The sequence below is a fragment of the Salvelinus sp. IW2-2015 genome, linkage group LG15 (genome assembly GCF_002910315.2).
Source record: "Salvelinus sp. IW2-2015 linkage group LG15, ASM291031v2, whole genome shotgun sequence".
Classification (NCBI taxonomy): domain Eukaryota; kingdom Metazoa; phylum Chordata; class Actinopteri; order Salmoniformes; family Salmonidae; genus Salvelinus; species Salvelinus sp. IW2-2015.
The window spans coordinates 54361132-54482337 of NC_036855.1; the positions used below are offsets into that span (position 1 = coordinate 54361132).

At 41.8% G+C, this 121206-nt stretch overlaps 7 protein-coding genes and 1 long non-coding RNA gene across 10 annotated transcripts in view; 3 read left to right on the forward strand and 5 right to left on the reverse strand.

The window, feature by feature from the left end:
• The first annotated feature begins 4269 nt into the window (after positions 1–4269).
• LOC139028833 (uncharacterized) lies at positions 4270–6179 on the forward strand. Its single transcript, XR_011481067.1, has 2 exons — positions 4270–4564; positions 4715–6179. It is a non-coding gene; the product is annotated as an uncharacterized lncRNA (long non-coding RNA).
• On the reverse strand, positions 5307–27168 carry LOC111974415 (myosin light chain kinase 3-like). The gene is given in 15 exon segments (XM_070447275.1): positions 5307–6629; positions 6770–6905; positions 9186–9338; positions 10446–10539; positions 10542–10573; positions 10827–10897; positions 11020–11161; positions 11375–11484; positions 14711–14742; positions 14745–14818; positions 16605–16710; positions 16893–17401; positions 18143–18440; positions 19127–19220; positions 26388–27168. Coding segments are annotated over 15 exon segments (2487 nt in total). The 5' UTR covers positions 26949–27168; the 3' UTR covers positions 5307–6554.
• A 15956-nt stretch (positions 27169–43124) lies between these two features.
• On the reverse strand, positions 43125–48852 carry LOC111975155 (UPF0547 protein C16orf87 homolog). Of its 2 annotated transcripts, none has more exons than XM_024003358.2 (4): positions 48607–48725; positions 47541–47637; positions 44032–44211; positions 43125–43559 (listed from the first exon to the last, which is right to left on the reverse strand). In XM_024003358.2, exons 1-4 carry the CDS (start codon positions 48670–48672, stop codon positions 43441–43443), a joined length of 462 nt encoding a protein of 153 aa, XP_023859126.2. In that variant the 5' UTR covers positions 48673–48725; the 3' UTR covers positions 43125–43440. The 2 variants fall into 2 exon arrangements, with proteins under 2 accessions (XP_023859126.2, XP_070303377.1); XM_070447276.1 differs by having other exon boundaries at positions 43362–43554; positions 48607–48852.
• A 5481-nt stretch (positions 48853–54333) lies between these two features.
• On the forward strand, positions 54334–71168 carry LOC111974290 (alanine aminotransferase 2). Its single transcript, XM_024001976.3, has 11 exons — positions 54334–54936; positions 57747–57836; positions 62947–63055; positions 63475–63608; positions 63823–64066; positions 65174–65253; positions 65383–65519; positions 66039–66213; positions 66323–66478; positions 66691–66800; positions 68946–71168. The coding sequence occupies exons 1-11, from the start codon at positions 54616–54618 to the stop codon at positions 69103–69105; spliced, it is 1716 nt and encodes a 571-aa protein (XP_023857744.1). The 5' UTR covers positions 54334–54615; the 3' UTR covers positions 69106–71168.
• Positions 71169–71948: 780 nt separating this feature from the next.
• On the forward strand, positions 71949–74625 carry LOC111975031 (borealin-2-like). Its single transcript, XM_024003178.2, has 10 exons — positions 71949–72114; positions 72201–72332; positions 72419–72459; positions 72552–72600; positions 72679–72737; positions 73579–73631; positions 73777–73863; positions 74074–74164; positions 74239–74325; positions 74408–74625. Exons 1-10 carry the CDS (start codon positions 71994–71996, stop codon positions 74471–74473), a joined length of 786 nt encoding a protein of 261 aa, XP_023858946.1. The 5' UTR covers positions 71949–71993; the 3' UTR covers positions 74474–74625.
• Positions 74626–81906: 7281 nt separating this feature from the next.
• On the reverse strand, positions 81907–86732 carry LOC111974280 (dnaJ homolog subfamily A member 2). The gene is made up of 9 exons (XM_024001957.2): positions 86597–86732; positions 85364–85423; positions 85003–85229; positions 84787–84867; positions 84476–84609; positions 84175–84371; positions 83286–83430; positions 83041–83168; positions 81907–82730 (listed from the first exon to the last, which is right to left on the reverse strand). The coding sequence occupies exons 1-9, from the start codon at positions 86672–86674 to the stop codon at positions 82545–82547; spliced, it is 1236 nt and encodes a 411-aa protein (XP_023857725.1). The 5' UTR covers positions 86675–86732; the 3' UTR covers positions 81907–82544.
• Positions 86733–88350: 1618 nt separating this feature from the next.
• On the reverse strand, positions 88351–101593 carry LOC111974177 (neuropilin and tolloid-like protein 2). Of its 2 annotated transcripts, none has more exons than XM_070447278.1 (10): positions 101165–101593; positions 98638–98694; positions 98349–98495; positions 96408–96656; positions 96046–96093; positions 95660–95737; positions 95535–95596; positions 94648–94876; positions 89756–89869; positions 88351–89632 (listed from the first exon to the last, which is right to left on the reverse strand). In XM_070447278.1, exons 1-10 carry the CDS (start codon positions 101172–101174, stop codon positions 88968–88970), a joined length of 1659 nt encoding a protein of 552 aa, XP_070303379.1. In that variant the 5' UTR covers positions 101175–101593; the 3' UTR covers positions 88351–88967. The 2 variants fall into 2 exon arrangements, with proteins under 2 accessions (XP_070303379.1, XP_070303378.1); XM_070447277.1 differs by having other exon boundaries at positions 95535–95559; positions 95635–95737.
• Positions 101594–106780: 5187 nt separating this feature from the next.
• The window catches only part of LOC111974179 (T-cell immunomodulatory protein-like), a 126410-nt gene continuing 111984 nt past the window's right edge, over positions 106781–121206 (reverse strand). The window contains exons 15-17 of the mRNA XM_024001815.2: positions 111497–111621; positions 108710–108792; positions 106781–106979 (exon numbers count right to left, since the gene is read on the reverse strand). Of these exons, the coding sequence (XP_023857583.2) occupies positions 106796–106979; positions 108710–108792; positions 111497–111621 (392 nt within the window). The 3' untranslated portion in view covers positions 106781–106795. The remainder of the gene's footprint in view (positions 106980–108709; positions 108793–111496; positions 111622–121206) is intronic.

Below are 121206 nucleotides of genomic sequence, written 5' to 3' on the forward strand. Positions count from 1 at the left end.
TTGGGTAGCCATTCTTTATTCATGGCTGTGTTCTTAGGCAAAATTGTGAGTGAGCCAACTCCTTGGCTGAGAAGCAACGCCACTCATGAATGGTCTCAGGATGCTTTACTGTTGGCATGACACAGGACTGATGGTAGCACTCACCTTGTCTTCTCCGGACAAGCTTTTTTCCGGATGACCCAAACAATTGGAAAAGGGATTCATCAGAGAAAATGACAGTACCCCGGTCCTCAGCAGTCCTCTCCCTGTACCTTTTGCAGAATATCAGTCTGTCCCTGATGTTTTTCCTGGAGAGAAGTGGCTTTCTTTGCTGCCCTTCTTGACACCAGGCATCCTCCAAAAGTCTTTGCCTCACTGTGCATGCAGATGCATTCACACCTGCCTGCTGCCATTCCTGAGCAAGCTCTGTACTGGTGGTGCCCCGATCCCGCAGCTGAATCAACTTTAGGAGACGGTTCTAGCGCTTGCTGGACTTTCTTGGGCGCCCTGAAGCCTTCTTCAACACAATTGAACCGCTCTCCTTGAAGTTCTTGATGATCCGATAAATTGTTGATTTAGGTGCAATCTTACTGGCAGCAATATCCTTGCCTGTGAAGCCCTTTTTTGTGCAAAGCAATGATGATGGCACGTGTTTCCTTGCAGGTAACCATGATAGACAGAGGAAGAACAATGATTCCAAGCACCACCCTCCTTTTGAAGCTTCCAGTCTGTTATTCGAACTCAATCAGAATGACAGAGTGATCTCCAGCCTTGTCCTCGTCAACACTCACACCTGTGTTAACGAGAGAATCACTGACATGATGTCAGCTGGTCCTTTTGTGGCAGGGCTGAAATGCAGTGGCTTTGTTTTTTGGAGATTCAGTTCATTTGCATGGCAAAGAGGGACTTTGCAATTAATTGCAATTCATCTGATCACTCTTCATAACATTCTGGAGTATATGCAAATTGACATCATACAAACTGAGGCAGCAGACTTTGTGAAAATGTATATTTGTGTCATTCTCAAAACTTTTGGCCACGACTGTACATTTATTCACTCTGTGATAGGGTTGGATCCTATATGCTACTTTTATTGTCCTGTAAATGGTTCAGTGCCTATAATTTAGGCTGTGTGTAGAATGGAGCATAAAGGAAATTACCTCTACTAATAAATAATTACTACTAGATTATAGTGATAAGGAAAACAGCATACAAATTTGGATTGTGTATTCATTTGCCTATACTAATCATAATTCCATTATTTTTACATAAAAAAGAGAATACTTCAAAATGAGAAGATCCTGCATGGAAAAGACGACTGGGTGGACATAAAGTGGAAAGGAGGGGAAATAACTCACACCATGCAGCAGGACACCTTCAGCTGTGGGGTCTTTATAATGCAGGTTAGATAGTTATATTCTCAATAATGAATGGTTATGTATTATGTGACAATTAGGTAAAAAACTCTATTTTATTGTTTGGTGTAGATCGCCAAGGAAGTTGCACAGAACTTCCCCAACATCCCCTCCCAAATTGATATGGAACCTTCAAAAACACATGGAGCAACTGCGAAAAGAAATGGCTGAGGATATACTAAAAATGTCTGGTAATGACATTTAATTCAAAGTAAATGTGAATTCTTGATTTTTATGTAGTTGTGTCGGACAGCCATAGGTTTAGTTCATGCCTATGATTTCAGAGTTCAACAAAGCCAACAACTGCTTCATGTGTGCCACTGATAAAGAACCTGGATGTGGCCAAAGACTGACTGGGTTGTAACTTTATTTAACATGTTTATAATCTTTTGACAACAGTGACGGCATGTAAGACAATTTATGATATAACACAATGGATGGCTAATTCGTCATTCTGCATTGATATTTGATATTATTATAACGTGTTACACTTTGTTTTGATTGAATGTTTGCATGCCAACTGAGGTTCCATGTGCTGTGCCTAGGAATGAAGACAAAAGAGTTCAACAGAGTAAAGAACACAAACTGGAAGTGCAGTCTTTGTTGTTGAAAATGTATGCTATACCCCATCCACACTGAAGAGGCTCTGACATGTACATCAACCAGGGATAAAGAGAAAGTTAACACGGTGAAATGTTTCATACTTATTGAAGTTAAGTGTCTGTTGACATGTTGGAAAAGATTAAAGGTCTATAATTCTCTCGTACTTTGCCCTTTTCTTTATGGTTGATAGTAACGACGAAAGGAGATATTATCTGTCTATCACTGTTAAATACTGTGGAAAAATAAAAAAAAACAGGGAAATAAGTACTTAGAACTCCAATTACTGTAGATAAATATTAAAGAAAAGGGTAAACACAACAAACACTGGACTGAACCCCCTAATTGTCAAACGAATAATAATGTAACACAATATAGAAATACATGACTAGAGGTTATGCAATATGGGTGTATATCCACTGCACGCTTCTTAGGTGTGTAATTGACATGACCAAGGAGCTATTGCAAATTTGAAACTATGAAAAATGTACGTTACACCGCGTGATTTTACAGTACACAAACAAGAGTGTGCAATATAGAAGGGTAGTCAGCGGACATTAGGTCGCATGACCAAGAAGCTATTGAAATTCTACATTTTYAAAAATTATTTTAAATCTTGTGAGATGAAAAWGGACAAACTAAAGGGTGTGTACTATAGAAGGGTAGTCAGTGGACATTCTGAACCTTGTTTGAAGTCACTAGGTCACATGACCAAGGAGCTATTGAAATTCTACATTTGGAAAAATTCACGGAAAATTCATGTGAGATGAAAATGGACAAACTAAAGGGTGTGCAATGTGTAGGCCCACTGAGTGGACATTCTGAAACTTGTTTGAAGTTACCAGATCACATGACTAAGGAGCTATTGGAATTCTACATTTGAAAATTATTTTAAAATCATGTGAGATGAAAATGGACAAACTATAGGGTGTGCAATGTGTAGGCCCACTGAGTGGACATTCTGAACCTTGTTTGAAGTCACTAGGTCACATGACCAAGGAGCTATTGAAATTCTACATTTTGAAACATTTATGGAAAACCATGTGAGATGAAAATGGACAAACTAAAGGGTGTGCAATGTGCGTCTATGCCATCGGGTTAGCTACAACCAATTTTGAAAGTGTTTGGAGTAATGGTTAAAGAGCTATTGAAATTTGAAAAATGTGATTTGTCACTATGTTGACGGTCCCTAACTGCTGTTGGTGGACTAAGGAAAACTACAGGCGAATATCCGTTGAATATTCAACCTGAAACTGTCTTTACCTCGGTGTGTTGCTCAGGTAACGTGCCCTATGAATACTGGTTTTGTGCTATTCCTTCAGGAATATGACGTCAAATTATCCGGGTTGAACAAGAAGCAGTGTCAAAGCAATCTGAAGGCCTGAGAATGAATGCATGCTTGGCCTCGAGTCTCACCTAGGACTCAGAGACCTTGCTGTTCAGTTTGGGTGCATGGATGCAATCAAAGTAGCAACCCAAATACTAGAACGGTGAGAACTTGAAGAGTAGCCTACTCTGGCCAACACACAACTATTCTTCAAATATTTTGTAAACTACTATTTTCAGCAAGTCTTCTCTCCTGAACAAGACACCGTCCKAAATATCATACATTTGTCAATGTAAATATTTTAATTTAATAAGATTAATCCATGTTTATGTTCCAGGTATGAAGCGAGCCTTCCTGCTGCTCAGCAAAAAGATGTGGACCTGTCAAAACCACTCTTCACTACAACTGCTTTGAACGCTGCATGCAAGTGAGTGTTACGGTATTTCTGTCACTGTTTCTCCATAAACCATTATAATCAGGTCGAATGGTTTATGGAGAAACAGTAACACTGATTATTAATGAAACCTAATCACTATCCCCATGGACATCTCTCCAGATGCTTGAAGATCAAAGTGGACAGGAGGCTGTTAGCGTCATCTGGTGCTAAAAGGAATCTTTGACAGGCTGTGCACCCAGCTCCAGAAACTGGGACAGGACATCTGCAGTAAGTCTGCTGTCATATGATAAAGGGGTTTGACTAACATATGGTGGGAAATGGGTGAATGCCCAGTAAGGGCCTTTGGATTTAAAAACGTACTTCCGAGCAATAACGTTCTGTTAATTAACAATACCTTTTTTTTGTGACATACGATTCAGAAAGCTGGGGTTTGAATTATTGTGGCCTTTTTCATAGTGGCCATTTGTACTTTTGCCCCTAGTGTGTGGATTTTTACTTTCCTGGGTGAAAAGAGAATCTAGGTCATTCCTCTCTCTCATTGTTGTCGTGGTTACAGCCTGGTGGGAGAGAGTGGATGTTCTATTTTAGGACTGAAAACTTCAGTGAGTTGGTCTCCCAATCAGGGATGTCCCGATCGCTACGTACAACATGCCTATTACAAGTAATCTCCGAATGTTGTGGCTGAAATCAGTTTCTGCTGGCAGTAGGTAGAGTGAGTTCAGGTATGGTCCTCTCTCCCAGGTATGATCTTTAAGTATCTCTTGATTTTTTCCCCCAATAGAAGAAGCCAGTTAAAACGGCACAGAAAAGACACACTCATAGAAAGTATAGGATAAAAAGAGGAAGGTAAGTGTGACCAAATAATAACCATAGCAAATTCCTGATTATGTCCTTAGAAAAGTGTAACTCTTAATCTTTGCTGTATTGCGGGGTTAAAACAGTGTTCGAGGGAATATTTTGTGCTGTCTATCAAGGCCCTTTCCTCCTCCCTTTCAGAGGAAGACCTGCCGACATCTCACAAGCAGCAGAAAGAGGACTCTGAGGAGTGCGCTACACAGGATTACGAAGAGTGGAAGCGAAGAACCTTGGAAAATGCCCTTAAAGCCAATGCATAAAAGTTKATTTGATAGTCAGCTCAGCCATAAAGTGGAAATGTTTTCACAACCTTGGGCTTGTGATCAGTGAAAATGCTGTCTAGTGCTGAGTAGTGAGGCTGGAGCTCTCGTTTTCTTTGCATGTGAACTCTAATGAGCAAGTGCATGTCTAGTAATGAAGCACATATGAGCTTACTTCAGATTRTGGAGAAAGTTACCTGAAAGGTGTTTTTATTCGTTTTTTAAATAATTTATTTTATCATGGTTTATTGTTTCAACCATGGTTGTTTTATGCTATAAGCCTTACCCTTGTAAGCAAGCATGATATGTTTGTATTCCGTACAGTACTTTGCCTTTTCTGCCCCTCAGTGGCAGTGTATGAGACTTACTTTAAGAGAATTCTGCTGTGCTGTTGCTGGTCAATGTGTTGGATTTGTACAGTTAAGATTAACATTCTGTGGCGTTTTGGCATTCACAATTTATGTTGGATGATAGACAGTCTTACCAGTTGGCATTAGCAACTGTTTTTATTTAGACAGACCACAGTATGAGTTGGAAATGGTTCTAATAGTTTTTTTCACCATTCATTTTTCCATCTGGGATTTTAGAACTACTTCCTACGTTTTGATAACCAGACATCTCTCTCGAACAAGGTGACTTTTATCAATAATTAGCATTGCGAATGAGTAAATTGTGGCAAATATATTGATGACTCACCTCCGAGAGAATTACACAGCTATCAAAACGTCACGCCAAGGTAAGCCTACATCTAACACACAATTTAATTAGAATTGTCATTCAAGTGGRGCAGCGGTCTAAAGCACTGCATCTCAGTGCTAGAGGCGTCACTACAGACCCTGGTTTGATTTCAGGCTGTATCACAACCGTCTGTGATTGGGAGTCCCATAGGGCATAATTGGCCCAGCATCATCATGGGTTAGGGTTTGGCCGTCAATGGAAATAAGAATTTGTTCTTAACTGACTTGCCTAGTTAAATAAAAAAATTCWCAATGTGAAAAATGAATGGCGGAAAAACCATTGYAAGCATTTGTGTTWATGGGTGTTATGGCGATTCCACTGCGCCAGACTACTGACAATAGTATAAGTCTGGCCATTTGTGGCTTCACTTATTTTAATAAATTAACATTTATAGTCATTGAGTTATTCTTGGTGAGTTCAAGTGGAGGTGGGGACACTGTCACAAAATAATGCTCTATGGGAACACCGTACTGTCAGTCAGGTTGTGTAGCATGCAAGCAAGTAGCCCATTCAAAGCCTTCATAGAAGGAAAGATTGACAAGACAAGGTCATCTGTGTGATTTGTAAAGATTCCCTTACCATATTAAATAAACCAAAAATGAAAGCCTTGTAAACGTGTCGTTGTGATTTCAACGTGATGTACATTCAGCAAAGCAGTTCAAACATGTCAGTAGGAGTTGTCATTAAATAAACAATTAKACCGAAGTAAGTAAGTAGTAAGCTACCTGCTTGAAGCGCACTGTGAGCCCAGGGTAATTTAGTAAGCACTAACAGGAAGACCGCACAAAGTTGTGCACTGTACAGTATAAAAAGTGATTAGAATACTACAGTACACTTCAATGTCCATCATTGCAATTTGCATACCAATGCCAGACACTGTTGCAGATCACGTCCTGTTCTGTTGCCTCAGTCCAACTAGCACAAATGGCAGTAATGCCTGCCATGGAGGTACAACTACTCAGTCTTTGACAGTCTTCTCACTGCTATACAGTGTTTATGGGATGATTCTGGCGAAACCTCTTCAGCCTGTTGGCTGCAGCAACCACATAGAAGTGTTTCTGCAAGGAAGTAGAATAATTGAATTTAGATCACTTTCCTACAAAAAAATATTATTCAGACAATTCACTGTAACACAGATGCAATGTGTAGACCTATGATGGGACGCATGGGAACATGTGTAACAGGCTTCAGTCCTCACCTTCCACTGTTTATGAGCGGCCAGGTAGCGCTGGAGCTTGACTTGGGACTTGAGCCGCACCTGGTGTAATTTGGCTTTATCCTCCAGATTGTTCAGCCAGGCATGCTTCATGCAGCCAGTTGCACTGAGTCGACTGCTACAATACAGACCCAGGATAGGAGTATCAAMACACATAGGTTGACGGACAAAATGGACATTCATCAAGAGAATTGGTTGACTATAATTTTACACGATGCGATACAACTTCCAAAACCGTATTAATCCTTTCTGTTTATAAACAGAGTTTTCAATGCCGCTGCCATTATGGGYTGAAAACATTCRCTGTAACCCATGCCTCATCTAATGCTGGTAGCCTATCATGAAATAGCTGCTGCTAACAGCAGAGATGTACCCATTCCCTGGAAAGAAAAGAAGCCTACAGAGGGAGGCTAATGATGAGCCCACTATGATCCTTTTCACCATGGCTGATAGTGGGTGTTGGGGTGAATAACACACGACTGAGTGCCCCGATTAGGAATGACCAGATCATTAACGGTGACACAGCACAGAAAGAACAACAAGGTGGCTGTTGCCATCTGCAATCCGGGCTGTCGTTGTTTCCTGCCAGCTGACCACTCAGTGAACAGTCCAGTGTGGGAGCACACACACAACTCACTCAGGCCCTGGCAGTGTAGTTTGCATTTAAATGTGACTCAAATGTGCTACTTTCTATTGACCTTRTATATCCTGTTTATTCAACTCATTTGGATTTGATGGCACATATTCAAATAACCCATTTAGACAAATGGCAAAATGAACCATCAACAGTCCGATTGTGATTCAGTGGCAATGAGGTGCATTCAGTTGGAATATTCCTGCCTTACATAAACAATAGGCCTTTTCGTTTTACTAAATGAGATGGTGCTACAGCCATGATTGAGTGGGGAGGACAAAGAGTGGAAAACAATATAAACTCAGCAAAAATAGAAACGTCCCTTTTTCAGGACCCAGTCTTTCAAAGAAAATTTGTAAAAATCAAAATAACTTCACAGATCTTAATTTTAAAGGGTTTAAACACTGTTTCCCATGCTTGTTCAATGAACCATAAACAATTAATGAACATGCGGAACAGTCATGAAGACACTAACGGCTTACAGACGGTAGGCAATTAAGGTCACAGTTATGAAAACTTAGGACACTAAGAGGCCTTTCTACTGACTCTGAAAAACACCAAAAGAAAGATGCCCAGGGTCCCTGCTCATCTGCGTGAATGTGCCTTAGGCATGCTGCAAGGAGGCATGAGGATTACAGATGTGGCCAGGGCAATAAATTGCAATGTCCGTACTGTGAGATGCCTAAGACAGCGCTACAGGGAGACAGGACGGACAGCTGATCATCTTCACAGCGGCAGACCACGTGTAACAACACCTGCACAGGATCGGTACATCAGGACAGGTACAGGACGGCAACAACAACTGCCCGAGGTACACCAGGAACACACAATCCCTCCATCAGCGCTCAGACTGTCCGCAATAAGCTGAGAGAGGCTGGACTGAGGGCTTGTAAGCCTGTTGTAAGTCCTCACCAGACATCACCGGKAACGTCGCCTATGGGCACAAACCCACCATCGGCTGGACCAGACAGGACTGGCAAAAAATGCTCTTCACTGACGAGTCAAGGTTTTGTCTCACCAGGGGTGATGGTCYGATTTGCGTTTATCGTCGAAGGAATGAGCGTTACACCGAGGCCTGTACTCTGGAGCAGGATTGGAGGAGGAGGATCTGTCATGGTCTGGGGCGGTGTGTCACAGCATCATCGGACTGAGCTTGTTGTCATTGCATGCAATCTCAACGCTGTGGATTACAGGGACGACATCCTCCTCCTTCATGTGGTACCCTTCCTGCAGGCTCATCCTGACATGACCCTCCAGCATGACAATGCCACCAGCCATACTGCTCATTCTGACAGGAATGTCAGTGTTCTGCCATGGCCAGCGAAGAGCCCAGATCTCAATCCCATTAAGCACATCTGGGACCTGTTGGATCAGAGTGTGAGGGCTAGGGCCATTCCCCCCAGAAATGTACCGGAACTTGCAGGTGCCTTGGTGGAAGAGTGYGGTAACATCTCACAGCAAGAACTGGCAAATCTGGTGCAGTCCATGAGGAGGAGATGCACTGCAGTACTTAATGCAGCTGGTGGCCACACCAGATACTGACTGTTACTTTTGACCCCCCCTTTGTTCAGGGACACATTATTCAATTTCTGTTAGTACACATGTCTGTGGAACTTGTTCAGTTTATGTCTCAGTTGTTGAATCTTGTTATGTTCATACAAATATTTACACGTTAAGTTTGCTGAAAATAAACGCAGTTTYCAGTTTTTTTGCTGAGTTTAGATGAATAGAACATGAATTGTAGGGAAGATGTAGTATACATACCATTTAGTTGGAATCAGCAGTCTGGTAACAAAGTCCTTAGCTTCCTCTGTGACATTCTCAAATGCCTCTGAATCAAAATCCCAGTTGGCGTGAAGGATGTTGTTCATAGTCTCTGCATCGTTGTCCCCCAGGAATGGAGACAGTCCACTCAGACTATTAAAACAGGGAGATATTCTTGGTTAGTCACATTTTCATACAGTCCTTCTATACATTCACTCATTAGAAAGACAAAGCAGTCATCAAAGTCATGATGCTACAGAGAGCTCRGCCTCAGTGCCCTGTTGCATGGAKTGAAAAGTATGGGCSAGGCATGTAAATACGAAGTTTGAGAATATGAATCTTAGACCCATACCACACTTCAACACAAAGACTGTGGGCAATGGTTACGAAGGAGCKGATGTACGTGCCACGTTCCAGAGAAATTGAAACAAAACACACTCACATGCTGATGCTTACTCTAAATAGAATAGAATAATTAAATTAGCACCATGGAGCCCTGGGTAGTGCTAGGTATTCAGGCAAGCTGGCGGCATAGTAGGACAGCCACACTTTCTTATTTTGAGCGAACCCTCCTAAATCTCCTTGGACAGCTGTCCGGTTATTAGCATTAATTGAATCTGCCGGGTCCTGAGAAAAGACAGGCGACCATTGGGATGCACACAGTTCATTCAGGGCCATGGTTGAGGCTGACAGGCAACATTGCGAGGGGGCAGCAGTGGGTATGAATTTAGTAATAGCTGAACAGTGTGCTAGTGTGAGTGACAAGAGACAAACATGCGTTTATAGATGGATGGCAAGCATGTTTCCAGTGGCTAGGATACCATTGGTTGACCCTTTACAACAGATCAGATCCTCATGTTACARCAGAGGAGGCTGGTGGGAGGAGCTATAMGAGGACAGGCTCATTGTAATGGCTGGAATGGAATTCATGGAATGGAGCATGTGGTTTCCACATGTTTGATGTGTTTGATATTGTTCCATTTATTGCATTCCAGCCATTACAATGAGCTCATCCTCCTATAGCTCCTCCACAGCTCCACGTGTTAAAGTATGGACTGATGCTGCTGCTAGCAGAGGTGTGTGGTGAGTGTATTTGTCAAGCGGAGGTGTTTTCTCTCTCTGTGTGTGTGTGTGTGTGTGTGTGTGTGGTGTGTGTGTGTGTGTGTGGTGTGTGTGTGTGTGTGTGTGTGTGTGTGTGTGTGGTGTGGTGGTGTGTGTGTGTGTGTGTGTGTGTGGTGTGTGTGTGTGTGTAATACTCACAGCATATAAGTAATGACTCCTACACTCCACATGTCCGTTGGGAATGAGACAAAGTCGTAGTTGACCACCTCAGGAGCCAGAAATTCTGGAGTGCAAAATTGACCTTTAGTTTCTCTCTGGGTCTGTACCTGCGGGGAGAAGGGCACATTTGAACAATGGGAACATAAAGGTCTCACCTATTACAACAGAGCGTCATGGGTGGAGACTCAGAGTTACAGAGATGGCCTACTTTTCACCAACCTGTCTACTGGGTGACTGTTACCATGACTACCTCATTGGCTACTCAATTGAGGATGATAGAAAAAGGGAGATGTCAATAGATGTGATTTGTAGATTAAAACAGCTCTTGTCACTTAATGGAGAAAATATTGAGAAACGTACTTTCTGGCCAGACCAAAGTCTATTATCTTGATCTGGTTCCCTGTGGAGTTGACACAAAGAATGTTCTCTGGCTGAGAGGAAATAAGGAGCGCATGTAAGAATCCTTACACCAGGGTGATACGTAATATAATTAAAATCCATGTCGAACTAACAAGTCTTGCAATATATTCTATGTATAGTATATGATTTTTACCTTGAGGTCTAAATGGAGAATGTATTGCTGATGGAGGTACTGTACCCCCTCACAGATCTGTCTCATAAACACGATGGCATCCAGCTCTGTCAGCTGGTAGTTCTCGTCAACGATCCGGTCAAACAACTCACCACCTTCCACACTGCAAAGACAGGGAGCTGGTCAGTGCCGTAAAAGTGATATTGTTCTACTGTGCAAGAAGCAAAGAGGAAATTGAGTGGCATAGAGGTTAATTCCACTAAAACAATGCTTTGTAGCCTGGAACAGTGTTTGCCTTACCCACATGAAATGCAGATAGGTGGTGCTATTAGAGTTGCAATTTCTAAATACTGACTTCATGAGAATAATGACTTACTACTCCATAATAAGCGTAAGGTTTGTCCGTGACTCAAAGGCATCATAAAGCTGAATCAGGTTCACATGGTTAAGTTGGTTCATCACCCCTATTTCATTCTTCACTTCATCCTTTGTTACCCGGTGGGAGGAAGTAAGAGAAGAGAGAGCAGGAAGTCACTCAACCTCAGCAAAATGAWAATCACAATCTATCACATTTCATGATTTTAGAAGAAAAAAAAATCGAACCACTTATACCCATGCTTATACCCATATCAATTATATGTATATGACACTATACCGTAAACACATTCATTGAACAATGTATTATGCAGACCTGGGTTCAAATCAATGATGAATATATACCCTGGATTGCTGATGCTATGTAGTGGACAGTGAGAGGCTTTGAAGCCACCGATCAACCATATTGGCACACTCCAGTAAGCACAGTCCTCCATAGGAATGAATGGAATTCTACAGTATTTCAATTAAATGTTCAAGATTAAAATTACATGTATTTAAGTATTTTTGTTGTTGTAGTGGGAACAGTGACATTAGTAAAAAAAAAAAAAAATGTTACTATCATTTTCAAGTATACATGAAGGTGTCTGTAATAGAATAAATGTGGCAAAACGAACGTAGACATTAGTAAATGCATTTCTATAGCTTACAAAATATGTTTTACAATGGTGGGGGAGTGCTAAAATGGAGGCATGGTGACTTCAACACACCGCCCCCTGTCAGTCATCTAATAATGTGGCCCCAATCAACTACTTATAAATAGCCTACTATTTAAAAGTATTTTCAAATAGATCATTTCAAATTCCTAACCGACCTGGGTTAAATGCATGGGAGTGTATTTGAGTCAGTGTATTTGACCATTTTCAAATACATGCCAATACTTTCCAAGCTTATTTCCAAATACATTCCAATATTCAAATACTTGTCTCTTACAGTAAAAAATATATTTGATAGTAATTGAAATACCCTAAAAAAGTACTTGAACCCTGGTATTATTCCAGTAAGAAACAAATGAAAAGTGGATATTTCTGATTAGTATGAGTACTTAAGAGCAATTTCCCATGGAAATCCCGTAATTACTTCTGAACAAAATGAGTACATGACATATTGGACATAAGAAACATCGTACTTTGCTCAGTGTATGGCTGAGTGTCTCGGAGTCTACYCCCAAAGCTAAGTTTTTGATTGATTAAGAAATACATTATTAATCACAAATTCAARACCAGCTTTCTGTTGTACTCYTTCAATGTGTCAATAAAGGCAAGGTCAGAAGAAAAGCCAAAGTTAGAAAATTAAAACAGTGCTTATAAAGAGAGTGTGGTGATTAGCAGGTGCAATACGAGTCACATGTTGAAGGCGAAGGATGTGAAATTAATCTCGACGGGAGCCGTGGTGGATTTTGGTTAAGAGAAGAGACARAGGTGCATGCTGTATGTAAATATGTGCTCTTTAAAAGTGCAAAATGCAGAAATCAATCCCCCATTTCCTGGATGCTAAAATTATAATTGTTCGCCGTCTTTCAGTTTATGTGACAYAACAAGCAATGCATAGTGTACAATCATTGTACCATCTAAACTGCGGTGAAATATCTTTTCAATAACCKAAAATATTGTATTTTCAGCTGTTTGAAGCTGTTTTAGAGCCAAAATTAAAAGACGCAAAAATGAAACMTATGAACGGGAAGCATAGAAATAGCGCACATAGAACAMATCTACCGCTTCTTATGCCGGGTGTACACTACTTTCAAAATCCAAACATCGCTGAACCTCTCACATTAAACAACCMTCTTTCCTGTATTTATTTGTCTTGCACACTAATCGATCTGGCACATATGGTGTGTCACACACTASAAGATTCTTCACTTGGTCATGAGGATTCTCCATACCACCATGCTGTCTCGTGAAAACAATGACATSATGATGTGATTCGATTGTTAACGTAGCTAGAATGAGCTGTGGCTCAAAGCAGCCTCATAAAAGTTTTCAGTCAGACATTCACGCTTGCTACGGCAGAGCTGAAATTTGTAGSCAACATTTTGAATTGAATAACATTGCTTCTGAACTTCATAGCTGTAARGATTTTACACTTTTGCTTTGGTCAAAGGCAAGTACAAATGCATACCACCCTGCATCCCACTGCTGGCTTGCCTCTGAAGCTAAGCAGGGTCGGTCCTGTTCGGTTCTTGGATGGGATACCAAATGGTGTTGAAGTGGTGTTGGAGGGCCAGTAGGAGGKAGTCTTTCCTCTGGTCTAAAAAAAAAATCCCCAGGGCAGTGATTGGGGACATTGCCCTTTGTAGGGTGCCATCTTTTGGATGGGATGTTAAACGGGTATCCTGACTCTCTGTGGTCACTAAAGATCCCATTGCACTTATCGTAAGAGTAGGGGTGTTAACCCTGGTGTCCTGGCTAAATTCCCAATCTGGCCCTCATACCATCATGTCCACCTAATCATCCCCAGCTTCCAATTGGCTCATTCATTCCCCTGTAACTATTCCTGAGGTTGTTGCTGTAAATSAGAATGTGTTCTCAGTCAACTTACCTGGTAAAATAAGGGATAATAAAACACTAGTAGTAGTCATGGCTCCTGCAGGAGAGTACACATTCTGGGTGATGTGATACTAKGTCATCTCACTGGCTTCTTCTCTGGCGAGCGCTCATTGGCTACTGTTGATCACCYTTCACAAAAATTGTTGTTGCACATCTCACACGACAAGAGCATTGKAGATTTTGCGCCGATAAAATCAAACACGTTTGAAAATATTGGGACGTCTGGGACTGCTCAGCGGCGAGATCGGTAGCCCTCAGATTGTTTCTCTGARCCACTCACATTAAATGAGAGTCCTGCTTGACGGCCGCACGCCCCGAGTAGGCAACGACATTGGATTTGTCTCTAATCTCCAAAAACTTGTCTGGGATAGCATCAGGTGAAAATTGTGTACTGTACCCCGGCTGTAACTTGATTTCATGAAAATAACAATCAATAATTCAGTTTCTATGTGAATTTGGTCAGTTCACCCCAAAAGTTAGATATTGCAACTTTAACTTCGTTGCAAAGTATTTATTATTTTGAGATAGAGAGAGCTAGTATGCATGTGGTGTGTGTGTGTGTGTGTTGTGTGTGTGTGGTGTGTGTGTGTTGTGTGTGTTGTGTGTACCCGGTCGTGTTTGTAAGTGTGATAGCTCTTTATCTGCCGGCTAGAGAATTGCTCCACATCAACCTCATAAATATAACTTGACAGGAACATAGGAGAGTCGGGTGGGTGTTGTAAGGTTGGAGTCAGAGAGAGGAGGGGTACAAAGACCACAGGTCTGTTGGTGTATATCCACTTCATTACTCTCTCCCTCATTCCCTTTACTTTGATCAATTCGCAGCGAGGATTAGGCCCGACGACAGTTTGCGCCACTTATGGACCTGCCCAAAATCCCCTGTGGAAACAAGGACACTTATGAGTGCGTAGATACTTTACATACGCTCCGTTCAAAAGTTTGGGGTCATTTAGAAATGTCCTTGTTTTTGAAAAAAATTCTAATAATTTTGTCCTTAAAATAACATGAAATTGATCAGAAATACAGTGTAGACATTGTATGTTGTAAATGGCTATTGAAGCTGGAAATGGCAGATTTTTTTTGGAATATCTACATAGGTGTACAGAGGCCCATTATCGTAACCGTCACTCCTGTGTTCCATGGCACATTGTGTTAGCTAATCCAAGTTTTCATTTTAAAGACTAATTGATCATTTGAAAACCCTTTTGCCTTATGTTAGCCAGCTGAAACTGTTATGCTGGATTAAAGAAGCAATAGTACACAGCATTGTACCAGATCATCAGTTTCTTGGCAATTTCTCGCATGGAATAGCKTTRATTTCTCAGAACAAGAATAGACTGACGAGTTTCAGAAGAAAGTTCTTTGTARCTGGACATTTTGAGCCTGTAATCGAACCCACAAATGCTGATGCTCCAGAAACTCAACTAGTCTAAAGAAGGCCKGTTGTATTGCTTCTTTAATCAGCTCAACAGTTTTCAGCTGTGCTAACATAATTGCAAAAGGGTTTCTAATGATCAATTAGCCTTATAAAACGATAAACTTGGATTAGCTAAAACAACGTGCCATTGGAACACAGGAGTGATGGTTGCTGATAACGGGCCCCTGTACTCGTACGTAGATATTCCATTAAAAAATCTGCCATTTCCAGCTACAATAGTCATTTACAACATTAACAATGTCTACACTTTATTTCTTATCAATTTCATGTTATTTTAATGGACAAAAAATAAGAAAATTTGCTTTTCTTTCAAAAACAAGGACATTTCTAAGTGACCCCAAACTTTTGAACGGTAGGGTACATGTGAAAGKAACAGGTGTGAACATGAATATTTGTTCATAGACATTTATGAACATACATATATACATCCTAGCCGCGCAAGCAGACTCTACGTGGTATTCTCGTGATCTGTGCTTCAGGTTATGAAGAACCTTTAAAATGCTAGAACTCAAGGCTTCATACACCCCGACAAAGGCACCAAAGAGCACAGCACAGACCCACAAGCAGTCAATCTTGAGGGGTATCCTTTGCGTTGACCTCGGTCAGGGCTTTGCAGACATACTCCAAGGACCTGTTTTACTCCTCTGGTTTCATTGGAGGTATATCATCATCCGCCACACATGGAGAGTTTACTAAGCCAACTTCTTTATGTAGCGAGAGCACCTCTACTCTACTCTACATGGACCATGGAGATTTTAAAAAGCCCCTATGCAAATGGCCACTCAACACCTGCCCAAAATAAACCCTGTCCATGACAAGCATAAAATAAGCCAGTGCTTATTTGCAGACTCTGTGGGGGATTAGCCATGTCTCTGTTGCCAGTTGTTCAGCTCTGCTGCTGATACGTACTCTCTCTCCTTGCTTTGCCCATCGCCTGCTATCATGCTATACTGCACAGTCTGTCAGTCTGCTAGCCCTGTTTATCTGCTAATGCTGCACCTGGTTACCACTGCTGCAGCAAGCTGCTCCTCTTGTGTTTTCTACATCGTTACTGTCAGTCAACATCATTGGGTAGATGCCAACCTGYCAGTGTATTTATAGCAGTAGAATATCAGTTGGTAACCCTCACTTACAGTAAGTATGTTGTGTTTGGGGGGGTAACAATAATGGGAATAATATATGCAACACCACAGTCTGTGTGTACGGTAAACACATTCTCGTTGCCCTTAAGAATTAGGACTCACCCTCCKAGAACCGCGTTAGGCTTTACAGCGTAATAAGAGCCCATCGGGACTTGCTTGGCACTCACAATGCGGTGCTCAAAGGGAGCGGGCAAGGGTGGGCAGTCATCTGGAAAAGAAGAGCACCGGAGCATGATTTATTATATGCTTGGTGGTATGGGTAATGATCTGTGGACTTATTGGAAGATTGACAGACCATGAGGAGCATATTTCATACTGCATTTCACCCAGTAACATAACGCTGTGAAATCCATATTGTGATGAAAATGACATTGATATTGCACTTCTTACCTATGACCAAAAGTTGTGCATCCAGGCCTGCCGCCTGTGCAGCTGCTGTAGGGTTTTTAACAACTAAAGAGGGAGTTGGCTGAGGGATAACTTGTTTTGCAGAGTCTTTCACTGTCTCAGACTCGGGTTGAGGTGGAACAGGTTTGTGCTGCTCTGTGGCCGCCACCGGCTCAGGCTGGACCTGGGGGACAATCGTTACGGACTCTGGTTTGGTGACCACAMGCAGTGGGCTTGTTAGCGCACTGCTGTATGGGGTTGGTGGTGTTACAATGATAACAGGCTCCTGAGGACTGACTGCAGCCTTTGTAAAGTCCTCTTGAGGGAGAGTGTCATTCTTGGAAGGAAGAGAAACACTTTCAGGGGCTTTCTCCAGCGGTTGCTCCTCAGTGGTGGAGATAGGTGGCTGTGATACAGTGCGCTCTGGACCTTGTGGAAKCTCTGTCTCCTTGACTTTGATGTACTGACTGTCTAACTCACTGCTCACCGAAATCATGGTCACATCAGGAGTCCTAGCAACACAGTAACATTACAAAACAGTCAATGTTTGAACAATGCATAGACCTASACTTTTTCTTCATTAATGAAACAGAATATACATGTAACTAATGAAACCAACGTGACTGCAATATATTAGATTACATTTTAGATTAGGGTGTGTTTATCAGTCACATGTACAGGGACGCAGATGTAATTGCAGGGTACAGTGAAAATATTATGCTCCTGGCTCCAAGAGCGCAGGTCAAAATATAGATAGSCTATAACTCATATTGTTACTATGAGTAGTGAGATACTGATTCTCATCCTAAGTACCCCCATTCTTGAAATGCCACTTAGAGTAGGCATGTAAAAAAATGGCAACAACAGAAGGACCCTTTGATGTTCTTTATCCCCATTAGCATGTACCTCATGTTGCTCACCCTACTCAGAGTGAGAGCCCACTGCCACTTGAAACCCTTTCATTAGAGACATGAAAAGGCAGCAGTGGGGTTTAGCTTGAGGATAATTTATTAAATCCCCCCTGTGCTTTCACATTTCTAGCTGAAAGTGTACATCAGTGATTGAAGGTGCTTTGTTAGACCTCTTTGATGACAATTGATGTCAACACAACAGATCCACCTGTCACGCTTTTCATAACCCTGTTGGGAGTAATGGTACGGCTATTTGTTGACAAAAGAAACACTTAATAACAAGAGAGATTGCACTTTGGATACCTGGCATTTTCTATTGGTTAAGAATCAGTGAAAGCCTACCTCCTCAGCTCAGAGAGCACTTCGATGGTGACCTCCACCTGAGCTACGACCACATCAGGGGCGAAGGTCTGGACTCTGGTGGGCCCTCTGCTCTTTAAGGTGACCTCTTTGGGCTTGCGAGAGCCTTTACTACCCCAATCACTATTGGTAGATGGGAATAAGGCCTCGTCGACTGCAGGGCCCTCGGTGAGAGCTTCGGATGAACTGCAGGGATCAGGCTCAGGAGGAGTTGGGACTTCCACTCCATGGTCTGCGGCCTTCGCTTCCTTTACAGGGAGCTCTACCGCCTTCTGGTCACCTGTGGGAGAACAGCAGCATATATACCAAAAGGAATTAGCACAAGTAATCACTCATTTGCTTACGGGATCCCCACCCACTCACATTAACTTTGCAGAAAACATCCAGGCAGTTGTCAGTAACTGGTCAACATTGACTGAAAGCACCTTAAAACACATTTGATGTAAGAAATGGGATATACATTACCAGCCAAAAGTTTGGACACACCTACTCATTCAAGGGTTTTTCTTTATTTGTACTATTTTCTACCATTGTAGAACAATAGTGAAGAAATCAACACTATGAATCAACACTATCAACACGACATGATTCTACATGTTGTGGAATCATGTAGTAACCAAAAAAAGTGTTAAACAAATCAAAATATATTTGAGATTCTTCAAAGTAGCCGCCTTGATGACAGCTTTGCACACACTGTACAAATAATGTTTGATTGATTAATTGATTGATTGATCCAGGCTGTATCACAACTGGCCATGATTGGGAGTTCCAGAGGGAGGCGCACAATTGGCCAGCGTCGTCCGGGTTTGGCCGGTGTAGGCCGTCATTGTAAATAAGAATTTGTTCTTAACTGACTTGCCTAGTTAAATAAAGGTTAATTTTTTWWAAATTACATTAAATTGAAAAACATTAACTGAAAAATATGTATCAWTGCCAACAGATAACACAGAGACAAGTCCAGCTTACCTGTGGCGATTTGTAAGCCCTCTTCCGGGACCTGAGTCCCCTGGTCGCAAAGAGTGACTTTAGGCTTTACTCTGCTATCTTCTGATTTAGTTTTCTGAGGGAAGAGAACATCTTTCATATATATTGTTGCTTACTACTTCATCACAATCAGGTTTAACAATCATTCTCCCACCAATGTGGTATAGTTTGAACAAGATAAACCACATATAGCAAACAGGATAAATAAAAAAGTTAAAAGCTGAAATATCTTATCTACATGTTGTTCACATCCACTCATCACCACATTGCCAATACGTCAGGCATGGACTTGAGGRATGGAGTATGATTGAGGCATGGTCTTTTTAGTATTAATGATGAACTGGTATGGCATATTTGAAATGACAACACATAACTGATAACAGATGCCTACTGGGCTGACTCAGCTGGACTCTGTTATTAGTTTACACTAAGCCATGAGTAACTGGGAGATGCCAGCAGTGGATATGGCCTGGAAGTACACCGCAGGGTCATAGCATGGGTGGGCAAGAAGCAATGTTGTTGTGATCTGCGTTCGCACGGSATACCTTACTGGCTCTCATTATAGAGGCCATCTGTCTGCCTAACACAAAATTAAACTGCACTYTCTCCACTAGAGGTCGACCGATTAATCGGAATGGTCGAGTAATTCGGGCCGATTTCAAGTTTTCATAACAATCGGAATTCGGCATTTTTGACACCGATTCTGGCCGATTACATTGRACTCCACGAGGAGCCTGCATGGCAGGCTGACTACCTGTTACGCGAGTGCGGCAAGAAGRCAAGGTAAGTTGCTAGCTAGCATTAAACTTATCTTATAAAAAACAATCAATCTTAACATAATCACTAGTTAACTACACATGGTTGATGATATTACMAGTTTATCTAGCTTGTCTTGCGTTGCATATAATCGATGCGGTGCCTGTTAATTTCTCATTGAATCACAGCCTACTTCGCCAAACGGGTGATGATTTAACAAGCGCATTCGCGAAAAAAGCACTGTRGTTGCACCAATGTGTACCTAACCATAAACATCCATGCCTTTCTTTAAAATCAATACACAAGTATATATTTTTAAACCTGCATATTTAGTTAATATTGCCTGCTAACATGAATTAACTAGGGAAATTGTGTCACTTCTCTTGCGTTCCGTGCAAGCAGTCAGGGTATATGCAGCAGTTTGGGCCGCCTGGCTCGTTGCGAACTGTGTGAAGACCATTTATTCCAAACAAAGACCCTAATTAAATTTGCCAGAATTGTACATAATTATGACATAACATTGAAGGTTGTGCAATGTAACAGCAATATTTAGACTTAGGGATGCCACCCGTTAGATAAAATACGGAATGGTATTTCACTGAAAGAATAAACGTTTTGTTTTCGAAATGATAGTTTCCGGATTTGACCATATTAATGACCTAAGGCTCGTATTTCTGTGTGTTATTATGTTATAATTAAGTCTATGATTTGATATTTGATAGAGCAGTCTGACTGAGRGGTGGTAGGCAGCAGCAGGCTTGTAAGCATTCATTCAAGGGGCCTCCCGGGTGGCGCAGGGGTCTAGTGCACTGCATCGCAGCGCTAGCTGCGCCACCAGAGTCTCTGGGTTCGCGCCCAGGCTCTGTCGCAGCCSGCCGCGACCGGGAGGTCCGTGGGGCGACGCACAATTGGCCTAGCGTCGTCCGGGTTTGGCCGGTAGGGATATCGCGCTCCATCGCGCTCATCGCGCTCCAGCGACTCCTGTGGCGGGCCGGGCGCAGTGCGTGCTAACCGAGGGGGCCAGGTGCACGGTGTTTCCTCCGACACATTGGTGCGGCTGGCTTCCGGGTTGGAGGCGCGCTGTGTTAAGAAGCAGTGCGGCTTGGTTGGGTTGTGCTTCGGAGGACGCATGGCTTTCGACCTTCGTCTCTCCCGAGCCCGTACGGGAGTTGTAGCGATGAAACAAGATAGTAATTACTAGCGATTGGATACCATGAAAATTTGGGAGAAAAGGTGGTAAAATTTAAATAATATATATATACATTTTTTTTTTTTTAAGATTCATTCAAACAGCACTTTCGTGCGTTTGCCAGCAGCTCTTCGCTGTGCTTCAAGCATTGAGCTGTTTAGGACTTCAAGCCTATCAACTCCCGAGATTAGGCTGGTGTAACCGATGTGAAATGGCTAGCTAGTTWGCGGGMTGCGCACTAATAGCGTTTCAATCGGTGACGTCACTCACTCTGAGACCTTGAAGTAGTTGTTCCCTTGCTCTGCAAGGGCCGCGGGTGGCTGTTGTCGATGTGTTCCTGGTTCGAGCCCAGGTAGGGGCGAGGAGAGGGACGGAAGCTATACTGTTWCACTYGCAATACTATGGTGCCTATAAGAACATCCAATAGTCAAAGGTATATGAAATACAAGTGGTATAGAGAGAAATAGTCCTATAATTCCTATAAACTTAAAACTTCTTACCTGGGAATATTGAAGACTCATGTTAAAAGGAACCACCAGCTTTCATATGTTCTCATGTTCTGAGCAAGGAACTTAAACGTTAGCTTTTTTACATGGCACATATTGCACTTTTACTTTCTTCTCCAACACTTTGTTTTTGCATTATCTAAACCAAATTGAACATGTTTCATTATTTATTTGAGGCTAAATTTATTTAATTTTTGTATTATATTAAGTTAAAATTAAAGTGTTCATTCAGTATTGTTGTAATTGTCATTATTACAAATAAATAAAATTAAAATAAAAAAATCGGCCGATTAATCAGTATCGGCTTTTTTTGGTACTCCAATAATCATAATCGGTGTTGTAAAATCATAATCGGTCGACCTCTAATCTCCACCCAAAAAAGATCGACATTTCAATCTATTKGTCAAATGTATTTTATAAATCCCTTTGTACATCAGCAGTCAAAAGTTTTATTTTTTACAGCTACCGAGCCTCAAACCCCTAAGAYCAAGCAATGCKGAGGCAGAAGCACATTGCTTAGTAGCCCTTGATCCTGACTCTCAGTTCCATTACATTACACTACACATAAGAGTCATTGGACGAAGGCGCCTTCTATAGGGGGGATTTTTGTTTCCAATCAGCAACCTTTCATATAATAATTTTCAWAAAACAGAAGTCAAATTTGTACACACCTTTATAGCGTTAGGGTTCCAACTTAGCCATATTATGTTACAGTGCTTGTTTTTACGGAAAACAGACGGTAGAGGGAGTGGACTACCTGTGCTAATTAGCTATCTGCATCTTCAAACAGCTGTGTGTAAACGGAAGACAGATGCCACAAATGTGTTGTCACTGAAAAATAACGTTGGCTGCAACGGTGTTAAAACAGTGTACAGTAAGTGTGTATTTTGAAGTGATGTGAAAGTAGAGGATTTATTTTTCTAGAACTTCACCAAAGTAGACACTCGATTCACGTTTAGACGGAGTACTGTATTTGTCTYTTTTGGCTTCCACAGCCAATTCACCCTTTAAACAGAACATGTAAGGTCCTTAGACTAAGGATTCCAATATTGGGCTAAGTGGCRCCTTTTCTGGCTGTWCCTGGTAGAGATTTTAGAGTACTTGTGTGGCCTTGTTTTACAAGACGTATATTGGTGCTATTGGTCATTTTGGGGGATTTGAATCTGGATTGGCTATCCCTGGCCTCAGATCAATTTAAGAGCATATGCATTGATTTTAAACTCACTCAATTGATCTCAAAACCCACATGGCTAAATGTGAAAAACCCTGTTAACTCCTCCTTGATTGATTTAATTCTTACTAACCCGCATAAATATTTGTCTAGCGGGGTATTTACATATGATATCAGTGATCATTGTCCCATAGTATGTATTAAAGATACGAAACAGCAAAATACTAATTCTCATTTAATTAAGAACAGAACTTTTTTTAAATGTTTCTCCTCAAGGGTCAATACATGACATGTTCTACTCTGATTGAGCCACTGTATCCTGTATTTCTAACCCTGAGTTGGCTCTAGAAAATGTATCCTCCAAATGTATTCCTCTGGCAGATAAACACGCCCCTATTAAACAATTCAAAGATAGATCTAACTCTTGTTTTTCTTCTGAGCTATCTAAGCTCATTCAGGTGAGAAATCAGGCCTGGGTCAAAGCAAGTTAAACTGACTCTGTAGTGGATTGGCAATCTTTCAGACAARTAAGAAACAGATACTATCTCGATTAAGAAAGCTAAGTCAACCTACTTCCTAAGCGTTGACCCTGCTGGTGATCCTTCTACATTTTGTAAAACAGTAAATGCACTGAAGCGTACAAATTCCTCTTCATCCCTGCCTAAACAAGTTCTGTCTGACTCTGGCATCATAACTGAGAAGAATGGGATAAGTGATGCTTTTTAGTTTTATTTGAGAGAATTGGTGGTTTAACTGACCCTGGTCAGTCAATCGACTGCGCRTCCCTTTGCCAGCTTCTAGCTGACTGGATGGCGAACCCATCAAATTCTAGTGCATCCTTGTTTTAATTTCAACAATTTACTATCTGTGATGTGCTAGATGCCTTGTTAAAGATTGATGTAAAACAAATCCACTGAGGCTGATTTGCTTGACCCATTTTTGCTGCAGCTCTCTGCCCTCCTGAATAATTAACCCYTATTTTTTACCTGACTATTATATCTGGTACTATCCCCAAGGTTTGAAAGGCGGCCCATGTACTCCCCCTTCACAAAGGTGGAGATGCTTGTGACCTAAATAATAAAAAAATCGCCCTATTTCTAAACCTTCTTGCCTAGCTAAACTATTAGAATCCTTAATTCTCAGCTAAGATCTTTCTTATCTTTGAAATGCTTTCTAAATGTACGTCAGTCAGTGCTWTAACCTGGTCTAAAAACTATCTCTGCTGCAACCCTAGTTATAAATGATGTGGTTAACTGTATGGATAAAAGACAACATTGTGKTGCCCTCTTCATTGACCTGTCAAAGGCTTTTGATACTGTTGATCACTCACTGCTAATTCAAAGGCTTTCCTCAATTGGCCTAGACCAGGCTGCATGTAACTGCTTAATAAATTACTAGGCAGATAGAACTCATTGTGTATCTACTGATGGTGTTAAATCAGGTTTCCTGGATATTACAAAAAGGTGTCCCACAGGGTTCTGGGCCCTGTATGGTTTACATTAACAATATTGACTTGTCTCTCTCCCCCCCCCCCCCCCCACGGTTGACCAGGCTCTATCTGAAATTCAGTCTGCATACATTGTATTACAGAAAAACTCTACTGACCTGAAATTAGTATTGCAGGTAAAACTAAGTATATGTTGTTTACCTTTACGTCATTTAGCAGACACCCAACTTACAGTAGTAATACATACCATTTTTTTTTACTTGTCCCCCATTGGAATCAAACCCACAACCCAGGCGTTGCAAATGCAATAATATACAACTTGAAAATAAATAATCTACAYGCTTCTTTCTCTCRACCAACTGAGKCACACAGGAGGATGGATGTTTTCTTGAGTGATGATTTACGCATATGCACTTTTGATGGTGTCCATATTGATRGTSTRCCTGCTTACAAATATCTGGGCATCTGGATAGAGGAAAAGCTGTCTTTTAAAAACTGTGATGAGTTAGTTAAGAAGCTGAGAATAAAAATGGACTTCTTCTGTAGAAATAGGTCCTGGCTCTCGCTAAATAGTAGAAAGCAGATTATTCAGTCGACGTTCCTATCGGTACTAGACTATGGCGACATCATCTATATGAACGCAGCTGCCACTTCATTAAAGCCGTTAGATGCAGTTTATCATTACAGGCAACAGTTTAAGTACTCATCACTGCATTCTCTAACCAGAAAATGGTTGGCTCTTTGATGTCACGAAGGTTGATACATTGCTATGTTTTCATATATAAAGCCCTTTTACAAAAACTCCCACTGTAGCTAACATCTTTACTAAACTTTAGACATATGAGTTACCACATCCGGTCTCAGGGACGGCTAACTCTGGAAATTCCTTTGMTCTCTACTGACTTAGGTAAATCAGCTRTTAGTGGAACAATCTTCTAAATGTACTTTACATTTAATATWAAAATGTACTTTAAATTTAATATTTTGGTGCCTCTAGGGCAATTCAGAAAGCTGATTGAGGGCTTTATTATTGATMAATGTGTTTGTTTTTTATGACCATGTTTWTCCGTTCTGCTTGCATTTTGAAGTGTCTTTTCTCTAGTGCTCATCTGTAAAAGAGACCTTGGTCTCAGTGGGACTCCCTGATAAAATAAAAAGTTTAAAATAAAAGATCGTATTGAATTACTATTCTAATTCCTAATTATATGTTCAAACGAATAGATAACCAGCATTTGGTTCCATCTGCCTTCTAATAGTTTGTTAGTAGGCTACTTTATGTGGTAGCAAACATTAGTATTTAATGTCAAGATTATCAAGATGCCTGTGATGAGAACCTAATTTTGATATGAATCAGAAAATAGATTCTTCATACATTATATGTAATCCAGATTCTTTACCCTAAATTGTCATGAGCTGGGGGGGAAAGCATACAGTCAATGGGAAAAATCCCTCTCACTTCAGTMTCACTTTGGATTTAATGCTAGCAAACAGCCTGATCTTGACAGTAACATTACTGAAACAGCTCACATTGTTTCCCAACAGCTGAACAAACATTCTAGAGACAGTCGGTGACAGAGGTCGCCTGGTTAAGTGACATTGCACAAGGCTCCTATAGTAGCAACACTTTGCACTGGGGATTTCAACTGACATTTTACTGGGCAAACGTCCACCTTCAATTTACACTTCCTCATTATGTTAGGTCCTGCCCTAAGAAAATAGCAATGACCACTTATTGAGAGTTAACATTTAACAAAAGATGCTGTTATAGTAGTCAAATCACGAACATTGAAATCCTTTCCCKCAAGCCCAAAGCATGGATTAGTCATTTTCAAAAGAGAAATCGTTCCCTTTATTTTACACCACATCATTTGGTGAATTAAACAGGATGAACATTGCATATCCTATACTGCAAATGAACTAATTTGAACTCATGTTCCCATTTGAATGAGAAAGTATTTAAAAAAAGTGTGAGAACATAACATAATGACAGTGCACTCAGTACAGAATGCACTGCGTACTTTCCAAAGGTTAAATTAAGTGGGTAATGGCTCACAAAAGAACGGATTATAAAATGTTAAAACCATAACTCCAAAATTTTCAAGCACCTAAGGACATCACATTTAGTTCTGAAATGGCAAAGATGTGCCAGCCTGCTTTAGCATGAGCTCACTGACCTCCTCCTCCTCTTGGATGTACAGTAGGCCCTGTTTCCTCCAGGGTACYATGCCTTTCAAGATGAACTCCACTATCTTAGAGCTTCGGAAAACTTCCCCCACATATCCCCAGAGCTTGTCCACGGCCGAAACCGAGCTCTCTATTCCTTCAATTTTCTCCCGTTGCCATTTACCCTCCTGCTGCAGGTTTTTCAGCAGTGCCACAGTCTCCCCACACAGTACCCTGACCTCCGAGAACAAGGCTGGGTCCCCTCCACCTCCACGAGAGCCCCTGTCCCCCGCCTGGGGGTCCCTGTCTTTTCTGAGCTGGGCCAGGTCCTTCTCCAGCATCCCCATGCCCTGGCACACCATATCCAGCCTCCTGAGGACCTCTGTCTGGCTACAGGCTATCTGCTCCACCTTCACCTCAAGCTGATTCAGCTTGACCTCCATGCCTCCCAGGCTGTTCAGCAGGCTGTTAGTTGGCTTTTTCATTGCTCCAGAAGGGGCCCCAGCATTGTCCAATTTACCCCCCTCGTACATCTTGGCAATGCAGGAGGCCAATGTCTCTGGTTTACTCATAGTTCCAAGAAATTCCACACAGAAGGGAACAAGTGTCAGGCGAGACAAAGGAAGCTGTGCTAATCCACCTTGCTCCAAGCTGAATTGGATCTATTTTTGTTCAAGCTCCCGAGGTGGTGTTGTTCCGCTCCCATACAGGCAGTCTGCCGGACCCTGTTGTCTGTATGTGCCAGAGACATGACACTACTTAAATAAACACCAACTCTTCGCTATCTTATCTTTCCACTTGTCCCCCCCCCCCCCCCCCCRCRCTACCTACCTCTCTGTCCCAACGTTTTTATATAGTAGCCCCCCCACTGCCAAAATTCCAATGGCCGCTTGACGTCACCAAAACATTTAAATTCAACCTCAGAAGATGTTGTTGACTGGTGGGCATGCAAGGAATGACCTTTTGAATATGGCCTTTCGCCAGTATTAAGAGAGAGATGATGAACTTTGGAAAGGTTGTTGTTTTAAAATGTTGACCCATTGTCATGTTGCTTCCCCATTGGGGAAGTACAGGTTGTACAGGTTGTTTGTTTGTTTGCTGGTTGGTATATGTTTTAGTTTGTTTACTGCTGTTGATAGAGTGAAGTGAACCATTGGTGGATCTAAAGGTTCTGGTCCGCCCAGCACAGCTGCTCTGATTGGGCGACTGTCCCCCATCATCGCTCAAAGGAAAGTGACTTGACATTGGCTGACACTTCCCTTTAAAAATAAACCTCTGTAGACAGAGGAATGATGAAGTGCAAGCAGGAATCTAAGCAGTCGCCCTCTCCCTCTGGTCCATGGTAAGGGAGACTGGGGTTGGTTGTCTCYTGGGTTGGTTGTCACTGTGCATATCACTCTGAATCTAGAGGGTGCTGTGTAATAATTAAAACATTCAAAATGTATGAATTATTTGAAAGAACTCATCCGCCTGGTCAATTCATGTCAGCATGACAAAACATTGAGGTGAAGGGAATGTAAACTCAGCAAAAAAGGAAACCTCCTCTCAGTTTATTTTCAGCAAACTTAACATGTGTAAACATAACAAGATTCAACAACAGACAAACTGTTGGGGGGGGGTCAAAATCAAAAGTAACAGTCAGTATCTGGTGTGGCCTCTAGCTGCATTAAGTACTGCAGTGCATCTCCTCCACATGGACTGTACCAGATTTGCCAGTTCTTGCTGTGAGATGTTACCCCACTCTTCCAACAAGGCACCTGCAAGTTCCCGGACATTTCTGGGGGGGAATGGCCCTAGCCCTCACCCTCCAATCCAACAGGTCCCAGACGTGCTCAATGGGATTGAGATCTGGGCTCTTCGCTGGACATGGCAGAACACTGACATTCCTGTCTTGCAGGAAATCACGCACAGAAGGAGCAGTATGGCTGGTGGCATTGTCATGCTGGAGGGTCATGGCAGGATGAACCTGCAGGAAGGGTACCACGAGGGAGGAGTATGTCTGCAATGACAACAAGCTCAGTCCGATGATGCTGTGACACACCGCCCGAGACAATGACGGACCTTCCACCTCCAAATCAATCCTGCTCCAGAGTACAGGTCTCGGTGTAATGCTCATTCCTTCGACGATAAACACGAATCCGACCATTACCCCTGGTGAGACAAAACCGCGACTCGTCAGTGAAGAGCARTTTTTGCCAGTTCTGTCTGGTCGAGCGACGGTGGGTTTGTGCCCATAGGTGACGTTGTTCCCGGTGATGTCTGGTGAGGAGCTGCCTTACAACAGGCCTACAAGTCCTCAGTCCAGTCTCTCTCAGCCTATTGCGGACAGTCTGAGCCCTGATGGAGGGATTGTGCGTTGCTGGTGTACCTCAGGCAGTTGTTGCCGTCCTGTACCTGTCCCGCAGGTGTGATGTTTGGATGTACCGATCCCGTGCAGGTGTTGTTACACGTGGTCTGCCACAGCGAGGATGATCAGCTGTCCATCCTTTCTCCCTGTAGCACTGTCTTAGGCGTCTCACAGTACYGACATTGCAATTTATTGTCCTGGCCACATCTGCAGTCCTCATGCCTCCTTGCAGCATGCCTAAGGCACGTTCACGCAGATGAACAGGGACCCTGATCATCTTTCTTTTGGTGTTTTTCAGAGTCAGTAGAAAGGCCTCCTTTAGTGCCCTAAGTTTTCATAACTATGACCTTAATTGCCTACCTACCGTCTGTAAGCTGTTAGTGTCTTAARGACCGTTCCACAGGTGCATGTTCATTAATTGTTTATGGTTCAGTGAACAAGCATGGGAAACAGTGTTTAAACCCTTTACAATGTTTAAACCCTTTACAATGCTTTGCAGAGTTTGTGTTTTTCATTGGTAAAATAAAAAACATGTAAAGTATGTATTGTTATTTTATAAATGTTTGAATTCTGGGATTATACATAAAAAATATGTTTCTAGAAAAGAAGAAAAGGAGAGCTATTCCAAACCTATTTCTGAGTTGCTAGGTCAAGCCATGTGGTTACTTGCATTGGTTGGGTTGGTAGTCACTATCAACTCATTGTAACCATACTGTTCGGGGACATTATACTGGCAGTGACACAATATATCCCAAGCTCTTTTGTGCTGTTGCTATAAAAACCTCCCTTCCCAGTAAATACAAACACCTTTGGCCAACATATCAAAATGTGTTGGGAATATTTAGTGTGGAGAGCGTTTGCAGATTCGGAAGATGTCACCGAAACATCAGAATAAAATGTTGATGCCTGGCCGACGTATAAACGATGTAGAACTGTAGAATGTAGAATGTGAGACGTCTTGCCAATTAGCAAACAATGTCTGAACTGCATCTTCCCAATGCATCATGTATACATCTGTTGGGCAGAGGAGTGGGAGTGTTGGCTCTTTTTTTTCCTTCCCCCTCCCCAATTTCATCGTACTCAATTGGTAGTTACAGTCTTGTCCCATCGCTGTATTCCCGTACGGACTCGGGAGAGGCGAAGATCGAGAGCCGTYSGTCCTCCGAAACACAATCCAACCAAGCCACACAGCTTCTTGACACAATGCCCACTTAACCCGGAAGCCAGCCGCACCAATGTGTCGGAGGAAACACCGTACACCTGGCAATCGTATCAGCGTGCATTGCACCCAGCCCCCCCACAGGAGTCGTTAGAGCACGATGGGACAATTGTGTGCCGCCCCATGGGCCTCCCGGTTGCCTGGACTCGAACCAGGATCTCTAGTGGCACAGCCTTAGACCACTGCGCCACTCGGGAGACACCACACACATATTTTTTATTACACACCCACACGTGTGCAAACAGACGCATACACACACACAAATATACTCAAAATGTCATACGTTGTTCTCAAGGTATAAAATGCTGAATTCTGTTAGGAATATCGTTCTATAAAAGAAAGCCATTTCTAAGACTGTGCTATATTGCGTCATTTCCTGTTACAAAAAGAATAAGCTACTAGCAAACGTGACAACCCACACCATACGACAACCAACCCTGCGATGGGGCTGGTTGTCACAAGTGGGCAAGGTGGGTTTGATTGCTTGTTGGAATAAGATTTGAGAATAAAAATTGTCCCTATTCCACCCAAGACCTTTCTGTTAATGTTGAAAGGAGTCTTGTAAGATATAAGAGAGAGTAAAAACTGTGGCATCCAACCCCGGTCTCCCCTACGGTGTCCCCTACTGTCCCATTGGATGGGAATGTTTTCTTGGAACATCCTGGCATTTTGTACTGCATGGGTCTTTCCCATCTTCCAGTTATTAGTAAAGTATTCAGGTATTGCAAAGAGTGTTTGTTATTTAACCTACTATTGAAAAGACAGTTCAATGACAAATGGACCTCAATGATGCAATCTCTGCTTTTCAATGATTCAACAAGCTAGACCTTCAATTTTTGTTAGGCTAACATGCCCAGCTGTTGACAAATGAGCTCTAGAAAACAATTCAAAAGCAAAATTATCTTGATAAATATGCATTAAGGCCATCTCTGAGAAGACAAAAGTGTTGTCTAATAATTCAACTATCATACATTCTGAGGATATGTCTTCATCCCAGTGCTGTGAATAGTGATGCAATGATTTGATGAAATGATGGGTCCCTATCTCCTGGTCCGGAGAGCAGAAGATAGCCCATAGAACCATCCATATGCAGCTGTAACACCGCCAAGTAGTGGACGGAGTCCCTTAGGCCCAGTATAATGGGCAGAATGTAAGCTGGGTGCTTTATTTATAAAGTCCTTCCCAATGAGACTACAGGCTAGCTCTCTGCCTTGGGCCTACGCCAGGAACCATCCCACTGAAATGTAACCACATTATGCAATGGAGTGGCAATGGAAATCTCTGGTAGGATGCTGGCCCATCAAAGGAATGTGGCTCCGCTGTGGTTTTCCACAAGGGGTTTGTCTGACTAGGGGGGGGGGGGGGGTGCGTCACAGCAGCTCTGAACAATCATAACAACTCTATTTACCACCCCATAACCCAGGGCAGGCTAGTTAGCTAGCGTCCTAGCATATCAGAAAGTAAGCGCTGGCAGTAGCATTGCTCATAAATAAATGTCTACTCCCCCAAAATGGGGCAGCCAGCTGCAATGAATAACAGGAAACAATAGATAATGAGAGGTGCGGTGACATGGGATCAGGCCAGCGTTGATGATGTGACCCAATACACATGGCCCGTAATACCAAGACCACAACAACATTTCAAATATAGACCGACTGTTGCCAGGAAGCAGGGTCGTGCAAAGACCTTTTGGTGGGTATGTGCTGAAAAAAAAGAAGAAGGTCAACCCTGAAAAATCCCTACAATCAAGGTCATGGACTCGTTGAGCAATTATTAGGCTACTTTGGTTATTTAGTTACTGTATATAAAAACAATAGATGGCCACATTTTAATGGCAAATTAAATGACAAATAAATAACCCTTAGTCTGAAAGTAATATAATATTTCGTCTATAATAACTCCGTAGTCATTTAGCACAGATCTATTACATTTATTGCTTTGCTTAACCCTTTACACTAGTGAAAACTAGCCTATATGGATAGGGGACACGTTTTAAGGTTTAAAAAAATAACTATAAAAAGCATATGCATGACCATGGTAGCAATTGAAAGAGTACACTTAGGATATTATGGGGAAGTTATCAGACCAAATGTGAGGACACAATAGTTCACCTGACACAAGACTGAATCCAAACAACAAATGCGCAAAAGTTGCCCAATTAACGTGAGGGATTTCGAACGACTGTCAAGTTTAGAACGACTGTCAGTCAAAACCCATATAGCGTTGTGAAGTGGAGACCCTGAGCTCTGACGTCATGTATAGAATGTTACTGTACAGCCACTGCGTTCCAATTTAGGGGCTTATCAATGACCAAATCTACCATTCCGACTACTTTAACAATGATTTGTGGGCAGTGGCTTCAAAACAACAACAACATCAAATCTACACATTTTTTAAAAACATTTTGGGGGAAATTATACTTCCACCCAAAAGGGCACTTTGGAGACTGGAAGGGCAAATGGGCATGTTCTCTGCAAAGGTAGAGCCCTATCTGTGCACATGCCTGCCGGGAGGGACCATTAGACATCAAACACACAGACAGTTTCCCTCATTTGCACAGCTGCTGTGGTACCACTAGAGCTACTTAACACGTTTACTTGTATTTAATGTCTGTAAAAGTATCTGTAACAATAAAAAATGGCTCCTGGCAGTCACCAATAAAATCACAGAGTGGGAGAACATCAGACAAACAAAAGAAATAAAGGAAACCCAACTAACTGGACACTGAAGCTGTCTACCGGAATGCCATGGCTATTAGTCTTGAACAGGGTTAACCTGGTGTATTTTCCCTCTGAAATGGAAARGTGACACCAAAGCTACCTCCCTGACACAACAACATTTCAGACTTGTGAGGTCACTGGAGAGGGTATTCTGGGTTTCTTCCAGTCCTCTCCATCTAACCCTGTACCATTACAGCCCATTGTCTACCAAAAGAGAAAACATATGAAAACTGTCTGACTGAACGCCTCCGCATAGTTTCCATTCTCCTAGCTAGCATTTACAGGGGCAGTTCCATGTTACYTGACTGAATTTTGTGAGGTGGGGTGAAGAAGAATTGCGGGTGGAGGTTAGTGGGAGGTTTGCCATGAACCCACAAAAACCAAATTGTATCTTTCCTGATTTTACACTGAATGAAACATTCTGGGGTGCATGTTCTGRTGACAGCATTGTGTGCATGGGCAATTCTCTGGATTTGTATCTGACTGGTATAGTGATTTATCAAAACAAGTCCATCATTTCCATGAAGTGTTTGATGCATCTAAGTGTGCGTGGCAAGGTTTGAGCCTAGCGGGTCTAGTTAGAGCTCTTGGCAGACCAGAGGAGTCAGTATTTTGATCTGTTTGGAGAGCTATTGATGGAAAGTTTTTTTGCTGTACCTAATGCTCCTCTTTCTCCACGACCCCTGACATTAATATGATACATGTATGTCAATCACAAGTTTTAAATACCATTGTGGTTCTGTGGGAGTAATACCACACAGCATATCAAATCAAAGTTTATTTGTCAAATACAACAAGGTGTAGGTAGACCTTACAGTGAAATGCTTACTTACAGGCTCTTAACCAATAGTGCAAAAAAGGTATTATGTGAACAATAGGTAAGTAAAGAAATAAAAAACAACAGTAAAAAGACAGTTAAAAATAACAGTAGCGAGGCAATATACAGTAGCGAGGCTATAACAGTAGCGAGGCTYCATACAGGCACCGATTAGTCAGGCTGATTGAGGTAGTATGTACATTTGAAGTCGGAAGTTTACATACACTTAGGTTGGAATCATTAAAACTCGTTTTTCCAACCACTCCACAAATTTCTTGTTAACAAACTATAGTTTTGGCGAGTCGGTTAGGACATCTATTTGTGCATGACACAAGTAATTTTTCCAACAATTGTTTACAGACAGATTATTTCACTTATAATTCACTGTATCACAATTCCAGTGGGTCAGAAGTTTACATACACTAAGTTGACTGTGCCTTTAAACAGCTTGGAAAATTCCAGAAAATGATGTCATGGCTTTAGAAGCTTCTGATAGGCTAATTGACATAATTTGAGTCAATTGGAGGTGTGCCTGTGGATGTATTTCAAGGCCTACCAACACCATGGAACCACGCAGCCGTCATACCTCTAAGGAAGGAGACGCATTCTATCTCCTAGAGATGAACGTACTTTGGTGCGAAGAGTGAAAATCAATCCCAGAACAACAGCAAAGGTCCTTGTTGAAGATGCTGGAGGAAACAGGTACAAAAGTATTTATATCCACAGTAAAACGAGTCCTATATCGACATAACCTGAAAGGCCGCTCCGCAAGGAAGAAGCCACTGCTCCAAAACCGCCATAAAAAAAGCCAGACTATGGTTTGCAACTGCACATGGGGACAAATATCGTACTTTTTGGAGAAATGTCCTCTGGTCTGATAAAACAAAAATAGAACTGTTTGGCCATAATGACCATCATTATGTTTCGAGGAAAAAAAGGGGGGCTTGCAAGCCGAAGAACACCATCCCAACTGAAGCACGGGGGTGGCAGCATCATGTTGTGGGGGTGCTTTGCTGCAGCAGGGACTGGTGCACTTCACAAAATAGATGGCATCATGAGGACAGAAAATTATGTGGATATATTGAAGCAACATTACAAGACATCAGTCAGGAAGCTAAAGCTTGGTCGCAAATGGGTCTTCCAAATGGACAATGACCCCAAGCATACTTCCWAAGTTGTGGCACAATGGCTTAAGGACAACAAAGTCAAGGTACTGGAGTGGCCATCACAAAGCTCTGACCTCAATCCTATAGAAAATTTGTGGGCAGAACTGAAAAACTGTGTGTGAGCAAGGAGGCCTACAAACCTGACTAAGTTACACCAGCTCTGTCAGGAGGAATGGGCCAAAATTCACCCAACTTTTTGTGGGAAGCTTGTGGAAGGCTACCCAAAACGTTTGACTCAAGTTAAACAATTTAAAGGCAATGCTACCAAATACTAATTGAGTGACCTACCATCAAAAACAATGAAAAAAATGCATACATTTTAACATGGAAATAGCTGTTCTGTCATACAGTCTACAGTAGCAGKAAATGTGCAGTGTTCAATGTAGGCCTACAGACTTTTGAGGGGGAAAAAAACAAGCAGGTCTTAATATGATACATGTATYTCAATCACAAGTTCAAAATACCATTGTGGTTCTGTGGAAGTAATACCACAGCATATCCTAGTGAAAGGTTGATGTAATATTTACTTTACTGGGCCGATGGTGCCTGCATCTATGGTCAGTCTCAGCGTAGAGAGAGAGCAGCACGATCCGCCTCTCAACATCCCCTCCGCCACTGACACTGACCAAAAAGGGACACACTTCCAGTTGATGGCAAAACTCGAGTCGCACCACATTATTTCTGTCTCGTGTTGTTACTTTTATTAACAGAAAAAGTGAAAAATTCCTATTAAAAGACCCAAGCAGCTAATAATAACGCATGCCTATCGATACCCTTTCCGACTCATTGATTACTGCTGCAATGCTTGTTGTAGCGCTAAATGTAAATAGGAAGAAAGACATGTCATGGTTTACAAAGTGTTGACAGTGCTGAGTAAGAATTTAAACATGAACTCACTTATAAAAACAGCAGCTCTTTGCTGTATTCGWTGAGTCTCTCTCTAGTCYTGGTTTTAAATYTTTTGAAATCTCACAGWATCAATTTCGCTGTAGTTTAAATTTATGCCTGCTATGTTACTGCAGACACAGTAATCTGAGCCATCTATCTACAGTGCATTTGATTTGATCTCCGGGCTCGCCTGGAAGCCATAGTTTGTACATTAAGACGCGTAAAATGTTTAAAAATGGCAACGGTTTGCATAACTGGGCGCAGGGCAGCTGAATCGGGTGCACCTACAATTAACAGCCCGAGATTAATAAATAAATAAAAAAWAGGAACACAAACCTTTATTTATTTTATTTTTTATTTAACCTTTGTTTAACTAGGCAAGTCAGTTAAGAACAAATTCTTATTTACAATGACGGCCAAACCCAGACGACGCTGGGCCAATTGTCCGCTGACCTATGGGACTCCCAATCACGGCCGGATGTAATGCAGCCTAGATTAGAACCAGGGACTGCAGTGCCCTTTATCGACTATAAATGATTTGGAGCTCGACAGGTTGGTGACCACTCCTCTAGAACATTGACTGAAATTCAATCTCGTGTGGTGCTTCTCTTCATTGGCTGATATGTATTCTGCGTGGAATCCCAGGGGAGCTGCGTGCCCGTCTCAGGGCTACTGCGCGCCTGCGCAGTTTAGAGGGAACGTTGCTAAAAAATCACTCAAGTACAGCTTCCCAGAGGATAATAGGGATTTGTGTATGTTCTTAAACCAGCTGCCAGAGTTAAAGCCATGGATGACAAACAGATAGCATGCTAATACACCATTTACATTTACATTTAAGTCATTTAGCAGACGCTCTTATCCAGGGCGACTTACAAATTACAAACACCAGTGGCGGTTGGTACCGTTTAAGATGATGGAGGACAATCTTTTTTTTATGAACATGGCCTTATTTTTATTACAGCATATTGAATGACTGTCATTCATATTCCATTCACCTAGCTTACTGTAACATCTATAGGTTTAGGATGGTGCATGCTACTCAAATTTTCCCTATACCCATCAAGAGGTTGCTACAACCTAGCCTATGACTTAAKGTTTACTTTGTAGGTGCACAGGTCGAGAGAAATTTGCGTAATCAAGGTGACAGACATTGACARATTCAATACCGCCTTGCACACTCTTTCCTGCATCTTCCTAATCTAGGGTGTAATCATTAGTCCAACAGTTGCAAACAAGAGTTTCTAATGGACAAATTCAGGTATGTTTGTCCCTGTTTCGATCCGMTTGCTTCCGTTTAAGAAACGTTTTCSAACAGAATTGGCGGAATGAATTCACCCCATGATCCCACACAGCCTACATTGTTGTCACCATATTAAATTCAGAGTCAACATACTGTAGCTACTAAAACTAACACATTATTAAACCCGCTACAATCATGCAGTGCAGTGTTCAGTTAGCAGCAAGAAGTTTAGCAGCTACACCGGTGGGCCCCATGACAATAAATGTATAAAACRAAAATCTTACCTGGACTTGAGAGTTCTAGTTTTGGATAGGCATAGCCAACTGRTCAACTATTGTCTTTCTCTCTCTTTGAGTCAACGACTCACCACATTGTATGCACTGAAGTGATAGCTAGCTGTAGCTTATGTGTTCACTACTAGATTCATTCTCTGATCTTTGATTGGGCGGACAARATGTCAGTTCATGCTGCAAGAGCTCTGATAGGTTGGAGGACGTCCTCCGGAAGTTGTCATAATTACTGTGTAAGTCTATGGAAGGGGGTGAGAACCACAAGCCTCCTAGGTTTTGTATTGAAGTCAATGTACCCAGAGGAGGACGGAAACTAGCTGTCCTCCGGCTACACCATGGTGCCACCCTACAGAGTGCTTTTGAGGCTACTGTAGACCTTCATTGCAAAAGAGTGTGTTTTAATTATTTGGTGACATGAATATATTTAGTTTAGTTTTATCCAAAAAGGGTAACTTTTTTTAATGTTTCACTATTTTTATTTTATGAAGTTCACTTAGGAGGATGGTCCTCCCCTTCCTCCTCAGAGGAACACACAAACACATACACACACAAACTGTCTTATCATTTTCCTGAAGAGAATTTTAATATGGATAGACAAAAACAGACCTTCAAAAATACAACTTTTTTTCTGCAAGAAGCCATGTTTTCGGCAAGCTTGTTGAACAAATGATCTAACCCTGAGGGCTATGCTTCATATATTATTCAATAACATAAAATAAGTTTTACTTCACAAGAAAATCTTAATTCAAGGACTTAAATGGTCATTGAGAAAAACAACACTCAACCGTAATAACTCACTCCTCTCCCAAAAATGTTTTACACCTGACCACCTCCAAATAACATTCCCCATGCTCCCATGCTGTGTTAAGGGCAATMATAAAAACCAATGGAGTTAGATATGGTACAGTAAATGTGACTTGGTCTCACTTCACTGACCAAGCACTAACGTGATTTTGAGCACACAAGGCTGTTTTTTATTTGTTTCTGTTCAGTGATGCTGATGCATCGTTTTCTTTGAGTGTATGATGATTTGTGATTCAATATTATGTAACCCTTATGAATATTAGAATGACACAAAAATATTCTAGATTCTAGAAAGGAATTCATTTAGTTTTGCCTAGCATCTTTTATTAGATGCCTATTATTAAATTAGGCAGCCTTGTGTGACCAATGGTCTGTCATGAATCTAACTTCATCCATGAACCTGATTTAAATAAAATTACAAATAATTAAACTAGCTTGTATAACCTCAACCCAAAAGCAATGAGTGCCAGGTCTCTTACCGTGAACTTTTGAATGTAGTCAGATACGCTGAAACCTCCAGTGCGTAGAAGGAGAGTTCTATAGACGGAGGTTCCCATCACTTTCTCCCTGCCCAAGGTTAGTACCTACGGTTCTCCATACCAGGGTCTCTGTGCCTTTTGGAGAGGTTGAATGGGGAAGCCGGGCCCTCTGGGTACTGAAACATAGTGGAAAAGAAAGATGGGTGCTGACAGAGACAACTCTATCTTATCGCCCGGTGCCTCGTCCTGTGCTGTAGCTGGGTCCCTATCCTGTCCCCTCTCGTAGTGATATCAGCACTGCTCCAGCACCACAGCCGGCCCAGAGCAAGGAGCACTTCCTGCAGGGAGATAACAGCTGCCTGAGATTAGGCAGGGTATGCACGAAATGTGAGTGTCCTGCTTTATTAATAGGGGTTCAGATTGGCCTTTTTGTTTTGGAAGGTCTCTGTGTGGGTCCTCCTCCCACCCAGTGATGATGGGAGGATGATTCCTAGTCTGAGGTGAAGAGAGCCTGTTCTCAGATCTCTCACGAATGCCCTCTCTCTGCACCCCACTGAGGTTAATACCAGTGTACCCCATCCTGTTTACCCCTCCATGTGTGTGTGTGTGTGTGTTTTTGGAGTGCGTGCGTGTGTGAACCTGTTAGGGATCTGATCCCACACAACTCTGCTTTGGGGCAACAGAAGGTGCGTCACCAACACTCAAATGCAGTGGCATCGTGTTGCTGGTKTTAACCTCAAAACCACCCATGTCTTACACTCAGGGATAAAGAGGCCCCCTCTCAGCCTGGCAGCAACAGGGTTTTAGGTGGAATGGAAAAGTCTTCACCTCCTGGCAAGCATCCCACTGCAGTTTTTTCCTCCTCAGAACACCTTGTTTAGAAGTGCAGGGTATTTTTGGAGTATTGTCTACAGGCTCTGGTGTCCGCAGGGGAAGTGTCAGCTCTATGATGCAGGAAGAAGTATGCACGCCAGAGGGATGATGTCACAATGGTCCTAAGGATGATGATGATGATGATGCACATTTTCATTAGGGCTGAGCTGTTAATGTGTCACTGTGTATGTACACGTGCTTGAGCCACACATATGACATATCTATTATGAACAGCATGTACTAGTGTGTAGGTGGTGTGCCGGTGGACTGTCACAATGTCATAATCCTCCTTCTGATGTGGATGATGCTTCAGTTAACTGTCTGCCTTTAGACATCACAGGACAGCTGGTGGGTACGGAGACAGCATGATTCGAACTGTTGTCATTACTGGTGTGTATAGAGTTTTACACGTTCTGTCTTAAGTTTTACACAATCTGTCTTTCTTAGATGCCTGACATGTGTGTCTGTCTATGCTGTCGCACTTGTCTCTGTCTGACTCACTTAACATGGAAATTGTACTCAATGTCCTGTTCTCTACGACCAAGGTTTTTTGTCAAAACAGGCCACTGAGTCCTCCAAGACGGATACACATGCACACTAACATGACTGTTAGATAAATGAAAAGCTGGATGATTCTTCCAAACAAGACTTACTAGGGGCGTTTAAATCTCCTGAAACAACCTGTTGTTCAGTGTTGATCTCTTACTGTAGCGGTCACCTGGATGCTAAGACCTCAGAATGACTGTCCAGTATTTCATTGAAAGAGATGTTTCTACCACAGGAGGTTGGTGGCACCTTAATTGGGGAGGACGGGCTCGTGATACTGGTTGGAGCGGAATGGTATCAAACACATGGTTTGATGCCATTCCATTCGCACTGTTCCAGCCATTATTATGAGCCATCCTCCCCTCAGCAGCCTCCACTGGTTTCCTTACCTTTTCCATCTAAATCCAGAGCCAGAGAAAAACACTGAGGAAACAAGCAACAAAGGCAAAAGATTCTCTTCATCCATCAATCCATTTCATAAAAAATAGCTGGACTGACTAATGTTCTTTGAAGTAGAGTGGCTTATAATATATTAACCACTTTTCTTTTGATGTTTGTTAATTTGAAGACATTTAATTAAATTCTTTCTGCCATATATGATGTCATAGCAGAGGAGACTGAGATCACCATTTCACAAAAATTAACATTTACTGTTAATTATGTGAACTAAGCACTGGATTCTTATGTCACTGGATTGCCCTCCAGTGGTTGAAAGAGAGACTACATAGCATATTAKCATTTCAATGCCAAAGAAAAGGACAAGGCACTAAATTATACATTTACATGCAAAATTGCACATGTTACTAAGGGAGTAGGGTCGAAAGGAGAGAAAGTGAAAACATTTAAATGTTGGTCTTTAGGACATGAGGGTGGTTCACAGTTTGACATTGGTTTGCCAGTAGGCAACATCCTCAAACACGCCTTACAAGCAAGGATTATATGCAAACTATCATATTGGGCAGATAATAAACCGAACAGATTAGATTTMAAGATAATAATGTTAGGAGTATTAGCTACTGTATGTTTTATCATTTTTATAATGATAAAATTGTCCTCAAATTCCTTAAGAATATAAAGCGAATACTATACAGTATCTCATGTTACATTGGAAAGTAGCCAGATTACATGCGCCAAGATCTGAACAAAGAACTCTCTCGCTGGTTAATGAGACCATATGTGAGTCATGTGACTTGGGGAACACTCCACACTGAACAAATAGCAATTTTGTTTGAGTAACAATAACTGACTTTTAGTGTGCATATGTCTTTCTCTCTCTCTCTCTACACTCCTCTTCTCTCTCTCAATCTTTCTGTCTATGGGRCTGGGTGCTCAGTATTGCTCACTTCACTATTTCCTGTTAGATATAAAGCCATGGATCTCAGTGTTCCTGGGGGCATGTGGTAATAGGGAATGGTATTCAGGCTGGGCAAGGCATTTCATCATTAAGAGTCCTGCCCAGCCTGGCCTCAGCGTGTTCATTTCAGCCCCACTACCAGCCATATGCAGTAATGATACTGTCATCATGGAACGTTCTCACATTACAGTACGTGATTTCTGAAATGTGCTCATCAGGTAGCGTCCTTTATCCTTATACCCTTAAAACATCCAAATAAGGTCTGGCTGCCTGAGTGAGTTCCATTAACAACCGATTCTCATTTCAATCATGTTCTACATTTCACGGAACATAGTAATTTTCTCTGAAAATGTCATTAAGAGTGAGTTTCAGTATTTGGAGCAGTGGTTGACTAATATCATCATGACTTTCGTTTTCAAATGGTGCTTGTAGATAGCGGATGGATGTGTAGTATTCAGTGTTTGAATGTATTGGACTCAGAGGCCCAATGTGAAAGTTAACAKCSATCTCCTGTGGTTTTGCATTGCAACAGGCAGGCTTTACTCAAGTATCTTAAGTAAATGTTGGCTTTGAGAAGAAAGAAAATCACAGGTTCACCCTGAATCCCTTCTTCATTGTGTCTAAGTCTCCACTGACTATTTGAGGGGAATTAATACAATGTCTTAGGGCAGCCAATTCACATAATCCCCATGACATAAAAAAAAAGCATCCTGGATAATTTCCAGCCATATACTGCCAATGCCCTACTCTTATGAAACTGCATCTGGGTTCTGTCAATTTCACAGTGAATTTAAGGGTCAAAGTTCTTTAATCCAACTCTCAAATAARCTTTTCATTACGTCACTTAGATTCTAATTAATTACTTTCCCCCCTATAGGCACAGCACTGTCTTTTGTTTTTACTCAAATGTATTTCCCATKGGGGCATGCTGAACACGGTCTCTTTCTGGGTCACAGAATGACCAGTTTCTCACAAGGACTGAGCTGTCAATAATACAGCACACAGAACCCTTTRCCTAACCAAGAAGAAAGTCTCATCATTATAGCTCATCATTAACAGCCCTGCTTTGCATATTCAAACACCAGCAGTGTTTACTCTCAGGTTTCACGCATTGTATGAATAACCAGGATATGATGTAAGCATGTCTCTGTACATTCATACATGTATACAATGCAGTTTGGTGAACAACGAAGAGGCCAGGCAGTTGAAAATGTCTCCAACAGGATTATCCTGTGAGGTTGAGATCTGTTGAGAGTTCCATGGAAACTGGGATGTGTTCCAGACGGATGACCCTTTAATGGCAGGGCCTTTCCCTGTGGAGGGAGGCAGAGCAGAGCTGGAGAAACGGCAGCAGCAGCTGTCTCCAGGAGAAATGGGCAGGTTACAAACAGGTGTCTCAGGGGCCAAGCCAATCCCTCTGCCTGCTACAGGGTAACGTATAGACATGAGGGTGGGTAATGCACATCATTCACTGGTACTATAGTGTATGTGCAGTAAATCAACAAAGTACAACACACTCTTAAATAAAAACTTACATTTGCTCATTAAGGCCCAACATCTGACAGCGGTGATTGTGATTCARCTCTTTTAATTACAAAAATAAGTCACATTAAAAAAGATTTGCCTTTGACATTTAAATTACAGGTGTCCAAAGCAAATATGACATATTTAATATAATGTCACCAATAATGAAACAAAAGACAAAACGATATGCATTTAAATTAAGATGGTACACAAGCATTATAAATATAAATGTACAAGGCCTTCTCCCAAAGTCCTAAGCATGATACAAAATATATTGAACATTATGTTCCAATGGCATCTAGACTTAAATAAACAATGTTTACTAGCACTACAAGCCAATAACATTATAGAAGCCAGTTACAATGCTAGGATGGCCCTCCATGCTTCAACACATTTATGCCCTTTTTAATAGAAATGTTTTGCATTTGCTACTGACAGCTTTCTTGGTTGACAAGGTGATGAATCCTATACCATATCATCTAATATATATATATATATATATAATATAAAATCTGATTAAAAGATAAATATTCAGATGTCCTACCCCCTCCAATTCCATAAGCTACTCTCTAAAGATAAAAGTTGGTTCCAACATTTCCTCTTGAGCAGACCAGGTGCCTGCTTCTCCATGTTCCCCAACATCTCCATTTTCCCAAGGCTTCGACCAATCCGGCAGGGAGTTCATGGGTCAGAGTTCATACCCTGTTAGACACACTGTGGTGGTCATCCATGGGTTTCTCCACAGTAACAATCTTAGGTTTCACATGTCAATCCCTCAAAGCAACCATCTGGTCTGTCTATAGGATCAGTCTTTGGCCCAGGATCTTTCGGTTGATCTCGGCCAATGCCACCGAAAACACAAATGCTTTCTCATCTGAGAGGTTGGCATAGATATCAACTTCTTTCTCAAACTTTTCTGGTCAAAAAACACAAAAGAAAATTAGTTAACAACATCCCCTGGTTAATAGAGAAAACCCATTGAGAAACATACATAATTTGCATGTGACAACAATAACCTTGGGCAATATATTAACATAATTTCTGTCTTCCACACAGGAGGAACCTGCATAGTGATATTTCTCCCTATAGATCAGCCGCTAAACCACAGACAGAGTCAGGGACACCATGATTTATTCATGGGTAAGAGGAGAGAGCAACCCTCTCTGTAAATCATTCATCCAAACACAAATCCCCCAGCTCTGTCCCAATACTGCACTAATCACCAGCCTTCTCATGTGACTGGAAAATACTGAAATATTACTAAAAGAGTCAGCACAAAACAATGAGGAATAACAAAGCTTAGGAAAGTATCTTGGAAACGCTTAGTATATCATAACTGCATCATGTCATTGAGTGTCACTGATAGAGACTTTTTATTATTGTATTACCTTTCTCCTCCTCCTGCTTCTTCAGCCCAACTGTCTTTGGCCTGCCCCGCCCTCTCCGGATCTGATCCGATTGGCTGTTGGAGCGGCATCGCCTTCTGTTCTCCATGTCATTGGTTGACGGAGAGTTGATCTTCTCTCTGCGAATTCTTTCAGTTCTCCTCCTCTTTGCATCCAACTTGTCTAAAGACAAGAAAAATATATTTGAAAATTGTATTAACACTAAAAATATGCAATATGGAAATGAAAGATTAATGTAAAGTAATGAATTGCCTTCAAATATGTCACAGTATCAAATGCATCATACATCCTAAGGACAAARCGTCTTATGCCAATGACTCCAGTTTAAATGTATGTTATGGAACATTTTTGGGAAGGCTATATGGTATTAAACATCTTAGCCTCCACTTTTTCTCTCCTACCAACCCCCCTCTTCCAACACACCAACAACACCGCCTTAAAACAACAACAGAATAGCTCCTCTCATATACAACACGATTCCACCAAAAGGAAGACGCTTGCATTCCCTTTTCGGTGATTCCAATGCATATCTAGCATCCGAGGTGTGCTGTTGCCTCAAAACCACTTTAAGTCATTGAATCAGTGGAGTGTTCTTATTACCAGAGCAGGAAGTAGGCCTCTATTTCATTAGGAGTTTCTGTCTAGTGGCCTTTTAAAAAGCCTTCCTCTTCAGAAATGTAAATGACCACATATGCTGCTTCCTCAGTGGTGTAGGCAGTGAGTGTGCACTCAGGAGTATTTAGGTTTCAAAACAAGGACTGATTGAAAGGGCCAGATAAAATAGTGATACAAATAGACAAATATTTGGTGCCCAAAAGAGTAATGCTTTATAACTGTGTAGCAACCCACTACTAATATMATATTAACATATTATTGCATAGTTTTTTAGTAACTCTGTAATATTTGCATAGCAATAGTATTGCTATTAAATTCAATTGCTTCTACACCTGCATTGCTTGCTGTTTGGGGTTTTAGGCTGGGTTTCTGTACAGCACTTCGAGATATTAGCTGATGTACGAAGGGCTATATAAAATAAARTTGATTTGATTTGAATTGATTGTTTCAAAGTCTGGACTAGGCCTGAAAATATATTTTCTACATCAACCACGTTTCTGCTATGTGAGAATACACACAACTTCGATATCTCCCAGGAATTCTAGCCTTATCAACAGCTTGCCCAAACAGGAACACACGTCCTCTTCAGACTGACAATAGTTTCATAAAATTGTGACATAATRAATAGTCTGAGAAAACTATTGCACTCCATACTATAACATAAACATCATATACATAACTTACTACTTCKCCTTTTCCAAGGCTAAATTCTCATCAAGTCAAGAACAGATGATATTTAAAAAAGGGCACCGGAAAATAACAGTCTTATATAAATATGTTCCACTAAGGAATCATGAGTGAGCAKAAAATAAATACAACTATTAGCACTTTTATCCAGAAAAAAAAGGTTCAGTGCAACCTTAGTCTTCCTATTCAACAATAATAATGTTGTATTAGTGTCTGTTCAAAGTTACAAAGGAAGTARTCAAATTTAAACCTGAAAACCTGACACAGTCTACAGAAATTACAGCGAGGAGAGGCAAATTATAAACTATTTAAGGAGAGGGGGAAGCCAAAACCCACCCATTAAAAATCACAGTGCTGAAATTCAAGACCCCTTCCTCTTCAAATGGAACCAGTCTTCTCTGCCTTCAAGATACTTATTAACTACAATACCTCAAAGTTCATTCTGTATCATATGAAACTAATGAAATTGTATCATAAAGCGAGAGAAGATGTGAGTAATTCTACTCCATAAACTGTCTAATACTAAGTGTTTAATACAACAAAGTTCTCACAAAGGTATGTTGTGTTAACATTCCATTCATAACTTCAGGCACTGTGATAGCCTATACACGATGATTTCACCCCTACCCAGATATTATTTTTTTAAGTACTAGCCTACAGTTAGCATTCAAATCACTCCATCTTTTAAAATCAAAACAGCAGCATTGTATTGGTTATCATTCTTTAAAGGTTGAAAAAAATATTTGCAGAAATGTGTTTATTATCAGGTAATAAAGTAGTACTAAGCTATTTAAGGTATTTCTATGACATATTCTTCAAAAAACTGATTGAAATAATTGCTTATATGTTACTGCATCTTTAAACAGTCTGTTTGGAGGGAGATGCAAGGCTATGGGCAGACAGTAGCACATTGATGACATGCACACGGGAAAAGCCCTCATTGGAATAAAACAGTGAACTAATATTCTGTAAACATGCTCAGATACACAGGCAGGCTTCTGTGTCCTATATCTATTTAATCCTTACACTTTCCACATTTGACAGGATCATAGCAGCATGAGCTGGCATTTAATGGGTTATATAACAATTCTGTATTCTAATTTATTTTCCTAATCACCTTTTGGAAATGGCTTAATCAAATCCTGTTAGATATCTGTATTCTGAAAATGTCAAATTTCATGAAAGACAACATGATCTAACTCTACAGCTAAATGTAAGATCTAACTTTTCACAGTGAGCGGTATAGGCTGCCTTATGCTAKTGCAGAAGCCTACAAGAGAGAACTGAGGGAACAAYCTTTTCAGGCAGGAATAAAATATCCCATCCCCCCACTTCAGTAGGCTACTCACTCAAGCAAATAACAATTTAAGCCAGCCACCACTGCACCACTCAAATTTTATACTGATCCAACTGACTTTTAAAAAAAAAACACCAATACATCTTAAGTGAATAACCAGGYGGGAGGGGGGACGGGGGACAAATCAACAATGACCAAGATGAATACAATTAATTTGCTGAGTTCAGTCATGTATTAATACAATTACATTCTGACTAATTTATCTTCAATCTCATGTGAATGTTTTACAGGCTCATAATAAAACAAAATACCTACGTTAATAAACATTGTAACTGTAACGGGTGTCCTCCTCCTCTTCAGACGAAGAGGAGGAGTAGGGATTGGACCAAAGTGCAGCGTGATATTTGGACATAATGAAGTTTATTAAAGTACTGACGAAAACCGAAAACACTTCAACAAACTACAAAATAAGAAAACGACGTAGACAGACCTGAACATGGAACTTACATAAATGCACGAAGAACTCACGAACAGGAACYGACTACATCAAACGAACAAACAAACCGAAACAGTCCCGTGTGGTGCAACATACACAGACACAGAAGACAATCACCCACAAACAAACAGTGTGAACAGCCAACCTATATATGGTTCTCAATCAGAGGAAACGTCAAACACCTGTCCATGATTGAGAACCATATAAGGCTAATTACAAGTGACCTAAACATAGAAACACAAAACATAGAATGCCCACCCCAACTCACGCCCTGACCAACTAAACACATACAAAAATAACATAAAACAGGTCAGGAACMTGACAGTAACATTGTGAGGAGTGAGGAGAACGTCAAAGAAACTATGATTTGTAGGCTCCTGAATTATGTGAATTTACCTATTGCTGGTGGTGATCTCTCATTCAGTTTGGCATTTAGAAGCTTTCGACTAATGAATACATAGCCACAGGGACAAGACTTGCAAGCAACTGGAATCTAAAAAAGAAACAGGATGAAACATGGTTAATATAAAATATTCCTCCAAACTGAGGCAACTTTGTTGATGAAGTCATCTATTAAGCATAYGSTACATTGCAGAAGCTATATAAACMTTTMTATTTTTTGTTTGCAATAGTTAAACAAGGGCGTAGCCAGTGTTAACCCCCATGATAACTATATTGCCCAACCATTTTGAGATATTAGAGGACTGTCCTTTGTAATTCATGAAAAAGTCCTTAGCGCAATCTAGCTGAAACTCGCACCACATATTTTGGACACGTGCCGACAACAGCGGTGACATTAAAACGTTCTAATGAATAAAGCGTTTTCAAATCGAATGTAGACTAGTAGCCTACATTTCGTCGACACATTATTTGTGAAAACAAATCAATGTATCGATGCAGTTTAGAGAAATGATATCAAGAAACGGTCTAAAAGCTAGATCCAAATGTCACCGTATAAACTACGATTTATTTGTGTAATATGTTAATTTTACAATATATCAAATGTCAGCAATGCAGCTACATTTAAGACATTTCAACGCACGATATTGTTCTAAGGCTATAATAGCCTATGATTTACAAAGTCAGATCGCGATGATTAACCAGTTTCAGTTAGGTTACAGTATTACAGTGTATCAAAAATAAGGAAACGTCGAGCTACATTTGGCGAGCAATAACATTCCGACTCTTTAATCGTATCAACGTGTCATTGAAAGCAATTACTAGCTATAGTTGAGGTACATTGTAACATAGTGTTTGAGATCGAATGCACATACTAATTTAGATGATTAGCCTGATTATTTGCATTAGATTAGACTATGTTGCTCCAGATCTTGAATTCATGGGCTACCATATCGGACTTCAGCAGCCTACAGTGGCTTTAAATCCCATGCCTGTGAGGCAAAACAACATTATCACTAAGTCAAAATATATCAAAATMAACAATATCTATACATTTTCTCACCTGTTGGTCGCACTCAGGGCATGATTTGGTAGCCATTTTTACTTTCTTAGCTTTGTTTACCGACATATTCTGTTTCCTTATCCGATGATTCCTTTGAAAAAAGCCTACTTCAACGCCGTAAAACTTATTTCTGCAATACATGAAGTGCAGCTGATCTTGCTCAGACGGACATAAATGATACAAAAGCAATGACCATGCGCACTGTGGTCAATGAGAGAGAGGATTCATTATGCTTTTCCTTTACTATGACATGGGGCATGCGCACCACTCAGCCTAAAAAACAGTAGGCTACATACAGTACACTAGAAAATGTTCTGCATAATGCTTGCATTTTTATCCTATCCACTGAGCATACGTTAACCTCTCACAGAGTCGGAAACAGTGCTCAGCTGGAACAAATTATTTACATATACACAAGTGACTAGATGACCGGAAAGGGGGCGCTGTGTTGAAGCCACTGTGTCTCCATTTTGGCACTCCCCCACCGTTGTACAAATATATTGGGAGCTATAGAAATGTATTTATTAATGCCTACATTCGTTTTTGCCACATTTATTCTATTACAGACACCTTAATGCATACTTTAAAATTATATTATGTGAGCTAAGCATAAAAAATGAACAAATATATAAAAGCATGTTCCTTAAAGTATAGTTAGATCATTTAGATGACTAATGTTACTTTCCCCACTACAACAACACAAATACTTAAATACATGTAATTTTGTCCTTGAAACATTTCCATTCATTTCCCGGTAGGAGGGCTGCTCCTACCGGGGAGTACCAATATGGCCGACCTGTGGCTTCAATGACCCTCAACGGCCAATACATAGCATGCGCAATCGAGGGTTTATATACATCATTGATTAGAACGTTCGTGTACTATTTGTTAAACCATATTTAATTACATAAATCAAATGACTATAGCAAACTGAAATTAAATTACTGTGAATGCTAGGCCTACTTGTATTTGATTAGGGCACATATGCACACCTATTGTATTCTATCAAACCCATTTGTTTTCAGTGGTTTATGATTTTATTGATACAATAGACATCCAATGTTTTAGAAKATGTTGTACTTATTGTGGTAGGCCTACATTACATGTATTATGTCTCAGTCCATGCTATTAGGATCTATSTGCCTGTATGATGTACATTAAATATAGATAGCAATATAAAAAACATTGTCTGAAAAGCAGAGGCTTAGTGTACATGGCTACCATCCCCCATGCAAGGGAGCACAGGCTGCCAGCAAGTTTGCTCTGTATTATGATCAGTGAGATACAGTGGTAATAATGGCGACTAAGACAAAACATGTTTTCGATTTGAAGTCATTTCTACTGAAGTATCACAGTGTACAGTGACGATGATGAGTTATGGTGTACAAGGTGTACGATTCCAGCATTAATATTGCTTGGAAACAAATGTAGGATTCCTGTGGGATAGGCTATAGCTCAACAGTTTTTTTGTGTGACCAAGCTAAGTAGGCATGACAAAATCTGTCTCCTATATAATTTTCTTCACTTTCCATTTCCTCTTCATCATATTCAGATATTGCAGGAAGCTCTTATGTCATAGGAAATAAATACAAATTCAACTTCACATAGACTTTGAAATAGTCATTGGATCCACTGCTGCCTGAGAGAGAGAATTTCTCCTCTCTTGTTTCACAGTTTTTGAGTTTTGTGTCAGACTAGAATTTGTGTATCATGTCCTCACATCTCTGACACACATTCCACTAATTTCCTCACTCTCGCTTCCTTTGTCCTGCAATGGGCATGCTCTGTCCTCCCCCCACAGCTATTTATGCCTTATCAGCCCCTGTCTAATAATATTCATGACAAGAAAGGTGAAGAAACAGTTGTCATTTTACAAGTTACCCCGTCACCCTAGACGTTTGATAACAAAGTAATTCATTGTTAACTACCTATTATTGGACAGATGGTCAAATTAAGTTGATTAAAAAAGCTTTGTAAGTGGTGTTAAAATAGAGTCAGTAATGCCTTTGTTGACATTGATCAGTCTTGCACAGTTCAACCCAATGCCAGCTCAGAGGGCCTTTACAACAAGAACAGTCCTATCATTAGTGCAAGACGAATGTCACTCATTGGTTGAATTTCCAGTGCGCCGTTGCTGAAACCAAACCTGAAACACTTGGAACCAAACCAGAGTTAAATTGTGATTTGTGTACCAAATGGAGGGAATTTATAATAACTCCACGTAATAAAGCATTTCTAATGGATTAGTAAATAGTTTATTCATCATTTATTAATCATTACTTCCACATTTGTAAATGTTAGTAACCTAGWTATTCACACATTTATAAACAACTTATAATGATTCATAAGACCATTCATAAGCTGTTTAATATAGGTCCTTTAACATCCTGTGTTGTGTGCTTATTATTTTACCATTYATATGTTCTAGGCTATTTTGAGACCTTAAGGAGAATCCGGTACTGCTGTAATGTCAACCAATGGCATGTCCATCTTTTTTTGTGAGAAATAACACAGGTCACTCAAAACATTTATAAAGTATTTATAAACTATAAATAGCTCACACTTTAGATGAGGCCACGCAAAATGGCTAATCCATTATACATGCTTTATTATGAGTTATTATAAAGTGCTACCATAAAAGCACTGGCGGATTTACCATTAGCAAGAAGAGGCAAATGCCTCAGGCCTCACATCATCAAGGGGCCTCATGAGCTGGGCATACTAATAATAAAACAAATATTTTAATAATTTCGGCCTTCCCATCTGCGGTGGAAGGTGGCAGAGCTACAGCGCTGTTTGTCAGAACAGAAGACATCCTGAAAATCGGCCTTCTCACGAAAACATCTATAGCGTCTGAACAGTTTGGGCTACACACCTCTATGGAAAGATGAGACTCTCACGAACATGATGGTGTTCTCTGCTTTGCTCTACAAACCCCACAAGTGTCGGCACTTGGTTTCAACCAATTGCAAATTGAAGGAAAATTGGCGGGTGCACAGTGCACTGTTCGGATGCTGGAATGATTTTGAGTGAACGTGCAAAAGTAACCTACTTTTTGAAGTGGTTTGAATGTGTTCATGGCACATTAAAAGGTAATACATGTTTACAGTTCAATTACATGTCTTAACTATAAAACCCATAATTGTGCATGCACACATAGGAGCGGGGGTGGGGGCCTCAGATTGGCCTCTGCCCGGGGCCTCCAAATCACTAAGTCAGTCCCTGCCTAAAGGTTTATATAACAGAGCAGCATACAGTCTTTAAGATACTTGAAATTCTTAAAGTTTTATAATGTTCTCTGACAAAATGCCTAGTTGATGTTTCCTGGATTTGAGTTCAGTATACTTAACACGTTATAAATGTCTCACCAGGGTGAACCACCCATGAGTAAACGTTCATAGTAAAATCTTCCAATTTGATCCAGCCCTGAGAAACACTGAGGACAGCAATCTGGCACTGAGAACCAAGAAGTCTGACTGATCAATGAGCCTCCATGCATAGCAAAGGAAACTGTAGTCACTAAACGTGGTCGACGCCTTCAATTGCGTAGGCAACGCCACACACATTTACATAGAAAAAAAGCCTAAACGTCCCTTGTCCGTCACGAATGTTGAATAAAATCATATTTGAACATACTCTGCCAATTGTCCGTAGGAAAGTATTATTATTATTAAAACACAGGTCTATGTGTGTGGCAATCAAGATGCGTTTGCTCATGACCGAAGGCACGTCCTCAAGACAGAAGTATACTAACAGGTGTTTACATGGTTTTGCTCATGTGCTAGGTAATATAAATTTCAACTTTAGTACCGGCGCTGGGTAAACAATACTTTCCTATGGATATTTTGTCTCAAATTTCAAACAGCTGAAGAACCAACGGCACAGACAACCGGTGGATTAAGTTCAAATGAAATGTTATTTAATATTCTGGTTTGTAAGGAAAATGTCCACGATTTTGCAGTGCTTTGTTTCAGACTGTATACRAACAACTGGTATCAAYGTCGGATTTATTAGGCAAGGAAAACTGCAGTACATGGTTCATATGCAAAGTAGGGATTCATGATTCACAAGCATTTCGCTACACCCGCAATAACATCTGCTAAGCACGTGTATGTGACCAATAACATTTTATTTGATTTCATGAGAAATGTAGAATTCTTTAACCTTTTCTGCAGTGTATCTGAAAAGTTGACAGTATTATTAGACTATATTATAATGACTGTCTAAAACATGTATCTTTAGTTTGAGAATTGTATTTCCGTTATTTGAAGAATTTAATAAATTAATTGAGATGCAAAATTACCTTTATTTGAGGCACTCTTTTACTTCACATTATCTGCTTGTGCATTTTCCAGCCAAAGCCATTCTGTTTTTGACTTAGCCCTGAATCCCCATACCGGTAACTGGATTTCCCCATACCGGTTACTGGACTATTTACATTGACCCCCCCTTTARAAATTACCTCGACTAACCTGTACCACCCGCACATTGATTCGGTACCGGTTCCCCCTGTATATAGCCTCGTTATTGTTATGTAAATGTATTGTGTTACCTTTTGATTGATTCGATTTTTTWAACTTTAGTTTATTMAGTAAGTATTTTATTAACTTGAACTGCATTGTTGGTTAAGCTCTTGTAAATAAGCATTTCACCGTAATGTCTACAGCTGCTGTATTCGGCGCATGTGACAAATACAATTTGATTTGATTGAATGTGGCCCGAGGTTATTAGGACAGTAAGTACACAGTGCAACCATGTATCCAGTAGATGGCACTATCTGCTTTTTGACCAATCAGCTAACCTCCCATCCCATGCGCTGAGTGTAGTTTGGTTGGATTGATTGAGTAACTAGCCAAGTGAATAAGTGTGGTGCGTTTTATTTGAGAAAAAGTGTGTATGGTCAGTGTAGTATCTTGAATAGACCAACATATAATTGGAGGACACGGGATGTAATCTTTACTTGTCATTTATTAGGYTTTGATTTACACCACTYTCTATCATGAAGACCAATACTCAACTGCTGGCTCATCTATATTGCMCACAGAACGGTTACCAACCTAGGACCGGTGATAGCGCCGCCTGGTTAGATGAGCCAGCATAATTTATCACCATATAACAGTCAGAACAAAACACTTTAGCTTCATTTGATTTAGTGTGCCTGGTACAATTGGCACCAATGGAATGGTCCCAAAAGTGCAAACTCCAAATAAAAAACAAACCCACCTCAAATACTTTTTGACATATATTCACATTTTGACATGACCCAGACCCAGGTTTGGTATCATATTGYCAGGCAGTCCTCACTTTTGATTATAACAATTAATTTAAAGTCAGTGTTGCAGTGGCTGTCCAGTACAGTCTTAGCAGTCCAGTATTGAAGGTGTGGGAAATGGTAATTCAACCTAACTCGGGCAAATTCAAATCTTCAGAACGTTGCATACAGAAWTGTAACCTGATTGGGTGATATTACCACAGACTATCCATAATGTTGACCAGATACTCAAGTGGCTACTCTYACAATTAAAATAAATGTCTTAAAAAATGGAAGGCAGTRGGGATGAGCCAAGATCAGGTGAGACCATTCTAACCAATGAGAGGGAAGATACGTATCCGAAGAACAGGAATAACTAAGTAGGACACGTGARACCCCGGCAAAAACAAACACTGATATAAAGTGTTTGTTTTTGCCGGGGTGTCACGTGTCCTACTTATATCTGTACACCCGTAACAACCTAACAATTACGACACAKATTTTCGATTAAATAAGCCTCGCGTCACAATCAAGCCATTCAATTTTTTTGTAGACCAAATTCGACTCTCACTTTGATCTCCAAACTAAAACTCCTCACTTGGTAAGCGAAAAAAAWACAAAAAACATCGCCACCTGCTGGAGAAGACATATTTCGCGCTCAGTTATCCCTCTAGCATCGCCTCTTTCTCACATACTATCGTTCTTCATTTTCAGCGGTCATTAATTTCTGTGCTTCTTCTAGCTAACCTTCTGAGATCATGCATCGACTTCAGCACTTGGCAAATAGATCATTGATTGCACGTGTTTTTGACCAGTCTCCAGCCCTTGTGCGGACAAAGGCTCGGGAAACCTCATGTTTAGTGCAATCCATACGATTCAAAACACAAGGACCCGTTGAACAGTATGGACAGAAGAGATTCAGTACAGCTGAGGCAACCGTGGTCTTGAGAGAGAATGGCAAGATACGAGAAAAGAGTCTGACCATGGACACCCTCAATCCGCYAGTGAAAGCGGTGGAGTACGCTGTAAGAGGACCCATTGTCACGAAGGCTGGTGACATCGAGAGAGGCTTGCAACAGGTGACAGACAACACATTGCCTATCATTCTAACTAGCGAGGAAAGAAACCAATAGGTGAGCTTGCTACTAGCTCATGCTAACCAGCATTTACGGCAACTAGCAATTTACACAGCCGTAACGTTGGCACCCCCCACCAACAAACTAGCTAAGATTAGTCATGGATATGTGCTCTCATGCTTTATATGATCAACTAAAATAGTGGACGACAGTTGGGGAAATGGAGGAGTAACGTTAGCTTACTAGCTAGTTTATATATAATTATGTGTGTAGCGTCTACCCTCAGTGCCGATACAATGTTGCATCATCCTCCTCGAGTCGCGATGCATCCATCCGCTTGTATGTGTGTGATAAGGAGCCAATCCTTGCTCAACCTTGGTGGTACCTCCTTGTGGACGTGGCAGTGATGKGCTTTGACAGGGGACCACCAGACAGTGAATTTCTCAATCTACCGTCCGGTATTTTTCTTTGTTTGATTTTGGAAACGGTCCTCTGCAAACCGGAATGTTGAATAAAATTACATTTMAAGTTACTCTATCGGTTATCTGCYTAGTTGGTCCTTTTGCATGTAGGACTTTGACTYTCGAAAGGAAAGTCTTAACACAACTTTTCAAAGCACTGGTAGTCCGTTCAGATAACTATCCCCTGAAGCATGCACACATTATGTAAATACTTGCATGCATACTTGCCAAACATGTACAGTGCTCATGTTTACATGGTTTTACGCCTGCTTCAAGTGATATAATTCTGAACACAACTCGGTGCTTTGAAAAGTTGGTCTAATAATACTTTCCTATGGATGTATTGGCTCAAATTCCAACCTGCAAAAGGACCAACGACGCAGACAACCAGTAGAGTAAACTCATTTTATTATATTCAACATTTCGGCATAATAGGACCTGAGAGGTCCATTTCCAGAATCAAACACTCTGGYAAAAATGCTCTGACAAWTGCCTTGAGGCCGATACGTAAAGCTTAATAAAGAACAGTGATCGTGGKTTCTATTTTCTTTCATGTTATTCAATTGTTACCATGCACCTGCAACAGAGATAGCTCAACTGTGCAAGTGCCTTTTTGGATTCAGAATCAAACACAGAAAAATCCCAGAAGGCGCCATCTGATTCCCAGGCAATGACGAACTTTGCTAGTGAAAGCTCAACCAAAGTTACTGGTAGCTAACCCTTAGCTCAACTGCTTTTCATGTACATGTTGTGCTGTTTAGTGATGCCTTTACATTAATATCAGACAAGGACCKCTTGTAATCCAGACTGTTGTGTGGGGTTGTTTAGGCTAGTTTACTTTAATGATGAAGATGAGCTACAACACAGAGATCCTTTTATTTACATGTAATTATATGACCTACAAGATCCGTGAACTGGAATTCATTCATTCAGACTGATGCTGTGACTGACCTATAGCCCACACTCCACTTGAACAAAAGCCAGTCTTCAAAATCTACTCCCACTACTCTTCTTTCACTTGAGTCTTACACTCGCTTGTTTCTCTGTCATGTTGGATAAGTTGATTGATGTGTGCCTTGGYCAAAGGCAGTTCAACTAATAATAGCCCTGAAACAGGTGCCTTCCTAGGGGCTGGTAGGAGCACATGATCCTTGTACCACCCTGACATATACAAGACCACACTAGGGTGGGTCGCTTTGTTATGTCCCCTGCATACTCTTGTCAAAATATGATTTAGATACTGGGCCACCACAGGGGCATTAAAATGAAATTGTAGGACTACAGCACTTAGGTTAGGCTAATACATCATGTAAAGGATGGTGTCAATCAATGATYTACCCCCAGTATGCATAATCATGCAATGTATTTGCTCTTAGACCACAACCTTGACAGGAGTAATTATTTGATCCATCACTTGCTGTGACAACTCATCTAATATACTTTTCTGTCTTGTAGGCCTAAATCTGCCTCAACAGTTACAATGATAGAAAGAGTAGCCTACTTAGATCAACACTACACTGAACAAAAGATAAACGCAATGTGTAAAGTGCTGGTCCCATGTTTCATGTGCTGAAATAATGAAACCAGAAATGTTCCATTTGCACAAAAAGCTTATTTCTCTCAAACTGTGTGCACAAATTTGTTAAAATCCCTGTTAGTGAGGATTTCATCCGTCATCAAGATAATCCATCCACCTGACAAGAAGCTGATTAAACAGCATGATCATTACACAGCTGCACCTTGTGATGGGGACAATAAAAGGCCATTCTAAAATGCRGTTTTGTCACACAACACAATGCCACAGATGTCTCAAGTTGAGGGAGCATGTATTTGGCATGCAGACTGCAGGAATGGCCATCAGAGCTGTTGCCAGAGAATTTAATGTTAATTTCTCTACTATAAGCCGCCTCCAACGTCATTTTAGAGAATTTGTCAGTACGTCAAACCGGCCTCACAACCGCATACCACGTGTAACCATGCCAGCCCAGGACCTCCACATCCAGTTTCTTCACCTGTGGGATTGTCTGAGACCAGACACCAGTRTGATTGGCTAGGCCTGGCTCCCCAGTGGGTRGGCCTGGCTCCCAAGTGGGTGGGCTTCATGGCTGCGCCCATGCCCAGTCATGTGAAATCCATAGATTAAGGCCTAATGAATTTATTTCAATTGTCTGATTTCCTTATATGAACTGTAACTCAGCAAAATCTTTGAAATTGTTGCATTCATTGTTCAGTGTAGTTTTTCATATGTATTTTTATTGAACTATTTATTWATTTATTCATATGTGCAGAGGTATTTACAAAATTCAAATTTTCTCTCAACGTGAATCTAAATTGTAATTTTTTTCTCTCCAGGGTCAGAAACACCCCTTCACTGAGGTCATCAAAGCCAACATTGGAGATTCACATGCCATGGGGCAGAAGCCAATCACCTTTCTCCGTCAGGTGAGGGGCAGGGATGGGTCAGGAAAAGTGTAGTCATATTTACATCACCTGTCCTACCACCATAACCACCACAAGGTCAAATAGACTTCTAATTCCATTATCACCCTCTCTAACTGGACTGTTGATTCGGTGATATTGCTAAGGAAATATTCTGTCAGGACGGCTATCTGTTTATTCCGAGTTACTAAATCAGTCATCCTTGGCTGGGCATCAGTTTGGCTGATGAGGCTGCACATCTACTGTTTTGTTTAGGCTACTATTTGCACTCTGAAACATTTAGAGGAATGTCCTCGGCTCATGGAGAGGTTGGAAATGGGATCACATTCATTAGTACATAATAATAAAGTCATTTCTTAACAGCAGCACAAAATGTGTTACCTATCTCTATCTGGTATTCTAGAAGAAATACCTATTAAAAAAAACATTAAGCATATTCCTTACTCTACGTACTGTTGGATTCCACCCAGCAAATTTGTGTTGGATAGGCTATCTGCATGAGCACAGAGTATGGTCTCTTCTAGTGAAAGTGCACATTCCAGAGAAGGGGCTATATTATGTCCAGTCTTGTGCTCCACATTGTTATAGCAATCGCCTAGGGCTGGGCGATATTGAATTAATTAGAATTTATGTTTTTGCAATGTCTTCCAAATGCCTATATCTCAAGAATTAAGTTTATTACATTTTTTTATGAGCGCTTATGTCCACTTATTCTCACGTTGTCTTTTTGGTCTCGTCTCATTTGCTCCTTCTGTGCTGTGTGCAATGACTTGTAAGCTGTGCACCTTCCAATATACACAAACACACCAAGCCCCTCCCCCCTGTCACTCAAGTCAACAAAGATGAGAGATCACTTCTTTCTCTCTGACAAGCGGATTCAACTCGCTKTTTGCATTTGAGGTTTGGTTCAACAGAACTGGTCAAATCAATTTTTATTTGTCACAACCGCCGAATACAACAGGTGTAGTAGACCTTACCGTGAAATTCTTACTTAGGAGCCGTTTCCCAGCAATGCAGAGTTTAACATTTAAAAAAAATTAAGTAAGGAAACTGAAGGAAAAATGGACACCGAAACGCATTGAGACATTATTTTACTGTAATAGAGAAGTTAACCTTTCTAACGATGCCCTGTCTCAACTCTTCAAATTGTGCGCAGAGTAGACACTACTAAAACAAGAGTATCACTGAACATTGATTCTGGAAAATGTATGCTCAATTTGTTGCGCGCGATATTGCAGTACCATGTACCGCTATAACTATTTTAGCCAAAGACTGTTATACTAGCTGTCTAGTATGTGTWTTTTAACTGTGCAATCAGCATAAKACACTAATTATATAAGGAATTGGCAACTCATTCTCATTCTGAGAATTCAAAACAGTTGGAGACAGACAGAAGGGTGTGTTCATAACGATTCAACTGTTCTACCTTGTTAGCAAGCAAATAGATCTAAGTTGGCTAAACTTGAAATATAAAGATTAGCTGGCTACTTACTCACTAGCATGTGGGCTTGTGCTTTAGATATTGTTTATGAGACCTGTGTTAATTTTCTATAATTCCTGCTGCGATAAGTATATATTTTTTATACATACACTTGACATATACATACACTTGACATATACATTTTACATACATGGTACTTATTATACAGCAATCACATACCAATAATGCATTACCGAACATGAGCTCTTTAATACCACCCCTCAGCCACTCTCAGCCCATCCCATCTATCACCGTAGACCACCCTCATTTGGTGTCCATGTACCATGTTTTTCAATTGTGAATTTTGAACCTTTCTAAGCACATAGTATCCACAGATTGTGAGKTAAAGATGAAAACCTTTCCTACAAGTATTATTCCATTATTGATTGATTGACAATGGTTTTCCAAATCACCCAACACTGTTATTTGTAATGTTAATTTTAAGTGAATGTTGTAATTGTTTAACCATTTCTGAACCTGTGACCAGAAACAAGCTACATAGGGGCAATAACACAATTAATGATCTAGTGATTCTGTCTCTTTGCAGCAAAATCTACAGAGCTGAGATTGTTATATGCCCCCCCATACAGTGCATTCGGTAAGTATGCAGACCCCTTGACCTTTTCCACATTTTGTTGTTACAGCCTTATTCTAAAATMGATTAACTAAAACATTTTCCTCATCAATCTACACACAATACCCCATAATCACAAAGCGAAAACAGGTTTTTAGAAATGTTTGCAAATGTATTAAACATAAAAAATAAAAACCTTATTTACATAAGTATTCAGACACTTAGACTCYAAATTGAGCTCAGGAGCATCCTATTTCCATTGATCATCCTTGAGATGTTTCTACAACTTGATTGGAGTCCACCTGTGGTAAATTCAATCGATTGGACATGATCTGGAAAGGCACACACCTGTCTATATAAGGTCCCACWGTTGACAGTCCATGTCAGATCAAAAACCAAGCCATGAGGTCGAAGGAATTGGCCGTAGAGCTCCGAGACAGGATTGTGTTGAGGCACAGATCTGGGGAAGGGTACCAAACAATTTCTGCAGCATTGAAGGTCCCRAAGAGCACAGTGACCTCCATCATTCTTAAATGGAAGAAGTTTGGAACCACCAAGACTCTTCCTAGAGCTGGCCGCCCGGCCAAKGTGATCAAGTAGGGGAGAAGGGCCATGGTCAGCAGGTGACCAAGAACCCGATGGTCACTCTGACAGAACTCCAGAGTTCCTTTGTGGAGATGGGAGAACCTTRTAGAAGGACAACCATCTCTGCAGCACTCCACCAATAAGGCCTTTTGGTAGAGTATCCAGACGGAAGCCACTCCTCATTAAATGGCACATGACAGTCCACTTGGAGTTTGCCAAAAGGCACTCTCAACCATGAGAAACACGATTCTCTGGTCAGATGAAACCAAGATTGAACTCTTTGGCCTGAATGCCAAGTGTCACGTCTGGAGGAAACCTGGCACCATCCCTACGGTGAAGCATAGTGGTGGCAGCGTCATGCTGTGGGGATGTTTTTCAGCGGCAGGGACTGGGAAACTAGTCAGAATCAAGGGAAAGATGGAGCAAAGTACAGAGAGATCCTTGATGAAAACCTGCTACAGTGCACTCCGGACCTTAGACTGGGGCGAAGGTTCACCTTCCAACAGGACAACAACCCTAAGCACACAGCCAAGACAACGCAGGAGTGGCTTRGGGACAAGTCTCTGAATGTCCTTGAGTGGCCCAGCCAGAGCCAGAACTTTAACCTGATCCAACATCTCCGGAGAGACCTGAAAATAGCTTTGCAGCGACGCTGCCCATCCAACATGACAAAGCTTGAGAGAATCTGCAGAGAATAATGGGAGAAACTCCCGGAATACAGGTGTGCCAAGCTTGTAGCGTCATACCTATTAAGACTCGAGGGTGTAATCGCTGCCAAAGGTGCTTCAACAAAGTACTGAGTAAAAGGTCTGAATACTTATGTAAATGTGATATTTCWGTTTTTTATTTGTAATACATTTGCTGTTTTTGCTTTTCCATTATGGGATATTGTGGGTAGATTGATTGGGGGTGTGTATATRAATTTTAGAATAAGACTGTAACGTAACAAAATGTTGTAAAAGTCACGGGTCTGAATACTTTCCTGAATGCATTGTGTATATATCCCGTGAATCGTCCATAAGTTTAGGCCATATCGCCCAGGGCAGCTCACTTCAGATCTTCCATTATCATTAAAATAATAGCCCCAGTGCTTGAACTTGAACTATTGGGCTAGCTGTACCAGGAGGCCTGTTTTTTAAATGTTATATTGTTGAAGTACCGGTATGTGAAGTCTATATAGCCTAGTTTGAGTAGTTCTATAAAGCCTAACTCTGCACAGCCCATCTTACTTTGTCTCTAATAAACTTGTGTTGTCAGGTGGCTTGAAAGTAAATCTGTCAGTTGCCAATGACATTGTGTGCAGACCAGTGTGTCCATGGAACTGTCGTAAAACTTTCCATGTGATTCAGTAGCTTGTAAGGCAGCAAGCTTTGTTGATGCCAGTCAATGCCACTGCTATGTCACTGTCCAAGGTGACTTGTGTCTCTGGCCCCACTCCCCAGTATTTACTGCTCTGGAACCACAGAACCTGTGTGCTAATGTCATGCTGCCTATTTTACTGTGYTCAAAGGTTCTGCCCTAAATCTCATCTGCAAACATACTCTACACCATCTAGAAACTACACTGCAAACAAATAAACACAGAACAGATTGTGTAAATTACTTGTGGCTCGGCTACACTAGCCTTCTATTGACGGGTTGGCTAACAACGTCACGAAAATGATGCGCGCGCATTAATTGGTCCGGAAGCTGTGCGTTATGATTCTGAACAGTCAGATGGCAAGAAGCTGCCATGTGGGGAATTGTAGGAGGCATGTTTCAGCTAGTTTTATCTTGCTCTTGATGTCCTGTTTTGACTTATTTCATGTCGATGCTAATATGGCACAAATTCGCTAGCTAGCTAACCAACAACTGTAACGATATATTTAGGACAAGTGCTCATTGTGCAAATTAATTTGTTTTCAATAAACATTGGAGACTAAATATAGTTTACATGTTGTCAACAATCTAAGTCAACCCCGTCTGTTTTGCACCATAGTTGCGTATGCATCGGTTTTGTTACTAAACAACCAACCCGTCTATGTACAGTACTTCATATTGATCAAATGGAAGGCCATTTTTAAGTGGCTTATTTTATGTCTGTCATTGTGTAAACCCATGAGTCCTCCCGATAGAATGGGTCATGTTCAGATGAGTGTTGTTGATTTGCTTTATTAATCACTTAGGAAATCCAGAAGCCATTCTCAGAGTGAAAGAACAATGTATTTTCCTCCTCCTCACATACTAGTCCTTACATGCAACAAAGGCTACATACAGGAATCAGACATTCCTTTAGAACTGTACAAGAGCAAACATGATTGTGTGGAAGGATAACTTCAGTAAAAATATTTTTTTCCTCCTGCTGGTTCACCTGGGATGCTTATGTAAAGCTATTTACATAATATGTCAAATAAATTGGCATATTAAATTGTGAAGGTGTCTGTGTGTCTTGATGGGGGTGAAGTTCACATTAACACCTCCTGTCTTTATGTTCAGGTGGTGGCTCTCTGCTCATTCCCAGAGCTGTTGGACAGCTCTAGTTTCCCGGAGGATGCCAAACAACGTGCCCGTCGCATTCTACAGGGCTGTGGGGGACAGAGCCTGGGTGTGTACTGTGTSCCTGTKTGTCTGAGTGCACTGCACTCACATTCATGTGTTGAAATAGCCTAATAATATAGCTTTAAATGCTGACCAAGTAGGAGCTTTGGTCTCCTGTGCACTGTTGRGTTCAGAATTGTCTCACTGACAAAGAACAGGATGCTAAGTTAAGCTCTAATGACGTTGTGGCCTGAAAAATGCAGAACCTAGCAGTGTTTTGGTTACAACAATATGCATTTGAAACATTCTTTCTGTGACCTACCGTTGCTGCAAGATATGCCTAATAGTTCATTTAAAACTGCATGGTACAGTGGAGCTAGAAAGTGTATGCAAGTTGAAGTTATCTAAGCTCTCATTTATTTCCTGAAACAGAACATAAAAACCAAATCCAGAGTTGATACCATATTGTGTGTGTTTTAACTCCAGGGTCGTACAGTGCCAGCCAGGGAGTGGACTGTATTCGGCAGGACATTGCTGTCTACATCGAGCAACGGGATAAGGGTGTGCCTGCCGACTGGGACAATATTTACCTCACCACCGGAGCTAGTGATGGCATCGTGGTAAGTCTTTAGTTTTTGACCCTTTCGAATAATCCTCTTACAAACAAAAGGGAGTTGGTTGGTATTTGTTTAATCTGAGCTGTCACTGAAAGTTAATTGGATTTATTAGGTATTTTCATGTTTTTTTCTTCTCTTATAATCATTATCGTTTTCATTTGGGATGCTTTCCTACTAGTTGTTGATGTTGTGCAACGATATTCTCATCTGACCGTAGAGCATCTTGAAGATGCTGGTGTCGGGCCAGGGCCGGTCCAGGAGTGGTGTGATGATCCCCATCCCTCAGTACCCCCTGTACTCTGCAGCCATCTCTGAGATGGAGGCCGTTCAGATCAACTACTACCTGGACGAGGACAACTGCTGGGCCCTGGATATCAACGAGCTCCACAGAGCCTACCAGGCTGCCAAGGAGCACTGTCACCCCAGAGTCATCTGCATCATCAATCCAGGAAACCCTACCGGTGGGTCTTGCCAGCCAGAACAATGAGATTAGGCTCTTTATGTAATGTGACTGTTCAGTGTTCAACACATCAAAGACCAGTATCACACACATCAAAGACCAGTATCACACACATCAAAGACCAGTATCACACACATCAAAGACGGTATCTACACACATCCAAGACCAGTGTCTACCACATCCAAGACCAGTGTCTACCACATCCAAGACAAGTGTCTACCACATCCAAGACAAGTGTCTACCACATCCAAGACCAGTGTCCACCACACCAAAGACCAGTGTCCACCACACCAAAGACCAGTGTCCACCACACCAAAGACCAGCATCCAACATATCCAAGCATGATCATCTCAAATCTATATGTTGCAAATGTTTACCATGTCCCATAAGGCTAATAAGCATGATGATTAACTTTAAGAGGTAGCTATGTTGATACTGTACCACCATTGAAACAAGCAGGCCAAGGGTCATGATGTCAGGTTGTGTAAGATGTTATATGTGGAACCCCCTCTACTCTGCTGTGTCATGTAGGGTAGCTGATGGCTGTTTATAGCCTGCATAGGAAACGGGATCTGTCTTTATAAGTTTACGTTAGGGTAAAGGAATTGGACTCCRTCTTACAATAGCTGTAACTTAATAGTCTGCCTGACACCTAACTTGAAGTCTTCCTGACTTCAAAGTCTGGAAAGGCTCCATAATGTTGTAGGCAAGATGTGTTGATAATGAAGGGGGCTGTGCTTTTTTTTACTGATTGGTTCACCTCTTTCTCACTCAAACACCAACATTAACAGCCACACAATCAAAGCCAACTTATGTGTGAATACTGCACTAAGAACGGGCTCCTGTCCAGACCAGTGTGTCACAGTTCTCCCTCGCTGTGTACCACGTAAATCGCATCCGGCAGGCTAGTAACCGTCCGTGAAGCAATACTGTGGTCCTCTGGCTTCCAGCTGCCTCCATAATGCAGTACATACTGTCTTTGTAGTCATGGCGTCCCCTGTACAGATGGAAGGCCCATGTAGAGTTTCCCATGTTCTCAATTTCAGCACCTGTGGTGACCGCTCTCCCTCCCCTCTTCTCTCCTTTCTTTCACTCTGGCAATATCCAGGTCAAGTGCAGAGTAAGAAGTGCATCGAGGAAGTCCTCCACTTTGCCTACGAGGAGAATCTGTTTGTTATGTCCGATGAGGTAATTGTTTGCTGTTTCCAACTACCATGGTGTATTGAACTGYATGGACACTGACTATTTCTCTACTTTTCCAGTCCTATGAGAAGTATCAATTCTCCGTTGATGTAATCCTCCTATGTGTGTGTCCAGGTGTATCAGGACAACGTGTACTCCCCAGACTGTCAGTTCCACTCCTTTAAGAAGGTGCTCTATGAGATGGGCCCAGAGTACTTCAACACTGTCGAGCTGGCCTCATTTCACTCTACCTCCAAAGGCTACTCAGGAGAGTGAGTATTCACATCCACGTGCCCCTCGCACAGGGTCACTATTTCCCCCCAAAGTACCCTTAAAACACCACACGTTGTCTGTGCTCACTCTGAATTCTCTGTCTGACCCCCATAAGTAGTCACTGACGTACATTACACTTTCCTATGTATCCATAACAGGATGTCCAGCTCGTATTGCGCCTTAGTCTCATCTATTTGATCTACAAGAACACTATAAAATGTTAGCCTTTGTGTTAGTACGCCATGTTGCCCTGGGAATCAGGTCCATGCTGTGCTTTAGCCAACTCCTCTGATTTGCGTTGTCATGCGTGTATAAATGTCAGACSGGTTGGCTAAAATCACAAGGCTACCAGGCCCCCCTCCCAAAAAATTATGCCCTTGGAATGCAGACTGACTGGCTGATGGGATTATTTTTGCCATGGTTGATTTGATCTGGGATAAAGTCCAGTTTGGTTCTATTGCGTGTGACTGTGAACCCAACACTAACGCTCCCCTCTCCTCTGTCCTCCTCCCCTACAGGTGTGGGTTTAGAGGGGGCTATATGGAGGTTCTCAACCTCGACCTGGAGGTCAAGGCCCAGCTGGTTAAGCTGCTTTCTGTTAGACTGTGTCCCCCTGTCTCTGGACAGGCTGCCATGGATGTCATCGTCAACCCTCCTCTGCCACACGAACCCTCCTATCTCCAGTTCCACAAGGTCTGTCATTCAATGTGGTGGTGGGGGGTTAATTTGTTAGTATTCCGTTTTGATTGCCATCCAAGACCGATGTCTGACCTCTGTGTTGTGTATGCGTGTTGTCTTCCAGGAGAAGAGTGCTGTGCTTGGAGCTCTGGCTGAGAAGGCCCAGATGACCGAGCAGACCCTCAACACGGTGCCTGGGATCAAATGTAACCCTGTGCAGGGAGCCATGTACGCCTTCCCACGCATCTTCATCCCCCCACGAGCTGTGGAGGAYGCCAAGGTCTGTTCACCTAACACCCATCTAGAAACCTACTGCTGAAATGTGATTCCGTTCTACAACCATTAGTGAATTTYTCACTTCTCAACATACGCATAAAACTTGCATGGTGTAGGTACTGTGCAGCTGACAACAAATTGGCATTGGCATATAATTATATGCCTCCATACCCAAAACTAGAAAAACAGGTTTTTAAGTGTGTCTCTCTTCTGCAGTCCCTGGGAATGTCTCCTGACATGATGTACTGTCTGAGACTGCTTGAGGAGACTGGCATCTGCCTCGTTCCAGGCAGTGGCTTCGGCCAGAGGGAAGGGCGTATTCACTTCATGGTAACTGTTCAACTAGTTGAACATGTGCGTGCTAAGCATTTACAACAGAAATTAAATAATTTAGAGAAAGCCTTTCAGAAAGATCTGTCTGTGGACGACTAGTGTATTTGGTATCACTCATTCACCCGTTGGAATTCAAATCGATGTGGGACAGTAGCTAGTGACCTTACAGTTTGAAGTCAGGGAGATTATACACTTAGGTTGGCAAGTCAATTAAAATTGATTTTTCAACCATCCCACATTTCTTGTTAGACAAACTATAGTTTTGGCAAGTCGGTTAGGAATCTATTTGTGCTGCATACACAAGTAATTTTTCCAACAATTGTTTACAAAATAGTTTACTACACTAGTTGACTCTGCCTTTAAACGCTTGAAATTCCAGAAAATATGTATGGTTTTAGAAAGCTTCGATAGGCTAATTGACATTATTTGAGTCATTGGAGGTGGGCTGTGGATGTATTTCAAGCCTACTTCAACTCCAGTGCTCTTTGCTTGACTCATAGAGGAAATCAAAAGAAATCAGCCAAAACCTCAGAAAGAAATTTGTAGACCTCCACAAGTCTGGTTAATGCCGTTGAGAGCATTGTCCAAACCCGAAAGGATACCCTACGTTCATCTCTTACTAAACAATTAGTCACGCAAGTACACAACACAATGGACCACGCAGCTCATCATAGCGCCTCGAGGAGAGGAGACGCGTTCTGTCTCATAGAGGATGAACGTACTTGTGGTGGAAAAAGTGGCAAATCCAATCCAGAACAACAGAAAAGAAAACGCTTGTGAAGATGCTGGAGGAACAACGGGTATCAAACAGTATATATACTCACAGTAAACAAGTCGCTATAATCGACATACACCTGAAGCCGTTCAGCAAGGAAGAAGACCATGCTCCATAAACCTCCATTAAAAAGCCCAGAGCTACGGTGTTTCACCTGAAAATGGGGACAAATATCGTACTTTTTGGAGAAAATACCTCTGGTCTGATGAAACAAAAATGGACTGTTTGGCCGCAATAGACATCATTATGTTTGAGAAAAAGGGGGAGGCTTGCAAGCGAAGAACACCACCACCGTTGATGCACGGGGGTGGCAGCCATCATGTTGCAGGGGGTGCTTGGGCTGCAAGAGGGGACTGGGTGCACTTCACAAAATAAGATGGTGTCTATGAGGAGAGAAATTATGTGGATATATGAACAACATCTGAAGACATCAGTCAGGAAGTGAAAGCTTGGTGCGCAAATGGGTCTTCCAAATGGACAATGACCCCAAGCATACTTCCAAAGCTGTGGCAAAATGGCTTAAGAAGAACATATTCAAGGTATTGGAGTGGCCATCGCAAAGCACTGACCTCAATCCTATAAAAAATTTGTCGGCAGAACTGAAAAGGCGTGTGCGAGCAAGGAGGCCTACAAACCTGACTCAGTTACACCAGCTCTGTCAGGAGGAATGGGCCAAAATTCACCCAACTTATTGTGGGAAGCTTGTGGAAGGCTACCCGACACGTTTGACCCAAGTTAAACAATTTAAAGGCAATACACTCAATTAGTATTTGGTATCATGTAAACTTCTGACCCACTGGGAATGTGATGAAAGAAATAAAAGCTGAAATAAATCATTCTCTACWATTATTCTGACATTTCACATTCTTAAAATAAAGTGGTGATCCTAACTGACCTAAGACAGGGAATTTTTACTAGGATTAAATGTCAAGAATTGTGGAAAAACTGAGMTTAAATGTATTTGGCTAAYGTGTATGTAAACTTCCGACTTAAACTGTACATTGACGCATTGAAACCTKACCATTACAGTGCCACGTCTACCAGGCTCAAATTGGTCAGGCACTGACATCTCYCTTGCATAAGTAAACTAAAAAGATTTAACTGAGCTGGAAGTTGCAAATATTACACTAGCRGGAGAGGAGCTAACTGAATAGCTGGCCTCCTTTCATTCCAGCTCTATTTTTATATCTTACAGATGAGATGCTGTGTTTACTTTGCATTGATCTCTTCCTCCCTGTRTGTCTTTTGCCCGCTAAGTAATCTCTCATGGAGAGATTTACGTGTAACAACATTCGCYAGAATTTAACTTCTGGGTATCTGAGATGACCRGACCCYCTAKGTTGTRTTACATATGATTTCCCCCTAGAATGACCATTCTGCCAACGACAGAGAAGCTGAAGGTGCTCCTGGAGAAGCTCCGGGATTTCCACATCAAGTTTCTGAAGGAGTACGCGTCATTGGAGGAACCAAAGAGATCAGAGGATGACACACGGGACGCACTGAAACAAGTTCWGATAGTTTGAGAATGTTTAACACACAAACAAAAACAGCATTTGCAGAGGTATCGACTAACATAATGTAAAGTAAAAAAGTAACCCCTTTTATACTCTACTAGTGTAACCTATGATTGCTTGAAGTTTTATCTGATTTTAGGAACAGTACTTGTTTGAGCGACATTTGTGCCTTTGTCAGAAGAGGTAAAAGTGTGGGGAGAAACGATGCCMTCTGTACAGAGATGTTAAAGGGGCAATCTGCAGTTGCTACATACATTTTAGGACTTGTAAATTAAATTGTAGTTCAATGTACCCATTGATTCTTGAGGAATACAACTTATAAATGCCTCATAAGCTGTCGTACCCCATCAGAACCCAAAATATAAGCGTTTGTAAATGTAAACAAACACTATATAGCCTGGTTAAACATGGTTCAAACTGTAATGTTGATATCATGGAGGATCAGTCCTTGCATCCATAGCTCTGGCTATGAATTTGGTTACAATTCTCCAGTCCGATCCCTCAGATTTTTATTGAAACTGGCAGTGAGGACGTTTTATTGTAACTACTGCTGATTGCCCCTTTAACACTAAAGCAATGTACATTGTGATGTACGCAAAAGTGCTCCATTATAGAGGATGCACTGGGGAATTTTTTTCTAGCACTCCAMTTTGTTGTTTTTGTGCCCGCAAAGTTATTTACACTGTTTTGTATTTTCTACCTGTCTTGAGGCTTTTCTGTCTCCTTAGAGGCATTTTGTGTAGAGATCTACACTATGGGGCACTGTAAGTGCAAATATTATCTTAGAACCAGCTGTACTTTTCCATGTGCCAAATGGAACTGGGGAACAGAGGTTGTTTATGCAGGTCATGGACTCCGGACAATGAGTACTGCTACATCAGCTCTTTCTGGTCCGAAAAAACAGCAGGGAGGGATTCTCCTAACCATTTATAACAACATCGTATCTCTCCAAGTCATAAAGCTTTGAGCCTGCATAGCTCCCTGTTGGGCACATGTTTACCCATATAGTACCTGTCTAGCATGACACTGATCTGAGGTGTCAGATGCACTTGGAGAGGGTTTTTTCGAGGGGTGTGTGTGTCTGTACTCTCTGCCTAGTTGCAGTATTATGTGCTTGTTATGGAAATAAATGCAATTGTTTGTGGGCTACTTTTAAATGAGCTTAAAGGTCAAACCAAGGGAAATGTAGGTTCTGATAATTCTGTATATCGACATGTGCCCTTATTAGGCTATTTATTGCATAGATAGTTTACGCTTTTTACTGACAGTGGCTTTATGTCTTTCATTCACATTTGTATCACAACTGAGAACGAGAAAGGGAGTACGGTTACATCTCAGACGATGGAGATGGTGGGTTGAATGCATATTAGTGTTTTTGTTTGTAAAATGTTTTTGGGATCCTTCTGCCTGTGTCTCTTTCTGCACACTGCGAGCGGGAGGAAATGTCATTGTAAAGTGAAACAACCTTTTTTAGGTTGGAGATGAGCATAGTGACCCACACAAGGCAGTCTAAAAGCTTCAGTCCAATGAATTCAGCCAGCCGATGAACTGTTATTCTCTGATACCMTATCATCTCATTTCTATTTTTGTATGCAGTTTAATGCTGAATGAAGTGTTTAAGCATTAACGTAACCTCGGGAGCCATTCAATGTATGAAACTCTTGACTGACCTCAACATGAATGGTTTTTAACCATTTGACTGCAATGAGGTCCCTTCAATGGTAATGAGCTGTAATTTACATTGAGTGACGTTTGAGAATGTCAACAAACAAAACAAATTAATACTATGACATTTTTWAAAATGCACATTTTCTGCTAAATGTTTTCATTCGTGTGCCTGCTTTCTATTCAACATTCTTTCTTCGTGAGCTGAAGGTTAACTGGAAAAGGTTTTGGGTTCAACATCGATGTGCTTATAAATATCACGTTTCTAACTGAAATAAGACTTAACCCCAGTTTTTGCTTGTCTTGTTTATGTTTTGGATATTAATATATATTTTTTTAATCCAGATTTCGATTTCTTACTTTGTTATTTCTGTTGTGTTTTGTACAATAAATACTTTTTAGATCCATTTTGAGAGATGATTCAAATTTCATTTTTTTTTTACACAGGCAGCCCAATACTGATATTTGTTTCATTGACACAAACAACTGGATTTGTTATCCCTTTCATGGCCTGCCTCCAGTCCACTTAKTGATATCTGAACGAGAGCCTCATTGAAATTGCAACAAGCGGTTCTGTGAAAATTMAATTTAATCAGAAGCCACTGCCAGATTTCTGGATTGGGCTGCGCTCAGAGTATCCTGCCTTTGGCAAATCGTGCTGTTAAGACACTGATCAGATCAGCTCTGAAAAAGATCTGATGTGATTGGTCAAAATACAAATTAGTGGGGGGAAAAATATCAGAATTGGGCTGCCTGTGTAAATGCATAAATGGTCTCTGAAGAAGATATATCCACAGATTCAGTTTCATGCAATATGAATTGAATGATTGTACTTGGGGAAACTACTGAATCTAATATTTAGCCATTTACCCAAACATCAGAAACTACAATGACACAGTTCAACAATAAACGGTCTATCCTCTAATACAGGAGGACAATTTGCTCTCCACCAGTCATTGAATAACTGCATATCACACTTCCACCTGAGTGCTTGAACTGTTCATAAATCTTAAACTTGGCCATCTTTTAAATTAATATTAGATTGACTCATAGGACAAGGGTGCAGTTTTCTCCTAGCCCAGCACTAATGGTTAGTGAGTTGAGTTATTAGTGGTGGATTCTAGGGTCAATTTGAGGTCAATTGACTGGTCAGGAACACCTGGTGTCCTGAAGGTTATAAATCAGCGTTCAGGTGATGTGGCGGCAGGGGAAGAAGGCACACGGTTGAAACCATGGCACCAAGAAGGATAAGGAAAGTCAGCAATCAGGCAGAAGGACACACAGATGGTCAATTTAGCAAGGAGATGCGCCAAAAGCAAGGGGCGCTTTTTATTCAACAGTTCGAGAAAGAAGGTTATTAATTTTAAGTAGGCCCATCTCTACCGTCAGTTTTCCATGTTCCTCAAATTAACTGAATTCACTATGTTCTCCCTTTACAGCACAAGAACGTATAAACGAGATGGAGGAAAAATTGGAGCAGACTCTTGCAACAGTAGATCGMGTTTTCAAAGTGGAATTGATGAAAATGCCACCTGCGCTTCAAAAAACCGTGATGATAGATCTAATAAATGGTGCGGTTTTCAAATGTATTTTAAATGTTATTTGGAATGCATGCATGTTGACTTTATTTAGTTTTTCCCCCACCTTTTTTTCCTAGCGGATGACATTTCGGCAGGTAATGTCACCATCGCCATAAAGGTAGGACTAAACATTGATTATCAGACAGGTTGTAAATGGCTGCCTCCTTGTGGCTTACTGTAGAAATGTCAGAATCTAACGTTTTTTTACAGACCGAATCACCCGAGATACACCAGCCTCTCACAAGGAAGGTCAGTAAAGGTAATGGTTTATTTCTTCCGTTAATTAACTTAAATGCACGAACTTGCCATTAACGATTTTTTTCTCGTTTTTCTGTAGTCAAAGTAAGTGAAGGTGCATCGTCTCATAAAAGGAAGACTACAACAGAACCATCAAAGGTAGCTAGCAATTCAATTTAAAGGGCCTTATTATCATGGGAAACATATTGTAATGAAATAGCAGGGAGCAGGTCTCGAACCCTCGACCTTCTAGCCCGAAGTCCAGCGCGCTATCGACTGTGCCTCAGAGTCGATATCCGCGTTTATAAACCCCGGGTCGTTACAGTATATTTACATTGCAAAAGCACGTGACAGGAATAAAAAACGAAATAAACAAGCAAAAATGAACAGTAAACATTACTCACAATTTTCAAATGAATAAATTTAAAATGTCATATGGCTATGTACAGTGTTATAACGAAGCAATATTCAACCACTGTGTACTATCTGGTTAAGGAACTCTTCTCTAGGTTAATCTCTCTGTAGGTGATGGCTTTGTTATGTAAGGTTTGTGAATCCCTTATTTTAAGGTAGTTATAAAATGTAACGGGTATCGGCCTAATTCTGCTCTGCATACATTGTTTTTACTTGTACACCCATGTTTTTGCAGAGTTTCAATTTGGTGTTTGTCCAATTTGTGAATTGTTGGTTGGTGAGTGGATCCCAGACCGTACAACCATAAAGGGCAATAGGTTCTATAACTGATTCAAGTATTTTTTTTGCCAGATTGTAATTGGGATGTTGAATTGTATGTTCCTTTTGATGGTGTAGAAGGCCCTTGCTGCCTTGTCTCAGATCATTCACAGCATTGTGGAAGTTAGCTGTGGTGCTGATGTTTAGGCCGAGGTAGGTATAGTTTAGCTCCCACTTTATTTGCATGGCATTAGGCCAATGTGTGATTGGGAACAGAGCAGGCATTTCCCTTAAATTTATTAAATTGTATATTTTCATTCTTCTAAAGGGTTCCAAGAAAGCCAGATCACTTGCCAATGGCTCAAGCACTGGAAGCCTACGGTAAATCTCCCTATATATATTATCAGTCCTGGCGAGCAACCGGGTGGTTGCTAGTTTTGTTCCAGTCCACCACTCAAACACCCTATTGAACTAATTTTGTAGCGTTAGCTGAAACACCCTCTTCTGGTTGATTTTGCTCTTGCAGGTGTGCCACATCCACAAGTACTAAAAGAACCAAAACTCGCATTGCCAAAATTAGTGATCAATCTCCACTGACTGGGACGAAACACAGGTTTGTCTTCACTTATCACAATCCCTTATGAAAAAAAAAGATTGCAGCCAGAGTGCAGTGTAACTGCAGTTATTCTGCAATTACTGGGTCCAAAATACCATTTGAGTCAACTGCATTTACTGCACTTTCACTAGTTTAAAAACTGCTATCTTTTAAGGGATGTCTGAGTTCATCAAATTAATTCTGTCCTAAATTCTCCTTGGTTTCTAGATCTGTTTTGCGGTCAGCCAGTGATGACTACCTGTATTGCTCCCTGTCTGGATTGTCTCCACATGTAATGATCTCTACATCCCATGGAGAGGTAACTTTTCATATTGAGGTTGTTGTGCTTTAAGTTATTTCAAGCAGTCTAAACTAGTCATATTTTCTCCCAAGACTTTGTGCCTCTCGGATGATACTGTTGAAGATGTCGACATCGGGTTACTGGATGATATGGCCGTTCTCCAGATGCAGAAGTTGATGGTAAAATATATTCTGTTAATTTCTCATATTGAAATGAACAATTTATCCCCTACAATTAATTCTGACATTTTTTCTCATTTAGAAACTGATGGACTACCTTTTCAACAAAGTCAAAGCGAATCAGCCTATGAATGAGACTGTGCAATGATACCAAGACATCTAACATTGATCCACTAATGCCACCTATGCATGTTTTACTTTCAAATTAAAAGTTTATTCAATAAATAGTTCTGTATTTGTATATTCATGTTCACTGGCTGGTGAGAAATATATAGCCCCACAAAGTTGGTGGTTGCGCGCATCCTATTGAATATTTTRGTATTGACAACTGTCAAACTGTTTTTCAAAAGTGTTGGAAAAACGTAATAATCAATAAATAACTGACTGGCTTAAATGTCTACAGTATTCTCTCTGGTATGCATTTTGGTTTCCGCTCAGMTTATGGATGTGTCATTGCAACCTTAAAGGTCCTCAATGATGTCACCATTGCCCTTGATTCTAAGCAATGTTYTGCTGCTATTTTTATTCACTTGGCCAAAGCTTTTGAGACGGTAGACCAGTGGTTCCTAAATTTTTTATAGTTCCGTACCCCTTCAAACATTAAACCTCCAGCTGCATACCAGGGTTGGCACACTCTCAAATAGTTTTTTGCCATCGTAAGCCTGCCACACYCMKTARYKMARARWTWWWAWAKATAWYAYWYWGWGTMTMTSWCAKKKCSSSMRMTGMGYYYWGWSAKATAACTCTTATAGGACCAGGACCCAAATAAAATAATAAATTACGCTCTATTAAACCATCTTGCATATAAAACCTTAATTGAAAATTGTGAATATCTCAAGTTAATGAAGGGTGTGCTTGAAAGGATGCAGATAACGGCAATGTTGGGTTATATTAGAGTTTAAAATAATTGTCCTGAGTCTGTGCCGAGAATCCACTCTTGCATAGGTACGTGGTTGCAGTGTCTTAACAGAGTGTTTTGCCAGGGTAGGATACTCTGAGCGCAGCCCAATCCAGAAATCTGGCAGTGGCTACTGATTWWAWWRWKWWTTCACAGAACCGCTTGTTGCAATTTCAATGAGGCTCTCTTGTTCAGATATGGGTAAGTGGACTGGAGGCAGGGCATGAAAGGGAGAATGAATCCAGTTTGTGTAATTGCGTACCCAACTCAGGTGCTTTGCTATATCACATTGACATTGTAACCTTGAGTTCATTTTCACACATCATACAATTATGGAAAGATCTGTGTTATCCTTAATGCAGACAAAGCTCCAACTTAATCAGCCTCAATTTTGTCCCGCGCATTGAATATAGTTGTGGAGAGTCCTAGTAATCCTAGATTCAGATCATTCAGGCAAAAAAACATCCCAGATAGGCCAGTCGTGTGTGAAACTAATGCAAGCGGTCAGACAAGTGAKAATTATGGTCCGTAAAGCTTGTCTCAAAGGTGTCAATACTTTTCCCCTTGATAACCAGCAGACTTCGGTATGTTGTAAGAGTGTTACATGGTCTCTGCCCATATCATTACATAGTGCAGAAAATACGAGAGTTCAGTGGCCTTTAACAAAGTTAACAATTTTCACTGTAGTGTCTTTAAAGCTGTCAGGCATTCCTTTGGCAGCAAGCGCCTCTCTGTGGTGTCGGGAGCAACTGCTTGCACGCGCATTACCACTCCACTAAGTCTCCCTGTCATGGCTTTTGCACCATCAGTACAGATGAGCAGCAGTTATGTTTGGCTACATACGGACCGTTAGTGGAATTCCCCAAGAGTAACTGTTAAGCACACCTCTTGGAGGGAATGCAACAACTCCCCGTGGAGTGAAAAAGGTATGTGATTGTAGGTGCGGGTAAGGATGACAGAGGCAGAGAATATTACTGTTTACTGGGAATTTATTTCCATAATGTGGGGAAAAGGGGCTGGACGGAACCAAAGCAAGTAAAAGTTAGACTCCCTTCCTACCTTACCTGCCTACCCACCTAACCCTAACGCCACCTGGCACGCTAACCAAAATACAGCGGGTGGTCCGCCCAGGTCTTACCTAGTGTGCATAGACAGAGTACATACTACGGGTATATGTACGCCCGCAGGCCTCTTGCCTAAGCACTCCCAAGGTGCCTTCCCCCCTGGGAACAAAAACAGAATAATTACTAACTTAAAGTGAACTTCAATAATCAAAAAACACAATCCTATTGGCGCACACACATACCTCAGAAGTAGCAGCTACAAAATACTTTCAACTAAACTGTCTCTGCACAACAACCAACACAGGACATCCAAGAAGCTCTCTCTCCTAACAAAGGAACACTGGCTTTTATCCAGCTGGAGAAGGAGTTTGTAATTGCAGACAGCTGTATCTCCTGACGGGCGGGATCAGAGCTCAAATCTGCAATGGGGCCGACCAATCAGCTGCTTGGGGTAATCCAGGAAGCCATTTCCAGCAATACACACATGCATATACACAAACCCACAACACAGAAACTGGGAAACGTAACAGTAAATGTTAATGTGAATGGATGTTAATTATTTGACTTGGCTACCTGTATTTGACATTGTTATTTTGCTGAACACTAGATGGTATAATTTTATTTTTGGCAGTGAATCAAGGCTACTCAGGCAAGGGGGGAAAAAACTCCCAAATGTATAAGCCCCATTGGAAAATATAKATGGACTGTTTGAAAATGTGAAGCAAAAAACATGAATCACATTTTTATTTGGCGTACCTCTAGCGACATTGCGTACCCCCTTTTGGGATTACCTGCGGTAGACCATTCCATTCTTGTGGGCRYGCTAAGGAGTATTGGTGTCTCTGAGGGGTCTTTGGCCTGGTTTGCTAACTACCTCTGAGTGCAGTGTATAAAGTCAGAAAYTCTGCTGCCTCAGTCACTGCCTGTCACCAAGGGAGTACTCCAAGGCTCAATCCTAGGCCCCACGCTCTTATCAATTTACATCAACAACATAGCTCAGGCAGTAGGAAGCGCTCTCATCCATTTATATGCAGATGATAGTCTTATACTCAGCTGGCCCCTCCCCGGATTTTGTGTTAAATGCTCTACAACAAAGCTTTCTTAGTGTCCAACCTTGTTCTGAACACCTCCAAAACAAAGGTCATGTGGTTTGGTAAGAAGAATGCCCCTCTCCCCACAGGTGTGATTACTACCTCTGAGGGATTAGAGCTTGAGTTAGTCACCTCATACAAGTACTTGGGAGTATGGCTAGATGGTACACTGTCCTTCTCAGCACATATCAAAGCTGCAGGATAAAGTTAAATCTAGACTTGGTTTCCTCTATCGTAATCGCTCCTCTTTCACCCCAGCTGCCAAACTAACCCTGATTCAGATGACCATCCTACCCATGCTAGATTACGGAAAATACAATTTATAGATCGGCAGGTAAGGGTGCTTTTGAGAGGCTAGATGTTCTTTACCATTCTGCCATCAGATTTGCCACCAATGCTCCTTATAGGACACATCAATGCACTCTATACTCCTCTYTAAACTGGTKATCTCTGTATACCRGTRGCAAGACCCACTGGTTGATACTTATTTATAAAACCCTCTTAGTCCTCACTCCTCCCTATCTGAGAGATCTACTGCAGCCCTTATCCTCCACATACAACACCAGTTCTGCAAGTCACATTCTGTTAAAGGTCCCCAAAGCACACATCCCTGGGTCGCTCCTCTTTTCAGTTCGCTGCAGCTAGCGACTGGAACGAGCTGCAACAAACACTCAAACTGGACAGTTTTATCTCCATGTCTTCATTCAAAGTCTCAATCATATATACTCTTACTGACAGTTGTGGCTGCTTTGCGTGATGTATTGTTGTCTCTATCTTCTTGCCCTTTGTGCTGTTGTCTGTGCCCAATAATGTTTGTACCATGTTTTGTGCTGCTACCATGTTGTGTTGCTACCATGTTGTTGTCATGTGTTGCTGCCTTGCTATGTTGTTTTCTTAGGTCTCTCTTTATGTAGTATTGTCTCTTGACCTATATATATTTTTTTTAAATCCCAGCCCGTCCCCGCAGGAGGCATTTTGGTAGGCCGTCATTGTAAATAAGAATTTGTTCTTAACTGACTTGCCTAGTTAAAGGTAAAAAATAATAATTTACTTGATAGTTGGCTATATGAGCAAATATACTGGTCTTGCAAACAGTGCTTGACTTGGGCAAGAGCTCACCTGGGCTGAGTACCGGCACTTCAAATGTTCTACTGCTTGAGCMCCTGTTCCTCTTTTATAGAATATTAACTCTAAGGTATTGTGGCGCTCCTGCACCAAATATAAACAGTACGGGCGCCTATATCTTTCCATGTCGAGCACTGCTTAAAAATATAAAAAGCCCAATTTATTGTGCCTGAATTTCTCACTTTTTGAAAACATCTGCCAGATGAAACTYCTGGGTGACAATGAATAACCACTCATTGTCTGATCCTAGGACAAATGCTTAATACAATTTAAGGCTGTTGCTAATCATACTCTGAACCAATCCCACTAATCACATGCTACAGATCACACCAATGATGCTGAATTACATTTTATATGGTAAGTGTAAGCAGGGGAGTAGTCTATTAGAAAACCGGACTGTTTTGCATTACAATAGGAAAACTTCAATTGATCTGTTGGCGTTAGCAAGCTAGCTATACGCAACTACTGTATATACACCGAACAAAAAGAAACAGTTCATAAGGAAATCAGTCAATTGAACGAAATTAAGACCTAATCTATGGATTTCACATGACTGGGAATAGATATGCATCTGTTGGTAAAATACCTTTAAAAAAATACAAAATAGGGGCTCAAAAAAATACAAAATAGGGGAAGTTATGAATGTAACTATGGTACTACGAATACCTGGAAGACCTTCAGTATGGTGGAAAGTATGGATTAAATCCCTCGCGCTCCGCACAGGTCGAGTAATAAAGTCACGCCGGTGACGTGACAGCTTGGGAGGACGTGCCCCTCCGTACAAATAAAACCGTATGTCGGACCACACACTGAGTATCTTCTCGCCCAAAAGATCGAGTGACGTGCAAGACGGTCTTCCAGGTATTCGTAGAACCATAGTTACATTCCTAACTTCCATTCTACTTCATACCTTTCAGACTGTCAGTACGGTACCAACAAGGTCACGAGGAATAGACTACTAACCTCAAATGCACCAGTGCCACTAGAAGAATGGCAGAGCCCATGGTGTGGCAAGATGCAACGTTGACCTTGTCAAATCTAGAACGTGCAGGGCAACGACCAGGTAGCAGCTGCACATATCTTATTCAGGGGGACACCTCTCAGTACAGCCCAGGATGTGGCAACACTTCTGGTCAAATAACATTACACACCTTCTGGGACAGGTAGGACTGAGTGATGACATCCACAACAAAGTGTGAAAGCGTCTGCTTGGACAATGCTAGGCCTTTCCCACCAATGCACAGAAACAGCTGGTCTGACTTCCTGTAGTTCTCTGAGYCTTGCATATAGCATTTGAGGTAACGGACTGGACACAGGAGATTTGCTCGCTCCTCTGCATTCTGGAAAGGAGGGGGCAGTAGGCCTGCATTTCGATTGTCGCGATTGATGTGATAAACCCTTAGGCAAAAACGCTGGATTCGACCATAAGGTCACGCCTAGGTCATCTGCCTTAGAGAGCGTGGAGCTCACTCACACATTTTACTGATGAAATAGCTAAGAGAAAAGCCGTTTTCAGAGATAAAATGGTTTATGTCCGGCTCCTTCGTATGCTCGAAATGAGATGCCATCTGATAATAGCAGGACCGCAGTCGATCAGTAGAGGGTCGGGCTCTTCTGAGCATGAAAGACCCTGTGCAGCATTGCTAAGATTGGGGGGGGGGAGAAAGTGATTGAGGGATAGGTAAACTATCATGTTCTAGCACGTTAATGTGCTCTTTCCTCCAGATCAGTAGAGGGTCGGGCTCTTCTGAGCATGAAAGACCCTGTGCAGCATTGCTAAGATTGGGGGGGGGAGAAAGTGATTGAGGGATAGGTAAACTATCATGTTCTAGCACGTTAATGTGCTCTTTCCTCCAGCGGGGGCATCACTCGCCTCCTACAGACCTGTGTTYCCACACTGCTCCCCGGCCTGTTAGCGAAGTGTCGGTCGTCAATACCTCTCGCCTTGCCGGAATTGATCCGAGATGGTCACCTGTAGTCAGGTAGGCTCTCCTCCATGGCCACAGAGTAGAGTAGCACGCATGAAGTTGCTGAACATTGTCGATCCAGAGTATCCCATCACGCTCAATGGGTGACGTGTCTGGTGAGTATGTAGGCCATATTCAGCTTCCAGGAATTGTGTACAGATCCTTGCGACAGGGGGCCATGCATTATGCTTTAACATGAGGTGATGGTGGCGGCTGAATGGCACGACAATGTGCCTCAGGATCTCATCACGGTGTGCATTCAAATCGATAAAATACAATTGTGTTCATTGTCCATAGCTTATGCCTGCCCATAGCATAACSRAACCACCACCATGGGGAACTGTTCACAACGATGACATCAGCAAACCGCTCGCCCACACAACYCCATACACGCGGTCTGCCTTGTACATTTGAAACGGTGATTAATCCGCGAAGAGCACACTCCAGCAGCCATCGAAGGTGAGCATTTGCCCATTGGAGGCTGGTTACGACACCAAACTGCAGTCAGGTCAAGACGAGTACACAGATGAGCTTCGCTGAGACGGTTTGAGTTTGTGCAGYAATTCTTTGGTTGTGCAAATCCAGTTTCATCAACCGTCAGGTGGCTGGTCTCAAACAATCCCGTGGGTGAAGAAGCCAGATGTGGAGGACCTGMGCTGGTGTGGTTACGTGGTCTGCGGTTGGACATACTGCCAAATTCTCTAAAATGACATTGGAGGTGGCTTATGGTAGAGAAATTAACATTKAATTCTCTGGCAATAGCTCTGGTGGTTTAATCAYCTTCTTGGATATGCCACACTTGTCAGGTGGATGGCTTCTCAGCGAAGGAGAAATGTTCACTGGCAGTGAATTAAACCAATTTGTGCAAAAAAATTGTAGATAAAAGCTTTTTATGCGTATGGGAAAATTCTGTGATATTTTATTTCAGTTCATGAAACCAACACTTGACATTTTGCATTTATATTTTAGTTCAGTGTAATTACACATGACACCWAGGCTGCATTTACACAGGCAGCCCAATTATTGGCAAGAGCCAACCTGATTGGTCAAGAGACCAATTAGTAATAGGTCAGAATTGGGCTGCCTGTTTAAACGCAGCTCTAGTACAGTGTTTCCTAACACCAGTCCTTGAGTACCCACAACAGCACATATTTTGTTGTAGCCACAGACAAGTACACCTAATCAAGCCCTCAATGAGCTGAATCAGCCAAGTTTGTCCAGGGCAATAAACATGTGTGCTGTTGAGGGTACTCAGACTGGAGTTGGTAAACACAAATAACCAGCTCATCAAGCTTTGATTATTTTGGCCACTAGAGGCCTCTATCATTCTCTATGATAACCATCAACATTAATGACAAAGGACTGAGGGGGTAACTAAGAAATTCTTGTAAATCATTTCCCAGACAAGCACAAGACAGAATCACAGACATCAAGTATTGCTGTTTGAGATTTGAAGAACGTTTATTTAACAACTTAATAAACCTTGTTTCACAGAAGTTATGCTGCTTTTAAATTGTATTTTTCCAGCTTCTCTCGTTAGACTGGATGTTTAATCAGTGCAGGAACCAATGCGGTCTTAACATGCACCAGGCTTGAGGACAGATACAGGTGTTTTTTCTATTTGTATCACACCACTGTATTAGCGCAGCTGATATAAAGCTCACCGACAARCACTTTCATATTATACACAATGTTGTCATGTTTGATTTTTTTTTATATATATATAGAAAGTAAAACAAAAGTAAAAACCTACAAAAAGAAAAATCAAGCAGTAAAAATCAAGCACAGATACATACAAACCTAAAAATGTGATGTTTGTGTCCTGGGTCCTTTCAGGATCTCCCTTCCCTAACTCACACCTCACAGTCCAGAGGTGGAGGCCAAAACTGCATTTTATGGTTAGTTTAAATTAATTATTGTAAATACTATGAAAAAAATGCAAGTTACACACCAAGCAAAGGAGAAATGACCTTTTCCATCTTATCTGGCGTTACCACAAGGAAAGTGAGGGATGCGTGATCGGTATGGGAAGACGGGGGGGATGCAACACATACATTTTCCCCTGAGCCAGATGTTACTGGTGGGCACACTGCACTCCAGGGCCGTGGTGGCCTCCTTCATCGTCTGAGCTGTCGTTGTAGGCCTCACGTCGTCCTCCAGACGAGCCCTGGCTGACGTCGTAGTCCTGCAGGTCCACCTCCTCRGCGTCCCCAGACACTATGGGAGCCTCGGCACGTGTTGGCAGCAAGTCCTCCAGCTCCTGGGGTTTACAGAGGGCCACAGTTTTTCAAATGTTCTGTCTAGTTAGCAAAGCCCCCTATTCAGCATGCAGATATCACTACAAAGCCCTTATTATAAAAATCTAACACTTGTGTGGTACCTCAGCTCTTAAATACCATTATCATCAAACAATGCTCAACATAACCAGTATGGTCTGGGTCAAAATCCTAATCTCGTTATGAATGATCAAATTGTGTCATTCAATCCCATAATAGAACAGGTACCGTAATGTTCAAGCCTGTGACAGAAACGGACACAAGAAAGGCTTTTCATAGTCCATCATGACTTACATTGAGTTTATCGGGGCTGATCCAGTTGTTGTCTGGGAACTGCACATCAAATTTAATATACAGGTCTCCCTTTTCAAATGGATTACGGTACTGTGGCATCCCCTCGCCTCGCACAACTCTGACCGAGCCTGTAAAATAAACATTGCACCATAGAAACATTACTTTCACAWACTGCATTGATTAATATTCACATGCTGTGGTCTCATCTACAATATGTAAAACCAGTACAAAGATCAAAATCTTACCTGGCTCAATGACTTTGCCAGCAGCGTACTTGACTACAATCTGTCTGCCATCTAAGTGTTTCAACGTAAACTGGAATCCACAAAGTGCTTCAACAAGGCCAATCTTATGGGTCATGTGCAGGTCATGGGCCTCTCTTTTGTATGTCTGTTGGCATGAGAAAACAGGCAGTGRCTCAATATAGTAATAGAGAGGTGGTTTTAGGCCAATTTAAAATGACAAACATTTGCTGGAAATGTAACAAATTATACCAGAGSACAAACCGATACTGCTGGCACATAAAAAATGAATATAAGATAATAGCCCCAGGAAGCTGTGCATATACATCCTGTCAGAGTATTGTCTCCCCTTCCCATTGACACCCCTGTACTGGCCTATTCTCCACATGAGAGGCTGGTGCCATCAACATGTGTCTGTTCTCCCATCTTCAGAGGAGTGAGAGTCTGGAGGTGACACAATGGAGTGGAAATGCAAGGACTCCAGGATTAGGAACCATGTGCCACTCGTGACTATAATTAATACCAAGTTATGCCAGACATGCAGGGGGCTCAGAGGGTGGGAGGCCAGTACTGGAAACTGGATTACAGCATGTTCACATTAGCCTAGCAGCATTGTGCTGTCACTGCAATCTGCTCCCAAAAGATCCCAGTCAAGAGTGCTGGAGGACCCAACTCAGTCAGCTGGCCGCTTTTGGTCAACCAGCTACCATTCAACATTATCCATCTATACTACTCAAGTCCTCATAGAAATGAGACATAATAACAAGTTCACACATCAATGTTGCACCTTCACTAATATGTTTCTACATTGTAATATTGCCTTTAGTCAACAAGAGACGTAGTCTTAAGGAGTGGGGACCATAGTGTCCAGAGCACAGCAGTTACTCTCTACCTCATGCTCTTTCTCTTGCAGGACGAGGACAATGTCTCCTGGCTCAACCCCAGGTGCCTGGTCAGCTTCCCCTCCGAAGGTGATCTTCTGCCCATGCTTCATGCCTTTGTCGACATGGACCTCCAGGATTTTCACCTCCTTACTAACCTTCTTGCCCTCGCACTTTTTACAGCGGTCTTTCTCGTTGATGACCTCACCTATGGGTATAACCATAGAAGTTTAGGAGTCTGAGGGGGCAAAGCCTTTTCATGRGTCGCTGGGTAATACAAGTATATGGTTTCTAAACTGTACTGTTGCTTACCTTCTCCATTACAATCAGTACAAACAGACTGCATCTGTTGGACCATCCCAGGAGCCAACTGTCTGATCATGATGCGCATACCACGCCCCCTGCAGGCCACACACTTCTGAACTGCGCCAGTCTTCCCACCCTGGCTGTTGAGAAGTTATAACTTTTTGTCTAACACCAACAAATCTACATGATCAACATGTATGATGCAATAATTGACAGGCAGATAAAGCAAGARCTGAACACTGCTTCATGTGGGTTAGAGAAGTAATTTGGAGGGGAAATTGTTGCAGACACAATTGGAAGAATGTGGAAACACTTACCCATTACAAGTGCCACAAAGAACATTCTTGCTCAGCTGRAGTTTAGTTGTTTTTCCATTGTACAGGTCTTCAAGTGAAACTCTTAAAAYACAATGAGCATAATTGGAGACAGTAGCAGGGTCATAAAAACCACAGGCAGACAATGAATCAGAATAAAAACAATTTTTTGATTATCACTCAAGAGATCTGTGACACCAATCTATAGAGTAAGCTTACTTGAGTGGGTGAACCATGTCCTCTCCTCTTCGTCTACCACCATTMCGGCTGCGCCCCTGTCCGCCCATGAAGCCAAAAAGTCCACCGCCGAAGATGTGTGAAAAGATGTCATCCATTCCCCCACCACCTCCACCTCCTTCCCGSAGTCCRTGCTCCCCATAGCGATCATACAGCTCCTTCTTCTCTGGATTAGTCAACACTTCATACGCAAAACTGATCTCCTTGAACTGTTTGAAGGAGACAGGGGGACATTAAGTTCTATGACATCTACAGATATTTGTTAACATTTATGTAGCTACTCAGAAGTGTAAGAAATGATTGAATCTCTCCCCCCKAAAAAATCTTCATGCAATTTCAATACCTTGTCGCCAGCATTTGGGTTTTTGTCGGGGTGATATTCCTTTGCTAGCTTCCGGTATGACTGAAAGAAAAGAAAACACACATAGGTTCAAGGCACTGGTTTCGATTATTTATGCTAGCTAACATTAGCCAATGAGTTGTATAACCACCACCCTTTCCACGTTATCCCCGTAGTAGCCATCAGTGAAATATTGACAGGAATCTGACGTTCCTTTCTACAGTAAGGTTAGTTAGCCTCCCTAAATTAGCTAACTAGAAAATTGAGCTTGAAACTGCGGAAGAAAGCTAACGTTACCTATTTTTCATAATGACTTAAGTTAACTACTGGCTAAACAGTTACAATAGCAACATTAACCAGCGATCCATCAGAATTTCCCAACAACATCAACCCAAAATCTCTGACCTGAAGGGTTGGCCCCAAAATTCCATTGTGAATTAAACTGTTAACACGTGAGTTAACGTCGTAGGCTAGCCGGCTAAATAACGCAACTAGCCAGCTAACTAGTTAGGCGGCACACACTACGTTAGCTAACATTAAAAGATCAAACCGGGGTAACCTTGATATTGTACCTTATCTATAGCAACCTGGTATGAGGCGACTCGGTCGCGTCGTATCTGTTATCAGCAGACAGACGCACGAGAGTTAGCTAGCTAACGTTACTAGCTAGCCATTGTCTTAATAACTAGTTAGCAACCACCAGTCTGGAAAAACGTAAACAAAACAACTGCTAATCCAATGCTATCAAATGCGTTGATCCAGTAGTGGTTTAATATGTCACAATGTATTGTTTATTATGCGGAATATAAACTAAAATACAGGCGATAGTGCTAACGTTCTCGCTACCAACCGCATGCTAACTTTTACAAAAATATATAACGTTACTCGAAAGCGTTCGTTATACGCGAGATGCCATCATTGAAGCTGAAAGCTATCGCCAACAAGCGCAAAGTACTAACGTTAACACCCAAATACTTTGCGCCAAAGACAGAGGTAATTATCTAAAACATTAAGGTAGATAAATGGTTGTACAACGTGTATCCTGTACTATCATTTTCTGATTGACGCTAACGTTAGTTGGCTAGGAACATAGCTAGTTTGACTAACTAGCTAGCTAGCTAGCTCTGACTAACGTTTCTAGGCCAGACTAGCTTTTAGCCAGAATAACCTTTTTCTACCAACAATTCAAACTCCACAGCACCTAGATTTCATTTGACTCGATACAATCAACGTTACCTTTTTCAACTCATTTTCAGTGGCAGTGGGGGACACCCCMAGGATGTCATATAATTTAGTATCGACAACGTTCGCCATGATGGAGCTAAGGGAAGGACCTTCTGTACGAGAAGTGAAAAGAGAAAGAAGAAGAGCCGGTCGAAAACGTCATACGTTGCGTCAACTTTAACCTTTCTCCTGGCTTTAAAAAAGGGTGCATCTCAATTACAGATTGACTTCCTTATTTTCACCTCATCTATTTTCTCTCTYTTATACGTGAAATTGATTCAGGTATTTTACAATGCTCACCAGTTTAGTAACATTGTGTCTGTTTTTGTCCTCRTATCACACATCAAGCTAATTCCCCTCTAAAATGAAACTTTGACAAACTCACAAACACACACATACAAGCTCGCACATGCACTTACACACACACAGCATTTGCACAGTCTGTATATTTCTGTATGTGCTTCAGGAGTAATTTGTCCTCTCTTGGTTGACACCGTCTACCATATCTTTACATCTAGGCCCGACAGAATCATATCATTGGGTCTATGTTGGTAGGAATATGAACTGTGTATCGTATCCATGAGGTGTTGTAATGGCTGGAACCTGGGACAAAAGGACACTTGAGTTCYCATAACTTTGTGACTGATAATTTGAGTATTAGATTACTATGGGTCTATTTCAATTTAAGCAGATTGAGAATTACCAGCATCACAGCACCCTCTGTTGACCTCTGTCACTACATTCATAGAGTTCATAGATGGCTTCATTGTAGCTTCAGACCCCATTGGTACTAGTAGCCCTCTGTCTGTCCTCTGCCTTTTTAAGATGGATGAAGCCCTAAGCCCTCTCATATTGTCTAATGCAACATGACAGCAGAGATAGGGGGTTGGGATGTTGGTTGGTGGAGAGAGAATCAGCCTCTATGACTGATGTCTGTCTCCGTGTTTTGTGTGTCTCATCTGACTATCGTGTTGCAGTAAATTAAGTGAAATTACATTTAATTGACATTGATTACTACAGACACTAATGGACATAAGGTCCTATACACTGCATGCTACATAGTTAATTTTGATTGAAGAGGGATCTTAAAAAGGACGGTTGCACAAAACTCAATTTTTTTATTTATTACATCGGTTCCATGTATAATATCATATAAATACATTTTTATATGACTGAGCCGAGTAAATTATGGTAATTAATTACGATAAACATAATATGAATTGGAGACTAATTTGAAATTCTTCTAAAATGGCTAAGAATACTATGTATTTGTACAAATCAACAAAACAAAAACTTAACTTCAGGGTATTTTCATTATTTGCCATTCCTATGCTCCAAGTTGTGGGGTTTTGGTAAAAAAAAAAAYAATMATGTAGAGCAACTGCCAGTGTTTACTTATGAAATGAAAGGCAGACACAGGTAGGTGAGTAAGGTCTRTTTTAATGAAACAATGACATCCTACAACCAATGATTGAAATAATAAATGGTGGCCCATGTCTGTCTGTCTGATGCAACAGGTTGTGCTTGTTTTAAATGTCAACTCAGAAGACACAATCTGAAGTCCTTATTCCACCATTCAGGTATAACAACGTTTCTGAATTAAAAGTCGCTAACCTATATAGGCTACTATTACACATCCCTCTGAATTTGTTATCCACTCCTGAATTACCCTTTTAGCTCARCTATCTTGTCAAAAGTTAATGGAAACTCAACCCTGTACCAGGTGAGTTTGTGTGGGCATCCCAATCCCGTTATAGATTCCCCGCTTTATATCCTCTGGGTTCACCACTATAGTCCACATCTGAACTCAAAATCCCCAAATGGACCCAAGATGTTAAAAAGCACACATCTATTCATCTGTCTAGATATTATACATGAAAATCTGACACTTCTGAATGTATATTTACGGTGTTCTCGAGACATGGAATATTCATTGGGGCTCTGCAAATGTGTGTGTGTGTGTGTGTGTGGTAATGTGTGTGTGTGTGTGGTAATAACCTACATAAAATCATTGTCATATATGCACATTTTTATCAAATCAAACAATATCAAATGAATGGGTTAAAAGCCAAGCAACAACATGAAGCTTGATACTCTGGTTTTAATATACAGTACATAGACGAAAATAAAGACGAAAATAAGTTATGAGAAYTATAATATATCTGTGCTTGACATGTGAATGAATGTAAATACAACAAACAGTCTAAAGTAATTTTCATCTGTGTCTGTTTCCCTGTGTGGCAGTGTCCAGTTCTTTTGAGCATACAGGGGAAAGACTGAATCTGCATGCGAGAGTCTTCCCTATTAGACTGATCAAAAGAAGGAAAACAGAAAATAAATGAGTCAGGTTCCTCTCCTTTTCTTCCCCCTCTCCCATCTTCACCTAGAAGTCCATGGACATTGAGCGCTGCTGGGGGTCGACGATGCTGGTGTTATTGCGGCCCCCGTTGCGGGAGCTGAGGGTGCCACAGCCTCCTGGRCCAGKACTTGGCCCGGCKGCTCCGCCGCGGACGTAGATCTCACAGGGGATCTCRTCCATGACGCGGTCTTCAATGACCTTCTCGGCGCAATCYTGAGTCTGTTTGTAGCCGTAGCAGCTTTTCTTATAGGTGCTGTTAAAGGTCTTCATGGGCGGGGGCTTGGAGAAGTCGTTGTGGTAGGAGAGCTCCATGGAGCTGAGGGMGGTGCGGCTCTGCTTCATGCTGCCCCCCGAGGCCTGCAAGCCACAATGGTGCTCGTGGACACAGCGCGACGTGGTGGAGGAGCGGCGCAGCTTGTGGTAGCTCTCCAGCTCCTCTGATAGGTCGGCCAGGTCAGAGGAGATCTCCTTGTCACGGAGGGAGAACAGCTCGTAGTGGGGAGGGTCAAAGACCTCCTGGAAGCCAGCCTTGTTGAAGACTGGCCGGCGAGCTACCAACTTCTTCCTGGGCTGCTTCATCTGGACCAGGATGGAGATGATGAGTAGGACTAGAACCACGCCTGAAGACACGCCGATCACCGTGCCGTGGGTATTAGTGATCTGATGGAACAGGCCATTGGATTTTTTCTCTGTGAAGCGGAAAAAAAACAGTAAGTCTACTATAATGGTTTGGTTGTCATAAGTCAATTTACCACGTGATAAAAGTACTAAATMATTAAAAGTATCCAATAGGAAATTAAAGTTTCACTCACCCTTACAATGGTTCTCATCCCAGGGGTAGACACAGTTCTGTACCCCATTACACACCAAGGAGTTATTGATGCACATGTTGCTATGGCAAAAGAATGTGTTGCTATTGCATGGGGCTGAAACAAGAGACAAGGTAAAGTTATTAAAGATGAAAACTACTGCAATAAAATGCTAGATGTCTGCAACTTAAAACCATACATCATCATTTACAGCTTGCATGACATGATTGGCAATTGAAATGGCTGCTTCTCCTAGCCACCGTGTAGAGGGGAAAACAGCGTATGGAGTGCAGTAAATCAATTTAGACGGCCATCACGAGGCACAGATGGCCAGGCGCGCTGAGACTCCAGACTAAACTAGCTCTTACAATGCGAGTCACGAGACAGCCAAGAAGGCTGGTAAATTGAACGTGGCTGCTGCACCCAGGAGATGGATGTGCGAGGCTGGTTCTGTGGGTCCTAACAGGCTGCCCCCCGCCACAAACTTACATCCCCTTTCCTCCTGCCACCTTGCTCCACTCATTCTCTATCAGAGATCTGAGCAGCTTGCCACCCCAAATCCCTCTCCCCACACACCTCTCTCAAACCCCATCAGACAGTACTACAGCCCCCACCAGGTCCCACTGCACCCCTGACACATACACGATGTTTAGGGCACGTTGCCGAACACCAAACCATTCCCCTCCACTGCTGCGAGGCTAAGCGGTTCTGACAGCGGGATAAAGGGGTCATAACACGCCTTTCGTCTCCCGTTGAGTGCGTAGAGCTCCCCTGACTATGCGCTCACTTCCAAACCGATTAGACATCTCTCGCATTCAAAAAGCTTGTTCTCTCTCTGGGTGTCAGCGCTGGTTCGTGTTCCCAATCCAGAACCACAGAGGTAATGAAAATGATGATGCACAGGACTAAGTGTGTCAATGGTGTTCTGAGAAGGATAAGGACAAAAATATCCGAGGTGATGATCAAATCAAATTTATTTATATAGCCCTTCGTACATCAGCTGATATCTCAAAGTGCTGTACAGAAACCCAGCCTAAAACCCCAAACAGCAAGCAATGCAGGTGTAGGTGCAGGTGTAGGTGTAGATGCGGGTAAAGGTGCCTTGACTGATTACTGAGCTGAATGTCTCTATGACGTCAGGACAACATYAATTTGAAAAGCAAGGCAATCATGAAATACGTGGTCATGTTTAATGTGTGTCGGAATGTATTAAGAGCTCTGTTACAAAACATGTCTGTTGAATTTAAAAAAGGTAATTAAGTGTTGCAGTGATGGGAATAAAAAAAAAATGTATATCCAAAATGAATACAGCAATTAATACAGCTCTGATTATTCAGGCATTTAAATGAAAATAGTGTGGTGGAGGAACAACTAAAGAGTTTATTTCCAAAACGCTATATCCACTAATTCTTCGTGTTTTTTTCATGATAAATTAATGGTTATGGGTACATATGAGTGTGTAAAATATTACTCTTCTCAGAATTTTTATTCATAGATAAGTGTTTATTAAAATAGGTTTTGTTGCAAAATGCTAGCTAATATATATTACACACACTGTTTAGCTGGAATGTAATGTTCGTATCCTGTATATTTAACATATAAATGAAACCCATCATAAATCTAACCTCATGCTATGGTGTTTGGTTAGAGTTAAGTCTCGTTCCACAGGGCATCCTATTCCCTATATAGTGCACTACTTTTCACCAGAGCCCAAAATTCATATTACTATATTGATATACAGTACCAGTCAAAAGTTTGGGCACACCTACTCATTCCAGGGTTTTTATACATTGTAGATTAATAGTGAAGACATCAAAATTATGAAATAACACATATGGAATCATGTAGCAACCAAAYAGGTGTTAAACAAATCAAAATATATATTATATTTGAGATTCTTCAAAGTAGCCACCCTTTGCCTTYATGACAGCTTAGCCCACTCCTGGCATTCTCTCAAACAGCTTCATGAGATAATTAAAATGTATTCAAGGTGACTAACTGGAGTGCCTTGTTAAAAGTTACATTTGTGGAATTTATTTCCTTCTTACTGCGTTTGAGCCAATCAGTTGTGTTGTGACAAGGTAGGGTTGGTATACAGAAGATAGCCCTATTTGGTAAAAGTCCATATTATGGCAAGAACAGCTCAAATAAGCAAAGAGAAATGACAGTCCATCATTACTTTAAGACATGAAGGTCAGTCAATCCGGAAAGTTTCTTCAAGTGCAGTCGCAAAAACCATCAAGCGCTATGATGAAACTGGCTCTCATGAGGACCGCTACAGGAAAAAAAGACCCAGAGTTACCTCTGCTGCAGAGGATAAGTTCACTAGAGTTACCAGCCTCAGAAAATGCAGCCCAAATAAAACGCTTCACAGAGCCCAAGTAACAGACACATCTCAACATCAACTGTTCAGAGGAGACTGCGTGAAATCAGGCTTTCATGGTTGAATTTCTGCAAAGAAACTACTACTAAAGGACACCAATAAGAAGAAGAGACTTGCTTGGGCCAAGAAACACGAGCAATGAACATTATACCGGTGGAAATCTGTCCTTTGGTCTGAGTCCAAATTTGAGATTTTTGGTTCCAACCGCCGTGTCTTTGTGAGACACAGAGTAGGTGAACGGATGARCTCCGCATGTGTGGTTTCCACCGTGAAGCATGGAGGTGGTGGTGTGATGGTGATTCTATGGTGACACTGTCAGTGATTCATATAGAATTCAAGGCACACTTAACCAGCGAAACACCATCCCATCTGGTTTGCACTTAGTGGGACTATCATTTGTTTTTCAACTGGACAATGATCCAAAACACATATACAGGCTGTGTAAGGGCTATTTGACCAAGAAGGAGAGTGATGAGTGCTGCATCAGATGACCTGGCCTCCACAAATCACCCAACCTCAACCCAATTTGGAATGAGTTGGAACGCAGAGTGAAGGAAAAGCAGCCAACAAGTGCTCAGCATATGTGGGAACTCCTTCGATGCTGTTGGAAAAGCATTCCAGGTGAAGCTGGTTGAGAGAATTCCAAGAGTGTGCAAAGCTGTCATCAAGGCAACGGGTGGCTACTAATATATTTTGATTATTTTAACACTTTTTTGGTTACTACATGATTCCATATGTGTAAATTCTATAATTTTGATGTCTTCACTATTAGTCTACAAATGAGGAAATAGTCAAAATAAAGAAAAACCCTTGAATGAGTAGGCGTGTCCAAACTTTTGACTGGTACTGTGTGTGTGTGTGTGTGTGTGTGTGTGTGTGTGTGTGTGTGTATATATATTTTTTTAAATGTTTAAAATACCGATGTCACAAATGTATCATTTGTACAGTTCTTTAATAAACACACAATTATTTGTCACATTTGATTGTATAAAATCTCGCAGGACTACTTTCTTCTCTGAGAGTGAGGCGGATATCTTGTTTTGCAATAAAACATTGTTATTTGTCWCTCTGAAATGGAACCATCTAGTGATATGTTTCAAGCAAATACTAGTCTGTTATTTAAAAACCCAATGCCGTGTTTAGATCTGGAAAAAAAACACACCAATTTCTATCAGAAGTTCTGTAGCTCTTCACACTCATACCCGTATACGGGTTGAGAATGGCAGATTTGGGCACTGATAAGCACCTAAATCTGAACGCAGTGGCTGTGCAGTAACATGCTATAAATAARTTCAGAGGTCAGGCTCTGCGCTTCACAGCGCRGTATGGGTTTTGACTGACAGCCGTTCTGAAATTGAGCACTGCACGTAACAAGAAGTTTACCCCATCCTTCCCGCTAAATGGGCAATATTTGCAAATGTTTGTTGTCRGAGTGAGGGAAATGCGATAAATTAAAGAGGACTTKATGTATTTTGAAAGATGAGATGTTGAGGATTAGAATAAGTACACCTTTGATGTCATTCAAGCATGCCAAACACCTGCGAGTCCAAATGTGCACTTTACATTTCCATATCATAAAACTCATGTCATATACAGTGTCAACATTTATGTCCACTATGTTTGATGTCGAACTACAAGACAATAGGGTGTCACACCCTCGGTTGTTCCGAACAGAATGAGCCCGTTTGTCTATGGTGAACAAAATMTGCAGCAGAACATGCACCAGACTCCTTTCTATGAGCACCAAAATTACTATCGGTTTCTCTGAARTTCCTTYTGAAAGCCTAAGAAACATRTCAATATAGAATTGTCTATATAGGTCAAGAGTGTAAAGGGTTAAACGTAAAAAGCTAATTTACTAACATTTCTGACAATGGATATAGTGTTTTGGAATAAACGCAATTTACATTCATCTGCCATGCAAAAGGCAGAGCTTTATGCAGAGCTTCTGATCATAATAACAATGAATATTATTATTTATTATTATTGACAAATTATTCAGCTTTTCCATTCATCAATGGAAGATAAATCCCATTTGTCCATTGTGAATGATMAACCATATTTATGGCCAATGTGTTACACTGTTACCTGCATATCAATAACATCTTCTTTGAGGTACTCAGCAAAGTACTCAGCAAAGGCTGGGGAAAAGAATTGGCTTTGCAATATCACTGCTTAGTATGCCACTTTAATTTTCCATTACTAAAATGAGAGTTGAATGTCAGTTATTTACTATTCAGAGGATGTAGATGTCGTCAATAAATCAAGACGAATAATAGGCAGTTGGCCCCATTTATCMCTTCCAACCTTTCAGAAATCTGCTGTGTGTCTGGACAAAATACTGACCACTAAATCACGATAATAATTTTTTTTTAAGAACGAGAAAAGAGGACCTGCCAATTGATAACGTACCCAGACTGATCGTAAATATTTCTCTCCATACGAACTCTTGGTTCAGATGGCCCACAATAACTGCGAGTAAGATTTTTTACAAAATAAGGAGAACACTCACGGTCGACAAATGAGGTGAAGAGCATCTGGAAGCGGCTGAGTCGGCTCTTCTCGTCGGCCCACATCCTCACCACTCCCACCCCGTTGGTTAGCATGACGTCATTAGCCACGGTGCTGCAGAACTTGGCCTTTAGGTTTTCGATGGCACTGCTGCCGTCGTACACTGCCACAAAGTTCTTGTTGCACTCGTTGGAGTGCTCCATCTGGTATTCCAGGAACCGAATGTAAATCTACAGCCAGAAATCACCACGTTACAACACAGAACCATGGCTACTCTGCTGCCATTCAGAAAGAAATGAAACCCAAATTAAGTGAACATTGAAGCATTTATAAAGGGATATTGGTACTGAAGGATAATAGACTCATACTCATCCTGGTAGGCTTAGCCCAATTGTACAGCACACAACCACCGGGAATCATTGACATCAGATGAATAGTTGTAGAACTAAATCTTTTGAGCACAAGATTTATGCTTGGCCCCCTAATAGGCTCTAATCTTAACATTCTGTCAATACCAAACCTGTCTCTGTATCGTTCTAGAGAGCACATTGTGAATTCAGCCCGGAACAATCCAGCCTCTTTAGCACATTTGAACTCGTAAGACTGCAGACGTCAAGTGACTGCTTTTAGCTTCATTCCCAGTACTGCCGATTCTATTTTCTGCATTATTGGCCTAATACCTGCTGCCCTGGTTATGCTTCTGCTAATTTGAGATACTGCTAATTTTGTTTCCACAGCAGAGAGAGGGTCAGGGGACTGGTGTGTCTTACTCCCAGTCTCCTGTGTTCTAATCAATGGGTGTGTTTTCAGTGGCTGGACCTCTGCCGTGAGTGACGTGATGACCCATTTAGCCACTGGAGAGAAGGAGTGGGGCAACAAGATGTTCACCTTGGACTGAGGAGGAGCGCGGATGGTCCAGATACAGTCCAGAGCATCACCAGTCTTAATCTCTGTCTCTTATACACATCTAGATGTGTATAAGAGACAGGTCCAGATACAGTCCAGAGCGTCACCAGTCTTAATCTTATCCTCCTCTTCTACCTGACTGGAGCGGATAACACCATCATAGCCACCAATCTCAAACTGACAATCTGAGGGGAGAGAAAGGTGGAGGACAGGGGGAAAACAGGGGAGGGGGGTTATATATATATAAATAAGAGAAGGATTGCAGAAGAAGGAAAGGTGAGCATAAGGGAAGAGATAGAAAAACAGGCACAAAGTGACAAGAGAGATGTTATAGAGGAAGAGAGAGAGAAAGAGAGAATGTGAGAGAGAGGAAAAAGAGAGGTGCCTGTGTGTGAGAGAGCATGTGTCAGTGAAAGATAGCACCCAGTAAGCTTTAGAGCACAGAGCTCTTCAAATCGGATCGGACAAACCGGTGAAATATTGAAGAGCTTACCTGGAATCGGGTTTAACAGTCCACCCACGTGCAGATGAAAATCTGGGTCTGAAATTATAAATAGGAAAGCACATGAGTCTTGATCCACTGAGCTGGAATTCATGAGTAAAGAAAAGTGATAAGATCTCATTAAAAAGGAAGCCAGATAAACTGGGGAAGGCCATTGGGGGCAAATATCTGTGGCCCGATGTGAGACGCTGATTTCAGTGTCCTAGTGTATAAAATTGGATGGGAACAAACAAGATAAATGAGGCCTTTGACAGTGAATCTGTGGCTGTGCTGCTGTCCTCATTATCCACACCTATGACTGTGTATGTAATGAGGATATGCCCAGTAGGCTAGCTCTAACTGAGAATGTGTACCTGCTATAAAGGTGTATTTGATACGGAACCCAACACCCTCCAGCTCCTCGTCGCTGCTGAACTTGATCCACATGAAGCGGCCCGTGGAGGTGACCAGGCCTGGGTTCTTCGACCCACAGAAGCGGTCGATGATCGGTGAGAAGCCGAACGGACCGTCCCGTACCTCGATGTGATCAAACCGGCACTCGAAGGAGGGCTCCATGTAGTAGTTCTTATCAAAGGCCAACTGGATTCTTTGACGAGGGAGAGCTGGAGGAGGTGAGAGAGGAGGAGGAGGAGGGGTGTGTTGGGTTTTTGCCAAAAGGCTTTGGTCCATGGACTGCGTTTACCTGTACAGCAGGGTCTCAGTCTGCACAGAAACTTGTTAATATTAAAAAAATATATAAAGAAAAAAAACTGGTAACAGCTAAACTCCTGTTTTCTACTCATATGCACAGCCAGTTTATGGATACTTGCATAAACACACAAAGGTATCCATGCTTAGTGCTCGATTCAATCCATATTGCCGAATTCAGCGCTATACATTTTTTATTTTATTGAGCTGGCATATGCAGCTTTTACCATGAATGCAGTCTCACCGAATGCGGGAACATTGCCTTTACATTTCAGTTGCGCTGAACTTCGGTGATACGGATTGAATTGAGCCCTTACACTAATGCACATGTGCTGATGCATACACACATGACTTGGCATGACAACATGTTTCCTTACAGGTTCTGAACAAAAAACACAACACTTCAACCATATATTTGAGTTTTAGAAGTTCATGTCATGTAAATCACACCCTAAATGACTGGCTCAAGTAGCCTCCCAGAATCAACATGACTACCAGTCGCACACACTATTTTTTTAAAAGCCAGCTAATTCCGGGTCTTCATAGATGAATTACATATGAATCAGACTGCCTGCTATGATAAAATGGCAAACGGTAGAAACGTTTATAAGAGCAGGTAATGCCTTTGAACTGAAACAAATGATACCAGCATTTAAAATTATGCCACAGCTCAAACACACAGCTATAGACAAATCGTGTCACTAGCTCACCCACACGGACACAAATGTCACCGCCAGCTCACACACCAAAACAAATGAGCTGTACTTTGAAGGAATGTGGGAAGCAATAATGTCACTATTTTAAAAACAGYAATGAATGGGGAAGCTTACCATACAGATTCAGCCAAACTGGCACTACTGTTATCACAACACTAAATCACATGTATATTTCCCCTGGTACGGACTACAAACAAGAGCTCTCAGTTCAAAGTAGCTACATACCAAATATAGTGTTGCATAGCCTAGCTTGATAACTCAATACAACAGCACACTGAAACAATCAAATAAATACACAAATCGCTCACCAAGAGTCACATCATCTGAGAGACAAAAAGTCTCTGGAATGCGTTCAACAAGCCATAAATTGTGAAACACAAACCAGGTTGACTGACACTTCTCATCAGCATTGAGTGTCTCATCCTCCTAAGACCTTTGGAGATGAGCGATGCAATTCATTACTGGGTTTGAGTCATGATGATCCGGAGAATTGGCCTTGTTTAGCCCTGCTCATTGTGTATGCACATTGATAATTTGGATTGTCAATGCRGTTTTGTCAAGGTAGGTTCTCTGGCTATGCTAGTTGATGTTTCCACAGGGGGAGCCCTTGAGCTTCACCAAGTCTTCCATTTTTCTCCGACTGATGAAATCACACTATCTGTTCCTGCAGCCTACTTTGTCTTGGTTGAGTTATATCACAAATATATATCACAAATATATAAGTGTTGGACTTTTGGATGAAATGACTCTGATGTAGGTGTATATAGTGACTGAAATGCTGTCAAAATAGCAACAAACCAATAAGCACCTATTATCCACATTCTAAGGCACTGCTGAGGCCATTTGTGTGTGTGTGTGTGTGTGTGAGAGAGGGCAGAAACAGAAATGTACCTTCCAAGATGTAAACACACTCCTTGTTAGGGGGATATGTGTTGGGGTAGTTGGGGGACGTGAAGACTCCCCCGTTGATGTTGCGGACCCAGATGCCACATTCGTTAAGATTCTCAGGTGGACTGCCTTCATTCTGAGAAATGGACTCTGAGAAAAGACAGTGAAAAGAATCAAGCCCATGTTTGAATTGGGATATGTATGGGATTAGATCAATTTCTTGTGATTCTGCCACTGAAAATGTTATGTGCTACAACGTGACCAATTATTCCCCCGTAACAGGGAGACGCACCTTTAGTTCTCTGTGCCAGGGCAAATCCCTCTTCTATCAGAATAAGGAGTACCCAGGCTGCAATAGAAAAACATTAAATGTCAATGATTTGCACCGTTATTTTTCATAAAATAACCATCTAATACGAGTGGAACAGGTAAAAACAARTTAATCAAAGTGTTGAAATAATAGGCAAACACAGTAGCTCACACACGATAAGCAATTATGTCAAGCTTGAAATCTGCTAGTTAAGATAGGGAATCGTCATAACCAGTTTAAATGAGAAACATGCCTTCTTTTCTTATGGGTGAGATAATAATAAACCTTTTTTTGTTGTTGTTACTAAATGGTGTATGTGTGATTGGAACAGCTGTGATGCAGGAGCTAGACCGGGCATCATTAAGAACTATAGCCCTACTTATATCCATAGTAACCTAACATAACAGTGCACACACACACACACACACAGTGGAAGAGCCAGTGATCTACGACATTGACAGTAACATACACTAAAGATGCATCTTGCAATTTATGAACACCAAGTGTGTAGGACGTGAWACAACACTTGACAGAATATTGATCCTTGGGTCTTGTAGATGTGTCCCTACCATTTTACTTCATAGGTTGTGCCATTGAGAGCTCATCTAAAAAGCATCTTATCGGACCCAAGACATGTCCAACCTAAAGCCTGAAGCCGAATTCAGATCGATGCCTAAAGAGCCATCTCCTCCATTCACAGATAAATAAAGAAGGCTGTGTATGTGTTGTCATATTGTCCTCTGATGGTGTATCAGGGAGCACTCATTGGTAGGCCCACATCATCAGGCCTGTCAGAGCATCGCCAACCCTCCAGCCTCCCGAATGAAGACAGCACCAGAACAAATAGGATAAGGCTCACAGGCGTGATGCCATAATGAGAGACAGGCATCAGGCAGGCAGCAGCAACAGCACTGCATTGTGTATAATATCAGGGCTAAAACTGCTCGCCGTACCCCTGTGCACATTTCAGCCCACAACACTACTGTCTTCTCCAGATAAGCCGATGTAGGTTTACCCCCAATGGATTTTAATAGACTGCGCTGCTTATATCACATTAAACCATGAGCGGGAGCCTGACAAATGCATAATAGCCACCCAGGCTTGCAAAAAGAAATCAGACCGCATGTTCTCTACTATAGAGAATTGAAAACATCCATTCGCACACACACAACCTCTCTCTTCCCGGCCTTGATACGCTGAAGGCCAAACTGCACACACACACACGCTTTTCCATGCATGGCCTGACTATAASGCTATTCACATAGATTTGCCCTTTCTGGATACTACTCCACTATGGGGGACCACTGAAAGACTAACTACCTCTTAAAAGCAGTCTATGGCAGGAATGAATAGAACACAGTTGGTTCAAACAGCTTTGAATGGACCTGAAAGTCTGATTTTAAAAGGTTGAATGCCTTTCTTTACAAGATAGCCTACACTACCAGAAGAACATGAGTGGGATAGCGTTTAAAATACAAATGGATGGCCTACCACATTGCTTGGTTAAATTAACACAAAAAAAGCATAGATATGTCCCCTTTGAATGTTGGCTGATGCATTCTGATTCTGCAATTATATTACAAAATCAAACATAGGGCTATTAGAACGCTACAGTAACTTYTTGATAATACGTAGAGGACTAGACGTTGTGCCCTTCGTGACTGAAATAGCCCAGTKCTACTGAAGTGAACTCAACATGAGGTTCTCGCCCTCGGTTATAAGATTCAGTGTAGTTTACAAGCTAGGTGTGTTAAACAATACTTGACAGTCCCTTTAATAATAGGCCTACAGTACAGTAAAAAACACWATGATTTCACAGCATAATATCGTGYCTTAAAATGAGCTGCAAACCGCAGCTGTGGCCTTGTCCCAGATGTTGCGCGAATCAGCAGGAGCTGTCTCAAGGTTTGACAAACACCGTTCTAGCTCTGTCACCTTTTACCATAGATGCAGAAGTGTTACARAAGTGAATTGAGACGCAGCCAGTGCAACAACAAAAAAACATATCAAGTTTAAATTGACGTATTTTTCTTTGCAATTTGGTTTTCATTATGCMAATTWGATTTCCGCGGTGACGCGGACATCGACCTTAGGTATTAATAGAAAAMWAACCTAAATTGGAARGCATTCTTCCGGATTGTGTAGCCTTGTGCATATCACATTTTATAAGATAGGATATTGGCACGTTTCAAAGACGACCCCATGCAGTAAAAAAAAAAAGTAATATTAAAGCGAATAGAATATATATATATTACTGAATAGAAGTAAACCTGCAGATGGCGATGCCATTCAGGGATTTAGYCTTCTTGCAAACATGAAGAACACAATACAACAACTTGGCGCAAGAGAAAATACAACGGGGTACATTTGGTAAGGATGAGTTTCTCCTATATTGCAGAAGAATAAGGTATGAATTACATCACTGCCGATACGAGTGATTATTAACCTTCTGTATAATATCAGTGGTTCGATACGATCCAAAAGCACTCGGATGCTCTGTAAAACTCACCTATGTGCATTTCCTCTCCCTGTGTGGTGGTGCCAAATACGTTCTCCTTCTTAAGCTTGGGGAGTTACACGCTTTATTTTCCCATTTTATGGATCCAAGGCAATGAGTCGCTGTTTATACAATCCAACTTTTCATTGATCACCTTAATTCCATAGTCAGAAAGACAACCATCCACTCCGAATTTCCTCTGAGGAAAACAAGCGCTTCTTCTTRAACCACTCCCGATAAGTATTAGATACAACGTTAATTCCATCTAGACAGGTGTCTTGTAGTTCCACATGCAACATATGCTATTATTAAAGTAGGTTGTATTGTCCAGTGAGGTTGAGCAGAAGTATCCGAGAGACGCGCACAGAGTGGTCTGTGACTGTACTGAAGTAATGGCACCAAACAAGGCTCATTTAAGCTCTGGGCGATGTATGCGTGAATGAGCTGCTTGTACGCATGCACCCCATCACCGAGCGTAAAATCGGCTGCGTTTCTCRCTGCGTACAAGTATCTTCTCTGCTCGTGTTGCATTGAAGGATTATATTGGTAAAATGTATTTATGATATAATACAAAACGAACCGAGCAAGTTACAAAAAAACTGAAATGTTGACAGCATTTAATGAGGATACTCTTTACTCAGTAAGTTGTTGCCAAGAGACATCAACAGACAGTAAAACATCAACTGCTATTTAAATGTCAACCATTTTATTAGACTATCATTTTACCATAAGTGCCAGATTGCAATACATTATGCTGCATGAGCTAAAAATAACTCAAAACCGTAGGCTATGCCAAGTTGTCACTTCCAATCGTTTCTTTAGTCATCAGCTCACTAGGAGAATTGACTTTTTCGGATGGACATGCCAGTCTATGAAATGGAAAGGCAATAGTGAAACGGAAATACATTTAAATGAATTCAAAACAAGTGAGAACCACCATGAATTAAGCATGATAAACACTTTAATTTTCAACCCATCATCCCATAAACATTCGAAAGAAATGATCATATTTCCGATTACACGTAGAATCCACACACAAAACACAAAAATAAAATATATTAGACTTATCACTATTAATCATTAGTTTAAAAAAAGTTCAAACCAGACATGAGATGATAACAAAATAAATATTTAGATGTTAGACCAGTACCACCTGAAAACCCAGTGCCCCACGTTAATTCAAAATGAAATACGATTTTTAATAGAAGGGGCTTAGACATTGATGATAATATTGATGATTGCACTTTCTGTTGGTTAAATAACAAACCTATTTCCCCTTGTAAGTAAAAGTAGTTTAAGTGTTATGTGGACCATTCTTCAATTTAACACCACAGTTTAGTTRACGTTTTTAATGAACACACAATGTTTGGCAGTCCAAAAACACACCATGTTWATCATGTGAGACAAACAAGATTATTAAGAGTGAGAAAGACTAAAAAGGACATGACCAAACCAGAGGGGTCAGTAGTACAGGCCATTCCAATACCACTGTGGGTGAGGGCAGTGGAGAGGGGGAGCTGTCAAACAAGGATAGGACATTGTGRCAGGTATTTGGAGGGGAATTTGAGAAAAAGGAGGGGAAAAGTGCATAATGATCTTGACACATACATTAACCCTCATTATGGACCATGTACTATGCACATGATATACAGTACTTACACTGGATGCATCAGTACCCTGTTTGGGTCAGTGTAAGATTCCACTATAGCAGTCCATAGAAAACAGTAACTTTTACAGATTGACATACAGAAGGCATACAGGAAGACAATGGATGACTGGACATACATAATAATTCAAGTAGCATTACAATAGCAATGCTTCCCCCAAAACAAATAAATCAGTAATGTGTTTTGCAGATCAGGATGACTTGGATTGAACATTTAAACCTTGCAAATRCATGACGTAAACTGTCAGTGCCGATTTGACATCCATACATAAGGAGCTAAGCCAAAACTTGGATTTCACTCAGTGTACTTTCACTCAGTAGTCCTGTTTAGATTTGGGTTCAGCCATCATTTTGGCCCTTGAAATGTATAAGGAAATGTGAATTAAAAAAAGAACACGTTCAAATTCCAACCAAATCTGTGCAAGTACGCGAGAAGTAACCTGTCTGTCTCTTTTACATTTGATCATCTTTAATGGATATTTAAACACTTAAATGGCTCATCCTCAAGAGGCTGAGGGGATTAAATAAATAAACAATTCCATCGACCAGCAAACTTAAATAACATTTCCCATGGTCCATCTCTTCCTGTGCTCCTTCACATGGCATCAAAATGGAACCGGTGTGCTTCCTGTCTCTTCTCCCGGTCGTCCGCTTTCTGAAACACACACAGGGCAATGGTCAGGGGTCACGAGTCAGACAAACGCAGACAAGCAGAGTCTAACAGTCAGCGATGGTGAGAGAGGTGGGGCTGAAACCATTATAGAATAATAATGAAACCAGCAGACCTACTGAGTGGTCAGGGGTACAATCTATCTGAGGCAGGAAATCATTATTACAAGTGTTAATGTGGTATCGCTTCAACGGACGATTATGTACCCTCTGTGGGTGAATGAGGATAATTCACGTTTATTTTTAGCGTTCCCTTGACAGGCAGCACATAAAGGCACGTATGATGAAAAAAAGGGAACCTTCAAAATGCAGTGGAGATGAAGCTGACAGATTTGTTCTGGAACTACTCCCCATACGACAGACAGTCCTGATGGAGTACACTAACATCTAAGCAGTGAGTCTGTCGGCCGTATCTGTGTTGTTCAGGACTTAAGGGAGCAGACAGTCTTTAGGACTGAGTGTTCAGTTACTTCCACTTGTTTTTATGGCGTGTACACAGTACATGGACATACTGTAATATCTCCAGTACATGGACATACTGTAATATCTCCTTAGGTCTCATTCAGTGAACTGGCTTGTAATCCTGTCAATATTGCTAAGTTCATTGTGGTGTATGAACATGAAATAATTGAGTGTTCAGGGGATATAATTGTGTCGTTATTCCATGTGCGATGTGTCATTTATTGAATGGTCTGAAACCTACTGATTGAGTGCTAACGTATACAATCTTGTTCAGATTGAACGTGAGGTTCAGTAATGTGATAACTTGACCTATTTGAATGGTCTACTGAATGTGCTAACCTATCCATACTCCGTGCTAAGGCGGTGGGGCCTTGAACTAGCATAAAATGCAGGACAAAATGGGATAAGACCTTTGTCACATTGTATGCATTATGCAACGTGGAGGCATAATGCAGCCTTCATCGCTCTGAAAAGCCCTGTATTCTGTTTAAAACCCACACAAAATTCAAATAGCTCAAACAGACAACGATCGATTCCTCAGGCGTGAAACCAAAAGTTACCTGACAAATAAAGAGAATCCAAAATACCTCTCAGATTTACAGCTAGGCTAAAACAGAGAAGCCATTTAAAAAAAAAAATGTTGTTTGCCTTTCTTATATTTAACAGTGTTCTAACAACCTTCCTGAGCCTGTCTCGGCTGTTGCAGGAGGTACTATGTCTCAAACCAGCCTCTGATTTCTATTTGACCATTGAGATTTGTGGAACAAATAGCAGGGGTCAGTGTAAATATCAAAAGTCAATCACCCATCGCACCGTGACCTGGTCAACTCCACACCGCAATGCAAATGGAAAGGTTTATGGAGATGTGGAGCTTTTTCCAAATGCTATTTTCCCCTGCGTGAAAGTTAGACTCTCTTATCTAAGAGAGCTCCTTCAATTATGGTGTGTTATTGTGCTGGGCAGACTGAGTCAGATAGAACAGGAGCGTCAGATATGACTTCACGGCAGTGACACTCACAATGAGATGACACACCGGACTAGACAAAAGATGACAATGGGTAACAACCCAACCCCCCCCGATTAAAAGCAAACAAAGGCAGTACCCTCGCTCAAAAAGACCACAACAGCAGAGATATCGGCTATCCAGTGCAACATGAAACAAACCACAACTCACAAGAACTGAGACGTCATACAACACAAAAACAGGCTGCAGATTCAAAAGATGTGACTCATCAGCTGCAACAGTAATAACATGAAGCAGATATATAGGTAACTGCCAAAATAACTGAAACACTTGATTAAATAAGGGATACAAAGTATATTAAAAGCAGGTGCTTCCACACAGGTGTGTCCTGAGTTAACTAGCAATGTATAAAAAAATAAACATATCATTAAAAGATAATGATAAAAAATGCTTGGCAGGCCATTATTTTGGCTACTACCATGGCTATGCCCCATAGGATGACAATGCCCTCATCCACAGGGCACAAGTGGTCACTGAATAGTTTGATGAGCATGAAGAAAATGTAAACCCAATTGAACACTTATGGGAGACTATGGAGCGGCGCCTGAGACAGCGTTTTCCACCAGCGTTTTCCACACATCAACAAAAGAACCAAATCATGGAATTTCTCGTGGAAGAATGGTGTCGCATCCCTCCAATAAGAGTTCCAGAATCTATGCCAAGGTGCATTGAAGCTTTTCTGGCTCGTTGTGGCCCAACACCCTATTAAGACACTTTATGTTTGTGTTTCCTTTATTTTGGCAGTTACCTGTATCTCTGAAAGGGAAGGGGCTCTGAACTGAAGTAGAGTACATTGCCCAGTAATCACTAAACAAATGAACAGCTAGCTATTACCTGAGCTTCCATTAGCTTGGCCATCACGAACATTATCATTAATCAACCTCTAATCAATGACGGACAACGAGACATGTCTCTACTCTCTCTCTTTCTGATGAAATATAATTGCTGGGCTCAGTTCCTCAGATATAAGCCAAAACATGTTATTTAATGCAGTGTCAACTCCAATGAAGCTAGTGTTCCCGGACAGTTCCCTAAGCAGAGAGCAATTATGGTTCCTACGTGCATAATCAGGCACCCACAGCAGATGGCTTTGAGAAGACGCCAACATCGCCCGGCTTCGCTTGGTGGAGGAACAGACCAGCCACGGCTGCACTGGGATGGGGATGAATCGCTCAGAGTGTTTGCACGGCAGCTGGACACAGACCACACACGCATGTCGGCAATAGTTGCATGGAAACACATGCAAATTCTCACAAGTTTGCAAAATTCAAACCATACATGATTACCTAAACACTTAATGTAAAATTCACAAACACCCACAGGAATGTAACAAGACAAACACACTCCCTGGAGGGCATATTTCAGGGATGATGAACAAAAGTTTTGATATGCTGAAGGGAGAACACAAGCAATCACAGCCGAGCGTCCTCACTGGTTATGGCCTCTAACAGCCGTGCTGAATCTCTGTGGGAGGTTAGAGGAAGGGCCCATCTGCTGGTTCTGACCCATCTGTTCCTCTCTGAGTGAACCCTTTGCCCACAGCGGGTCTCCTGCTCTCTGGACCAGACCACGAGCTCCCAGCAGCGACACAGGCCAGGAGAAGAGAAGACCCCCATCAGATACTATGGACAGGCAATGGTGGGGAGGATGAGAGAAGGCACAAACTGCTCTGACCAGAACATAACCGGCTTTGGCTCAGACTATTAAGAGGAGGAGGAGAAGAGGATAGTGAGGAGGAATGCAAGGAAGAAGAGGAAATGACAAGACAGTACAACTAAAATGAAGGAGAAGAGACGAGGTTGATGGTGCTCATTATTGTTGATTAAAACAATAATGATGTAATGACGATGATAAACGGTGTAAGTTGTATTTGTGCCATTCTGTCCTTACCTTCTCCTGCGTGGAGGATGCCAATGATAACCAGGATGAAAACACACACGCCAATCAGAGCGATGGCAGTCAGTAGGACTATGTTACTGGGGGTCAGATACAACTTCGCACTCCAGCTAAAAGAGGGAACGGGTAGGAGAAAGAAAAAGCGTATCAACTACTACACGACATAAAACTCTCCACAAAAAGGTATGTCTCGTCTTTCCCCAACCTATCAGAAGGTAAGAGTCAATGTGCTATATTAAGGACATTTAGCATATTTTGCTTGATCAGAGATGTTATTTGACAACGTTTCTGAAATCACAAAATATGACATTGTGACATATTAGGTCAAAATGAATCGAGAAACGCTAACATCCTGTCAGAGACGAACCATTTCAATGAAAAAGATCAAAACAAAATGACAAGCGCATTTCCTGTCTTTCGATCCACATATTTTGTGACTATTGAAGAGAACGGAGAGTTCGTTTGAATGGTTTGACTAAAAACAAGAACAGACCCAGATTGTGGAGATACGATATTATACTACATAAATGGTGAAGAACATACATCTGCTCAAATATGAATCAAAATAACTTCTTCATTAAGACATTCTATCAGAACTAATAAACACATTACATATTAGTGGTGAAAACAAGACACAAAATGAGCACCAATATGTTGCGTTAACCTATGCCCATAGACATTATCAGACTGAAGACACCTTCTTTACACGATATACACTGAGCAGTCACTGTAATGTATGACACTACATGATATATGCGTCTACATAATGTGGGTGTGTTTTTATGAGTAATAGTCAGTGTAGTAGGTATATAATGTCATTCGGAAAGTATTCAGACCCCATGACTTTTTCCACACTTTGTTACCTTACACTTATTTTAAAAATGGATGAATATTTTTTTCTCTACACAAAATATACCCCATAATGACAAAGCAAAAACAGGTTTTCAAATGTTTGAGAAATAAAAAACTGAAATATAACATTTACATAAGTATTCAGACCCTTTACACAGTACTTTGTTGAAGCACTTTGGCACGATTACAGCCTCGAGTCTTCTTGGCTGTGACATTACAAGCTTGGCACGCCTGTATTTCGGGTTTCTCCAATTCTTCTCTGCAGATCTTCTCAAACTCTGTCAGGTTAGACGGGGAGCGTTGCTGCACATCTATTTTCAGGTCTCTCCAGAGATGTTTGACCGGGTTCAAGTCTGGGCTCTGGCTGGGCACTCAAAGTTTTGTACCCTTCCCCAGATCTGTGCTCAACACAATCCTGTCTCGGAGCTCTACGGACAATTCTTTCGACCTCATGCCTTGGTTTTTGCTCTGACATCCACTGGCAACTGTCGAACATTATCTAGAAAGGTGAATGCCTTTCCAAATCATGTCCAATCAATTGAATTTAACACAGGTGGACTAGACATCTCAAGGATGATCAATGGAAACAGGATGCCCCGAGCTCAATTTCGAATCTCATAGGAAAGGGTCTGAATACTTATGTAAATAAGGCATTGCTGTTTTTTTGCAAACATTCCTAAAAATCTGTTTTCCTTGTCATTATGGGTATTGTTGGCGAGAATTTTAGAATAAGTCAAGGGGGTCTGAATAGTTTCCGAAGGCARTGAATATGCAAGTGCAGCATTTGTCAGAGTGTGTGTGTTCCATGTGTTGGTGAGAGAATATGTTAGCTGGCCATACGGAGAAGGGGGTTCTGCCATCTGCTGGCACTCCTGGGGGTAGGACTACATGTGAATGAAACAGAAACACATTGAAACATGGCCTGAGCATGTTTGTGGGTGTCCAAGTACAAATGTATGTGTGTGTGTGTGTGTGTGTGTGTGTGTACCTGCGGGGCTCGTTGTGTGGGTATGGAATGACTATGAGCTGCGAGTTGGGGATGATGGCTGTCCACTCCTGCTTCCTCACGTCCTGCAAGGCAGAAACAGAGAACCAATGTTATTAGAGCTTCAGGGAGGCAGAATGAAGGGGCAAGCAATAATGGAACAACTCTAGTTCAAAGGTAACACAATGCAGGCAATATATCACACACTTCTCGGTGCACATACGATGTAGGGCCCGAGTAATTTCCTGTACAGTACTGCACTACAATTTGCTCTCTACTTCAGAGTTTAAGGAACTTTATTATTAGAAGTTCAAGCTCAAAAGCTTTTCAAAGACAGTTTCTGTATTAATTACAAAGGTAATTTCCCCTCTTCAAGTTGTTACTGGATGGCAATCACCAGCAAACATTAAATTCATCTTTCTCACAGAGTCCTCTAGAGAAGAGAGACTCATTTCCGACAACACATCTATCATTTGGCAACATTAAGGGATAAGGGAAACACACTTGCTCGCTCACACACGCAGATGCATGCAGACGCACACGCGGTGTGTGACGGCGTACTTTGCATCCTCGTTTACTCAGAGCCACCCTAATGAGAGCCCAGGGTGTTCAGCTACCTATACTCGAGCTATTTAAAGGCATGCATTTAAAACACAGACAGTCTAGTCAATTAAATAAATGTCTGCTGAAGTATCCCCCTGGTGTGTCAGCCTACTTCCTACAGTCCCATTAGCTGGAGTATTGTTACAATGATGAGGGTTGTGTGCGTCTGGAAGCCATGCATATGACTCCTTCCTGACACTGAGAAATGTCAATTAAAGTGAATGACACACCTACATAGCTTAAAGATACAAATTCTATGTAAGGCAAAGACTCAAAGCGAATCAGAGCTGCAGATTCAGGGATTTTGAGTTACTAATTGCTAGTGTTTGAGGTAAAATAGGTTAAGGAGAATAATGATGAACTGAATGAGTCACCTTATCGTGTCAGTGCATTGTGAACAGTGTGCTAGTTCATTAGAAGTTGCAGTGCTTAACCTACTAAGCTAACGCTGACATTTTACTCTTCAATGCAGTGTGGTGTATGCAGAACGGCAGTGAGAGACAGTGACAGGCTGCGCTTCTGGCGCTTTGGCTAAGAGAAGACGTCTGTGTTTAAGAGGAGGAAAGCGTTTCTGGGTTTTCAGAGAGRGTTTCAAAGGAGAGCGCTGGGTCTGAAGTTGGGAGTGAAGTGGGGTTTTTGGGGAGGCGATAGCAGAGCGGGAATCTTGAAAAACCTTGTGAGCGGAGGAAAGGATCCTCATGGGATTGAGACGAGTGTGCAGGAGGAGAGTAGAAGTAGAACACACTCCCTTTCCTCTCTCTCTCTGTCTCTCCCCCTCTTTCCTCTCTTTATCTCTCCCAAACCCTCACAGGCCCCCTGAATGTTTTCCCCTGTGAGGGAGGGTTGGAGATAGACCTGAGACAGACAGATAGGAACTATCCTCCCCAAACTCACAGAGACAGCCAGATAGTGTACACATTTAATGAACAGCTGTGTCTGAGTGTAAACATTTTAGGAACACCTTCCTAACACGTTCCTAATATTGTGTTGCGCGCACTCCCCCCATTCCACAGCGTTCCACAGTGTTCCACAGGGATGCTGGCCCATGTTGACTCCAATGCTCCCCACAGTTGTGTCAAGTTGGCTGGATGTCCTTTGGGTGGTGGACAATTCTTGATACACACAGGAAACGGTTGAGCATGAAAAACCCAGCAGCGTTGCAGTTCTTGACACAAACCTGGTGCACCTGTCACCTACTACCATACCCCGTTCAAAGGAACTTACATTTTTTGTCTTGCCCATTCGCCCTCTGAATGGCACACATACACAATCCATGTCTCAATTTTCTCAAGGCTTAAAAATCCTTCTTTAACCTGTCTCCTCCCCTTCATCTACACCGATTGAAGTGGATTTAACAAGTGACATCAATAAAGGATCATAGATTTCACCTGGATTCACCTGGTCAGTCTATYTCATGGAAAGAGCAGGTGTCCTTAATGTTTTTTATACTCAGTGTATGTAGCACTGAAGACACCATTTTCATATGCCCTCTGAATGTAAAAAGTGGTTAGCATAATACAAAGCATTATAAAGATTTTATTAACTGGTGTGTGGGGAAATGTGAACCTTAGTGGAAAWTTTTTCTTGCATAACTCAAAGGGTGCYAGCGACAACAAAGCACGTTGCTTTACTTCAGATGCCTTACTCTGTACGAGCCTCGCTCCCAAGGTAGTGTGGTATGGGCAGAAATTTGCAATGCAAATTCGCTATGATGAAGACCTCTGTTCTATTCTTTGACAGGTGAGGAACGGGAGCCAGCGTCTCAAATTCAACTGAGCCGCGCAGGGGAATCTATCGAGGAACCAACAAACAGCATTTCAAACGGTGCGCGATACGAGAGACAGAAGGCTGTCGCTCCCCACGAACCCAAACCACATGCCAATGTTTGAGGTAGCACAAAAGTGGGTGAATGAAGAAGATAATGAATTATTTACTGCATAATAAATCATCTACTTATCATATTGCAACAGGAAGAAACGTTTACAACACTTACATCAACCTGCAGTAGAGTTATTGTCAGTATCAGTGGCTCTGGGTGTGTTCTCCACATGGTTACAGTGACTAGAAACAGTATCAGTTTTATGCCGTAGTAATTAGACCTACTGCATCCTGTCCTGTCTGTGTTTTGTCTGGCATGTCCCTCCTCTCCGCTCCCCTCCCCCTGTGCTGCAGCGCACCATACTGTACCTTGTCCCCGAGGGGCCGGGGGATACCCACGTACAGGTGGTCCAGGAAGTTGGCGCTGCGCCCCAGCCCCAGGACGGTATAAGGCAACTGCAGGGAGAGGTGGGCCGACTGGCTCAGCTGGCCGGCTGCATGGAGGGGAAAAACAAAAAGGAGCCATTAGAACCATTCAGTCCCATAAACAAGCCTCATAAAAGACACAAATCAGACCATCCTATTCCTACCATCGCCCAGTCAAGAGGCATCTACCACCCCCTACACCACCGCGTCCTCGCCACTGGCTCACGCCCTGCCAAGCGCAGCCGACGTAAATCACCCGCTTTATGGTAATCAGAGAGAGCACCACGGCAACAAATCAGGATAAATGTGGATGGACTGCATTGCTGGTCTGGACCTACACTCAGATGGAAGCACATTTACAATGTGCAGCAAGGAAAAGCTTCAATGACTGATTATAGTAGGATATTCAGTCCACATAAAAGAAAACAGAGTGTGTTCTGCCTGGCTATTATCTACACATATACAGTACCAGTCAAAAGTTTGGACACACCTACTCATTCAAGGGTTTTTCTTTATTTGACTATTTTCTACATTGTAGAATAATAGTGAAGACATCAAAACTAAGAAATAACACAAAAAAAGTGTTAAACAAATCAAAATATATTCTTCAAAGTTTGCCTTTGCCTTGATGACGGCTTTTCACACTCTTGGCATTCTCTCAACCAGCTTCATGAGGTAGTCACCTGGAATGCATTTCAATTAACAGGTGTGCCTTGTTCAAAGTTAATTTGTGGAATTTATTTTATTCTTAATGCCTTTGAGCCAATTGTGTTGTGACAAGGTAGGGGTCGTATACAGAAGATATCCCTATTTGGTAAAAGAACAAGTCCATATTATGGCAAGAACAGCTCAAATAATCAAAGAGAAACTACAGTCCATCATTACTTTAAGATATGAAGGTCAGTATGGAAAATTTCAAGAACTTTGAAAGTTTCTTCAAGTGCAGTCGCAAAAACCATCAGGCGCTATTACGAAACTGGCTCTCATGAGGACGGTCACAGGAAAGGAAGACCTAAAGCTACCTCTTCTGCAGAGGATAAGTTCATTAGAGTTACCAGCCTCATAAATTGTGGCCCAAATAAATGCTTCACTGAGTTCAAGTAACAAACACATCTCAACATCAACTGTTCAGAGGAGACTGCGTGAATCAGGCCTACTAAAAGACACACCTACTAAAGGACACCAACAAGAAGAAGAGAATTGCTTGGGCCAAGAAACACGAGCAATGGACATTAGACCATTGAAAATCTGTCCTTGGGTCTCATGAGTCCAAATTTGAGATTTTTTGGTTCCAACCGCTGTGTCTTTGTGAGACACAGAGTAGGTGAACGGATGATCTCCGCATGTGCGGTTATCACTGTGAAGCATGGAGGAGAAGGTGTGATGCTGTGGGGCTGKTTTTCTGGTGACACTGATTTATTTATAATTGAAAGCACACTTAACCAGCATGGCTACCACAGCAATCTGCCATCCCATCTGGTTTGTGCTTAGTTGGACTATCATTTGTTTTTCAACAGGACAATGACCCAAAACACACCTCCAGGCTGTGTAAGGAGAGTGATGGAGTGCTGCATCAGATAACCTGGCCTCCACAATCACCCGACCTCAACGCAATTAAGATGGTTTGGGATGAGTTGGACCGCAGAGTGAAGGGAAAGCAACTCCTTCAAGACGGTTGGAAAAGCATTCCTCATGAAGCTGGTTGAGAGAATGCCAAGAGCGTGCAAAGCTGTCATCAAGGCAAAGGGTGGCTACTTTGAAGAATCTAAAATCCCAAATATATTTGGATTTGTTTAACACTTTTTTTGGTTACTACTTGAGTCCATATGTGTTATTTCATAGTTTTGATGTCTTCACTGTTATTCTACAATGTAGAAAATAGTAAAAAAAGGTGTATCCAAACTTGTGGTGTATCCAAACTTTTGACCGGTACTCTAAGTATAGAGCCTAAAAGCTTGGGGTTGAATGCCTGTCTACGAGTAAAGCGCAAGTGTAACTCCCTCTTGAGAGAATCTATATATTGCCTTCCGCGAATCTCCAATGTAACAGTTCGAAACGAGGACCAACTAGACCATCTCCTCTGAAATGAAAGCATGACCCTGCTTTGAGCCCTGTTCCTGCGACGACGGAGCAGGTTACACTGAGCAGCTTCAGAGCAGTTGCTGTAAAAGCCAACGTAATTGCTTCAATCATACAGAGACGCTCACCTTTTTAAAATAAGGGCTATCATTAAAAAAAAAAAAATGGGGGGGACAAAGGAAGCTGAGAAAGTCAGAATCTGTCATTACAGATATGGTACTGTATACATTTATGTTAATAAAGTGGCTTGTCCATTCTAGTGACACTGATTGGAAGTCCACTTCACAGTGCTAGTTACACCAGTAGGCTAACTGCCAATATGGACATCACGCTGAGATCTTGGTGTGTGTGTGTGTGACATCGATCACTCTCATCAGTTTTGTGATACAATAGCAGGGTATTGACTCTGACGCATACACCCAGCGTAAAAACACCTGCTCTTTCCATGACACAGACTGACCAGGTGAATCCAGGTGAAATCCCTGATCCCTCATTGACGTCACCTGTTAAATCCACGTCAACCAGTGTAGATCAGTGGTCAACCACCTTTTCTGGGTTAACAGCGTCATTAACCCGTCTCTCTCTTCGCGGAGTGACTTTTCTGTCGCTTTCTGTGGAACTGTACATGTAAGGGTCTTGGATGCCCCCAGGTCAGAACATAATGAAACTGCACCTCATTCCCCACCACACATGCATAACACAGAGTCATTAGTGAGTGTCCAGAGAGGACTACATTGATTGCACACATGACATATACACAGAGTGTTCAAAACATTAGGAACACCTTCCTAATATTGAGTTGCGCTTTCTGAGTCAAAATGCAAGCCTAGATCTACTGCTCAGATTATTTTTTTTTTTACATTGCTTTAAAAAAACGTAAGCCTATGTAACATTAACCAATTTGTGCAGGTTTGTCCAGTAAGCTATAGGCCCTATACATTATGACTGCATATTGGCTATGCTTGAATTGCCCTGCCAATGCTGTTCTCCTCAGACCATTTTTAAATTCTATAAAAAAAAATACAAGTAGGTATATCATTTTTTTTTACTGGACTGATGGCCTGCGTCTGATGGTTAGTCTGAGGGGAGGGAGGGAGCGGTGAGGCTGCCTCTCACCCAACTCACCGTCCCTCCGCTCTCCCTCCCTCCCTCCGCTGAGAAAAGGGGACACAGTCTTCCTGCTGATGGCAAAACTCATGTCGCACTGCATTATTTCAGCCGTCAGGGCTGCTGAATCAAATGCACCTACTGCAAAAAGTGAAGTTTAAAAAAGGAACACAAGGCTTTATTGTTGGGTTTTTAACAGAAATGTTTGGTGATTGACTAGGAGAATGCCTTGGAGATCGACCAGTTGGTGACCAGTGGTGTAGATGAAGGGAAGGAGGAGACAGGTTAGAGAAGGATTTTAAAGCCTTGAGACACYGATTGTGTATGTGTGCCACGCAGAGGGTGAATGGGCATGAACAAAGATTTAAGTGCCTTTGAACGGGGTATGGTAGTAGGCGCACCGGTTTGAGTGTGTCAAGAACTTTCAGTTTCCCGTGTGTATCAAGAATGATCCACCACCCAAAAGACATCCAGCCAACTTGACACAACTGTGTGAAGCATTGCAGTCAACATGGGCCAGCATCCCTGTGGAACGCTTTTGAAACCTTGTAAGGTCCATGCCCCCGCCGAACTGAGGCTGTTCTGAGGGCAAAAGGGGGTGCAACTCAATATTAGGAAAGTGTTCCTAATGTTTTGAACACTCTGTGTATATGTCATGTCTGCAATCAATTTAGTCCTCTCTGGACACTCACTAATGACTCTGTGTTACGCATGTGTGGTGGGGAATGAGGTGCAGTTTCATTATGTTCTGACCTGGGGGCATCCAAGACCCTTACATGTACAGTTCAACAGAAAACGACAGAAAAGTCACTCAGCGGGGAGAGACGGGTTAATAACGCTATTAAAAAGAAAAACAATTTGCTCTGTGAAAGCAGTTTAGAGGTGTTACCGCACTGGAGAAAGGACAAAGGAAAACTAATGACTTGATCCGCGTACATTAAGATGGATTTTGAAGTCTGGGCAACTGTCCTGCCTCTACTTTCTGGCAGTAGAGCTGAGGAATGCGTTGCAGTTTTGGCATTGTCCACTAATGAGAAGACTTACACTGGAAGACTGCACATAGACTGACAGAGTCATCTGATTAAGGTGTATATTGCCTCACCAGAATTASTCTTTTGATTAAGCGATTCTAAACGTGGCCTACGCATAAAGAGATTAAAAACAAGACATTTAAAAAGTAAGCAGTTCAGTTAAATGTTGTTCCAACTCAGGGTTTTCCAAACTCGGTCCTGGCAGCCGGAAGCACGTTTCGGTTTTAGCCCTAGCATCACAAAGCTGATTCAAATAACCAACATCATTATCATCAAGCTTTGATTATTTGAATCAGCTGTGTAGTGCTAGGGGCAAAGCCCAAAATGTGCACCCCGGGAGGGGGGGGCAGGACTGAGTTTGGGAGACCCTGTTCTCACTGGGCTACCATGACCCGAACCCAAGGGTCTTTCTCTATACTGTCAGGCATAGGACCAAAGGTTCAGACACACACACGCACACAATAGTCAGCAGAAAGCGCGTGAGCTCTCACTTGTCCCCATGTGAACTGTTGTATCAGCTTCGTCTCAAACACACGCACTGCAGCTTCTCCATCTAACTGAATTCCAGCGCAAGCTCAGGAACGTCATCTCTGTTGAGTCAAGGTAATCATTTTGAAACTAAGAAACACACACGCACGTCTCTCGCTCTCGTTTCTCCATTCAAGCTCGGACAAATGCCGGGCYAACACTACACGACTTTCAAAATCCTCACGTTAAACAACCGTCTTTCCTGTCGTTCTTTTGTTGTCTTGCCAACGTAGTGGTYAGCATACTAAACAACGTGGCACACACGGGGTCACACACCACACGATTCTTCACTTGATGTGATTAGATTGTTAACTTGGCAAGAACGAGCTGTGGCTCAAAGCAGCCGCATAAATGTTTTCACTCAGAGATCCACGCTTGCCATGCAGAGTTGAAATATCTAGCCAATACATTTTGAATTGAGTAACATTGCTTGTGAACTTCAGAGCTGTAACGATTTGACACGTTGGCTTTGGTTAAAGGCGAGTAGAAGCACATAAAAGTAGTAGTCATGGCTCCTGCAGGAGAGGACACATTCTGGGTGACGTGATACAACGTCATCATCTCACTGGCTTCTTCTCTGGCGAGCTCTCATTGGCTATTGCTGATGATCACTGATCTCAAAAACGTACCCTAACCCTAAAAATCGGGGCCAAAATTGTCTCGTGCACGCCCAGCTTAAGTAACCACAATCTCTTAGGAAGTATGTGTTAGGTCTGGAGGAGAGGATGGTAGACGACAGACATTTTGGGGTTAACCAGCTACCCTAGTGACAGGCTGTTGTTAACTAAAGGATGTGTCATGTTGCGAATGGAGACAGTAGGGGGGAAATGTCACAGTGCTGCTGGGGACGCTGGCTGGAGGATGTGTCACTCAGAGAGAAAGCTGGCTTAGGGACTGCCACTCTGCAGGTGGGGAGGTAGGCTGGAGAGAGGCCATGCACTGAAATGGGGGGAGGGGGGTGCTGGTTGTGCTGGCTGGATGAAGGCTTGTGGTTGGGGTTCTGGCTAGCTGCTGCGGGCTACAGCCTGGAGTGTGTGGGAGTCCTATCTCCCTGCAGCGCGGCCGTGGAGCACACAGACAGACAGACCTTGGCGGAGCGCTCCAGCCTGCAGCACATGACTGACAGCCTCCAACCCGCTCCCCCCTCAGACCGTAAAACGGATTCAGAGCGGCCAGCCAGCCAAAKAGCTCCCAAAGAGCAGGCTTACTCAAGGAACCTTACGCTTCCACAGCTTATCACATTCACTTCTCAGGCTCTCTCCAATCTGGGTGTGAGGAGTCTCAAGCATGTTGAAAAGTACCACACCCACCCAACCACCCAAACACTCTAGAGCCTACAAGTGTTGTCTGTGTGGGAAACAGAGCAGAACACATCCTCACACCCAACGAGTCAGGACTTCTCAGCTCCAAAAGTTCATTCAGAACATGGGCGAGTACAATATGCGCACACACACACAACACACACCACACACACAGATTGTGAGCCAAATAGACCCCCCCCCCAGCATCAAAACCCTGACTCAGAACATACAGCTTGCAGTGCTTGGTCTCCTGTGTCACAGAGAGAGAGAGAGAGAGATGGAGAGTGGATATCTAGTGGAGAGGAAGAGATGAGGAACTTTGCCAGCTTCACAACATAAGGGAAGGAAAAGCTACTCTCCAATCTCCTCCACAGCCACTCACTTCCAATGCTGCTCTGGTGAGTCAGGAATCTCACCAGTTCAAACACTCCGACGAGGGGATATCTACCTACCCCTCAAAAATGACATACACACGAACAATGGCAACTTGCAATGTTCCTCACCGAGTCTCCGAGACAGAAGAGAGGCACTGAAGCCCAATGGTAGAGGACAGAAGAGACAGGTGTGTGAGGCTGAGAGTTGAAGCACACTGTTGCCCACCCCACCACCAGAAACAGAGAGGGGGGGGGGGGCTGATGCAGGGCTGGGCTACAGTGGTGGAGGTATGGCTCTGAGGCACACCTGTTAACGTACAGTGCATTATTTAGAGCAGGACTCTCGCTCAGTGAGTAGAGGGATAAAGAGATGCCTTAGCTCCTGAATCATGTCACAGAGTGTGACTCCAGCCCAGTCGTATTCAAGCCACTTTAGTCCCTCCACTCCCTCAGAGACACCAGCGGTAGAAGAGACTAGCTCTCTACGCGGGCCTCGACGGCCAACCGTCCTACACGCACACGCAAAAACACATGCCCATATCACACAAAAACCCGCTGCAGGCTTTTGACCTTCACTGGTCACAGAGGAATGATACAACACAAATAGAACACACGGAGAGTGGTAAACAATGGGACGGCAACATCATTATATTGCAACAGAAACCATCAGGCAAACTCTAATAGAGATCAGCATTAGTATTGTAGCAAAAGTGACTAGAGGTCGACCGATTAATCAGAATGGCTGATTAATTAGGGCTGATTTCAAGTTTTCATAACAATCGGTAATCGMCATTTTTGGACACCGATTCTGGCCGATTACATTGCACTCCACGAGGAGACTGCGTGGCAGGCTGACTACCTGTTATGCGAGTGCAGCAAGGAGCCAAGGTAAGTTGCTAGTTAGCATTAAACTTATCMTATAAAAAAACAATCAATCTTAACATAATCACTAGTTAACTACACATGGTTGATGATATTACTAGTTTAATCTAGCTTGTCCTGCGTTGCATATAATCGATGCGGTGCCTGTTAATTTATCATCGAATCACAGCCTACTTCGCCAAACGGGTGATGATTTAACAAGCTCATTCGCAAAAAAAATTGCACCAATGTATACCTAACCATAAACATCAATGCCTTTATTAAAATCAATACACAAGTATATATTTTTAAACCTGCATATTTAGTTAATATTGCCTGCTAACATGAATTTATTTTAACTAGGGAAATTGTGTCACTTCTCTTGCGTTCTGTGCAAGCAGAGTCAGGGTATATGCAGCAGTTTGGGCTGCCTGGCTCGTTTGCGAACTGTGTGAAGACCATTTCTTCCTAACAAAGACCGTAATTATGACACAACATTGAAGGTTGTGCAATGTAACAGCAATATTTAGACTTAGGGATGGATCGCAAAATACGGAACGGTTCCGTATTTCACTGAAAGAATAAACGTTTTGTTTTTGAAATTATAGTTTCTAGATTTGACCATATTAATGACCCAAGGCCCATATCTCTGTGTGTTATTATATTATAATTCATTCTATGATTTTATAGAGCAGTCTGACTGAGCGGTGGTAGGCAGCAGCAGGCTTATAAGCATTCATTCAAACAGCACTTTCCTGCATTTGCCAGCAGCTCTTCGCTGTGCTTCAAGCATTGCGCTGTTTATGACTTCAGCCTATCAACTCCCGATATTAGGCTGGCAATAATATAGTGCCTATAAGAGCATCCAATAGTCAAAGGTATATGAAATACAAATGGTATAGAGAGAAATAGTCCTATAATTCCTATAATAACTACAACCTAAAACTTCTTACCTGGGAATATTGAAGACTCATGTTAAAAGGAACCACCAGCTTTCATATGTTCTCATGTTCTGAGCAAGGAACTTAAACGTTAGCTTTTTTACATGGCAAATATTGCACTTTTACTTTCTTCTCCAACACTTTGTTTTGGCATTATTTAAACCAAATTGAACATGTTTCATTATTTATTTGAGACTAAATWGATTTTATTGATGTATTATATTAAGTTAAAATAAAAGTGTTGATTCAGTATTGTTGTCATTATTACAAATATATATATATATAAATCGTCCAATTAATCGGTACCGGCTTTTTTCAGTCCTCCAATAATCGGTATCAGAGTTGAAAAATCATAATCGGTCGACCTCTAAAAGTGACCCATAATTACGCAAAAAATTATCTTATGAAACATCATCTCAAACGGTGACCATCGTAACCAGTAGAAATCTTTTAACACCAGCGTATAAAGAACTCACACTCGCTACATCAGATCTTGATTAGGTTTCACACAGTGAGACACACAAAGCCTCACCCTCTCACACGTCTTCCCAAGGCCCCAGATCATTTTCGGCAACCTGTTTGTGGAGAGATTCTCAACATCCGTCGCTATAGAAACCACTCTCTCCCCTGATTGGGCACTTCCACAGAAATGGGAGGGACGGAAAGGACACACAGTGGCGGTTTGCGGACGTGGCGGTGGCAGGGCCTGGGGGATAAAGGCTGTTAGAGAAATGAAGTGGTACACACTGAGCCACGGCTAAGCCTGGGAGAGGAGAGGGGGCCCTCAGCGCCCCCACAACGCAGACGGCAGATTCGGGACGTTGATTTGTGGGGAGAAGCGTGTGTCTMTAGTGGAGAAGATAAGTGGAGGCTCCTGTCCACTCCTCTCTCTTTTCACCGGCGCTCTCGCAGGAGGAAAAGACCGAATTAAAGCCCACGGCATCATTGGTGACACAGTGTACGTTGAGATCACTAGCACGTCGTGTCTGATCAGCAGAAACACAATGACAGGATGGTGGATGAAGCAACACTGAGATCTGGGTTTGACAGAGCAAGACTGGTGTTGAGAGAAGAGGTAGCCAGAATAGATGGTGACTTCAACACGCTGGTTGTTCTCTCTTTCTCCCCTCTCTCCTCCTCTCTTGTTCCCCATCTCTTGTCCTCTCTCCTCTTTTGCTCGCTCTCTCTCCATTGTTCCCTCTATCGCTCTACCTGTTGTTCCCTCACTCTCTTATCTCTCTRTCGTAATTGGACATTAGGCTGCAGTTGAGACGTGTGCTCTACTACAGGTTACTGTGGCGACAGAGCAGCCACTGAGAGGCATTCAGATATAATACATTAGGGGAGCATGGCAGATATTAGGACTGAGACCATTACCACTGATGGAACACAACACACACACTACAATATTAACACTCTACAGGGAGAAGA

Excerpts from the sequence above, each read along its gene's own strand:
- LOC111975155 (XM_024003358.2), bottom strand. The coding sequence starts at position 48,672 with ATGTCGGTAAACAAAGCTAAGAAAGTAAAAATGGCTACCAAATCATGC. Across the intron at positions 47,638-48,606 it reads GCCCTGAGTGCGACCAACAG|ATTCCAGTTGCTTGCAAGTC; the intron begins GTGAGAAAATGT and ends TTTCTTTTTTAG. Across the intron at positions 44,212-47,540 it reads GAGATCACCACCAGCAATAG|ACAAGTTGGATGCAAAGAGG; the intron begins GTAAATTCACAT and ends TCTTGTCTTTAG.